General features: G+C 42.3%; 6 protein-coding genes across 9 annotated transcripts; 2 read left to right on the plus strand and 4 right to left on the minus strand.

The window, feature by feature from the left end:
- Positions 1-4,490: 4,490 nt before the first annotated feature.
- LOC138191810 (drebrin) lies at positions 4,491-35,725 on the minus strand. The gene is made up of 16 exons (XM_069138837.1): positions 35,446-35,725; positions 18,490-18,545; positions 18,133-18,245; positions 16,657-16,731; positions 11,416-11,559; positions 11,047-11,124; positions 10,750-10,901; positions 10,546-10,600; positions 9,427-9,501; positions 9,154-9,265; positions 8,474-9,004; positions 7,546-7,962; positions 7,297-7,395; positions 7,065-7,198; positions 6,222-6,273; positions 4,491-6,107 (listed from the first exon to the last, which is right to left on the minus strand). Exons 1-16 carry the CDS (start codon positions 35,535-35,537, stop codon positions 5,971-5,973), a joined length of 2,322 nt encoding a protein of 773 aa, XP_068994938.1. The 5' UTR covers positions 35,538-35,725; the 3' UTR covers positions 4,491-5,970.
- A 6,276-nt stretch (positions 35,726-42,001) lies between these two features.
- Positions 42,002-85,562, minus strand: rhobtb4 (Rho related BTB domain containing 4). 4 transcript variants are annotated; one of them, XM_069138639.1, is made up of 13 exons: positions 85,389-85,562; positions 84,697-84,991; positions 84,489-84,626; positions 60,763-60,964; positions 60,230-60,333; positions 55,704-55,889; positions 54,592-55,411; positions 54,243-54,462; positions 53,070-53,188; positions 48,843-48,993; positions 48,526-48,614; positions 48,211-48,316; positions 42,002-47,554 (listed from the first exon to the last, which is right to left on the minus strand). In XM_069138639.1, exons 4-13 carry the CDS (start codon positions 60,952-60,954, stop codon positions 47,376-47,378), a joined length of 2,166 nt encoding a protein of 721 aa, XP_068994740.1. In that variant the 5' UTR covers positions 60,955-60,964; positions 84,489-84,626; positions 84,697-84,991; positions 85,389-85,562; the 3' UTR covers positions 42,002-47,375. The 4 variants fall into 4 exon arrangements, with proteins under 4 accessions (XP_068994740.1, XP_068994739.1, XP_068994741.1 ...); XM_069138638.1 differs by lacking the exon at positions 84,697-84,991; XM_069138640.1 differs by lacking the exon at positions 84,697-84,991 and having other exon boundaries at positions 85,352-85,562.
- A 12,599-nt stretch (positions 85,563-98,161) lies between these two features.
- wdr54 (WD repeat domain 54) lies at positions 98,162-102,403 on the minus strand. The gene is made up of 10 exons (XM_069178468.1): positions 102,274-102,403; positions 101,793-102,075; positions 100,729-100,791; positions 100,459-100,525; positions 99,908-99,964; positions 99,701-99,828; positions 99,432-99,532; positions 99,036-99,198; positions 98,729-98,803; positions 98,162-98,582 (listed from the first exon to the last, which is right to left on the minus strand). Exons 2-10 carry the CDS (start codon positions 102,015-102,017, stop codon positions 98,451-98,453), a joined length of 1,011 nt encoding a protein of 336 aa, XP_069034569.1. The 5' UTR covers positions 102,018-102,075; positions 102,274-102,403; the 3' UTR covers positions 98,162-98,450.
- Positions 102,404-102,460: 57 nt separating this feature from the next.
- On the plus strand, positions 102,461-105,041 carry LOC138191581 (uncharacterized protein C2orf81 homolog). The gene is made up of 4 exons (XM_069138473.1): positions 102,461-102,512; positions 103,300-103,552; positions 103,664-103,870; positions 103,965-105,041. Exons 2-4 carry the CDS (start codon positions 103,313-103,315, stop codon positions 104,805-104,807), a joined length of 1,290 nt encoding a protein of 429 aa, XP_068994574.1. The 5' UTR covers positions 102,461-102,512; positions 103,300-103,312; the 3' UTR covers positions 104,808-105,041.
- A 670-nt stretch (positions 105,042-105,711) lies between these two features.
- Positions 105,712-120,877, plus strand: nol6 (nucleolar protein 6 (RNA-associated)). The gene is made up of 26 exons (XM_069138329.1): positions 105,712-105,852; positions 106,027-106,245; positions 106,369-106,485; positions 106,608-106,787; positions 106,896-107,064; positions 107,222-107,356; positions 107,515-107,678; positions 107,808-107,928; positions 108,048-108,106; positions 108,230-108,331; positions 108,433-108,548; positions 109,479-109,656; positions 109,921-110,043; positions 110,789-110,937; positions 113,886-113,961; positions 114,808-114,948; positions 115,085-115,202; positions 115,503-115,657; positions 116,042-116,205; positions 116,439-116,591; positions 116,711-116,808; positions 116,998-117,122; positions 119,365-119,454; positions 119,565-119,762; positions 120,266-120,367; positions 120,496-120,877. Exons 1-26 carry the CDS (start codon positions 105,814-105,816, stop codon positions 120,643-120,645), a joined length of 3,441 nt encoding a protein of 1,146 aa, XP_068994430.1. The 5' UTR covers positions 105,712-105,813; the 3' UTR covers positions 120,646-120,877.
- On the minus strand, positions 110,936-113,934 carry LOC138191483 (E3 SUMO-protein ligase ZBED1-like). Its single transcript, XM_069138330.1, has 2 exons — positions 112,101-113,934; positions 110,936-111,978 (listed from the first exon to the last, which is right to left on the minus strand). The coding sequence occupies exons 1-2, from the start codon at positions 113,598-113,600 to the stop codon at positions 111,430-111,432; spliced, it is 2,049 nt and encodes a 682-aa protein (XP_068994431.1). The 5' UTR covers positions 113,601-113,934; the 3' UTR covers positions 110,936-111,429.
- Positions 120,878-122,603: the final 1,726 nt, after the last annotated feature.

The raw sequence follows: 122,603 nt of genomic DNA on the forward strand, positions 1-122,603 counted from the left end.
CATGGAATAGAATAGAATAGAATAGAATAGAATAGAATAGAATAGAATAGAATAGAATAGAATAGAATAGGAGGTAGGCTTCCATTCCCATGTTGCAAAGTCCTTGTAAAATCAAAACAGCAGTATACAATTACTGTTTTTTATTCCTCCAATGCTCCAGTGTGGCTTTCACATTTTCTAATTGATCTCTGTGTGAACAAAAAGATGTTAGATGTTGTGGTAATAATTGTCTGAGTGCTGCCCCTGGATGTCATTAGTATGAGTGTGTGTGCGTGTGACAGATGCAGTGCGTGCCTGTATATTTGTGCATCTGTGTATGTGCTTGCATGCTCCGGTGCTATCAGTCTTGGTCAGGTCCCTGCCCGGGTGTGTGAAGGTTTGTCTCCCAGTGTTGTTGCAGCCTGTGTAATCATGGTATTAATTATTAGCTGTTTGCTCTCCATCATCTACCTCCCCTGGGGCGGGCACCGTGCCTGGGCTGCCAAGGGCTGGCACTGGGTGTCTCATCCACTATAAATCTGCATGGTTAACATCACAGCCACTGGAACAGCAGTGTTGAAGCACCAAGTCGTACGTTGTACATGTCTTATGCAGGGTGAAAAAAAAATGGAATTGGTTAGATTAATATACCTTTTAATATCAAATTAATCAAACATGATGTTTTCGCCTGCTTTTGTCATTGTTGTGATGCTTTTTTTTTTTTTTTTTTTCCCCAGCAACATAAAGTGAGCCTGGACCATGTAGTTCAGCCAAGAAATAAACACCGTCTCCCTATGGGCTTCGCCTAAATGGTGTGAGAAAAGATGTCTCACATTATCCTGCTCGGTGTCCTCAGGCCAGCCTGTGAATTAGTCTCAACTCTATCTGATCTCGTATGTGTCCTTTTCTCACACTGCCACCGGCATATCTCCATCACCCGCTAACACACGCGCGCTTATGTACATTTGTCTCCCTCAGATGCTACCATCGGCATCGCTCCTTCAGAGATACTTGTGAAATGAATTGTCTGAGAGAAAGTCACAGCATCTGGCAGTGATTGTGTTGCCACGGGCAGTGTGTCTGAAATCCAGAGCAGTTGTGTGTGTGTGTGTGTGTGTGTGTGTGTGTGTGTGTGTGTGTGTGTGTGTGTGTGTGTGTTAGCCACCGAGGTGCCAGGGGCTTTCACCACTGTCAGTCTTTAGGGTAAGACAGCTCACCCCATTATTGACCTCCAGGGCCTTCGCCACATTTACATGTCGACCGGTGACTTCTGAAAACAATTTAGTCTTCACTTTAAGGTCATGATTTTCCTCGACAATATTTCTCTATTCTCTATGCAATTTTTACTATTGCGGTGTATTTAAAAAATATGAAAATGTGTACAATCAAAAGCTTTCCAAAACACTTAAAGTCATTAACTGGATTGAGAGCAATTTAGAAAATCTTATGATCATTCCCTATTTTCCATCATTTATGTTGGCCAATTTTGCTTTAGTTGCCTTTCAGCTGTTACCACAGCCTTTGACATGTTTCCTATTTCTTTCAAATTCAATGATAGTCATAAAGACCAAAAAAGATCATTTTAGCCAGACACATTTTACGTCAGTTTACTGAACGGAAACATAAATGGTCAGTATGAACAAAAATCCAATAAACCTTAACCAGAGAGGGAGAGATTTCTTCTGGAACCACAGCAGAGTTAATAAAAAATGACTATGGTTTTCAGAGAAACAACCGATTTTCATTGTCCAGGGTAACGGCTTGAAGATGAGGTAAGAGAATTTAGATGTGCCTGTTGCTAGATTCAAAGCATGTTTTTTTTTTTCTCCTTTTTTTCATCTTTAGAATCAGGAAAATAAAACATTTGTAGATTCTCTTGCATTAATTAACAACTACCAATGTTCCCCTGTGGTTTCCAGCCACTTTGAAGATTCCTTCACAATAGACTGAGAGACTTAACCATTTACAAACTGAAGGGGGGAAAAAAATCTCTGTGATTGGATCACAATGCCACATGTTGGCTGATTGTAAGCACAGGAATTGTATCATAAAAGCGAAAACCGCCTCTTGGGAATCATGTCAGGAAAAATCCTGAGTTGGAAATGCTGCCAACTAATTTTCACCAATGACTGGTAAAAAGAGATTTTTTTTTTTTTTTTTTAAATCCATTTTTATAAATTTTTTTTTGCTTCAAGACAGAAAAATGTTCTAATCCTCGTTCATTGTTAGGGTTGTGTGGGACTGGCCGAGAAAAATAGCTTTTTGATGGCAATGGAGGGGATAGGGGGCTTTGCCAAAGAGGACTTCAGAAGTTAATGGGCCGGTTTCTATGCTGACAGTAAAATCTTGGCTCGAGCCATCATTAGCTTCCAAGGCGTTATCTACTTCAGCGGTTTTGAAGATTATCTTTAAAGGGAAAACAGAAAATGACAATGTCAAGAACAAGCGACATGTTTAAAAGCAAAGGTTTAATCGAGACTTACAGCAGATGGAATTATCACCAAGCTAAAGCTGATTATTGTCGGATAACAGTTTAGAGAAATTCTTTCTAGATAATTGTTGTAGCCTTAAAATTGTCTCAAAAGCAAACGGCATCGGTAGTGGATTCACTTTTTGATGCACCACCATGCTAGCAATGGAGTTTCTATTGCTGGTCATTTTTGATTCACTGGATGAAATTAGTGACTGTTTGCCCTACAGAACAAAACAAAATGAAACCCATTGTGTCAGTGAGGGTCCCTATGTACAAATACTGATCTTTATTTCAGCAGGGGAGAAGAAAACAGGAGCTCCTTATGTGTTTTAAGAATAACAGCTCCTGCCTGAGCTGTACTACACCTTTACTACAGCAAACACTACGGGCCTCACAGCACTTTACAGTGGGGTAGATCCAAACAGGCAGTTTTAGTGCGCAAAGATTGGTAACCTGGAGCCTTTTGAAAAGAGTCGCTGACCCCGTCCTTCATGTTTCCTTTTGCAGAACACTGAGCCAACAAAAAAAACAAAAAAAAAGTCCTATCTGGTCTCACTTGCACCGACAGTACAGTAAAGAAGAAGGTAGACTCAACTCAGAGTAATGAGACTGCTGCGGTAAGATTCTAGTCTCTTTTAAACTGACATCTTTCCCAAACATGTAATTAATCACCGAAAGTTGCAGTAAACTATTAGTTTGACTATGACAGGCAGGAGTCTCGGAGTTGCAAGGAGAAGAAGAGGTTGTTTCAGAAATGGGATGCTAAGAATGGTGGGCGTATGCGGTTGCGTGTACTTGTGTGTCTGTGTGCACACTTTCGTGCGCGTCTGTGCTTATCCTCCCCTCCAAGTATCTCGGGGGTTGCCAGAATCGGCTTCAGAGCAGAAACTCGGCCAATAAGCCACGAGCCATCAGCAGCCAGGTCCGATTAGGTTTGTGTCGTTGGCATTGTGCTGATAACACTACAGTGAGTGGCACTTCCCTACCGCCATTTCACCTCAGCCGTCCCACACTTGTCAGTCCTCCACCGGTCAGATAGGGTCTGTCAGTTAAATAAGAGATAAAGGGAAAGTCGGGGGGGGGGGGGGCGTAGTCCTCTCTGTTAGTTTAGCACCATAGTCGAAGGGTTTTTGTTACTGACGAGGGTCACAGAAGGAAGGAACAGCCTCAAGACAAAGAGGACGGCACATTAGCTGGTGTCTCCCCATCATTCTGTTTAATCCGAAGAGACAAGGGATCTCTTGAGTTGTGGGGATGACCATGGGAACGGGGAACTGGAAGAGCGAGAGAAAGGGGAACACAACTGTCGAGACTGATCTGCCTTCACGTTCTCTGTGCACAGATGTCCTCTCACTCTTACTTTATCTATTACTTCTTGGCTGTTTATCTTTCTCATGCCATTTTTTTTTCTACTTTTAAACTTTAAGTTTCTATTTTTTTTTTTTTTTCTATCTCTCAATCTTGCTCATTTGAGGCTTTTACGGTCTTCTTGCCAACCAATTAGTATTTCATAAGAGGCTCATCACCTTTTCACACATATCACTGATGATTAGCCTTCTGGGAGAACTTCGACAGAATAGTCTCCTGGATAGATTTAGTCGGTCTGTCAGCAGGCATCAGTTCAAGCAGGATGAGACCCATGTCAAACATTACCTCTCTATTTTGGAACAGAGGCTCAGCTGCCAAACACGGTTATTGAACTGGCACTACGAGCGTAACCCCCTCCCCCCCCAAAAAAAATATTAAAGGTGTATGGTTAAGAAATATTAATGTCATATTCAATCAATCATCATTACCCTAGGGGAAAATCCTGTTTAAGGTGTAGAGGCATTAGCAATTTTTAGCTTTGGAAATGTCAGGATATCCCACTTTTAAAACATGTGCAACAATGAGCCTCCTCTCTGCCTGTCAAAATATTTTGCCTTTTGTCCTGAGGAATCTGTTCAGTTCAGTCAGCCCGTGCTCAATAATGTTGTCAGTGACAAATTGGGAAAGGCAATGTCTCCACCTATAGGTGCAAATATAGCACTACTACAACTATGTTTTTTTTCTTTATTCAGAATTAATCCATGAGTTCAGTAAAAACAGTGTATTATTGAAATCAATGTTGAAAACATTAAAATATTTTTGAATTCAGCCAAATGCCTGAAGGGACATGTGTTGTTATTTACGAAAAAGAGAAAAAAAAACTATGCAAACCACTTTTTTCCTTAGTTTTAAAACAAGTTCAGGACTTGTACCATTAGCATGATGAAAGAGTGGCAATGCTATGAATTGATATCGAATGTGGACAGTTAACAGCTAACAATTATGATACTATCCATTACAGATTCTTTTTCGGAGGTTTCTTTACCATTATAACACTTAGACGCAGAACCCGGGTGTCAGTTTATTCCCGTTTTAAACTCAAATTGTGATGACAATAGTCTAAAATTACATGAAAATTCTTTGTTTTTAGACAAATAACTTCCCACTACCACAGCACCGAAGCCCTCCAGTAAAAAGGTTTGTTGAAAACTGTAAAAGTCCAAAATAAAGCAGGAGACAAACATTTTAAAGCAGTTTCAATTTTTAGGTGCTATATATTTGTAAGTCTGGAGTAAATACAAAAAAAACCAGATACCATGAAACAAGCATAGAACATACAAACAAACAAACAATAGAAAACAAGACGATCTTTGCTTTTTTTTTTTTTTTTTATACATTCTTATATACATTGTAGTGTATTATGATATTACAGAAGATTAAAATTGAAAGAATTTTTTCATGTCATCTGTGTGTCAACACAATTCATTATTTTGTTAAAAATCTAAGAGAAAATAAGATACAACATGGTCACAAAATGTATGGAAGGACATCACCAGATGAACAAAATACAGCCCATCCAAAATCCAGTCAAGCACACCTCTGCTTTTTCATCATTTGTTATGCTTCTGTTCTGGTTTGGGTAATTAATCTGCGCTGTAAGACTGTCAGTAACAAACACAGAAAATAAGTCAGGAAACACAGGAAGATGATTATAAGATGATGTCTGATACATGGATACAAATGGTGAGATGAGTGGAATGCTTGTTATATGTGTGGATCAAAAAGGAGACTATATACAAAAAAAAAAAATTCGGTGTGTTTCTTAGAAGAAAAGCAAGTTTGTGATCATTTGTCATTGTGATCTGATCTCTACCACCAACACTTCCACTGTATCTCAAAAGGAAATAAGTTATTTTGGTCCAGGAAAAGGTCTTTGCTATTTTATCCAAGAAAATGAGGCTGGGTAATCTCTACATACTTGAGAGTATTTTGTTTTTCTCAAAAACATCAAAATAGAAAGTCACACTTTTCTTTATGCTTTCTGCAAAACAGGCAGTCACATTTTTCTTTATTCTTCCCACATAATAGAGAGTACAGAGTTTCAGTGGGAGGATTAAGGTAAAAACATGCATAAACGTGAGGGAAATGGTGTCCCTGAGTGTGTGTGTGTGTGTGTGTGTGTGTGTGCGTGCGTGCATATGATGGTGTGTCTATATGGTCTCTACATAATTGGCAGGGAATAAACCTTGACGGCCATCTTTGCTCCACCCCCTCCACCAGGCTTTGTCCACCATTTCCACTTCCCTGATGATGTCACCCGGTTCAAAGGAGATCTCAGATTCGTCCTCTGTGGGAACCACAAGATAAGATGGTGGAGACCCGATAATCATGGTGTAATTATTGTAAATGGAGGCACTTTTTGCACACATGCGTGGCGATTATCCTCTAAACGGCAGCTTACCTGCTTGGTAGTCATACAGAGCTCGGACGCACATTTGACACTCGGCTAAAACCTGAAGTAGAGAGGAAGATGGAGTCAGAGAAAGGCTATAATCGAGAAATATATTTCTTTTTAAACTAAAATTCAAAAGAGTAAACCACTTTCATGAACAATTTCTGAAATTAACTTTAATTTGAAAAAAGTCAGGCTTGTGATATCCTGTTTTTCTTTTTACCAACAAACCCCATGAAAAGGTTGAAGCCATCAGTGAATTCAACTGTGCATTAAACTTCAATTGTTGTGCAAAACCAATTAAAATACACAACTGAGCGATAATTTTCCTCTTTCTGGTTTATTTTAAAGCCTACATGCCGTGTTCTGCTACTGTGAAGACTCAAACAGAGTGTGTATAAATCCACTGCGGTACCCAACAAGTGCTCTTTACTGTATTGGCCTGTTTGAGTCCTCAGTACCCAACTGATGTAGAATATTATCCAGCTTTTTTATGTAATTATCTTGGTGTTAAGGGGCCTAAAGTGAGGCAACGTCAGAGTACTGAGACACTCTAATGACCTGTTGGCTTCCATCTTGTTGTTGGATTTGTTGACAATAAGAAAAATGTTGAACTGCACTGACCCTTAAAAATATTCCTCACCAGTCATTGGAGATTAAATTATTTAACACAATAAGAACATTTTTGTTGCTTGATTATATTAATGGGAGCCATTTTGAGTTCATAGACCTGTGTAAGAAATGTTTTTTGACACAAACCAACCAAATATGTGATAATGTTTTGAATTAAGAAAGAATTTGAATCATGGACTAACACCCTGCGCGAGTAGTACGAGTGTTTCGATAAAGCACCTCTTGTCCATTTTCGGAGATCTCCTGTTTCTCTTCCCCGCTGATGTCATCCTCCTCTGCAGTGTCATGAAGCTCGTAGCACCCAGTCAGCTCTGATGTGCTGCGCTCTGTGTCAGATGGACTCACAGATCGCACTGAGGAAGACAAGTGTGAAAAGTGTTATCACAGTCCGAACAGCACTAATAACTTGATGTATTAAATACTAAAAACTGGAACTGAATTGTTGCCAAACCTATTCCATTCTGTTCTTCTGTGTCGTCCCCATTTGTGATCCCATTGGTTGACGGGATTACAGTCTCATGGCTGATTTCTTGACAGATTGGTTCAGCATCTGAAATAATCACTTGTTAGTGACGGATTATCAAATATCTTTCAGAAAGCTGCTGCACATGATTTAGAAATTGTTTATGACAGTGTACAGTAACAATAAACCTCATAAAATGTTGATCCGAATAACGGGACACAAGAAGACGAGGGCTACCTGTGACTGCTGTCTCTTCCTCTTCTTCTGAAAACTCGACAGGCTTAGCAGGAGGCTGACTGTCTTCTGGTTGGTTATCCTCCTCTTCATCTTTCTTTGCTTCCTCTTCATCCTGTGCCAACTCCACCGACTCCTCCAGAGATGGAGGCTCAATTTCTTGTTTTAATCCTTCCACTTCCTCCTCTTTGTCCTCCTCCTCACGCTCCTCCTTCACCTCCTCTTCTTCCTCTTCTTCCTCTTCTTCCTCAGTCTGTGCTGGCTCTGTGGTCACAGCCCAAGGCCCTGGTTGTGTTTCAGGCTTATTTTCCTCATGCTCCTTGACATCCTCTTCCTCATCCTCCTCCACCAGTACAGTCTGTACTTTGTCGCTAGTGTCTGAGACCAGCTCAGCGTGCACATGGTTGGCTGTGTTGAGGTCTGTGGATTGGAAAGATACAACACTCCTAAACATTTACAAAGACTTCTTCATGTCCCTGAAAGGTATCATTTTTATACACACCCCTGTAAATATAGTGTGACCCTTACATCTTATTAAAGCATCCATGGAGATTGTGTATGTCTTCGGCAGAAAAACTTAAGTTTGAAAGATTAAAATGCACAATTTGACATGACTAGGAATATGTCATTATTTAAGGAATATTCCATTTTGACTGTGACTGTCATTTCAGTATAACAAGTACCTGATTTATAGTCCCTTGTTCACATGTTTGGAGTATGTGGAGTCATTTTTGGCAAAAGTATAAACCGTAACACATTTCTTAACAACCTATATTTAATGTCCAGCGATTCATGACCTTAACAAACCAGTAATAAGCGCAATTATTTGCAGAGTGACATGCTCCTCTTGTTTCATCACTGTGAGTGTTGAACATCGTAATATTTTCTCATATCCGCCTTAATGTGAGTCTTTGTATCGTGTTTACGTTACCTGTGTTTGACCGTGGACTCTCAGGAAGAGGAGCTGTAGGAGCCTGTAGAGGTAGACCAGGCTCGAAGCACAAAGCTGAGTGCTCTGGCAGGGTTTGGTTATTTAGTGGTGAGGCAGGCAGGGCTTCTGTGTGGGATTCAGAGGGGTTGTTTTTTACTAAACTGGGGGGCAAAGAAGCCAAGAGAGTAGGGGAGGCTGGAGGTGCAGAAGGTTCTGTAGGTGACGTAGCTTCGGGCTCCTGAATGGAGACGTTAGTTTGCGGAATGCTGGGCAGGGCTGCAACTGGAGGGGCAGGGCGAAGAGGTGATGTGGGTGGTGACATGGGAGGTTTGGGCCTTTGTGGAGAAGTAACGGGGCGGAAATCGGGGCTCATGGGGGGAGACATGGTACGGTAAATGGGGGAGGGAGTAGCCCGGGAGAAGGGGGAGACCAGGGGAGAACTGCGAGGGGAGGATGCCGTGCTGTCTTCTGTTTTAGAGAAGATGAAGGCTGTGTCTGTCAGGCTGCGCTGGTATCGTCTGAATGTTTTGCCTGGAGAGAAAGAAAACCGTTTGTTAGCAGCTCAAAAAACGAATACACAATGCACATCCAAAACCTTGGAACCGCATGCTCTCCAGCTTCAATGAACCTGTCTGGATCTTCTTATCAAAACACGTAGCATCATCTGTTCAAACTCATACCGGTACGGGAGGATCCAGGGCTCGTGGGACTCTGTGATGATGATGATGATGACAGCTGCCTGAAGAACTCCCTGGGGTTCATGGAGCGTTGGGAAACTAAGACTGCTGCTTCCTACAGGTCAAGGAACGTACAACAAGCAAGAAATTGAAATGATGAAACGGTCTTACTTGAGTTTTTGGTGCAGATTTTACGAGTGACAAATTTGTGGCCCATTCAGGTCTTTGCCCGAGCAAAGTTATCCGCATCTTCATGCGAGTATAATAATTACTTACTGCTGCTTTCTCTATGGACTCACTCCTTCTTAGGCGAGCCCTCATGTGGTCTTCGTGTTCCCTCTGCTGCTTCTCCTGTGGGGCAGAAACACAGCACATTTTCTGTATCTACACACAGATGCTCCCTGAATGCACACTGCAGTGCACACAACTGGTGTGTGGCCAAACTGGTCTGGAGAGTGTCAAATACAGCAATATAAATTCAACTAGCAGAATTCCGTGTTTCTCCTTCGATCGGGACCCCCCCCCCTCCCTCCGGAAAGAAACGCGTTTAGGTCAAAAACCTAGTATATGGCTTGACCCTGTGTGACACTGGAGGGCTTTCATTTGAAAAGTGTAACTTTGATCTCTCAGTGACAGACGCTCTCTCTAGCTATAGCTCTGACCCCGCTGTTGCGGTCCAGTTGAAAATATTTTATACCTGTTTTTACCTCATTTATGAGCACCCACTTCTTACTAACTTAGTGTGAGAGTCTCTGCTGTGTTTTGCAGGTCGCGTTAGTTACTGTCTTGTGATGTCTGTGTGTTTGACAAATATACTTGGTCAGCTCTCAGGGAACCTGGGCGCACCCGCACACGTAAGTCTATGTTTGGGAGAAACTGCACATCGTTTGAACCTTCAGCGAGCTGCTCAGAAACGGGTAAAGAGCTACCGGTAGCTCACGAGTGACGGGTCGGAGACCCCCTGGTTATAATCCATCACTTGACTTCATCTTTTGCTCCCGTGATAATTACTCATTATTGCAACCTCTAGTAACTAGAGGTTGCAATCACTGTAACCTCCTGGTCTGCCAGTAGGTGCAGTTGGGCCTGCAGGTTTAGTTGGCCCCTACTAGCCCATATATTCGAGACACGTGATGACAAAACTGCTATTTAAATAGTCTTATTATAGTCAGATTGGGTGTCAAGTCATATACGCAACCCGCCACTGAAGCAGAAACTTTTCTCCTACTCTCATTTACTACATCTTGTATGTTAGGTAACATTTGAAAACACATTGTATTTAGACAAAGTGGGAGCAGAAATTTTTCATGTCAATTTATATGCATCCATTCAGAGCAAGTGAGGAGGATTCATTTCGATTCACCATTTTACATGCGAACAATGTGAAATTCGTACCCATATGGATTTCTCCTTTTTGCGCATCTCTTCTTCTTGCTCTGCCTGTTTTCTTCTGCAAGACAGAAAAATAAATGAGACGGCTCCATTTTATTATCATCCAAAAATCATTATCCAAAATACATTACATGTATGGTGTACTTGAAAGCGCTTTGGTCTTCCAATCTATTCAAAATATAAACGGGAAAAACCCGTTGTTCCAACCTCTGCTCCTCAATCATCTGCAGTTTCTCGTTCATTTTTCTGTCTCTCTCGTCCGCATCCCTTCGTTCCTTCAGAATTCGTTCTCTTTCAAGGCGCCGTCTCTCCTCTGCTGCTCTTCTCCTCTCTTCTTCTTTCCTCTCTTCTTCCTCACGCTGACACACACAAAGGGTCACAGCATGAGCCGACATGTTACTTTCAGTATTAAAACGGAAGCTCCCTTTTAATATAAATAGACGTAAAAATCCAGCTAAACTACATTTAGCCATTTGGAATAAAGTGAAGGATATTTGGTTATACCTCTGCACGTGCCCAGAAGGAGTCTCTGTTTATTAGTCTCATCTCCATTGCAGCATTAGTTTTTCTGTAGTTTGTGCCCTATAAATAAAAAAGGAAAAGGGAATAGTAAATATGCCAGAAATTCTTACATTTTATACAAAGAAAACCATTTTGTATTGTATTATATTGTACGTTTTATAGTAATTATGCTCAAAATCTAGGCAAAAACTATATTAATTTGAATAATTTTCATACGAATGACTTGAATTGATACATTTTCTGGAAGCAAAAGTTAAACTTCAGACACAGAAGCCACTAAAGAGACGCTATGTATATATGAAAGTCTCTGTCTCCATCTAATGGACAGATGAGGTATTGCAGGAGACTCACCACTATTTCCTCCTTGTCCGCAGACCGAGAGCTCTTTCTCACCCACTGTGTAGGAGTATGGGCTTGGGCCTTGCTGAGCTCAGCGCTTATCCTCTCCTCTGTCACATCCTCTACCTTCTCTGCACTAATGAAAGCATGTGCTTCCTAAAACACACAGGGCAGAGGAGTGAGAAAGAGATGGCAAGGAGAGTAAGACAGATGTGAATGTAATCCAGCCGGTCATGCTGTACTGTAGCCTCACTTTCTCACGCTCACGTACACACACACACACACACAAAGAAAACCATGCACAAGAACACACAGTCCCTCTGGTGGTTTTCTCTTGGTCTGACTTGAAGTTGCAAACATGGAGCCAAACAGTTGTGCAACTGCTTCAGTTGTAAGCCTTGTGGGAGAACAAAAACAGCAAGGGTTTTAGTGTGAGGACAAGTATGCATTGGTTTGGATGGTTATGAATAGGAGAAGGGGGAGAATGAGAAGTAGTGGCTAGAGAACACGTGAGAAGGGTGTGAAAGCATGTGTGTTTCCAAAAGACAGAAAATGATCAGAATTGGCAGTCAATACGTCATTTGAAAGCATGAAGCCTCAAAATTCAAAGTAAACCACTTTCAAATACAAAACAATAGTTATTTGCAAGAAAAGGGGATTTACCGGAAAACAGCCCACTGCTTGAATATATATATATATATGTGTGTGTGTGTGTGTGTGTGTGTGTGTGTGTGTGTGTGTGTGTGTGTGTTAAACATGGGCTGAACTCATGTTTGTGGATGCACACATCAGTATGTAACCAGAACCTCAGAATAATATCCATGGAGAGTTACTCCAGGTTTGTTGATGGAGGTCCAGGTCTGTCAGCCTCCAACAGGAAACCACAGCTTTATCTGAGTGACAATACTGACACTGAGTATTCACTGTGGCCTGTTATACATGTCAGTGTAGTGTATAATCCATATCACTCTGGCTGTCACTGCCAACTTGTCTGGGCTCAGAGTCCAGACAGCGACACTGGAGAAAGTCATGCAAACAAACTACGGTCTACAACAAAAGCTCCCGAGAAGATTGACAACCACTCATAAAACTGATAACAGGACAGTTTGCTCTCTTTATGTTAGTCACGGAAGATTTAATACAAATCACCTCTAATTCTTTTCCTAACTCTTGACATAACATGGCTTGGAGTCATTCTACAGCATTCAAAACCTTTTTTAATTTTTTTTTTTTTAATTTTTTTAGATGTAACTTGTGTGAGATTAAATGTATACCTCCTCTCACACTCTCATCCTCCCTGTACTCCCACCTTTCACCTTGTTTCAACCCCATGGAATTTCATGTCATTGGAATAACATTAAGTGACAAATCAGAAAGAAAAACATTCTTTAGCTCAAAGCGTTGTTTCAATAGTAAACTGCTCTGTTTAGAAGAATACATCATGCTCTCGATAATTTCATGGGTAAATCTCAGTACTGCATAGTGACTAGGTGGGATGTTTCATCTGTGTAGGATTTGTGGCACTGATGACCTTGGCAAAAGCTCACTGTGCGTACAAGAATATAACCTGTCTGGGAGGAAAAGGAGCTCAGGGGTGATGTGACAGGTTGAGAGATTTTCTAGCTGTAATTGGGCTCAACTCCACACAAACTGTCTCCCTGCTCTGGAACATAACTGCTTCCCAGTCTCCATATTCTACTCAGGAGTGGTTCAGACTCAGAGGCAGTAGATGGATGTGGGGATACTCAGGTTTCCCCAGTTGAAGTTTGTCCCAGTTGACGGATGGGTTACTTAAGATAAATGTCATAATTGGCATGTGAAATTCAGAATTTAGATTTTCTTGTCTAAATCTTTACTGCTTTGAAAGTGTTTACTTTTCTATAAAAAGGCAAATTGCTCATGCAGTGCAAGAATACTGATTTCATTTATAGTTCATTCTGATCCTTAAAACTTATATTTACAGATCAGTTTGCAATCAGATTTTTATAAGCTAACATAAGACAGGTGGAGTGATGTTCGTTGACATGAAACTAAAGCTTCTGTTCTCAAGTGTGTGTCAGAGCGAGATGACAGGTGAATGATCTAAAGTGCTTCAGGGTTTAGTGCCTTGACCCGAGCATGTTGCTTTAGTCCTTATTCACAATAGAATGACTGTTCTATTTCTTTCTTTTTTTTTGGAAATCCAAATCTCCTGCTCTGGCCTGGTGCCCGGCCATCTTGTGGCCAAATCAGGGTATGCTTGTTGTACGCTTGATGAATTAAAGGTGCATTTTATATCATTTAAAGTTAGAAAAGATTGAACATTCTTATTTCCAGTTTTACAGCCCTTTTGTTCACATATTGTCATCACTTCCAATATTCATATCTAGCACACTTAAACGCATACACATGTAGAACAATGCAAACTCCTGCATCTTATTCATATTTTGCTTTTCATAACTTAATGCCACACGAGAGCTCAGTTTGTAACACACCCAAATTGTCTGCTGCAGACTCGCCTTGACAAAACCCCCTCCCTGCCAGCTGGGACATGCAGCATAGCAAGCCAGAAAAACAGAAACAAGGTGAAAGAAAGATAGGAGATCTTTCTTTCACCTTGTTTCTGTTTTTCCTCTTGAAAGAGAAGGAAGAAAAGGAATAAATGACAACAAACAAAGTATGACAATATTCTAAGAAACAAGCATTTGACAGCCTAGATATTATCATAAGCCCGTGTATGCATGGACGTTATCCCCAAAGTGTTGTTTTCCATGTCATCGCAAGGTCAAGTAAAAAAATGTTCTAACAATCAGGTCTGTATAAAACTATAGCATCTGTTTATACTTTGCCAAATGTGGACATTTAGCAGACAAAGTTGTGGGTGACATAAGTAATATAGCTGTCTGTCTATCTGTATTCCAACAACTGAGACGGTGCCAAAACAGTCGCATATTCGTTTAGATTTAAAAAAGAATCAAGACGAGAGAATTGACCTTAAAACAGGTAGGCTGTGAGTGTCATAAGACTTCGACTTTGTTTGCAGTGTGCAGCACTGGTGGATAAAGTTTTTGCATCCTCTATCCGACGGAAAAATTCATGAAAAGCACGAGTCCTGCAATTTCAACTTTACCTCAGTAAAAACAAACTAACACTAAAGAAGCACTTTAAAAACTCTAAAAGCACTTGTTTTTTTAGAGGTGCTTCCTTCAGCATTACTGCAGCTCACATTAATGGTAGAACAATACACAGAAATAAGTCTGTTGCAAATGATTTTTATATTATCAGTTAACAGGTTGACATTGTTGTACTTAATTCACAAATCATTTAGTCAGTAGAATGACAGTGAAAAGTTCCCCATCCCAAATTCATACAGCCCAAGGAGACGTGACAAAATTGCTTTGTCCAACCAACAGCCCAAACCCTAATAATGCTATTAATTTTAAGGGCTAATTGATTGATTGACTATTAATCACTTAATCATAACTAAGTTTCAACTCAGTTTTACTAGACAAGGCACAGAATCAATTTATGGAGCCTGCAATAGATCCTGATTTAAAGATGGATAGTAATTTGGTGTTGGTTATCCTTCAAATATTTGGGTCCCAAACACTGATATCACTTGTTACTTATATTAAATTCTCCGTGGTGTGCAACAACTAATGGCAACTATAGGCCGATAGAAACCTAAAAAAACAAACTGTTTTTTATAAATATTTTTTCAAAAATTCATCACACACACCAACCCCAAATAATTACCCAAACAGAAGTCTGATGCAGTGTGTTGTGTTGTTGAACAAGCTTCTTTAGTGTTTTAGTTTTTCAGTGTTAGTATACTATGTTATCACGCAGCTCTTTTGTTAATGAGCAACATATTGGAGAAAAGCAGTAAAGGTGATTAAAGGTGATTACGTGGCTTTAACGGAGTGTGAAAACTGTCACGTCTGCTGGCAGCGTTAGAATGAATAAAAGATGAGATTCCACAGTTGCGTATCATCACCGCAGTCTTTAGGTCAGGATATTTCTGCAAATAGAAGCCATATGCAGGCCTGTGATGTCCATTGGACACAGTATGTTCTCTTTTAAGTCTGAATCAGCTTTAGGTAATAAATCGAAGTTTGAACCGCTGAGTAAAGAAAGATCAAACACTCTTTCACTGATTCCTGCAGCTTAAGATCAGATAATAACTGTGAGAACAGTTTGGTCTTCATTAAAAATAAATTGTTTCGGTTCCCTTTTCCCGTCTATTTACAGTACTGACCACAGGTTATTGGCTCTGTCTTGACACAGGACCAGCTGTTAATGCTTGTGTGTATGTGCTAAGGTTACAGGTCACATATCTCCCACAATTCACATAAGGCAAATTGATTTTCTTCATTGTCCTCCATGTTTGGCATGTAATCATTTCTCTACAATATTTTTTAATCCCACAGTAAAATGTACAAAGGCCCCAGAGTGCCTCAGAGAGCGTAGTGGGTTATTAGACGGTGGCTCACAAAATCCCAGACTTGACAACCGCTGCTTAAAAAACAAACAAACAAAAAAAGAGACAAAAAACAACAAACATTCCATAGATGCTTCTGCAGTTGATGGGGTGATGTCTTTATATGGAAACTAGTAAACTAAGGGGTCAGTTAAACTGCTCCTACTTAGACTAAAACACAAAATCAACAGAGTTTGAGGAGCCCAGATTGAGTGGAGAAGCTGCAGCTGGACAGAGTTTCTCAAATGCTGTAACCCCAAGGAACCTGAATCATAAAACTACACACATGCACCTGAATCTTACAAATATACAGATCTGTATTCTCTGTTCCATCTACCTGGTGTCGCTCCAATCAGCTCTTGAGTTTATGGGACTTTGGGTTGCTCCACAAAAAAATGGAGCTTTTAGCCCCAAACGTAGTAACCCCCCGCCCCCCTCCCCCCCAGGGTAGTGACACGGCAGATAGATGAAGCATTCAGAGGACCAACATAGCAATAGAACAGGAAGAGGACTGACAGGAAACTGAAAACAATGCTGCATAAACTACCTTGTATAAATATAGAGTTTGAGAGCACCAAGTCTCAGGTCCAAGGCTAAAGATAACAGAAAAGAATGTGACTTTTTTTTTTTTCCTAAAGCAGGAATTTGAAAAAGAAAGAGCAACAGACATCATGTTTACAAGGAACAGTTTAACAATGAAGCCAAACAGAGGGACAAATAGATGAAATGCAATTTCGTTTTCTCAAATCCAAAAGTCGGTGATAAGTTATTAATCACATGTTGATGTACTGCACCTTGAAGAAGTTTTTGATGGCTGGAATGTGGCTGGCACATTCTGTCCTCCGGTAGTCCTCCACATTTTGGCCAACCTGTGGACAAACACAGGATATAGACACTTACATTCATGTCATACCTCTCTCTGAGGAGACTAAAAAAAGGCATGGGAGAAACAGACTGAGGAACAATAGGATTCATAATGATGTCATCAGGGTGAACCTCTCTACTCTGGTGGTCTGTAGTGCCAATTCGTGGTGTCATTATGCCAAGATCTAATGGGCTCCATAAAGCCTTCAGGAAAGAAAGTTGTCGATGCCTATGAGTCTTGCTGGGGATTTCGGGCTTTTGGAAGAATGCGCTCCGGACTGAAGACTCTAAGATAGAGATGTTTTGCAACAGTTATAGGAGCCCAAAGGCAGCATTCAGGAAAAGAACATCACACCAACTGTGAAGCACGGTGGTGGAAGTGTTATGGTTTGGGTTTGCTTTGCTGTATTAGGAACTAGGAAACTTGCAGTCACTGATGTAGCTATTTTCACATTGTATCAAGGAGTGCTTATGTGAGATAACGTTAGGCCATCTGTCCAAAAAGGAAATTGAGCCAGAAGTAGACCTTTGAATAATGATTATCCTAAACACACCAGTAAATCAACTGAGGAATGGCTCAAAAAGAAAAATTGGAGAGTTATGGAAGGACCCAGTCAGGTTTCAATCCCATTGAAATGTTGTGGGTCATTCGAAATATGCAGTACATGCAAAAAAAAAAAAAGAAATCTTGCAAATGAAATAATTTTGCTGGGAAGGGTGGTAAGAAATATCAGCAAGCCGATGTCAGATTGGTGTTTGCTCAATACCTATAATGAGTTATTTCTGCTATAGGGGGGGATTCTAGCTTCTGAAGCCGAGGGTGTGCTGACTTTTTCTACAGAATAATAATATACAAGTTGATGATTTTGTTTTAGCAAAGGCTACTTTTCCTTGTGGTGTTGTTCCAGTATGCCACCTTTATCTGCAGGTACTGTTTCAAAGAAGATCAAATGTTTATTGTCAAAAAAGTCCAACAATTACCGAAGTTCCTTTTCACGTGATTGTAGCATGTGACATAAATGCACATGAGCTTTTCGATGCTCTGCTTGCCCTATGATTCATAAATGTTTGTGTAGCAGTGACACATTCTCATGGCAACTTGCCGCATGTCAAATGCCAAGTAAGCCTGCGTCAAAACAGGACCACAGAATGTGAATAAGCCAAGTAGTTTAGGATTTTCTCCAGAGCATTTTACAGGTTAATTAGTGCACAGATTTTTCTCTGTAACCACAAGATGTTGAACTCATTATCTAGGAACTTCCAAATGACACGTCTGTCGGCACTAGTGTGTTTCCACACCTTTTTCATAATGTATGTACAAAGCATACATGTATTTCTGTGATTTGCACCGGTATGTGTGTTATGCGGCTTATGAGTCAAGTTCCATGAGCCCGTCTGCCACTCACCCAGCTGATCATAGCAGTCCGGGGGGCTGCCGTCTCTATACTTTCCACTTTGCACAGTCCATATTGAGGCTTTGAGATGTGAAACTTCGCTGCCAGCTCTGCCACACCACCCGCTGTTAGAAAAGACACAGATATAGGGAGAAGTTGGAGGGAGCAAAGGAGCAAAAATATTGATGAGCATGAATGCTGTATTTTCTTTTTTATAGCAGACTGTTACGAGTATTGCAAAACGTCTATTCTCTAAAAACAGGAGGACATCAATTATTTTCAAGCCAAATCGAGATGCTGCCAAATTTAACTCTTTTGTGAGCTTAGGTATTAAAAGTTATATCTGACAAACATGACAGTCCACTTTACCTCCTGAGTCAGCCAGTTTGAGCTTGTTGGTGACGCCATCATATGTAAATAATGCCCTGTGAACATACAGACACACACAGGTCAGTCATAGAGCAATGCAGGACAAAGACACGGCAGACATATTTGTAATCCAGAGTGTTGATTTTTCTGGATTAAAAACAATTTATCTGATTTCTGTGTAACATCTAAAACTCTTATATTCAAGCTTGAGCATGCAGGCTGCTGCTTATTCCATGTGTTCAGCCTTTCATTGTGCACAAGGAGCACACAGAGATGCACACAAGCACAGCCAGATGTTTTACTGCACATACTAGTTCTCTGTATAAAACACAACCGACTTCCCTGCAGTGCCGAGCATCATTACAAAACACCAACAAAAATGTTCAACTGTGACACACGCAATTGGTCACTTTTTCCTGTCTACCTCGCTTCCTGTTTGCCGAAGGCTTTTACATTACACGTATAAAACAGGGAGACACACTGCAACACAATCGCCTGCATTGATAACGTTAAGCTCACAAATGGATGGATACTGACTGTTCAATAAATGCACCCAGTGCCGCTCACTGCTACGGCTTACGACATTTCTGCAGGTGCAAACCTGTCCCTGCCACACCTTCAGTCAGTCAACTGTCGCTGTGGCAACTCAACAACTCACGATGTGTTTTGATGAGACCGCTGAGATCCAACTCCACTGCTCAATTAAGAGCACAGTGATTGATTCAAGATGGATACATATCAGTATTTGTATTTTCTTTGTTGTAGAATCTCCAACATGGAAATGTGTGACTTCATATTCGACCAAAAATAAACAAACCAAAAGGCGAATAGGATTCTTAATTTTGTGCTCATTGTGCTACACATTTTCCTGGCTTTTATCTATACCACACGCTCAGAATCCAAAATGATACCCATATGCAGTTTGACAAGACATGCCTCTGACACAATCCTGATTCATGTGTATTTGAATTGTATAAATGTGCGTGTGAGGGTACGTGACTTTACGAGGCAGACTGCGGAGAGATGAATTGTAAAATCTTTTTAGGACTGTGTATGTGTCTGTATGTGTGTGCGTACAAGTATGTGCATGTGTCTGTGTCTGAGAGTGGGTGTGTGTGAATTTTTCTCTGCAGGACTCCTGGAGGTATGTCAATAACATCTGGAGCTGGGTAGCAAGAGGCCATGAACAGCTATTACAATGGGCCAAAGGTGACTCTGTGTGTGTGTGTGTGTGTGTGTGTGTGTGTGTGTGTGTGTGTGTGTGTGTGTGTGTGTGTGTGTGTGTGTGTGTGTGTGTGTGTGTGTGTACGCGCGTGTGTGCATCTGGATAAGAAAAGACAAAGCAGCAGTTTAAAAAGTTTTGGTTAGCTACACAAACTGTCCAAAAAACAACAATAGTTTGTCATGCTGTCTGGCTAACTCAGTTAGCATCTCTGAAACACTTGTTTTTTTTGTGATACAATAAGTCTGCTTTTCTCCCCAAAGACACCAAAAATCATTCAGTATGTGAGTGTGCTGAGGACACAATAACCACATTGTGCGCCCCATTGAGCAAGCAGTGCACGCTGGTCCAGTGTGTGAGTAGGCAGGCTGACACTGCTCTTTCTTTTTATATTTATATACTGCTGATAAGATCTCCAAAGCAAACCAAGTATTTTGAAATCGAATTTCATCCGAATGTAATGCAACTTGTGGAAACATCCTCCACAGCTCTCCAGTATTGTGTGAGTTTTGTGTCACAAATCTCTTCAGGGGTTAGTGTAGCCACAATAACTACACAAACAACACACTCTACTCCTTCATTAGTTTTAGCAGCATACAGAGTTTAGGCACCAAGCCACATTTACTGATCCTTGTTCCTCAAACATTCCGAAAGGTTACCACTGGCAAGCAGTCAAGGTCAAAGGTCACTGTGCCTCTGAAGGAGTCTTAATTGCATGTGCAAATTCTCCACCCACAGGGAACAGGCTTGCACATGAGGATACACTGCTGTGGGACACTCTTTGTTCCGCCACAGCTTTCACAAAGATGGACTTTGCAAAGATCCTATTTTCAGGCACTTTTTCTCCCCGAGACTTTGCTTAATCTCTGCGGCACTTTACAAATGTAATTTTACACAATCAACCACAATATGAAATTTCTATCTATGAATATTTACCTATCTTTTTAGAAAAAAAAAAAAACAATTGGGTCTGAAACTGATCCTGTACATAAACATAATCGCACTCCCTCATCTAGTCTTCCTTGAACCAGGACACACATCTCTGAAGTGCACTCGAACATTAACGTTTTTCAGTTTTAATAAAGTATTAGTAATTAATTAGTAGAATAATTGCCATCTTAAAGCTTTTTCATTCATCCAATGGTTTTATTTGAAGATTAGCGTGGTTGAAATTGAAAGTTAACTGCTTGGTTGAGTACACCAGAGGATGTAAAACCTCCCTGTTATTGACATGAAACCAACAGAGAAAGGTCTATAAAACAGATCCTACAAATCTTCACAGAAGCGTAATGCTCAATGACTGATTTATTATCTAGATATGCCACCACCACTGAGTGTAGTAAGTACAGCAATACAGTTCTCCAAACAGTAGGTGAAGGTTCAAGTGCACATTATAAGTGTTTATCTAGTAAAGTAAGTAAGGGTCTCCCTTCTTCAGCTGGCCGTTAGTGTGCACCAGTGCGATGGCACCACACATGCTCTTTGTCGTCTGCACCACTCGATTAGTTGATGTAAATCTGCAGTAGCGCAAGCAGTCGGAGAAGTAGTAAAGTGTTCCCTAACTAACCGAGCAGATAAAGCCCCACACACAGACACCGACTGATGAGAAAAACAGACTCTCTTGTGTCTGTACTCCAGCCTACCTCCAAACCTAGCCAGCTATGACCTCACAGGGAGGGACAAAGAGAAAGAGAAAAGAAAGTGTGGGGAAAGAGGCCTTCATTAAGGCCATGAAAAAGGGGAGTGGGTAAGACAGAATAAATGAAAAAACAATGACGTCATAATCCGCAACAACATTCACTTTTCAAACTAATTTATAGTGAGAAATGCATCTTCCCATCATTACCACAGCGCGGCCACTCAGTGCAGCTATTTAACAAATAAACAGACATTTTTCAAAGTATTCGGAGGGAAAGGCACCCATCCAATTTATAAACACACACAAAGGCACATGCACACACGATGTACTGTAAGCCGGAGCCAGTAACAATAGGCATGGTTTGTTTTGGACTACCGGAGCCCCTGTAATACCTCCAAACATGCTACGCTCTACCATTTCAAGATTAACATAACAGAAGCAGATGGTGAGCAGTGCGGGAGAAGGCCCTGTCGTCACTTATCCAGGCTAAACTCTGAGCCATTTCAGTGTGGTAACACGCAGGAAATACTTGGAACACAATGTACACACTTCTCTTGTTTTGTGATTTCTACAGAGACTTTGGAGGATTTTCTTTGCTTGTGCTCTCCAATTTTTGTTTTGATGGTTTCATGGAGTGTAGTTGGTTGTACTCGTGCTTTATTATACAATAAGACGGAGTAAAGTAAACGGATGAGACTCTATTTTGGACCCCGGCACCAATAACCATTTTTCATATCCATTGTTAACTTCACCACCCTGACTCCCTCCATATATTCTGTTAATATATTTTATTAACATTTCATATCCATTGTTAACGTCACCACCCTGACTCTCTCCATATATTCTGTTAATATGTTGCCATCATTACTACTCTAAATTCTTTATTCTGACCCCCACCTCCAACAACAGTATATTATTTCCCCCCCCCCCCCCCCCCCCCCCCCCCCCCCCCCCCCCCCCCCCCCCCGCTTTAAATCCTATAGAACAATGTAGCTCTTTCACAAACTGAAGCAATATCTCATCTTTTCTCCCCCGGCTCCCCACATCCTACCCTCTCTTGTCTCTCTGACAAGAAGTTCTTGTGAGCTCGTAGGTCATTTATTCATTCCATCCCTGCCAGCAGGGGAGATATGAGAGATTCTTGGTTAGGCACACTGCTGCCGTTTGATAAACTGTGTATGAAGAAAAAGATATGAGAAAATAGATGCAAGGTTGGGAGCTTTCACCGGGATTCACTGTCCAGATTAGGCTCTCTGTCGTTTCATTACTTTGCTCCCTTTTTTTCTTGCTCTTCTACATACTGATTCATTGATTCCCAGAAGCCCCACCAACTCTCACGGAGGGCATTTGTCAATTTGTCAAATTTGGGATTTTAATAGTGCAGCATTTTGAATGTTTAATTTGTGCTCTAACTTCTTTCAGATTTGGATTTTCATCAGCTTTCTGAATATACCCTACATATTATATACCTCTCCAAAAGATTCTTTCTCTTCACTTCATTTTACATCATACAATATGTTCTTTCTCCCCTTCCCCCGTCAGCTCCCCAATTCTTTACTCTTGGCTCAAAGCTGACCTGAGCTCCTAGTTCTATTTTTAGCCGCTCTCAGTCTACCTCTCGATCTGTGTTGGAGTGGGGAGCTCCGAGACGTCCCCACAGCTCACAGCGCTCATTTCCTCTCTCCAAACATGGGCAAAATAAGTCTAGCCAGACTTGACTGTCGAAAAAGCCGTTTTTTTTTCCCCCTCCCCTGTCCGGCATGTTACTCATATAGTGTCCATGCAGCGACCCCTGTGGTACAGGCATTCCTTCATCCGTCTGGACTGCAGAGGCACGTGGAGGTTTACGGCTAGGGGTTAAGAAATATGAGTAAGAGAGAGGAAGTGGAGGAATGAGACACTGAAAGAGGAGAATAAGGAAAAACGATTGGCTGGTAGAAGCCTACAGAGTGCAGTGAGGTGATGCATCACAGTAAACATCAGGACTGAAAAATGTGCCATGCTAGACCAAAAGCTCATTTGAATTGTAATAAGGTGAAACGATTTCCCTGTTAGAGAGCATGCACACTTTCAATATAGAAAAGGTTCATACGGTATTATAGTTTACAGAACCTACACAATTTGGCCATAAAACTGAGACTTGAAGACTGTCCCATATCATCCAAGATCTCCAGTCCTTAGAACCGCAGTGCACCAATCGGTGTTTTCTCTTTTCCCCTCATGAAGTGATGACATATGGATGTCAAAATGGTGTAGACTGCTGCTGAGGGATGGTGTTTATGTGAACACATTTCAGTGCTTGTTAGATATCCCAAAACAGACTTGACCCATTGTCATGACTGGCTGCAGAGGCTTCAGTCAGGTGCCGTGCAGAGAGTGTGCCGTATAATCAATGTAATCCTCACAATCCAAGCAGCAGCAGGGCGCTTTAATGCTGAGCAGTGAGGGATTGAAACATGGCGCCAAAGACTCTGAAAGGGCAACTTAGAATTACAACGTGTGTTAGTAAAGTTAGTATTAACAGTAATTGAATAAAGAAGGAGTTACATTTGTATGTAGTGTGCTGTGCTGAGTTACAAAGCCCAAACAAACACACACCAACCACAACAGCTGAGGAAATATTTGTAGATTCCTGCAACAATGTGGGGTCACACAAGCCAAATACCCTCTAGCAGTATTGTGCTTTATGAACTAAGGTGTAATATCCTGCTGCTGACATTTCTACTGAAGACAGTACTGAACAATACGTCTCCCACTGAGATCAGATTAAACAAATTCCAAATGAGAAGGGCAGTGTATGAATATTTGTACAAGAACAATAAGTAAAAGCATATTATGACTATAAAACATCTCCTGTCAAAACTCCTGTCCAGCTTGTGGTGTCTGGTCTATTGCACATGTATTACTGTGTCAGACAGAAAGTTGGCTCCAAATTTAGAGCCTCTGACAGAGGCTCTAAATTTGGGTTATGATATGATAATAGTGCCCAGAAACTTCGACCCAATAACCAGAGCATGTCCAAGTCCCTCACACTCACAAAAACTTTGATTACAGCATTGTTACTGTAGAAGAAAGGCTGATATCGCCTCAGTGTACACCCTACAGAAGTTCCATTTTATTAATGAGAACGAGATGCGCGTGTAGAACCCATCACGCATCAGTGGCATTCAATACAAAAAAAAAAAAAAAAAAACGGGATGTTCGGCCTGCAGTAAACTCACCGTGAAGACAACAAACAGATGGAAGCTTCACCTACAGTTTTCAGATCAACATTAACCTGTTGGATATATCATTAGTCCACATGAATACTGAATTAATAGAACTTGAATGAACCACTTGTCCCGTGTGAAGCTCTGCTACTGAAATGTTCTTGTTTTGTTGTAATTTTAGCTTTCTACAGCCTGAAGCTACACCAAGTACTCCAAGTATTTTGTATTGTTATTAACTGCTATTAACGGGGTTTTTTTTTGTACTTTTAAAAAAAATACTTCTTAAAAGTCTCACTAGAAAATTAACAAACGGGTAAACTTGCATGACTCCAGAACAAAGTAATGCAAAAAACACTGTTTTCTTTGCACGCTTCAAATACGTTTCCAAACATTGTCAGTCTGACTCGTGGCAACTGAGACATGCTGGAATGGAAATGTGACCTCATGTCACTTCAAAGTCACAACCATGTTTTGAAAATTATTTTCTAAAGTGTTGAATCTTTCAAATTGTGTTTCAGCTTTTGTTGAAGAAAGAATTTTGTATATGCATGTGTCATGGTGATAATATTTGTCATGCTCATACCCAACTGAAACATTTTTAATTTCCCTTTTGACAACAGCTGTGCAAATTTGAGGTACAAGTGGGTTGCCTGTTTGACCCATAAGAGTACTTGCTTGGCTCCACCCTGTGAGTAACTCTGACTGATTTATGTCATATTTGACTGGGGTGGAGGACAAATCCAACTCCCCAGGAGACTATTACAGACCACTGCAGCTATTTGGTCTGCAGGAGAACGGTAAATAGTGGGGGAAATGACAGAGGCAATTGAGTACAAAATTATAAGAAAGAACAGAAATTGTAGCTCAGTTAAATGTAGGAAAAGCTGTGTAAAAAGTTCAACAACCGTTTGCCACACAATATCAGGCCCGTGGGGGGTGAAGCAGTGAGGGGGCAGAGGGAGAGACTGAAATGGAATGCTGAAAGGAGGAGGGGAGGGAAGAAAATTTCTGTTCTCAGCAAAACAAGGAGCCAGAGAAGTTTAGAATATGACAAACTAAACAAATAAGTAATTAAATCACTGCCAAAGACCAGTGAGAGAAAACAGCCCTCCCTGTGCTGAGGCGGATGGAAAAGAGCAGGGGTACGAACAAAGACAGACAGAAAGTCGGCTGCTGTGTCAACGTTAATTTAAAAGGTCCTAAAACAACAAACTTGCAACAAGTAGAGACAAAACATGAACTCTAAGACTGGGGAATGAACAGATGAACACGTTATCAGGTGATGAATAATCAATAACCGTGTGTGTGTGTGTGTGTGTGTGTGTGTGTGTGTGTGTGTGTCTGTCTGTCTGTCTGTCTGTTTCAGGCACACAAGTATGAGATTATGAGAGCAATATTTATGACCATAACAACATTTTGCACTAAAAACTTGGAGCAGCTCAGTCCAACTGTTTTTTTTAAGAGATTCACAGATGCAGTATCTTTCTATCCAGGACCTAATAACATGTATTAATTCAGCAGGAGGACACAGTCTAGACACACCCCTCCCCCTCCCCCTCCCCCCCCCCCCCCCCCCCCCCCCCCCCCACCCCACACACACATACACACACACAACCACACAGTCCCCCTGTGGTGGTGTAACCTGTAGGAACTGATGACAGAGGAGATGCAGGCACGTTTACTCACAAATGTACAACTCAGCTTTAACTCGACTTAAATATGAATCCCAAATAATGTCGTGAAAAACCCGTTTTCATGCCAAAGTATGTAACACACCTGTCAGTCCATTAGAGAAGACCATATCAGTGTCGCATCTTGCCGGTGTAAAAAGTAAGGTACCTTTGGTTTAGGCACCAAAAACCGCATGGTTGGGTTGATAATAAGTGATTTCACGCAGGTAACGTTACATATACCATCCAACAAACTTAACGCACTTTATTTGTGCTACTTGTTGAATACGTTACGTGATGTGTTCTCATGGACTTGGTTTGTCTTGTTTGTTTTATCCACTCTCCTCTGACCACCCTCTCTATGCGAACTATATCGCTGATTGTACTTCGTCACGTGACCTTCGTCTTCGACCCCCGGTCGCACGCGCTTACTTTTCACGCTTAGCCAAGGCAAAACGTGACACTGACACGCTATCCGCTAGAGAACCTGGCAAGTGTATATCACACTGTGATGTGGAACCAGGCTGAATAATAGTAGATCAAACAACACTCATTTACAATTTAAAGTCTATATATTCTGATGCTACAGGTGTTACATTTGTGACATCATTTTCTTATTTTATATTAAACTGAGCATTGTAAATACCTTGCATTGTAAATGCAGCTTTTGGAGTTAAGTAAACCTAAAACTATTTTTTTTTCATACACAAAAGTTTTTTTTTTAATTAAATTAATAGCATGTAGAACTGATATTCTCTTCAGCATGATGATCTGAATATGCTTGAGTATTTTTTGCTGAAACCATTTCAGTCGTGCCCAATTTTTGTACATGTTACCAAACCGAGCTCAGACAGCTGCATTGTAGACTAAAACTGTGGTGAAATCAGTATTTAGGGTTTAATAGAAGATGAAGTTCAGTGTCCTGACGGTGTGAGTTTAAGGAGTGATGGAGGGATATATTCAGGTTGGAGAAAAGCCACTCAAAGATGGGGCTCACACTAGAGAAAATGATGAAAAGCACCAGGGGGTGTAGATGGGTATAAATGGGAAGGCTAAGAGGGGCACATTTAACAATGGTACACAATAGGAAAGAGCCAGAGTGTATTGGAGGTTTCCAAGGGGGGCAGTGGAGTATGTGGTTAATGGGGGCAGGTGATTTTATGAAAAGTAGTACACGGGAGTTCTCGTGGATCTCTAGGGGGTAAATTGTTCTGACTTGGGGAAGTATACAGTTTGTTAAGGGAGATATAGGGGGCACTGAGAGAGGAAGAGGGAGAGGAGAGGAGAGGAGAGGAGAGGAGAGGAGAGGAGAGGAGAGGAGAGGAGAGGAGAGGAGAGGAGAGGAGAGGAGAGGAGAGGAGAGGAGGTTAAATCCTCTAAAATCGTTGTCCACTGGGATCACTCTGGCATTTCCTGTGCATTCTGTCCCACACTGCCACACAAACGTACACACACACACACACACACACACACACACACACACACACACACACACACAGAGGATACGACTCTCTTCTCTATACCAAGGTTATTATGGAACCACTACAAACATGATGGCATCTTATCTTCAACCATTTCCTTGAGTTAAACAAAGCAAACTCTCAAGTATCGCATATCCACTTAGAACGTATTTGGTCGGTCTTCTCCACGGCCTCTCTTAAAGCTTTGATCTTTATCCCATTCCTCTTCCCCTTTACCTGTCCTCTCATCTTTCTCTTTTCTCCACTCTATCACTCCCCCAACTTCTATCAGTTGCTGACTCTGCTTTTACAAAAACAACCTCTTATCCAGACCACCCTGCTGAACTCTACTGCAAGTCTTTCTCTTCCCTCTCACTCGTTGTCCTTTCTCATCTCGTTATTCCTCCATATTTCTTACCGGGTATCCCTGCCCATTCATTTGCAGCCCCTCCCCAGCCCTCCTCAGTCCCTCTCCACTCATCTCGCTCAATTCATTCAGTCTCTCTTAGCAAACAACCTAGCTTTCCCACCAGAGTCGTCAGGACAACAGAGCCCACCCCCCACCCCCCCCACACCCGCTGCAGCCCTCCCAACTCTCGAGAAGGACCTACAACCCAATCCCACCACTGGCAAGTGAACAAACATGACAGGAGAAAGGCAAGTGGAGCTCCCAGTCGAGGCGCTGCACTCGGTGTTACTGCTGCTAGATCTACGAACAGAGCTTCTGATTACGTCACAGTGTCAGGACAGCTATGGGAATGAGAGAACGGTGCTTTCTTTATTGAACCAGCCCAGTGTCTGCGTGCATTTGCATATGTCAGTGCACTTAAATATTTGCGAAACGTGTCGGTGCGTGTGTCCGAAGATCTCATAATTATGTAATTAAGAGTGACATGACGATACGTACATTCTAGTATGTTGTGAGACACTGCTTGTGTCGGTGCTTGGCACACTCGCAAAGAAATGAGCTACAACAATACAGAAAATCTTTCAGCATGCACTTGGTTACTTTCGCAACATTCATGCTGGCTCTGGATGATCCAGTAACCTTGAAATAACGATGTTAGAAAAGAAACAAACTTTAAAACATGTCCTAAAGATGTAAAATCCTTTCGAGATCTTACATTTAAACAACATACAATACTTTTATCTCCCCATCAAACCATTTTCAAGAGAGAACCCTCATTTGGCTTCATGCCAGGACTGTTGTTTCATTAAGTTAACTCTCTAGCAATATGAGAGCTGTGTAGAGGCTAATCCAGAGGTTGTGGAAGCGGCACCAGACAAAACTGTGTCTCACACTATCCTGCTTCAACACCAATCAATCTAAGTATCACAACTTTGTTAGGTCAATCTCATATCCCTGTACTCTGCAGCTCAGGCATCTTCAGAATAATCTGTTTCTGTGATATAGTGTCACTCGGATATACCCTAAAAGTGCCTCCGCTGGGTTTATGATACACGTACACATTCACACACGCACCATGCACTATATTCTTCTTGCCAATATTTGAAGGAACACTAAAGTACAGATGTTTTTAGACAGCTATCTGACATCCTAGGAAATACCACTCTGTCTGCTACACTCAAGACCCATTAGTTAGACTAAACAAACAGGTCCCCTCAGTGTAGTTTCTATTTTTCACAGCATTTGCATGAAAAAGTCATCTCGGCCCACGAAGATACAACATTTTCCAGCAGTGTCTCGGCCTTTATCTTGAACTGCGAAGGGAAACAATAAAGTATTTGTTGTGTCCACTGCTGTAGGCACAAAAAGGACAGATTTCCAGTGGAAACAATGTGCAAAGGGCATCTGCACTCGGATCAACTGATCACCTGATCTGAGGCACTTGAACAAACAAAAGGATGGTTTGATCGAAAGGTCAGGTGCGAGAAGGACTGGCGAAATACTTAGTGGGTTATTGTTTGCAATGACCTTTACATAAAGTTTTTCCTACAACAAAAACAGGGATGGCCACAGCTGCTGGATACAATATCTTTTTTCTAAGGTGGCAGCTCTTTATTGTGTTCCCAACTGACAATATGCTCACCAATAACAGAACAGCAGTGCCACGAAGTCATGAAACATTAATTACCAAACTTTTGCATCTTTTATGGGATGCACATTTGGACCATTTACACACTAAGGAACCCAAACATACAAAGACAAACGCACACGATACACACATACAGTATAACCGTCTGCAGTCGTGTCTCATCATGTCTAAAACCTACCATTACCCTGCACCTTCATCTTGGACCCCAGATGAATCTAAGCAATATTTAAGGGAATAGTAAGCAGTTGTTTAGGGATAACTGCTCAAATCAATCTCTGAGTTCACCTAAACAGAGATACACACTGTATAACAGCCATTATAGCTATCATTGTTATCATCTTCCAACATGCCACCCACAGACTTGCTCACACAGGCAGAAAGGCGCAACCTTCACAGTACAGAGCAATTATTTGTATCTTTTAATTGGGAATTATTTGTTACAATAGCTTTTAAAAACCTTTACTTAACCTCGATACAAATGTGCCCTGATGGGACACTTGTGTGCTTAATCATTGTCCTAATATCCCACAGAAAGCACTTAAATGACCAAAGTACTGCTCTGATCAGCCCAAATTAGTGCTCAAATATCCGAGTGTCCAGCCAAGGAACCTCTCTAGTTGGTTCAAGTTCTAGTCTTACTAGACTGTCCTCCGAAAAAAAACCACTCAGGTCTTTGTTCAAGCAAATCATTACAACCCACTGCTCTGTTAAAGTTACCTCTTTAAGGCTCTTTGAGGTCAAAGAGGTAACGGTCCCTGAGAAGTGGCACACTTCAGATGACGTCTACATCCTTTTAATTTTGTTGCCCTCATGAGCAACTTGGAAGTGAGAAAGTTTTGACCTCCTGAGTGGGAAAATACAACTAGATGCCTGTTGAACAAGGAATGTACCATTAGGAAGGTGGAAGGTTTCTAGGAGCTCTGAGAAGTAGAGTTGATGTCACTTGACATGACAGCGTTTGTCGTAAAGGGAGGAAATGTGCTCGCCTCAAAATTAAGGTCAGATAGTCTCAGACTCGGTTAACCTAGTCTACCTAGTTTGCTAGCTGTGTTCAACGTCAGTACATCAGAATAGTGCAGAAATGTAGTGGACAAATAAAACTTCCCCCCCTAAGCTCCATTTCATCCCTGTGTTGGTTGGTTAAGTGATGAAGTTCTGTCACTTTTCTGTATTCTGACAGCAGAAATACAACACTGCTCCATTTGTCCTCGTTCATTATTAGCTTCACATTTCCAACCACCAGTCAGGAGTCTTTTAAAGCTGCGTTTCTTGTCGGCGTGACGGCAAAAGTTGCTTAGCGCTGGGTGTAGGAAGCTGCTGTTTGGTTCCCGTTTTGAGTCACAAGTATGGACCGTTTTTTAAAAGCATGTTTACTGTTGCCTTGACAACAAAGGTTGCATGACTTTAAGGAAGTAGTAGCTTTAACTTGATTACGATTGAAGTCATCATTTTAACCCAAAGCAGTGTCTTTCTCTAACCCTGACCAAGGGGTTTTATGGCTAAACCTAACAAGGGGGGCCAATTTAGGAAGCACTCCGGGTCGTATTTTAAGGTAGAAACAAACAATCTATATGGTCGTATGGGCTGGAGGACTTGTTGGGTCTTACAGTTAACAAATGAAATACACCAAAACTAGTGTTACAAGCATAAATATGTGATAGGATGCTTGTTTCTTTGGAAATCAGTGTCATATGTCACACAGCCATGTTACTGCAAGGTAATTTACAGAAGGCAGGGATAGAGAGAGTGGATTGGGCATTGGTCCAGCTTACCCACCCTTTGTCTTCACATTACTGCTATTTATATCAAGGATCAATCAAATGTGTCCTGTTATCATTGAGCCTGATAACAACACTTTGTGTAGCCTTTGAAGCCTCATCCTGAACAGCAAGAGGAAAGCGAGCCGTCAGCTGGGTTTCCTTCTGAGGGATTCCACAGTTGAAGATGATCAATAGGATTTGTTTCAACACAGAAAGCTACATGACAACCTTTACCAAGTTAGATGGGGATTACACAACAGCTTGTGTGCCAGAAGCTAGTATTATTATGCTTTTGGGTGGTTTTTTTTACAGGTGTGTCTGTGGATAATTAGGGAACTGAACAAAAAGCAGAACCCGAGCGAGGAAGTTCAGGCAGTAAGAAGTTTACAGTGTGACAATACAAAACAAACAGTTGTCTCTCGACAAACAAGATAACAGACTTGCTTCACTTACACATACAGTATAGTCTCTCATGGAGTCAGGAAATACTGTATACCTACAGTATACAAGAGCAAGCATGGGCACACACACACACACACAACCCTGCAGTATACCTTCCTCCCTTCCATCCTTTCTCCACACCCACAGGTGTATTCCATCTAGCACGTAACTTTAGACCCAGTGACTCTTTAGGTATCAGTTAATCATGCATGAGCCTGTGGAAATTCTGGCAAGTAGCAGCAACACAAACACCCCGGGCCTGTGCTGAAATAAATGCTCCTCCATGTATCATCAGCAGGAGAGTCCCTTCACAGGAGATCAGAGGAGAGGAGGGATAGTGTGTTGCTTCTTACATGAACATGGGTAAGATTGATCCCTTCAATTTCCCACAGACTGTCAAACCCTCAGAAAAATGTAATGAAGATCAAATTAAAAACAAATTATTTATGTCCAGATAATTCATGAATTCAGAAGGTTGAATGACATGTTGTATTACAATACTAGATGAATATTTGTTTAACAGTTAAGTCACAGAAACAACAAAAGAATGTGTACACCATTTATAAAGTGTTACTAGAACGAGTTGAAGACCTGAAAGAAATAAGTGTTGCTAGAGGTAAATTTCAATTTCAAAGCAATGCTAAAACTGAAACATAATATCTGTAATTATGTGACCATTACCATTTGATGACAGATCACTTGGCAGCTATACTTCTGCCAAAAAAAGATCAGAAGCAAAGTCTTTACATCACTCAACAGTAAGTCCTTCATATCAGTGAGGATCTATAGGAACTATATTAGTATACCAACTTAATAATGTATGCTTCTTTAAGCAATTCATGAACAATTAGTACATATAAACTTAATGAAATATGCCTCATTAATAAATGTAAATATCTAAACTTAGTCTCGGACCTGAAATTCAGTGAAGAGCGATTACTGTGTCCCAACTGAATCACTCTGTTACTACAAAGACATCAGATATTTGCTTCACATGTCACCGTCTAACTGCAGTAATCTCTACGCGAGAACACTTACCACAAGCATACCACACAGTATCAAAGTGCTCCTTGCAAGAAGGAGGTCTCTGAACAAGTTGTTTGCGACTTCACCAGAGCTTACAGATGTGCAGATATAGCCCACACCCATTCGAATGAATTGCTCCTCAGCTCAATAGGAATTTCTATTTTCCTGTAGGGTTTTCCTGTTCACAATGTAATTGGAAACATGCATTTTTACTGTTTATGTATCTGTCCGTCTCTTAAATAACACACACACACACACACACACACACACACACACACACACACACACACACGTGCACACCGTGCACGTCTCCAGCCCATGAGTAACACATTTTGTAGTCCCCTGTGGTCTGGGAGACTGAGCAGAGACCTCCAAGGCTGTATGTTGAGCAGAGAGGTCTGAATGAACGATGCATTGAAATTGCTCCTCTTTTCTTTCGAGTCTCACCCACAAAGGGTCTGTTTCCCATTCAGGACACAAGGTCATTAGATAATACACACAGGGACCTCAAGGCCGCACAGTGGGGGCGGGATCATTCAGCAAAACAAGCCTCCTACCCTGCTCCATGCAATCGTCTCAACGCCCTAAACTCACTACAACAGTCTCTGCAGGATGCAAATGCACATCCAGAAACACACACACACACACACACACACACACACACACACACACACACACTCCTGTCTCAGTACTTTGACAGTGGGAATCATGACATCATCGTGTCTCCCTCCCACCTCTTTATCCAGTCAGCAGACTTATTTAGCGTTTGAAAGTGCGCTCAATGTGAAGGCTGTGGGATCTCTCTCTCTCTCTTTCTCTTTTCCTCTTGTAAGCACGAGCAAACACGCCTGTTGTGGATGCATCTGTACATGTGCGTGATTGTTTGATATGCAGCTGGTTGGCAGAGGCACAATCCAGATTTGTTATTTGCTGAAACTTTAGGGAAATGCTCTCAAACGAGGACATTCTGGATCAGTGAGGTGTCAATGCTATGCTGAGCTGTTACCATTGGACAAAAAAAATCCATAGTGATCCTGAACATGGGAATTTTAAGAGATTTTCCAAATGCAAGAGAGGATGGAAACTGAGCAAGTTCTGCCTGGATGGGGAATGTCTTTCCACCCCATTCATGAAGATGTCAGATTTCAGCTCGTCAAGATTAAGTCAGCGCTCTGAATCTCATTTCCTGAATGGCGTTGTTAGTCCCAAATTGAAGCCAGGAAGGAGGTAGGAAGAGAGTGGGCAGGGGAACCTTGGTGAAGTGAGAGATGTGGGGCAGAGGAAGATGAAACGGTCAGACAGAATCAGTCCTCTTCTTCCACATGAGCACGTGTGTGAGCCTGGGTGGGCCTTTGTCTAATTTTTCACCTACAACAGCAAGTTGAGTGGATGTGTGGCAAGAGAAGGTCATCGTACATGATATTCTCCCTGTACTACCTGCATATAGCCAGTAAAAACAAGTTTGAAGCTTGAGATCACAATACCTCACAGGCGCACACACACAGTATCAGTGAAGATTACACAGGCAGACTAGTATTGTTTGGAAAAGATGGCTAGATCGCCATAGTGACAGCCCAGTCAAACCCTAAAGGACAGAGTGAGCCATGTGTCAGGTGATCAGGTTACAGCATAACAGGGTTTCAAAGCCAGTGCAGAATTCATGAAATTAATAATTTAAGTGTCCATGTGCTAAAGAATCATCTGGTGTATAAATTCAAGTCGAAATTTTAAAGTATCTCTTTGAAACATTCTTTACACTTGACTTTTAGTTTTAGATGCTGGTTCTGTATTTATGTTTCAGAACCACTCTACACAGCCCCTCCTTCACATTTTTCCCGAAACAACCTTAATTTGTTGCACACATTTACATTTTAAATAGTGTCATTTGTGGATGGGAGCCTACTCCTGCAGAGCCTCTCCCTGAAAGACAACCCCTGTCAGAGATCATGCACATCGGCAGAAACACGATCCGATGCAGCCTAACTACTCCTGAGGGAGACCAGCAGTGTCACGGAGCGCAAGGCCCGGGTGAGGGCAGCGAGCTGCCGGCCAGGTGCTGCGCTCTGAGCCGCACCAGCCGCCTGGCGTGCGTTATGGACGGCAATTAAAAGTCAGTGCATCCCTGTGTCACAAAACCAGGCTGCAAACATTTGTCATTGCCCAACTTTGAATTATAGTCCAGGTTGCGTGCTTCCCCTGTGCTGGCCACCTCCAGGCTCACTGGATTAATTGAAATCAAGCCTCCGCTTACGCAACCGCCAGTTAAGCGTAAACGGCTCGGACTCCTTCGGTGCAACAAGATGGAGAACTTGAAGTTACGCGAAAAGTTACTGATTGTACTTGCATTCGTAATAGTCCCAGTATAATGACGCAGCATTATAAAGTTGACATCTAATCTGTGTTATGATAAAGACAAATCACGTTCGACTATGACAGGTAGATGCAGTTTTGTTCAAGAGCACTATATGTTACCAGTTGGTGGAGGAACGGGGGTTGAGGATGTCCTCTTTGGCCGTGAGCAGCGACAGGCTGTAGGTATCAAGGTTGACCGTTCGCGTGCTCATGATGTCAAAAGTTTCCAGACCACTCCCGCAGCTTCTCTGTTCACAGGTCCCGATGGCTTTCGGGGTCGGAGTATCAGCTGGAGAACAGCCACAGCGCAATACCGATTGTCGGCCAAGAAAACTGCAGTAGAGGAATGCAGGTTCATGCAATGTGGGCTTTAGTTCCAAAGGGGAGCGATGTGTGCAGGCGCTGCGCACTCACAGCGTGGAGGAGACTGTGACTGCACTCTGGTCTTTGTGCAGCTGGGTAGAATAAGTTTTCGCTAAAAAGCCCCACCTCCCGTTGAGAGAGTGGAAAGCATAATGACTTCACTGGCTGGGTCGCTTGGAAGAATAGTGTTCAGAGTGCAACACGGCTTCACAGCAACACCACAGATCATACAAAACGTTGATTATATTGTTGATATAATCTTGATTTGACAATTTTTGTCTTCTTTTGCATCACACTTTGGGCAACAGACGAATTATTGCACCACATTAAGTTAGCAAATGAATGAGAGTCCACAGCATGGAACAATCTCATGAAATGAATTGCACTCTAAATCTGTTTTTTTTTGTTTTGTTTTGTTTTGTTTGGATAATTATGATGTTCAAAGCTTGGTTTGAACCAAAAAATAAATTGCTGATTTTGATTGGAGGGGCTACAAGGTGGCTTTTAATCTGCCGGTTTCTCTTTGTCTCTTTTTGTCTCTGAATCAGCCCCCACTGGCTCCCACTGGCCCTTGGCAGACTCCAGAGAAGCCATTTACAGGCAATTTCTCAACAAACCAAAGAAGGGCCAATTTCATGGGAACTGAGTCTGAAGCAGGCAGCGCATTAAAAAAAATAAATAAATAAAAGCGGGGGAGGCTGTTTCAGTGTTTGAGAACGGCTGGGGGTCCGTTCCATTGCCGCCCAACAGTGACACACTCATAAACTGACCACATGCAGACACGCATACACAAACACTGCCATGCAGTCATCCACATGGATCACACATACATGCTCACACAAGCTGTGAACAGACACTTCCTCCAGACCATACACGCACATTGTTGTGCACACACACTCATGCACTGGTATTTTCCTGTGGGTCAGTGGAACGGAGGTTTAACATCTTGGATTATAGGAACGTTCCTGAGCTCTTTAATTTACTTAGCAGCCATTCTTAGATAATCCAGGACAGATACAGAGGATAAAAGTCACAGGTTTTTATATTCTGATGTGTCGGGGGCTCAAGCCGGATTTGTCCACATGAAGTCTGACTTCAGATCACTTTTCCCTTACATGTAATACGCTATTCACCGGAAATGCTTCACAATGGCCGAGTAATCCTCTGGTGAATATTGGATTGACACAGCCAGCCGATGGAATCACTCATGAAAAAGAAACACTTCCTAATAAGGCATAGAGTTTCTGTTTTCATCTGTGTATTTCTCTTCTTTGGATACATATTTTACTGTCAGGGCTGCAACTGCTGTTTAATTGTAGAGTCAGAGAAATCATTTTAGTCAACACTGCATATGAAAATCAGTTTTTAAAAGAATTTTACACTTTTGGTATTTAGATAAGAGTGGAGTAAGCTGCTGTTAAATAAAGGGTGTTTATGGTGTATTGTCATAATTTAAATAACTAGAGAGATAGTGACACAAATCTGACATGATACTTTGCAACTGTGACGACTCACTGTGTCACCTTTCGCTTAGAAATGATATATTTCCCCCACATCCGGTCAACTCACCCTCTAAGTAATGTAAAACATGCGGTAAGAAAGCATGCAGTGTGCTCCAACTCTGCCGTTTAGGTCTGAAGCCTACATGCCACGGGGACAAGGAGCATGACATCCCCATGCCACTATTATTCTTACAACTTCCTGCTATTAGAGGCTGTGAAGCCCTCTTGCAGCCTTTCAGCCCTTCACTGTGGAAGTGAGCCGAAATGCTGTTGTGCTCCACTTCAGAGGACTTTGGCATTTCCTCCGTTGGGGTGCGGTGGCAGCTGTTGTCGGAGATGGGGTCTAAATGTGGGAGTGATTGTGTGTCCTGTGGGAATTTAGACATTTGTGTGTATGTATGTGGGAGCTGATGGGGATTTTCTCCTCATTTACTGAAATTTGTTCTCCAGTTGTGACAGGCTTTTTGTACAGTTTCCTGCCTTCCTGCCATCGCCGAAACTAATAGCTTGGGTGTGGCTGACGGAGTGCTTAGAGGCCCAGTCACACACAACGTCCTCTAAGAGTCTCCGAGATCACTCCTAAATTCACAATTTAGATATGTCTCTTTGCCGTGTGGCATTACATAACACGCAAAGCCTGAAATCCCTCTGAATTGACAAAATAAACTTCTGCCGCTGAGCAAACCCAATCTTTCCTGGGGGACATCAAGGCTTATTCAGATCTGATAGCTGGTGTTAAAAGGTCAGATATGCGTTTGGGGTTTATGGGGCCACAGCTTCAGCTTTGTCCTCATGTTTTCCTACATTTCACTAATAATATGTTTTCTATTTCTCCTCTCTGCACACTTTCACAGGCTCAGACCCACCTGTATATGCAAATTCAAACAAGAGAACCAAAAGAGAATCAAAAACATGAAATATAGCCTGTCTGGATGTAGATAGAAAGCATTCCTACGTGGTGAAAAGATGCAAAGCTACAGAATGAATGTTATATTTTACATGTGAGCTTTTTACTGACGAAAGAATATATTCAGATGTAACCCCTTTGTGATCACCAACAATTTGAATAATATACTGTACTTTTCTGAGTAAAGTTACATTTGGTTAGATTAAGTAACAAAACAGGCAGGTTCAGTGGTAGCTGTGGGATTTATGTGAGATTAAATATGAATAGATTTCCTTTTTATTGCTCATTATATGACGATTAAAAAGATCCACTTAAATGATCCTTTATTTCTGTTCTTCTGGGTGGATTCTTGTATAAACCCTAAGTTGTATTATTCACATTTTATTTCTGGAGCTCGGGACAGAAGGCAAAAATCCATTCATAATAAGGTGTTATATGTAAGAAGCTTGAGTTCTCGTGTGAAAAATAATGTTGTTAATTTACTGTTGCAAATGTTATGTCATCAATTTACTATAGTAATATGCTATTATAGCCACACAGCGGTTTTAATTTTTTATTCCAAGACACTGTGATGCCCCGCCGCCCCCGCCTCCTGTTCTGGTACTGCTCAGTTCGAAGTCATATTATTGCTTTCTTGGAGAAACACGTAGATAATGAGGTGGATGTGGGAGAGGCTCAATCAGTGGAACTAAGTCAGTCAATAGTGATACGCCTGTAATGTACACATTTTTATCTGACAGCTGAATTCAACAATTGTATCAGCAGCCGGAGGCTAATAACACCATGGCGTATCCGTTAGAGACAATTGGGGTCAATTGAGGTGCCAGACAGGCGTGATACAGGAAGGAAGCATCAGAGAAATGTAGCAAAGTTGGAAACAAGAGGCTCCTGTTGGAGAGAAGTAGAGACGGAAAAGATACAGTGCATACAGTACAGCTAAACATGCAGTTTGCCTTTGTGTGTGCGTGTGCGTGTGCGTGTGTGTGAGTGTGAGTGTGTGAGATCAACACATGCTCTGTGAATCTGTGTGTCTTCTCATCAGGCTTCCAGGTTAGGTCATTGCTCAGCTATGCGGCTTCACAACAACCTTGAGATATCTTTCCCTTGGGCCTCAGTGTGTCTACGAGCGTGCGCATGCTAGTCTCTAAATGCATTCATGTGTTATGTGTAAGTTTAAATTACACTCTCACCTCTGTAAACACACAAAAAACAAGCTTTATCAAATAAGTGCTCCCTTTTCTCCTCACTCTGTCATTCCCAGAATGATTAAACATAAGATTTTGATTTCCTCATTGTTTTGAGGTTGCCTTTCTGCAGAGAACTATGTAGAGCTTAAACAAGCCGCAGGATAAGGCAGAACATTTTTTTTAAATACACAAATTTCAGTTAACAAAAAAAAAAAAAAGGAGTGGATTGTCTGCTTTCCAATACCAAATAGCCCTTAAATTAGGCCGTGGTTACAGGATGATAAAGTACTCCTAAACTTTGCTTTGAGAAGCTCTGATTTAGAGATGTGGGGAGGCTTAGGGGGCAGTTTTGTTTATGGAGCAGACCTTGGGGAGGTCTAGACCAACATCATGTAAATGAAACACACTTTGAGGAGGGTGAAATACACAGAGGAATGTGCTGTCACTCAACAAATGGACCTCCTCTGTAGGTTTGCATTTCTAGTTTGTCTACCTTCTTATAAAATGTCAATGTCAGTGTCAGTGTGTGTCTGAGAGTGTGTGATAAAGCTTTGAAGCTCTCATAATACATCGGTGCCTTTGAAAAGCCACAGTAAGACTGTGAAGACTAAAAAGTTCTGTCCCAGGTATGATCAAATCATACATGACCCTTTTCTAATGTTTAAAACTTCCGCTGACTCATCATATTCCTCAGGGTCAGCCATAAACCAGATTCATCTTTGGGATTATTTGATGAGTTCAGCTTCCATTATACCTGTATCGTCCACAAAAGCCAGCCAACACAGTTAAATTGCGTTGTTCTCTGCGTCTTTTGCTCCCATTTCAACTCGTCTTACTTTTACCCAGGAGAACTCTGGGAAATGAGAGCCAGATGTGGTGATGTCAGCACGTGTCTGTGACTCGCGTTCTACGAGGCTGTGGTGCGGGAGCACGGGCAACGTTTGTGGGAAATTTGAACACAGCCAGCGGCTCAAACAGCTGATGCAGCATAAAGGTCTGTAATCAGTGTTCAAACTGATGCTCGTGACCGAGGAGGTTGAGGTTGCTGCGACAAAACGCTAGTAAATTCCTCCATTTACAAGAAAATGAACGGAAAACTGATGTACGTCATCAGCTGTTTATAGTTTGTTAGTAGGCAGCGTGACTGGTGTGTTTTCCTAGAAGAGTAAGAAATGTGTGATTGTAACTCGCACATACGTCAGGACGGCATATGGGTGCAAAACCTCTATTTCCCGCAGCCACCACCTTGCCTTGTCACTCCTCTGAAGTTATGCATCATCAGCCACATCAATAAACATCTCCATGACAACCTCTTCCCCCATGTTTCTGTGGGTTTCTGTGATCCCACACCAGACTTTATTAAAAGTCTCAGCTCACAGCATGTTGATCTTGATGATGCATGTGTTCAAGGAGCCACTTGCTGACTCAGTCTCTCATTCATCCAAAGTTTCGAGGAAACTTAAAAAGACATTCAAGAATACACTGTTTGCATGCCAGAAAGTTTAGGGCTTATTTTCTATTTGTGCGTACAGTGGCTAAAAAAAAAATGACACCAGCGCTAACACATCGAATCCATCCCAATACAGCAGCACTGCTATAAGTGATAGCTTATCATGTGTTACAGAGGCACTAACTCTACTAAATGGAACTATTTTAAGGAATATAGTGTGTGTTTGGGATGTGCTGGGGACATCCTGGTTGACTGCACCAACGCATGCTAATTTCAGTGTTCAACAGGAGATGGGTCAGGGACCTCCTGACAAGCTCCTCAGTCTTTTCCTTTCACTATCGCATGAACAAAACAAAGAGATTGTTAAGGTGCCACAAAAGCATGAATTCAAACTGAAAAACATGTCTGACATCCTGAGGCATAAAACTACTTTATAGTGTTTAAACTGATCATTTCAAAATGTAGAAAATAGGGTCTACAACCGTTTTATTCTACTTCTCTCATTATGGTTGCACAGTTGTTGTTTCTTCACTAGGTGGCAGAGCTGCTTCGACCTCTGTGTGCATTTGATGCTTGAAACAAATGGTTGATAAAGACAAAAGATAAAGACGGAGGGAATGAAAACACCTGCAATTATTTGAGTTCTATATATTGAGTTTTTCATGGCTACGTTTTCTTCGGTGTACTGTAGTGGTTATTAATGTATTCAGTATTTTCATGTTTTGATGTAAGAAAGTATATGAAACGTTTGGAATTATGATGTTTCAGCCCTCTTTTCTCAACATAGTGTGATTACTGTGTAAAGCGTCCACCATGAAAACATGTAAAAATAAGACAAACCATCTTCCTCTTGTCCTATACTAAAGGATTACTGTATTTAAAAATCAGATTACTTAATACTGCAGAGCTTTATGACATAATCCTCCTCCTGCCTGCCATATCATCATTCAATTTAGATAAATTCATTGTATTGTAGTGTGCATCTGGATGTTAGAGAGGTTTTTATAGGTGGTTGAAATCAACAAAATTGTCGATTTTTAAAAAAAAATGTCCTACCTTTAACCACCTGCCCTTCAATTTCTATTCCATTATTAATATGTATTCAGTTTATTGGTAATCAAAGGATCCATTTAAGTATATGCAAGTGTTACAACACGTTCGAAACATGTTCGAAACATGTTCGAAAACTAAAAGATGACAGCTGCAGCCTCCCTCTTTCTATTTTGTAAATTCACAAAACACACAATAACCAAACACATGACACAACTTCAAAAGATTAACAGTTTTAATAAAAGTCAAACATCAAAATACTGAAATGGCAAAAAAAAAAGGTTTTTTTTTTTTTTTTCTACAATTCTTTTTGAAATTTTGTACAAATCACAGTGGTTCAAAAATATTACAAAATTTTAGTTTCAAAACTTTTTTTTTTTTCTTTTTTTTTTGCAACAGCAGCAAAACATTCTGATTGTTGTGTATTTTTCTTGAAAGCCCTTAATAGTTTGTGAGTGTGGTGTGCTCTTTCGTTTGCTTTTTATTGTAATAAGCACAATAACATCAGCAGTAAATGTTAATAAAACTCATATGAGTCAATGAAAATAAAAGTGCATAACAATACTATACAGCTTATATGATACACTTAAAAATAACACTATAGACCAGGGGTTAATTACACCATGTCTGTCTATACAAACACCTCTCTGCTTACAATCCTATGTATACACCAACTTAGTAAATAGATAAAAGTGTGGCGAAGAAAGTGAGAGGTTACTTCCAGCTGGGACTTGTATAACATTTACAACACTGCACTGTACTTTGGATAAGAACTATCTTCATTAATGCATAACATATATATAGTTGTCGCAGCTAATATCTTCCTTTAATCCACCAGTAGTTCACAGATGCTGTTCCTCAACCAAATGGACACTGACTGTATGTATGACTGCAACAGTGCAGATAAATAATGGAAGCGATAGAGAACACTACTGACTTTTGCTTACAGAGAAAGACTAAGCAGAGGAAGTGGAAAAGAAAATTGATATTTTCAATTTTGATGAGGAAAACTTGTAAATATAAAGACAGCATACTTATCAAAAAAGTACTATTAGGCTACATATTAGAAAGTGCAGGCACCTGAAAGAGTGCGGAAACATTATTCTAAAATTGCTGGTTTGCTGGGTTTCTTGGTCATTTCATAATTTAAGTCATCAATTGTGTCGCTTTAGCAAAGATGATGTTACATACTGAACCTGTGAAGCCCAATATCTTATGTTACCACTGGAAGTTATCAATATGACCCCGTTGGCCAGAAAAGTGCTAAAAAAAAACCTATTCAACGAAAGCATAAGCAACTCCACATAAGCTCTAAAATACCGTATATTCATGAAAGCTACCTAATTATATTTCTGTGCTCACGTGTATATTTCTTGGCTTAACTGACTTTAATTTGAGCCCAGAAGGCTGCAGGTGCAATGCCGTCAGCCAAAAGAGCGAGATTTCACAGAAGGCACAGGAGCGGAGACACCAAACACTAAAAACAAGGTGTCTCAGTCACTAGGCCTCACAATATAACGGGGAGATCAGGCCCGTGAGGAAGGAAGAACTGCTCCATCTAAAGTAACGTGACAGTAAAAAGGCTGTGACGAGACAATCCAAATAAATTCCACAACCCTGTCCAACATCAGAGTGTAACAAGAGGTAACTTTGGCCGGGAGGGGTCAGTGTGGAGAATTATTGAGGCTTTAGTAAAATTAACAAGGCTTTTGAGGATCTGTCTCTCCCTCTCTGTGAATCAGGGTTCCTCAACCTTGTCTGGCCCGTATCTCCATTTCCTTTTCCCACAGTTTCACCCCAATAATGGTTTAATTAATTTTTTGTTATCATTTCCATTTTAGAAATTTCCCGCAACCCCATAGGCACGTCAAGTGACCCCAAATAGGTTCCCAACACCAAAGGTTAAGAAACTGCTGTATATACAGTAGCCAATGTCTAACCCCAGAAACATGCATCATGCTTTACGCAAATCCTCTTTCGTCACATGCAATATTAATCTGAACGTTGGCTATCAGCCATTTAGGACATTCCTAAAATGTGTATTACAATACTTGATTTTGACTGAAATTTTGATTTCTATGCTTTTCAGTTTTTCCCCCCCAGAACCCAGTATCTTAAAAAATCACAAGATTAAGCTTGATTGATTTTTTATTAACTCCAGTAAGAACAGAGAAGGGACGTCTGTTACACTGCGCAGCAGCAGCAGATCATCTGCATTCGTTTCCCAGGCAAAAGTCTGTAAATGTCCCAGCACATTATCTAAAGTTGTATATTTACTGATGCTACCTTAAGCTGTGCTGAGCTAATTAGCAAAAAAAAAAAAAAAAACAATTGTGCATAAAGCCACAGAGCGAGAAGAGCGCTACTGTGGAGTTCAGTGCCAACAAGACCTGCGAGAAGCTGGACGAGTCGCGTTGTTCAGCTCGGCACTGAGCAAGTTGTGGGGAAAATTTGAAAGACGTGAGTGTCGTGCTACAATCATCAGGTTTAGAAACAATCTTGCATGAGGATCAATTCACGCTAAATACAGAAAGGTATAGTCATAGACAAAAAGAAAAAAAGAACGTGCATTCCAACACAAGTGTCATTATAATGACAACGTTAGGCCACCATGCAAATTAACCACATGCCATAAGTGGTTGCACCCTCCCAGCACACAGGCCAGCCAGTGCTCAGTGAAAAGCTGTGCTTTCTCAAAGTCAGTGGTTTTAAAGTTAAACTGCAGGAATCAACCTGACGTTGTTGAATCGCTACCTCTCAATCACCTGGTCAGTGGAGAACCCCAACCAGTAAAGACAACATCCTAATATAAGGCCATTTGATTAGACCAACCTCTTTGTACTACACTCGGTAAAGACTTTCAAAGGCCATTTGTCTGCATAAAACAAGCAGTATGCCTAAAGATTCTGCACAGGCATGGCTCAAGTTGGCTTAAAAAATTCCCTCAAGAAGGATAATGGCTGAGAGTGCTTAAAGCAACACCGTGATCTATTATACACCTGGCCATTGTTGACTGTATCTATCACATCATTGACTGCAGAATCTGTCTGCAGGTTTGAACCAAGATGTTTGCTAAAATCCCCCATTAGTTTTTTGTTTTTTCCAACTATAAGGCACATGGACCAAGAGAAGAGGTTTAATGGGTCACGTTAACCATTAAGACAAATTGATTCGAGGGGGGGGGTAGGAGGCCATGGAAGTCCATCGAAAACTGTCCCCAACTTTTCTCCTCTTTAGGTCTCATTTCAAAGCATCACACTGGGATAGCTTTAAATATCTATGGAGTAATTCCAAAATATGTGGGGTGTATGTCATGCTGACTGAGACTCGTTCACTTTTACTCCACTTTCACTCTTCTTAGACACGAATCAGATCAATTCGCACTTGGTTCTCGTGGGATCCTTCTATTTCGGTAGCCGACAATGACTTTCCACGGCTCCTGTGGAGAACAGCAGAACACGCCACATGTTTCACACAATCTCTCTATCTCCTACAGTTGCCTGGGTAAAGCTGAGGGGCGCAAATCCACAAATAGAACAACTCGTCACCACAACGTCTTTTTCTTACACATTCAGTCCGAAAGCCCAAAGAAATTAGCACCCTTAACCCTTAAGAAAATCTGATTTGCCCTCATATGCAGTTGCGTGTTAATCTGCCTGTCGTTTGAAACAACACTCATGATTGCAAATTCAATCTAAAGTAATCACATTGGTTATGAATATAAAGGCAGAAAACAACATTACAGGGTTGTAACCACTGTATGTAAAATCAGAAATCTACACATTCTTAAAATCAGTGACCTATTATGACCTCTAACAGACTGTTAGTAAATGAAGAAAAATTAAGGTTTAAAAATGCTCACATTAAATTTGAATACCCTTGTTACATTTCTGCATGTTCTTTACAGGTAAACACTAAACAACTAGACAGATGCTTGAACTCGGAACATAAAATCACATGTGTTTGTGTGTTCATGTGGACACTGTCTTATTGTGTCTTGAGCACCATTTTCAATTCCAGCAACAGGAATGGAAGGCAATGTCCAGCAGTGACACTTTTCTTCTGACACCTTAGTGTGAAACTGTCACCCTGAAGAGGGGTCCAAACATTAATCTACACTGCCGCCTTCTCTAAAGTCACTTTTTCTTCTCTCATTTATCCCCTCTTGTTAATAAAAAAAAAAAAAAAAAAAAAACATGAAAGCAGGGAAGTAGAAATAAAGAAAGTGATGAAGAAGCATCAGAGCTTTGGTGTCCAGAATCAGGTCAAAATCAGTTGGTATAGTTTTTAAATTCATCAATAACAATGTGCATGTGCTTTAGGTTATTTTTAGTTGTTTTTTTTAACACTTTGGAAGTATTTAAGTTACACTGATGATCTAAAGAACTGCAACTAGAGTGAAGAAAACACAGGCATACAAACTGTTAGTGTGTTAGGTTCGTGCCAGGGTCCTGAGCAGTGCTGCCCCTGGTGGTGTAGGGGTGTAAAGGCAGGCTGGCCGAGGTGAATCAACGCAACCTAGTGGTCAACGACGTTACAAGCGCATTTGTTTAACACTGTATCCATCAATCCTCAATGGCAGAGGTATCAAGTAAGGCTTTACTCCCGTCATTTCTAAAGAGTGGTCATTTGAGGGCCCCTGAAATGCAGTTTGGTGAAATCAAGGGAGAGCTTGTGTTTTCCTTTTTTGCAAGTGTGGTGTTTAGAAGGAGAGGCTGGGAGGCGCAGGGGTGGATGATGGACATCGAGAGACCACATCAGGTCTATACTGAAAGCTGATAGCTACGATCAAACCTCCTGACGGGAGGATCTTAACTTGCAAATTTTTTTTCACCTAATTTTTGCACTTGCAATGGCAATTATCAGCTTCCTGGCAGCCATTTCCCCTGATGATAGTGTCCTTGAAGGCGTAAAAAAAAAATATATAAGGGCAAATAATATTAAAATAATATGAAGTATATTGTCAGTTCCTGGGAATCCAGTGCTGGTTTTAGAGAGGTGGATCATGGGCATGGGTCTGTGTGTGACAGCTAACAGTCTGTATAGAAGTGAAGGCAGAGGTAAGCTCCCTCAAGGGGGGCCGCAGTGGTCAACGTGTAATAGTCATTAAGGTCAATGTGAAGGATGGAGACTGAGAGATTGAGAGCCCTTGCTCCCAGTCCAATCACTCAAAGGCTGAGACACTGTGAGCGCTGGTGGAGGGACAGAGCTCTTGTGGAGGGGACAAGGGGCTGCACTGCAACGCCATAGGCCCTTATAGATCAGGGCATCAGGGAAGCACTCAACTTGGAAGCATCACTCAATTATAATACCGCACACATATATTCACACATCCATGCGCATACCCTTCAGTTGAGTCCACACTCGTCACACTGCATACCAAAATGCACTCATGTGGTCACCCACACTTATAAAGAGGCACGTACATTTCCCCAAACATGCTGACACTCAGGCATATTAGCGCTTAGGGACATTTCTCCACTGACAGAAGGTTCAGCGCCATCCTCCTTTAGATGCGTTAAGCTGGGGGCGTAGCTTTCTCGGGTGGGGATGACCCGGGTCAGGACAAGAATTCAGCGGAGTAAAACCCTTTAGGAGACGTGCGGGGAGGAGGACGGGTGCCTCCAGAAACACCAGCCCCGTTTGGTGTGTTGTTTGCGCAATATCTCCTCCTCGCGTTCCCGTTCCTTCTGAGAGCGCAGATAGCGGTCCTCCTCCTTCAGGAACCACACAGGAGGCCAGCGCTGCTTCTCAAAGTGCATCTGGTTTACTACAGAGAGGAGGGCAAACGTGCGAATTTGAAAAAGATGATGCATTGCGGTGCAAGACCTTTTTGTATCATTTCAGAGATGCACTAGTGAAATATAGAAAAAGACACACAAGTAAACAACCGAGTGAATAAGAAAATAAAGCAGAGGAGTTCATGAAAGATTCTTCTCTCTTAAAACTCGTGAAATCAAAATATGAAACTTTCGAGCAGAGGATTTGTTTCCCTGCGTTCATGTTAAATCTTACTATTTATAAAAAAAAAAAATGTCTCATCACACCTCAATGAAAGGTGAGGATAAGTGTTACTGTTAAAATACCTGATGCAAGACATCATTTGCTTCTAGCTTTTTCTTCTTTTACAAAAACAGCCCAAAAGGAACACATTTTTCTCCTACTTTTATATTTAGCTACTTTGCATCAGTGCATTTCCAGAAAAAAGATTCAGCCCTCCCACTCCAACCAAATGTTTGTTGTGAACAAATCACACTGTGCTGTAATTCCTTACTAGTTTGATAAACCAGAAAATGTAACATTATGTTCAAACTAGCACTGCAAAGCAAAAACTTGTCGGATATTTGCTGACAGAAAAGCTAAATGTTTCAAAGTGAGTTTGAGATAGAAAGATTATCAGGGTGAAGAGAGGCAAGGTTCCTGTACCTGGAGACATGGCCTTCATGTCTTTGGGAAACTTGCGGCAAATGCTGTTATAATTAGTGCAGATGTGATGGAGACACCAAACTGATAGCTGCTTGGCATTGTGGAACTGCAAAAAGAAAAACAAGAGGAGAAATGAGTAAATGAGTTATTACAGTTCAGAAAAAAAGAGGCGAGGTAAAGGTTAGTTGATTGAGTATGCATCACTATGAATCAACATCTGTCTATCTAACCTCTAATTTGCTTAACTGAAAAAACTAAACTTAAAGTTAATTATTAATAAATCATAAATGAATGGTTATTAAAATAAGGAAAGACCTGTGCAAGCTCAAGGTAAGGCAACACCTGTCCATCGACGTCGACTCCTTTCACTGCCAAATGGAGAAGCTCGTCCACAGCATGCTGTTCTGAAGATGCACAAAATGCACATAATCATGTCAGTATTTCCTGGAAGAATTTTCATCTCCCAGTCATAAATTCTTCATCTGCAAGTCTGCGATAAACACAACTAACTGCTCCTATAATCTTTCACTGAGTCATTGATAGAAAGTAGTTTGTGCAAAGCCATTTATTCAGTACAAGGGAGAAGCCATTTCTCTCTGCGACACGTCTACCACTGCAGAGAGCGTCTTTACCAGTGAGGGCGACGAGGCGCGGCAAACAGAGACGGTTGGCCAGGACAATTAGCTCCATGGGCTCCAAACCAGGACTGGGCGTCAGGAGGCCGCAGTACAGGAACTCCAGCACCCCACGCATACAGGCTGTGCTGGTGTTGGGAATGGATACCTGGAAAATGACCAGATCAGGAGGGAACAGGAAAAACAGGAGAAGCGAAGTCAGTGAAGAAAATGAATGGACTTGCGTATAGGCAATCATTTTCATTAAATACGTATTTTACGTGAGGCGATCTTCTGTCGATAAGCATTACTGTGTACACTGTATGTAGCAAATCCCATGAAGAGGGTAATGCCAATGAAAGCAGTGGGTATTTGGAGGTAAAGGGCAGAGGACACACTGCTTCTGTCACATTCCCTTTGATCTTGGCTCAGATGAGAGCGCTGGCCGGGTGGGGGGGAGGTGGGTGGGGGGCTGGCCAGTGATGTGAGCAATATGGCTAACGCAAACAACCCCACACTCGCACACACAGACAACCCCGCTACACTAGACAGAGCGAGACACAAGCTTAGCCTTAATGTGACTGAAAGCTACGAGCAGCTACGATCTTTTAGCAGAGAGACACCGATTCATCTGCAGGTAATTCAGTCAAAGCACCGGAAGAACCGAAGTAAGGTAAATGATTGTGGGAGTGATGACCTGACCCCTGCAGGAGCTCTCTGAGTCCACCCACTGAGGCCCTCTCCAACCTCCACTCCCATAACCAATTAGGAGAATGTCAGCTTGGCGCGACCTCTCGTTATAATGAAAAAGTCACAACACAGAGACAAGGGTGGTCTCTGGAGCTTAACGCCCCAGCTGGAGCCAGGAAGCATTAATGAGTGGACACATTCCTAGTGACAGGAAGTTTACAGATAAGATCCATTGACTGTACTGACAGGTGTTCTTTAGCAGTCATTCTGCCCTCCTATGTCAATTATGAGTTAAGTGCAAGTTTAGTTTATTTGAAAACCCACAAAGTTTAGCCTCAGTGTGAAAAACAATTAAACAATCTGTTTGTTTGTTGTTGTTTTTTTAAAAAGGGCTGTGGAAAAACAGCTGCACTGACTAAAAGGTGCAAATAAGATATCGGTCCCCAAAGGGCTTGAAAAACCTCCCCTTAAGGGAGCTGAAAATTTTTAATCAAACAAAGTAGGAGGAAAAAGAAGTGAGTCACAAAGCCATCACCACAGATGCTGTATAAAGTTTAAGAGAAACAGAGATCAATCTGTATCCACAGTAAATAAAAAAATAAATCTGGAGATAAGAATTCCAGTAACACTGGTGTCTACTCTTTTTTTTTGTGAGTAACACAGAACCTTTACATGCTCTGACATTTGATAAGTTTGACTTCTTAACATGTAATTCTCGACTAGGATGCACCCTCACGTGGTGAACAAAAAAACACAGACACACACATCGTAAGTAGTTCATGAGTGTAGCATGACACACTCAGCGGTCAGTTTGTATAACTGCCCACACAGACGACAAATCTCAGGAGGTGTCTTTTGACTCATGGTTTTTGATTACTACACAATAGACAAAACCTCTTTGACAGAGGCTGATGGTCCATGGAAAACAAAAAATATGCTTACTATTTTAAATCTTTGTACTGTAGATAATGATATAAAAAAAAAAAAAGTCTGTTTGAGAGACAAAACTTGATGCTGTTCTGCCCAGGATTAGAATAGCCCCGTTATCACACAACAGCATGAACATTGAAATGTGTGAGCATAAAAATACTGAGAGGGAAGTGTGGCATGAGGATGAAAATAGGACAGGCTGATCACATGCTCCTCTCACAGTTATAGAGCTACAGCTTTTTTAAATTTTCATATAATGGAAAATGTTCCTCTGAAACCTAAATGTTGAAAACTGAAACAGAAAATAGAACAGTTGTAATATGATATGATAACCATTTCTTTCCATGTTGTAGTGTCCTGTAAAGACCAAAACCACTTTGAAATGGTCTTCGAATATTTGCTTGTATAAAATGGGAGAGAAAAAACTAGGGAGAGGTGGATGGCTGATTTGTTAACATTCATAATGGCTTTGTGCTTGATTTAATTATTAAACTTGATTTTACAGTGTAGAGTCCACAAGGAAGTTGACTCACCCTGAATTTTCACCCTGATTTACCAGATTTCATCTAGTCATTGTTAAATTTGTACTTCTTTTTTGTAGATTCTAACATCATCTCTTCATACTTGTGTCTATTATTGATTCTCTTTGAGAGAAACTGAGCACAACGAGACCATCTGCTGTGTCAAGGTTGAGCAGTTGTGTTATTGTGTCATGCTCTATTGAACGACTGGTTTAGTGTTTTAGCGAGCTTTTTTGTTTCTGCTTCTCAAACTAGCATTTATCCATCAAGATGTGTACCTCACTGTAAATAAGATATATGGTCAGCCATTAACATGGCAACTCCGTACATTAGAAACACTTTGTGGGATGCTTCTCCGTCTGTCCAAAGAGGAAAGTAATCTCTAAAGCCAACAGACACTCTGCCACCTGCAGCTTACTGCTGACATGTACATATTTGATTTGCTAAATAGCAGCAAAACGCTTTTCTGCGACGTAAAAATGCAGATATCACCGGTGCTCAGAAACATAAATGCTGACAGCTTCATTGAGCAGTCAGTCTTTTGAGTCTTTGTCTCCAGTGCACCTGCCCCCTGTGCTCTGCCAGCTTCATGTCATAAACAATGCCACAATAGATCCTAACATGAACTGTTTAGGGTAACCGTAGACACTGGCAGCCCACCAGCAGTAAACACTGTGTCCTCTCAGTGATGCTAATGTCCTGTTTTCACCATCAGCCACAATAGCTGCCGTGGCTTTTTGCACACCCGCTCGTGTGGTGTGTTCTGGAATAAAATCCAGGCTATCCATGTGGTTTTCTTTACCAGTTGTACATTAGTTTTCTTCTAATGTTCCTTACATTTCCTTTGAGCTTTTTAACATAAACGGAATATACAACCTTTTAATTGCTTGTCTGTCTCTCGCTGTTTAATTTTTCAGGATTATTTCCAGTTCCTCTAAGTACCTGAATCGAGGTAACCTAAACCTGGTGACCTTGAACATAACCAGACCCTGTGGGATCTGGTTCTGCAACACCGTGTCAACTTAAAGGTCAACTGTAACTTTCTCTCCGACTGGTTCTGGCCAGAACACAAGTCCTGCAACCAGCAGAATACCGGGCCACCAGAAGCTGAGCCTTAGGTCAGTGCACACCTGATGTAACCAGATCTGCTACTTGGGAAACGCTTACCTCGAAAGAGGGACTCTTCTGGGCTTACTTTAAATATTGAGATGGGTCAGTGCAACATCCTCCTTTTACTATTACAGGCCTGAGCCCTCGCTCAAACATCGCAAGTTTTTTTTTACTAGCAGCTCTCTTTAATAAGCCAGATGTTTAATACTTTAATACAAGAAAGAGCTGCCTCAAAGGCTTATAGGATAGCAACCCACCAACTAGAAACAAGGCCCAGAGTCTCATCTGACACAAAAACAACACTGTGCAGTTTGCATCATGGCCCGTCCATCACAGCAAACCACACCAGACAACAGGAAGTCACAGTGTGTGACTACTTACTCGTATTAATCATTCTGGGAACATAAACATGCTTAAAACAGTCTACTCCATATTAGGTATAAAACAAAAACAAGATCCCTTAATATACATTATCAATTTTGAAGGTGAAGACTGACTTGATTTAAGGTTTGGGTAAGGGTTAGGATTAAGTGAGGAAATGAATGTGTGCAGGTGGGTTTGAATTTGAATTGCTATGTAGGTGCATGTACGTGTGAGTTCATGTTTTGGGTAAAGGATCCCACAGTCTGGTAAGTGCAGAGTTTCAACCACATCCGCAAGTGAAACAAAGGTTTGTAGGTAAATCTGACCACAGTGCTAACCCACACACACAAAAACATCGTGAGAACACAGTGCATATTTCTGCACTGTTATTAAAGTAACACATCTCCAAAGTAATAAACCGTATCCAGGTAACTTGCCTTATCCCCATTTTTCTTCTTTAATCAGGTGTTACTTCTATTGTTATATGAGGAATTCATGTGTGTGGTTACGTTGCCCCAAACAGGTGTCCTGAGTTTTCTCTCATGAATTTCCCAAGATTCAGGACACAGAAACTTCTCAAACCTTAATGGTAACTCCATCCTCAAGCTCTTTCCGGTGCATCTGAACTCACCTCCTCAATGTAACTTTCCATGAAAGAACCACGGAACATGGCCGCCATCCAGTCACAGCTGGAGATAAGCAGGGGCTTGTGGGCCGGGAGGCAGCCATCGTCCAGTCGAAACACGACATCTAAAACCGGGGTGGGAAAAGAGCGTTCATCTCGGGAATGCCACAGAAGCCCAAGCTACAGAGGGGGGAAAGACAAGACGAGGCAGACGTCCAGACACACCCACAGGCAGACAGACGCCAGACAAGACACACACAAAGACATAGACACAGGTAGATAGACAGAGAGATAAATTGACAGGAGGACAGAACAGCTTTTGACACAGAGTAAGGGAAGGAGAGCAGATGCGGGATAGTAGGTCATGAAGCAAATCCTGTGTGTGGTTAAGAAAGTGGTGCAGTGACAGGAAAACAGTAACTATGTTAGTGCAATGACCTTCGTATGGGCTACATGTGAAAGCAAAGGATTTCATCTGTCTAGAATTTGACTCTTGGGAATAAATGGGATAAAGCCTATAAGTTTGTGCATATTTTTAAATAGCTTCATTCATCAGCCAAAATTCTTAAGAGCATTAATATAAAGATTGCAGTCAATATAATCATTAAAAAAAAAAAAAAAAAAAAAAAAAACAGAGAAAGTGAAAAGAAGTGGACGTGAGACAGATTTTGTTGAGACAGCAGATGTCCGTCATTGGCTGCAAATGCTGTGACAACGTACACACACACACACAGCAGCTTCAGGGGACAGACAGCATCACACAAACACAAGACACAGTGGGCACATAGGGGGCAAACACAAAACAACCAAGCAGACTGAAACAACACAGGTCATCAAGCCAGTTGATGACTTTGAAAGGACTTCAGGAAACAGATATACAGCAACATACAAAATGTATGTAACATATTTTATAGGAGTTATTCAATGGCAAATATACGTTCAAATGTACACAGTGTGTACATTGACAGAGACTGAAAGAGAGTGCTGGAAATGAACTCTTTCCTGTCTTTGTCACACTTTCCCACCAACTTCTCATAATCCTCAGCTTCTCCCATTCTCATGTTTGCTCACACACATGCACACACTTGCAGAGAAACACCAACTGATGCATTCATGGAAAACATGATACCAATGTTATTGAAGGTATTGAGGCACTGAATGACTGGCACAGTGGTTTACCAGAAAATGTCCCTTTATTGAGACACTCCTTGATGCGGTTGGCTCTGCGAACGTGGAAGGCCTTGGTGATCTCCTGGTTCATGAAGCTTTCTCTGTTCAGAACGTTGGCCACCATCATCCGCAGGTCAAACACTTCAAGTAGCTCTGCGATGGTGGCCACCTGCATCAGATCGCCTCGGCCCTCGTCCAGGCTGCCTGTGTATAGGTACTGAAGCACTGCCTGCAACCGGAGCAAAATGACAGATCAGATATACAACTTTGGAGGCACACGAAAAAAAATGTGTTGGTTTTTGGGGCAGAGAATGTCAATATTTTTTGGGGGTAATTTCGTTGCTTTGAAGTCCATCACCTTAAACGGTTCCTCCTGTATAAGTGCATCCATGGCGACTACAGTCATGAGTCGGGGTCGTCCTGTCATGGGATCATCAACATGCTCCAGACACACACTCAGGAACCCCCTTCCCCATCCTGAAAGGGCTCGACCTGTCCCTTGCGCTCCCAGGGAGTACTGGGCCCGAGAGGGGAGTGCATTATCACTCTGGGAAGTCCTCAAAGAGCCCTGCTGGAGCAGCTGCGGGCGGTTCAGGCCCCGCACGCCTCCATCCACCCCGTCTTTATCAATGTCCAGGCTCTTGGTGCGTCCGGCTTGCTCCTTGGCTCCTCTCCTGCTTTGTTCATCTTCCTCCCCGCCCTCCAAGTTCTCCTTGCTCTCCTGTTCCTCCCCCCGCGGCCCCAAACATGATCCACCAAGATCAAGGGTGAAGAGGTCATAGAACTTGGAGCAGGATGTGGCCAGATAGACTTTGTGTGCAAAGACGCGTGTTGGGCCGCCCTGCAGAAGGAAAAGAACATCTGCACACAGAGGCTTGCAGAAAAGGGAGTCCGGGCCCTCGCCGTCTATTGGTGGGGGGTCCGGGATGCCCACTATGGGGCGTGGCGGGCGAGGGGGCAGGAAGGGCGCCTGAAGGAGGGGCCTCTGGACCTTTTTCAGGTGTGACTTCCAGAACTGCAGGTGTCGTCGGGATATCAGGGCAGCGCGGATGGCATTGTCAAAAACATCTTTGACTCCAAACTGGGCTACAATGCTGGTCTCATAGTAGGGAATACCAAGTTCTTTTGCCACCTCGTGGCCTCTCTCTGGAGGAAGGATATCTGTGGGTTTGATGGGTCTGTGAGTCAGAAAGAGATAAATATGTTAATGATGACAGTCCTTAGATAAAGAAGTACAAGCTAACAGGAAGGAGGAAGTGGAGCATTTAAACAACATTCATGCAAAGGAGGAGAAACTTAGCCTGCAAAACACCAAAAAAACAGGACTCAAAACACCTTCCTGGAAATCGTCAGTGTCTTTGGTGGTATCTGCAGTGACTGATATGCTCCTGTTATTCATTAACTGGACAAAAGCCACATTTGTGCAGGTTGTATCTAAAATGGTCTGGTAATGCCTGAGGAAAATCTCACTTGGCTAGCGGTCGACGCGCACGATTAACTGCATCCAGGTCCGCATAGCGCAGATCCAGCTGGCAGCCAACCAGGATGATGGGTGTTCGGGGACAGAAGTGCTTGATCTCCGGAAACCACATGGTGCGGACGTGGCGCAGGGAATTGGGATTAGCCAGAGAGAAGCAAAGCACCACCACGTCAGACCTAAAAAGGAAGGAGGGAGTGGGGGGGGGGGGGGAATCATCATTTCATGTGCTTAACAGAGTGACATAGATCACAGAAAAGATAAAGCGGCAGAGGAGAGCTGAGTTGTTGTGTCATGAGCAGGAGATGTCAGTCAGGAGAAGACGTGGCCTTTGATGGAGGGAAGGGGACAAAAACAAACAAAAAAAAGAAGTAGAAAAAGGGTCAGTGCTGACTCACTGAACAACTTGTCAGTTTATGTTAAAACGTGTGATGTGTGAATGGAAGAGGCTTGTTCTGCTGCTGCAAGGCATGAAGCTATGAGGTGGGGTCACAAGACGTGTGTGTGTGTGTGTGTGTGTGTGTGTGTGTGTGTGTGTGTGTGTGTGTGTGTGTGTGTGTGTGTGTGTGTGTGTGTGTGTGTGAGTGAGAGAGAGAGAGTCTGGGCCTCTGGGGTGGTGATTTGTGTGGCCTGTCTCTCTCGCTCTCTCTTACGTAAATCTCCCTAAGCCCTTTGAGGCTACATGGACCACAAAGAGAAGCCTAAGAATAGATTAGAATACACACACACACACACACACACACACACACACACACACACACACACACACACACACAGAAATACATTTCCTCATCTGATGTGTTTGAGCAAGCAGACAGTCGCACTTACAGCTGCTGTCTGGTGCTGATATGTCTGTGACATGTTGGTACATGTGCATCTGTGTCTCTGTAAATGTTTGATTGAGCTTTGTGTCTGGGATCATGGATCATTTAATAGCCGCACAATCATGCTGACGGGGCAAAACTGCACAATTCCTAAATGATCTACTTCTTACAACAATCCTAACACAGGGCTTTTGCCCCAGCAGCACCGGACTACTAAGATTTATGTAACTGGTGTGCGACATTAATTATCATTGGTAGCTGGAAAAATATGACATATGCTGTATATTCCAGCTCTTGGCGTTAGTCAGGCATGCAGTACTCATCACAAGGTGTGAGGTAAACCAATGCCTCAACTTGAGAGCAGCATTACACACCATTTAAACACGTCTCTGCCCCTTGGGCAAAATACCTGCACTACAGTGATCATTGCCTATTTAGTGAGCAGACAAAGGCAGTACACTAACAAATCTGAATTGACATTGTCCACTGGAATTTAATTAAATCTGAACCGTTTTTGACACTTTTATATTAGGGAGCATCCTTGAGATTATTCAAACATCCGAATTTGCATTAATACACAGACACGGCTAACCTGATGTCCTTTCTTCTTTGAAAGTGAGGAGTTGAATTACTCACGAATACACCCAGCACTAAATCAGAAGGCACATTCTTTGCAGAGTAAACATGGGTTCCATAGTCCTCTTTACTTTCACCAATGTAATCTCTGAAAAGCTCCTACTGCTAAAAACACAATATACAATACCAAACATTACATCACGACTCACGCACATAAACACACACACAGGAATTTCCATTAGCACTTTGTCAAAGGATCATTACCACAGCTTAGTCTGTTTGAGGTCATGTTATGTGCACATGCCTTTGTTGTTGTGGTTAAAGGAAAATACTTCTTTTTTTTCCAACCTGCGCCTCACTGCCATAGTTCTCTATAGGGGCTACAGTCCTCACTACAGTAATGTACAAGTGAATCCATAAAACAGTAATACTCATAATAGTCTCCTGTGGAGAACTTCCTACGCCGTCTTCTGTGCGAACAGCTTATTACGACCCACAATTACATTTTAGAGTGAAGCTACATCTAGTTGTTGTATAAATAACAAGCCGGTGCCTTGGGTGTGTTGTCATCAAGTGACCTCTGACCTTACGTGAAATGACTATAATCTTTTCAACACAGCATTACATAATGGTAATGTGATAACTTTACGTACCGGTACAACGAAAACGATGCCAGTGGGAAGCCCATTAGGATTCGTAGTTGTGTCAGCCACATGAATGTGAGCCGGACAAGTTCAGATGACGTCTATATAATGTGAATTTTTTTTCTGGTTGGGAGGAGGCGGGGTGGACGGATGGTTAGATACACTTAAGTGTAGGGGAGCGCTGTTCGCTTTCTGTTTTCCAACTTTGAATCGGGATGGTGTTTTTAAACCGTGTTCGCTGTTGCCACGGCGACGGACTTTAACACACAATATATTTCAATTGATCATTTTAAACAAAACCATTATCTTTCCCCCTCGAAAGACTCATGTATATTGAATTTGACCGACCCATCGGCTCATGTGTGTTCGAGAACTTGTTGCTAATCTGGCTTGTTTATCTGCATGAGCATACAAAGGGTGATGCCTTCTTTATTGCACTTTTGTGTAACGGGGTCAGCAGCACGTTTCTGGCATGGCACTGGATGTTTGTAGCACTGAAAATATAATGTGAATTGTTTACTAGATATACTGAATAAGGAGCTCTGCATTAGGTTTGACAGGTGAACGTATGTCAGCCTGTGTGTATATGTACATACAGGTCAGTGTTAATCTCTGTCTGATTGAAAAAGTGGTACAGTGGTCATCAGCAGCCATATAATGCTAGATAAATAAGAAGAGACACGCAATGCTTGCACACAGGCACTCGCACAACCACACACCAACACAACAGAGGGGTCCTGAATAATCAGATTTTTTTTGTTGCAGTGAAGAAATGAATGGGTGCCATGCAGGCCTGTGTTTCTCTCTACAATCACACAGTCTGGCACGACACCCCTCATCAGTCATGAAGTCTGTCACAGCAGCATTATGGGAGTTATACAAGAATTTTTTTTTTTTTTAAAGTGACTTTGTTTTGCTTTTTTATTCAAAAAGCAAAATAAGACTTTTTAAAGTGAATTTCTGCTGACTAACACGAGTAGAGGCTGGCTCAGGTTAAGTTTAGCTTAACCTATTTCGAGGCTGTGATTGTTCTCCCAACCAGAATGTTCCCGTCCTAACAAAGCATGTGACAGTCTGGGTATTGTCTGAGAATGTGATGTTTTGAGTTTTGATATCAACAAAAGGCTACAGGGGGGTGTGGAGGAGGTGAAAGAGCAGCAGAGTGTCAAGGGCATAGAGGAGACTAATCACGGAAGCTGAGTTAATGAGGGAGACTGGGAGAGGTGAGGTCTGAGGGCAGGTTGCAGGAGAAGGCACGGCCCAGATGGAGTGGATGAACAGAGCTGGAAGAGAAGGAGGACGAGTAGGAGGGAAGGTTGGTGACCCTGAGCTGGTGACGCCAAGGAGGCAGGCGGGGAGGCAGGCGGGGAGAAAACAGCTGAGCTGGCACTGTGTCTTTATCAGCTGACTGCAGGCCGACAAAGCATACAGGACATGCAGGATGGACACACACACACACACACACACACACACACACACACACACACACACACACACACAAACAGAAGCAGATCGCTGTGCAAACGTACAGACGCTGAGACCGTGGAAGACCACAACAGAGAGGAGGAAAAAATTGAGCCACGAAGAGAATTACATGCAACCTGCAAATACACAAATTCGTAGTCTGTCATGCTGATATGCACATAAACAGGAACAGGGTGACTTGTTACACAAAGTGCATCCACCCACCCTTGAGAGAACTCCTAGATGGGACAATATGATGAGCAAATGAATGTGCGTGTTGATGTTTGTGAAGTCATAGGGTTTATGACAATGTATGCGACATTAAATGATTACTGGTATGAGTAAAACGGATAAAATGGACAGATGGATGGAGAGAAAATTACAGTTAGTAAGTTTCAAAACTGGAGTGGTGATAAAACTCTCAGCAGTGTCACAAAAAAGAAAAAGAAAATGGACAAAAAATATGTGTACTTAGATAAATATGAATTGAAGTTGTACTTTCAGATTTTGCTCTGGCAATAAGTACTTTTGTATTTCATGCCAATGAAGCAGCTTTGATAGAGGGATGTGGAGTAAGAGGATAGAGTGATGATCCAATCATGTCTGGTGGAGGAAGGGTGTAACAGCTTGAGGGCAGAGTTCAGCGGAAGAGCAGGGCAGCTGGATTACACAAAAAACAACTTTTGGCTGAGTAAACATTGCGTGGGCGTGATCATGTCGGTGTGACAAATTAGTTACATTTTCACTGTAAATTGAATTCTCCTGAACCCACCAACAATGAACTTGGTGATATCTTAGCCCGCCGGAAAATTGTGTCAATGGCTTATAAATTATACAGCCAAGACAAAGCAATCTCTTGGCTGCACTAATTCTGGAAGTGGAACTTTGTAGCAAGGTAGTTAACCTCGTAGTCAGCCAGCAATTATGTTATTGGGTCAGTAACTAAGTTCTGGCTGCTCGACTGCTTGAAACTGTGTGCGGGTGCATGTGCGTGTGCGTGTGTCTGCTCACCTGCCATAGGCAAATCGTCTGTCTTTGTGATGATCCCCGAATGTGTCCCACAGCCTCAGGGACACACTGACCTCATCCACTACATCACGAGATCTCTCTAACACCTGCAACACACACACACACACACATACACATATCGCTGTTATCAGGTCAAAAGCTCTTAACTTCATTGTGAGGTTTGTGTTTTAGTGAAATTGAAGGATTATTAAATCACCGGGCTAAAAGGAAAAAAAGACCATTTTTAACATTAATACAACTTTAATTTTCTTTTTATAGTCCTGATATGAAATGTTGTTAGTGACGCTTCAATTCACAATAGACAGAATTAGGCTCGGTAGCATGTCCAGAAGAGTAACCGAGTTGATCTATCTATATGCGTCTCTTTCTACATTTTGTGTGTGTGTGTGTGTGTGTGTGTGTGTGTGTGTGTGTGTGTGTGTGTGTGTGTGTGTGTGTGTGTGTGTGTGTGTGTGTGTGTGTGTGTGAGAGGTATGTGTGAGAGGTGTGAGTGAGAGGTGTGTGTTCGTGCCCACCTCCTGGCATACACGGTACTGGTCGATGGCCCAGACTGTTGGCACGTGGGTGGCAAGCAGCTGATACTGTGTGAGGGTGGCGTTGCAGGCCCGGGCACAGATTAGCCTGGTCTTGCCTACTGCATTATCCCCGACCACCACACATTTAATGGTTTCCACATTGGGCCGCTCATAGTCTGTGTCTATATCCATGGAGAGGGCCCTGGAGAATACAGAGCGGAGAGAGAAAAGAAGGGAAAGAGGTTAATTCAACATTCATGGAAAATTAAAAATCACATTTGGTTAAGCATCCCAGAAGGAATGACACTGCATTTTGACAATGAAAGCACACTGGCATGAGGCACAGTAGCTTCTAACTCTCGCCTGGTCCAGCCAAGGGAAGCTTTGTTAAGGCTCTAAGCCCCCATAGCTGTGCTGCCCAGTGTACAGAGTCTTCTGCCAAACCCCTCAACTGAACACATGGTTCATGGGCTGAGGAATAGAGGGACTGCAGAGCTATTTCTGTAACAGCACAGACAGAGAGAGAGAGAGAGAGAGAGCGAGAGAGAGACAGACAGAGAGACAGAGAGACAGACAGAGAGACAGAGAGAGAGACCTCCCCTGAGTCCACTGTTCTTTATCCATTTGTCCATCTTACCTCCTATCTGCTCCCCTTTTTAAAATAACTTTGTGACAGAAAAACACAATACAGGATGATGAAAAATCCCAAACACCATTTGTAATTAACATAAAGGTCATTGAGGCATCTTTTTGGCATCAAATTTAATGAGGGGAGAAACAAAAGCATTCTGGTTGCATGTTTGACAACCTGTCAACTCCAGACAGACTTAACCTTTACACAAATTGGAGGTGGTTATGTACAGCTCAACTGACTTCCTCCTCTTTTAAAAGCAAGCATCACTGTGAAAAGTTTACTAAAATGCCCTGACCATGAACTGCTTGCAACCATTTCTGACACATCAAAACACATGTTAATACCCATCTTAAAACATCCCTGCACTCTTGCAAAACCACCACCACCCCACAGTTGGACCCATAGTCTGCTCTAATCAGTCCATCCGTCACTGAAAATTTTTCACACACACACACACACACACACACACACACATCCCAAAGCCTCATAAATAGAGCATCTGAAACATTCATAGAGGCCTTGGCTTGTTATTCCATTGACGTGGATGCCAGCGCAACACTTCAGTCCAGCAGTGATACTGCTAAAAATGGCATCTATTCATCAGACACATAAGCCATGTGTGTGCCCTGCTTTTCAGCCACGACCTCCTGTTGTTGACCTCCTGTTGTTGTCCTTGTATTCACATACCTCCACGTCCCTTCTGTATTATCCCTGCTGCTTTTTCCTTAGAGACCAAAGACATTGATTTCCCATGTCACCCACAACAAAAGCATCTCCAGCCCCAGTTATGTCAGCCAGGAAGTACAGCGCAGGGAGCCTACCTTTGTCTGTCTGAGCTGATGGAAAGTGTCTGTCAAAGAAGCTGCTTCCCGACTGGTCCATATGGAAAACACACAACTATGATTTTCAGAGTTATAAATACCCCTTTTCTCTGCCACCTGTCTGCCTGTGACACCTTTTGGAGACATGCACTACAGGTAGAGGAGAGAGTTAGGGGAAGTAATAAAAAGTCAGCACACCCTCGCAGTTGCCCAACGGCTCTTTGCACTATGGTTGTGGTCCTGCCAAAGCAGCAGTCATCTTAGTGCTGCATGAAGAAAGAAGCGTGAAACCTGACGCAGTGGTTCTGTAATGTCCACGTCATGTGCCACAGAAGGACAAAAATTACACCAGCATTGGCAGACAGAGGGAGCGGAAGCATTAACTCCCAGACTTTGCAATGCAACAGCAGATAAGCAAAAGGAATTGCAAGAGAGACCAGGTCAGGGAGGGGATTTTTAGTCTTAGAGAGAAAGAGAGGGACTGTCAGCCCTGCATTGGAATCAGTCAGTCCTGCCACGGGGATCAAAAGGGCAAGACCAGCAATAACCATGGTTGATCCGGGGAACAAATTGCAGCTTTTCCTGCTGATGCTTCTCTCGACTGTCTAATGTGTGATTCTATGAGAGAGAGAAAGACAGCATGGAGATAAAAAGACAAGGAAGAGACCAGAGGATGGTTTATAATCTGTTACCATTGACCTATGGGAGTCTGGAAGGCAGTATGTGTGTGTGTGTTTTTGGTAATGAGCTTAGGGCCGGTCTAAGAGGCACAGAACCATGCAAGCGGTGATGTAACCAGAAGGCGGCGTTGGTGGTGGTGTGGACAGTTTCTCAAGGGGATCAGGAGCCTCCATCTGAGGCTCTCCACCACATTCCGAGTGAGTCAAGTCATGCGTCCGTCGACACGCGTAACGAAATTGTCTACTCATGCACCGATGCACTATGCACTTGACAGATATGCACCTGCGCGCGGGCTTATATTTAAACTTCATGCACTTTTATAGACTCCAACAATTATTTTTAATTGCATGACGGAGGGATGAGCAGAAGCCGGGGACTGTGAGAGCAGGGCAGCGCTGCTCTGAGGAGCGCAAAGACAAGCCGCTGGGATCAGGTTTCATTTTCAGCCAACGACCTGACCTGCAGTAAACTGCACGTAGGCGTCTAGACTTCATCTGTTGGACAGTGTCCTCTTCCCAACTAGGCAGTAAAGCAATCTGCAAGGACAAAGAAGTGCTGGAATGTAGCATTACAATATGTGTGAAAGGGACGATGAGATTTAGCTGCATGTGTGCCTGTATTTTTGCCTCTTACTATGGCATATTGATCCGTGTAGGCATCACCACGGTGACAGGAACTCACTCAACACACAAACACAAGCTATCTGAGTCAGTCTGTAATGTCATGGATTTAGTCAGTCCGGGTGTGTGTATATGAGCGCTTGGTGCAGACGGGATAGACAGACAAAGAAACTCGTGCATTATGTGGACAGTGTGTCTCAGTGTGGCTTAGGGCCAGACAAACCTTCACCAGGAATTGCACAGTTCCTGTCATCTTAACCTCGAGTTTCTCCATACACTCAACCATGGCCTCTTTTCTAAATCCTTTCAAACACCCCTCTGACCTTCTGACAAACTGCCTCACTCCTGTTTCCCATTCTCTATTTTCATTCTGTAAATAAAATGCTCCAGCTGATGCTTTTTCCATCCTTCCCCTTAATTGTTGACCTTAAGTAACCTCTCCTATCCTCCTTTGCTCCTCCCAGTCTCTCTCTCACTCCCCTCCTCATCCATCTATCAATGACCTTACACTTTTCTGGACGGCAATCAGGGAAGCAGCAGCATTACGCAAACAGCCCACACGCACCCATTTTGCTCGCCCCCCCTCCTCTCGTCTCTTTCGCTCCGTTTTGTAATACTTTTAGCGATCCCCTGGCAGCAACCGCTCATCCCAAAACCCTCCACAGACCCCCATACGCCTCTTTCTTTTCCATATCCTTCGGGCTACAATTCACCCCCATGCCACAATGAAGCCGCTGCCTCTTCGCTCCCTTCGCCCAGCCATGCAAAAAAAAAAATGACCCCAATAACCACCCACTATATACATGGGCCACCACAGAGCTATGGGGTTTATGCTGTCAGGGACACAACTGGACAGTCAAAAGTGTCCGTGTGTAATTGTTGGAAGAAACGATGGGCAATCATGAATGCATCCTAATTTCACTTTAAACTTTATTGTCTATAGTTTGCTCTCAAAAAAAGAAAAAATGTCGTTCCTACTTGTGTACTTGTGTGCTTTTTAGGTATGTGTGTGTGTGTGTGTGTGTGTGTGTGTGTGTGTGTCTGTGTCTGTGTCTGTGTGTTATGTTTGAGAGACTGACTGCCACAGGCGCAGCTGGCACAGACTGGTTATATAACCTGGTCTGTAGCCTCTGCTTGGCTCCCTGGATGGCTGACAGTAGACCTCAGACTCTCACACACTGGCAGAGACATGCACACACACATGCGCGCCTGCACCCACTGCAGATGGCACGGGCATTAATGCACGGGCGTGGCAGACGATGTTATGTACATCTATCCTATCTGACTGAAAGGGTCTTTGGGAGCCGCATGTCAGTCTAGCAGAGAAAGCCTTCCTGCTCTCTCTCTCTGCTGCAGTAATGCTTTGTAAACACAGACAGGCCTCCTCTTAATGCCCTCATTTCCTTTATCCCTCCCCGTCTTCCTCCCCCTCCTCCCCGTCCATATTTTCCACCTTCTCTTTCCCTTCATCTCTCTTGCTGTCTTAACTTGTTTCTCTCTATCTCATTTCATTTCTATTTCACATCCTCACACTTTTCACTATCCACTCCAATACAGGTTATTTTTAAACACAGAATCTCCCAGTATATCTGTCATTCACTTTTCTTTCTTCTCTCCTGCAGTCTCACTTTTTTTCTTTTCAAGACTATTCAGATAAAACACAAAGATAAGCTGGAAATCCTTTTGCCATTTCCCATTGATCAAGTATTTTGTGGTCGCTTTTACGCTCCTCTGGGAGTACAGCTCATACTTCATTCATGCTAACTTGTTACCGTAGTATACAAAATTCTGTGTTTACACACAATGTGTATTCAGTCATTATTGCATCTAATCTGGGTTTATATTTCATGTTTGACGGCATCATTTAATACTAATATTTCATGAAAAACGTAAAGGATGACACATTACCTCATTTGATAGATGCTTTTATTATCTGAGAATAAAATGAGAATTTGGATAATTAGAATTGTTGCACTTTGAGTTTTGAGATTTCTTTTTGTTTCTCTCAAACTGAGTCAAAGCAATTACACTAAGACAAAGGACTGTCAGTGACCCAGATATTAGTGCAACTTTATTAACGAGGAGGTGGATTAAGTTTGTCTGGAAGAAGATACTCCAGGCCACATGTCTCCTTTGGGAATCTTAACAGGAGAAGAATATAAAAACCTTTAGTCTTACAACTCAAAAGTATAAACTAGACCCTAATTATTTAACGATTATAGTTTGCAAAGAAGCAGCAGCAGTGCTGAATGTATTTAAAAGTATGGCTAGGTAATATATCAATAGTATATTGATATTGTGATTTGACACCAGATAATATCTTTCGGATATCATAATATTGTGATATGACAAGTTGTATGTTTTCCTGTCTTTAAAAGATGAATTACAGTAAAGTGGTGTCATTGTCTGAATTTACCAAACTTTTAGCTGTTCTATTATTTGCCTTTATAGTCACATGACTGATGATTGTTTATCTCATTGTATAAATATTTTCTAAAAGTACTAACAATCATGATAGTATTGTAACAATATCTACATCTAGGTATTTGGTCAAAAATATTTTGATGATTGATTTTGTCCTTATCCCCCCCATTTAAAAGTGCTCAATATTTTTACTCACCAAAGCTCTACCTTCCATGTCATAACATTCAGACCAAATAGGACACACACATGAACCATAACACACATACACAATTGCAGGCTCTGTTACCGCTGAACATTTCAACCAGCCATATAATGCTGGCTCACTCTTCCATGTGGGTGTGTGTAAGTGCTGCACTATGTTATCTCAAAGCTGTTGACACAGTGAAAATTTTGGGCATGGTGCCTAATCAGGGCAACAAATAGCTCTGTTCCAAATCCATCTGATAGCATACGTAATGACAGCCCTGCTCTTTGAGTCAAGAACTGTAGTGGTGGTGCAAGATCTAAGACCAGGACACATCTCAACCTCAAATATATGCCGATCAACTTGTGTCAACACATTTGAAGTTATTTTGACCAGCATTTATAAAGAGAGTTGCGCAGAATAGAAAATGTAATGCAGTTTCCACAAAAGGATCAGCCTCAGTGGTGACCACTAATACACATGTTTTCAGGGGACGAATATATTGGCCAAAAGACAACGATTGCACAATATAGTGTGTGTGCCAAATTGTTTATGCAACTACATCCTGTAGATTTATTGCTGACGACTAGAAATTAAAATATGGTGAGATGAAAACTCCTCAGGTCGAACATTATTTATTTATTTCCAGGAAGAAGAGAGAGGCTTCTTCATCAGCCAAGCAGCTACCTGCGTAACACTATCCCTCTGATGACGTCATAGCCACAGGATCAGTATTACAGTGTGTGTGTGTGTGTGTGTGTGTGTGTGTGTGTGTGTGTGTGTGTGTGTGTGTGTGCGCGCGCGCGCGCGTTTATAAGTCCGTCTGTGTGTGTGCGCGCGCGTGCGCCCGCGGTTTTCCAAGATTTTGCAGATGCATCTTTGGTCACAGTTATGATCCGCACGCTGCTCCAGTAAATAATGCGGTGTAGGATCACTACACTCATCAATGAAGAGAGCCTCGCGTACTCCCTCTCCCCGCAGTCATTCATAACCACCTGGCTCATTCATATTTTTTTTATTATTTATTTATTTTTTTGGGGGGGTAGCGATTCAACAAACCGGGTAATCTATTGTTATGTCATCCATGTCTGAGAAGATAACAGGCGTGATATAGACTACACTCCGTTCAGCGCGGTGCTGTGATGTCTGACACGTATCGATGTTATAAAAGGCAGGTGCATACCAGCCTACATCCAAAACGATGCACTGATAAGTCTTGCGTAACGTGCCAAGCCCATCCGCTGCACTGCAACGTTGAATCAAAATGCTCTAGTAACAGCAGTCATTGCAGCACGTGTGAATTTTCAACAATAAGATTCATCTTCTGTTGCTAAAATAATCATTGGATGCGGTTGAAATATACCGATATTAGAGAGATATACGAGGAGATACAAAAACAAAACAAAACTTATGTATAATAAGGTCAGCGGATATAAACAGAATACAGCTGGTCATGAATTTAGCAAGAATAATACAACCGGTGTGTGGATTGCTTTGTGCACAAGAAGAATCGCAAGAGCATGTGACTCAGTATTGGTGCAGGAGGGGTCCCTACCTTCCGACGGTTCCGGAATTGACCCACATGCCACTCTGCTGCTAGTTCAGCCGGTCACTCAAACCGGACAAAGGCGCGCGGAGAAAGTAGATGTGATCGCGGTGGCCCTGTTGTTTGTCAAAAAACACATATAACTGCAGACAGGACCTCTGCCCTGTCACATCCTCCTCCTCTTACTTCCCCTCGTTGCTTCCTTAGTCCAGCGCCTCAGACAGCTCAACAAGTACCAGCTCGCTGCTGCAGGTCTGATGTGATCATGTTTTATTTTTATACGGACACTTTTTGGAATGAATTCTAAACATATCTGGACGAAAGATTGTTCTCGTCTGAGCCACCCCTCTTTCTGTTGTTGTTTCTCCCAGCTGATTTCACCAGAGTCACGCCTCTACGACTGCGCGTCACGACATAAGTCGTCCAACCCCTCTTGTGTTGCCTTCAGGTTTTGTAGGAAAAAGTGACACTTATAGTGGAGGAGCGCTCTTAAGACTGTATTCACTTTAATCAATGCACCAAAAACTTGTCAATGACATATTTCAGAGAAGACCTGAGAACATGGAAGAAAACAATTATAACTAAAAGTGATAAATAAACAGCATTGGGGTTGTGCATTGTAAAAAATATCAAATTCAAATGCTTTCATTTGCATTTTCTCTTCACTTCCTAGTTTCACTGTGCTGTGTGACTTTTATAAGAACCGTCCTGAAATACCTTTTGTTCACATAAGTTTCACGAAGTAAAAGCAAATAAAACGATCCAAATAAACTACATTTATAATTGTGGTGTCTGATGTTGAAGCTCAGGAGCAACACTTTAAGGTCTCGTCAGAGATAAGAACAAGAGACCCAATCATATCCTGCAAAACCATAGTATCCCCGCCCCCAGACTGCTCTTTCCATCCTGTTAACTAAAAACAGCCTGCAAAGCATGCTGCCTTTAATTGGTAGAGCACTAACATCCACCTTAATACTGTCTGTAGACTCTCACCGCCTTATTTATAATTCAGACACAAAGGATTGAGCTTGTTTTTTGGGGGGGAAAAAAATCTCCAAAACTAATCAATTATTAAATATGCAAACGTGAAATGTCTGTCTGATTCAGGCCAATTTCTCTTCCAATTTTTGATTATATAACTAAGTCATCCTCTATCAAAATTAAAATCCAGAGAAATTATGCAATCGTGTTGTTTTTACTCATAGGCAATGGAGAGGTTTTTTTCCGATGGTTATTCTGGGTGTTCAGGCATAGCAACTAGGTACCACATAGCAACTATCTTGTTTCTAAAGCCAATACCGGAGCACAGAAACAGATCATGAATGGATCATGGAAAATACCCAGCCTTTTGCCCTCATATTTTTCTAAGATCTCAATGTCTGGGAATTTATTTCTGGAATGTTAAGCTGTATCAGAAAAATGCTGCCATGTCGCCAAGAGGTAAAAATACCTCACTCTTTTGCCAGGAAAAGTTTAATTTCAAATTTAGCTTTACCCCATACATATTACTTGAAGACAGGGAATTTATCTTGAGTCAATCTGCCACTCATTACAGCCATACCAACAACCCCATATAAGAGTAAATGGGGATTTTCTACTAGTCTAAAAAAAAAAAAAATAACTGTTCATTTGAGACATTTGCACTGTTTAGCCATGTGGGGATCCTGAACAGTCTGTTAACTTTCTTTCACGACTGTGCAAGACTGAAGACAGACATCTACTGGTAGAATATGGTAATGATCTCTGAAACAAAGGGTTAGGCATCAACTCTCACTGCTCCATGAAGTCAGTGCTGTCACTCAAGGCCACCACAACAATAGCTTCCATCTTTGTGGCAGGTCCTGGTGCCAATCAGCTGTCGATGTCATCTTGTATGCCTTGATCTTGTTAATGAATCATTATTGTGCTGTGAAAAAACATAAATTCATTGCTTGTGCTTCTGTCACTGCAGACTCACAAAGATGTGTTTTCATGTTCGTACATGCACAACATGCAAACAGCACCAACACCGAAATTAACAAAACAGGAGTTCAATGCACAACTAGTGTGTGTGTGTGTGTGTGTGTGTGTGTGTGTGTGTGTGTGTGTGTGTGTGTGTGTGTGTGTTTTATTTCTACTTGTCCAGTGTTGTCTTGAAGCCCTGAGAAAATACTGCCCCCTGACCTGGCTGGCATGGCTGGAATGGAACAGCATGAAAGATGGGCTGGAATGCTGCTGGAGAAAAGCAGGGGTTCAACACCACTGGCACTGAGAGGCCTTAGAAATGTTGAGAGGTAGCCCCCCTTTGTTGGGAGAGGTGTACTTGTGAGAGAACTCTCAAGCAGCCCAGTCTGAGGTGATGTCTGGCCTTTTCAGCTACAGTAGTAAGAAGAGGGACTGTGCTTTGTTTTACGAGCTTTATCGCTCTTTTATTAACTGTGTGGGAAGTCTACTCCCATAGCTTTTACACTTTGGTAGGATTAAAGTTGGGAGAATGAGCTGAGATCATTCTTTGGCATTTAACAAGGAGTGTCTTGCTGCTTGGACAAATACTCTTGTTTTTGTCTGCAGTATATTCAGTGCCATCCAGTGTTTCTCAGGCTTTAATGAAGGGTTCACACATGACGCATTTAAAGTCATTTATTTAGATGAAATCATTTTGGTCAAGTTCACGAATGTTCAAGCGCAATGTTTCTTTTATTCAGCAGCAGATTAGACTATATTTGAAGGTTTATTTTCAAGTGTATGCTGAGTTATCACATTATAGGCTATTTTCTATTTCTTTCCTTGGTTTTAGCTTCTGCAGTACTTTCATCTTACATGTATTCACTTTTCAACACACATTCAGGAATGGCATCATTTTTCAATCAATCATACTCCATTTTTATTCGCTGGTGTCTCTGTAACATTCTTGTTTACATTGTGGTGCAAGGGAGTTTGTGCTCAGATGGATTCATTTCAGATGATGCCTTGAGGGTGTCATATATCGTTTTAATGGCCGTGGAAGGAAGGAGATTCTTGCGCTCATCTCTTCCCCTCCTGTCCATCCCATCGCTGACCCTATTCTCACCCCTCCAGCTCAACCTGAATATCCAACAGCCCCACTCACCCCCTGCCCCAACACTGTACTGGAACGGCTCTAAAGCTGTCAAAACACCCAGCTTCTCACACTCTCCGTGTCCACACAGAGTTCGCCTTAAACACACACCGTCCCGAGCTCCAACAAACACACACACATGCATCACACTCAACAAAAACAGCCTACATGCAGCCCATTCACTGACACAAGTAGGTCAGAGCTGCAGTGGGTCTTCCAAACAGTCCTCTATCACCATGGAACTGATAACAATATCAAATATTAAATTCTACCTTAAGCTCTGACACACACACACACAAGCCAACATTACACACCATACGTATGGTGATCTGCAGTGTGACATCACTGTCTTGTTTGTTTGGCAGGGTGATTTTGGCACACATTTTTGTTTTGGAGGATGCAAAAAAATGCAATACATTAATTCTAATTTTTTTTCCAGGGAAGAAAAATTCTGAGGTCAAAGACCAGAAAGACTGAGAGCTACAGTGAAATGAGCTTGTGGTAAACTGGCATTCCTAAATGATCAGTGAAAAACTGGCAGATGGACAGAAACTCATACATGTCAATCTCTTTTCCGTTCCCACTCTTAATCTCTCTCTCTCTCTCTCTCTCTCTCTCTCTCTCTCTCTCTCTCTCTCTCTCTCTCTCTCTCTCACGCACACACACACACACACTTTGATACGGAGCAGTGGCTGAGTGTTGCCAGAGCCGGCACCCTGGCATTAAATAGTGTGTTTTGTAACAGGTGGCCTATTTGGCGATGGGTGATGGGCATGTTAGCAGAGTGTGAATTTAAGTGAAAAACATTCAGTGGAAGATAAGACCTGAGAGAAAATACAGAAAGAGAAAGACAAGCGAGAGTGTGAGTGAGAGAGACCAAGGCTATTGTTTACTTGCTAAGTTATCAGTAGATTGTCTTATCAAGAGTCAGTTGGAAAACTCCAACTTGTTGCCTCATTACAGCCTGATGAAGACATGTTACGGTTCTCATGACAGAAAAGGAGAAACCCAACAATGAAGTAGAAGGCTACAGTGGATTAGTCAGACGCTAGTGACTGGGCTATTTATTGAATGTTATTGTATGCGAGGGAGGTACAAGGTATAAGCTGCTGTCATAAAATGAGACACGGATATGGAGGGTATGATGAAGATTCATGATCTATTAAACAAGTATGAAAGTTCTGCTGCATCCCAAACAGACGATAAAAGGTAAAACACTTCCGTTTGACATACTTGTCATTAGCTTTTATTTCCCAGATGCCACAAGCATTGTGGAATGACAGTCAGTTTGTGAGTCTGACTCCCTGGCTGCAGATAAGTGTCACTGACTGTATTACTGATAAATGACCGGTTCAAGTCTGCGCTGGTGATGATGGGCCATGATGGGGGAATATGTTGGGAATGTAAAGTGGCTTAAGGTCCGGGGGCAAAAGCCGGATAGAGGTGGGGAAAGCAGAGCAGAGGAAGGATGGAGGGTGGGTGGGATGAGTGAAGGAGGACGGTAGCACCGCTGAGGGTGTTGTTGTGGGGGAGATGGGAATTTCTCTGTTTAACTGCCTGCTGTCCGCCTGAGAATACACAGACCTCTGATTGTAATATTAATGCCAACTTAAATGTTTCACAGTGTGGTGCCTGGCTTTCACAACACAGTCCCTGGTGTGAACAAGAACACAGCGCTGCATATTCCTCACTGTCCTTAACGACAGTAGCTGCAATCACACCGCCAATACAACAAAATTTGAGTTATGTGGCATCAAGTACAACCACCCAAGACCACCATAAATGCAGCCTATCCCACCGAGCAGCGGCCTATACCAGCAACAAATTACCCAGGTTTCTCTGAGGGTATAGTGTCCTTGATGTGGCCTTAAGCAAGTTAAAACATCTCTGACATGCAAGTGGGAAACTCTTCCAGATAGCTTTATGTTTGTTGAATTGATTTCTTGTTGTTTTAAAGTCCTTGCGCGTAACGTAAAGCCACTTTTATCCAAAATCACAGCCCGAGACAGGAGAGGGGCCACAGATAGACCAGGTAGACATGTACTTTCGAGACGTTGAAGGATTGAGAGGGTGCTCTAAATTCTTGAGTGGCATAAATCTTGTGATAAAGACAAACCCATGTTATTTTCCATGCCCAGGAAGTAGTGATACGCTGCCTGCATTCTGACTTGAGGGGATTGAGGTTGCACAGGCATGTCTTGCTATGCTCAAGCCCCATGTATCGACAGACGAAGATATGCATACAAAATCTCATACAAATAAACACTCACCATGTCACATACACACACACACACAAACAAATACAGTATATAGACGGTGTGTGTCTTTCCAAATCATGTCCAATCAACTGAATTTACCACAGGTGGACTCCAATCAAGTTGTAGAAACATCTCAAGGATGAAAAAACGTTTTTAACATTATCATTATGGGGTATTGTGTGTAGAATTTTGATGGAAAAAATGCATTTAATCCATTTTGGAATGAGGCTGTAACATAACAAAATGTGGAAAAAGTTAAGTGCTGTGAATACTTTCCGGATGCACTGTACACATGCAGATACTCTGCTGGATAGAGACACACAGGTCTGTGGAGGTGCCTCTTAAGCCGTGGCTGTCAAGTGGCAGGGCTAATCTTATTAAGACTTTCTTCAACTGCTGGTCTAAACTCTTAAAGTGATAGTTCACTTTGGTGGAAAATTAGCCTGATTTGAACCTAAACATATCTTTATAAACTAAAGAGTTTCCCTTTTGTTAGTAGAGGCAGACTCCTGTTTGACACAGTTCATACTTACCTATATGCACTAAGCATAGAAGTGTCACACTATAGGTTCTCCAATATGATCAGTAAATGGAGAGATTCTGTATAGATCAGAGTGGTTGAGTGACTAAAAAAAGGACATTTGTACTAGATGGTGCAAATGATGCTCGAGCAAAATGAAAGCCCACTTTAATCATTTTGGGAAGTGAGTGCTGAGCCAGTTATGGCCCTAGTGGTTTCATTGGATTCATTGACTGTGCAGGTCTGAGGGCATTATGGAAATGAAGATTAGATTGGTGCTCATAGGTCAAGCGCCCCCTTAGAGTAATGCAGGTGGTCCAGTGTTGGCTATTATTAAATTCAATGCAAAAACTGTACAAATTAAATGGTAATAGTGACAAATGTAGTATATTCCCCTCATGGTGACTTTTGACACTGAGACCAAAGCTGTGCCTGAGCAATATATTTGAGAACAGAGACTAGATCCATCATTGGGACATGACGGAGAAACTCTGACTAACTAAGGTCTTGACAGTGTCGAACCTTTCTAATATAATATGCCTTGACTTAACATGTTCTCTATGCCAACTAGAATTATATTTGTATCACTTACTTCTCAGATAGACTGTGTCAGCTTCAAATCGGACTCATTTATCCCGTTAATATGTCTTTTAATAAGTCCATCAGAAGGGATCAGGCACGGGCTTATCATGCAAAGTGTCTTAAAGGATAGGATATTTAGTTCCTGGAGCCTATTAATATGGTGACAGCCAGGAAAGGGTAAATGGATGGGGCATTTTTTTTTTTTTTTTTTTTTTTTTATCCCACTGTATATAAAAGAGGAAATGTTACGTGTTAGTGTGGTGTGGTGTGGTGTGACATTGTGTGGTGTGGGCACCTCACTTAGTATCGATCTGCTTTGGCTTTGGCTTAAATAGATTCTTTCTCTACAACGCATTTTCTTTTTCAGAATAGCTGTGGAACCCAAGTGTAAAATTACACAGCATTTTTTTTTTTTTTCATTTCAATGGACTGAGAGTAAAGTCAGGTGTTAACTTAAGGCTGGTGTTTGCTGATGATTTGTTGGTAGTCACAACATCCTTATGATTATATATTTTTAGGAATATGCCACAGAATAACAGAAATGCAATATACATTGCAAACTGCTGTTTTTATTTAATACTCTGCAATAGTTTGATAGCAGAACCTCTTTGAACCTCACAGGTCTGCAACCACCATTACACTCTAGTGAGGATGTATGAGAGTAAACTTTGGACTGGAGCTCAGACAACAAACAGGAAAAGGAAAATGAGGACAAATCCCACTCCTCTCGGAACTCTATGACAAAAAGGAAGATGATGTTATGAACTTTTTTTCATGCATTGTCTCGTGTGAGCGGTGTTGCTAAGTTTAAGTTTAAAATAATGTACATTAAATGGAATAAAATGGTGCAAACGTCCGTGACAATTATTGCAAGGAGGGGCAGAGGGAAAAAGGAAATGCTAAAGTTGTGAGGAGAGAGATGTATTTGGCCTCAGCACAGGTCAGCCAGTATTCTCCAAACAGCCTGATCAAACAGAGAGCAAAGCCAAGACAAACACCTCTGGACTTCAGTCTGGCACAGAAAAGCAGCACTGCAGCCCCGCCGGGATCACACTGCACACAGTCAGTACATCAACCCAGCACACTCTGCAAAGTACTGTATGTCAGAGGTTACATGTCTATTTTGGCCTGCAATCACGTCAAATGAAGCAAATTCTACCCTCATATCATGGGATGCATCAGTTATACCGGACACATTAAACAAGAGAGTGATTCATTTTCAGTGTTTTCTTTGAATACATTTCAGAGTGGTTCAAAACGGATAAAGCGAAAATTGGAAGAAAGCCTTTGAAAAAGTAACAATTCAACATTGCAAATGTTTTTTTTGTTTTGTTTTGTTTTGTTTTTTTTGTCTAATCTTGTAAAGCATCTGCAGATTTATACTGTATTTTGGTGCTCAAAGGTTGAGAACCGCTGCTCTACAGGCATTGATAACTACAGCCCGAATGCTCCACCAGTGTGCTGCTTTAATCATCATTCAATCTATTATTATGTGTTGCTAGAAGCGGGAATGAAATTGCAATATATGTAATTGTAATATTTGATATTTTATTTATTTAACTGTAAAATATCTTCCCTTGATAGATGTTTTTATGCTGTCAAAAGTCTTCAAATCACATTTAACATATCATATATGTTGTGTATTAACAAAAGACCTGAATATTCAATATGTTCAGCTACATTTTTTTTAAATCTATAATGTCTATATTGCTATCAGACTAATCCATTATCATGACTCTATTTAAAACACACTGTAGCTCACAGATACAGATATAGTTAGGAGAAAGCGGAGGGGAAGGAAAGAACAGGAGTTTAAAAAGCAAAAATCACAGCGACTGGGACACAGACAGATAAATAAACCACAATACAGAGAGCCAAAGCATAACAGGAAGGCTCTTTGTTGTGTTTACTTCAAATAGCCTGCATGTTGTTTATCCATTTGTGCTGGTCTGTTGAGTTCCTCATATTGTATTGCAGTTGCACAAATAAAACACAAACCTGTTGTGAGGTGAAACCCTTGCATCTCACAGACAAAGCAAAGCATTTATCTCAACAGTAAAACAGTTGTAATTTTATTCGATAGGGCTTTGAGTGGGTTTTATAATCACCGACTGATCAAAGCATTTTCTCAGGCAGTGGAGGAGACATGTAATCCTTCAGCTGGCCTGTAATCACAAAAATCACCAAATATAGGGATATGATTTCCATCTAACAGCAATGAAATGCAATACTATTAGGATCTATAAACAAATTTTTTAAAAAAAGGTCAAACACAGAGGTCATCATGCATCTCCGATGGCGGGAATTACATTGAACAAGACGGTAAATGCACACACAAACACACAGCTGATACACTATGCACAGTAGGCATCCTAAAACAGTGTGATGGAAAAATCTATACGGGTGTTCAGTTATTTCCGCACTGATGTGCCGCGGCCTGCCGGTACAACCAGCATACAATCATCACCGCACACTGTGACCACATGTCATTCAACGAGCTGAAGCATGGCCACACGGGCTTTTATCATTTAAATATGGGCAAGGGGTACCGGGGGCTGGAAGCTCTTTTGGATGGTGCATCATTGTTGATTCCAGTTAATCCAAAGCACTTGTGAACGCAGGTCACTCAGACCAATAAATTTGAAAATATCCTGAACCGTTCTAAATGGCTTTTACCCATTTAAATAAACCTTACGTCCCACCGTCCAATTGATCATTGTGTCGAGTAAGTAAGGAATCAGCAATTTAACAGAAAACCATAATGGAACTTAACAGCACACCAGAAGTCAATATCTCTACATAACATGACCTCTGTTGATAAATGCAGTGGTATTAAGTGGCATATGATTTTAAGTAGTATTGGTAATGATGATATTGATTAAATATTTATGCTGAAGTGAGAGTAATGTATTCCAGTGGGAGACACAGAGAAAGAAACAAATCATTTCCAGACACTAAGACAAGTTCAAAAATGTCTGTCCTGAGATGATCACTGTTGATTTGGAAAGTGTTTCATGACCTACTCATTACTAATTCACAAATTTTCTTGAATTGAATTGATCTTTTCATTTACATACTTTATCATCTAGCATACTCTGAATTTTATTCCCATTGTACTGTTAAAGCACGCCAACACGACTTCTTTATCACATTCTCCTTTCAATTTGTTTAAACTAAGGCATAGATCCCTGAAGTATGCAATGACTAAAAATAGATCTGGGTTAAAATTGTCTAACCAAACCACAAAATATGTTGGCAAATCAATTTCAGATTTACATGTGGAACCAAACCACAGTGACTGGAGTCAGACAAACATTGACGGGGAAGATGACAGAGCTCTCCGGCAAACAATCAGTTATCATATTCTGATTCATCCATTCTGGTGTGTGTGTGTGTGTGTGTGTGTGTGTGTGTGTGTGTGTGTGTGTGTGTGTGTGTGTGTGTGTGGGAGAGAGAGAGAGAGAGAGAGAGAGAGAGAGAGCGAGAGAGCGAAAAAGAGAGACAGTGTCAGTCAGGTTGCATCAGCATCATGAGACTGTAAAACTTGGGCAGCCCTCGATTAAACAACACGTGGGCGACCGCAAAGACAACAATGCGTGTGTATTAAAATAGATGTGATGGGAAACGCCTTAACCTGTGGACATGTACAACCACATGAGCGCAAAAAACAATTGCAGATTAATATCCTGCGGTTTCATGAGTGGCTTGGGCCGAGACTGAAACTGGTCTTACCCTGATTAGCAGGCATGGCACCCTTGGGCGTTTCTCTCACTGAATATTAGTTGAAAGCCTTTGGCTCTAAGTAGAGAAGAGACAGAGACACATATGGAGGCAGAGAGTGTATGCATGTGTCAGTGTGTTTGTGTCTATGCAGTATAAAGAGCTTTCCAAATGTGGGTTTTGGAGATCAAGTGCTTCTCTGTGTGAGTCTGTGTGTGTGTGTGTGTGTGTGTGTGTGTGTGTGTGTGTGTGTGTGTGTGTGTGTGTGTGTGTGTGTGTGTGTGTGTGTGTGTGTGTGACTGCTAATGAGTTTGGGTGTGTTGGAAGATTTTTGAATGTGATGCTATTTGGGTGTGGAGAAGGCACAGTAGGGAATGCTGTAAGAGTAACTAATCATTGTTCCCCATCACATTTATAAGTGTCCCATCAGCACCAGCAATCAGTTGTAGACAGTACTTAAGATTTGTTTTTTTCAGCTCATCTTTCGTGGACAACCAAGAAAATTAAACTTTGAACAAACTCTCCACTTCTCTGCCTCACTTTCTGTCACCTAAACCCAGCAATTGGTGCCATTGTCGGTGTTAATGGGGATGTTTTACTTCTGTTAATGAAACCACATTGTGGTTATTAAAGGAAGGCAGGTGGACGGACATAAAGGCAAAATGTGAAAACAAACAGAAAGACAGACAGCCTATACTTGCGGGCATTAAAAACGAAAGATGAAAATGAAAGAGATTACCACTCTGTGAACAACACAGACACCAGACATATGGGCCCATACAGGGAGGTGGGTCAGCCTCCGATGTCCCGTAGGGGACACAGGGAGACAAACCACCATGCTCATACCACACAATACGCACATACAACTGCCCATATAAAGAATCTCAGACTACTTCCTGCGGGCTGAAACGCAATCTGTGATTGCAGAACACACACTTGAATACTTTGTTGGCATTTCCTCAATCATATGACTTTGGAGCCAATTCACTCAAGGGGATCGGCTTTCTGCCACAAACGCGAGGAGCAGATGCTAAAGAAAGAAACACCCAGGGATCAAATTGCACACAGAGAGTACAAAAATATGCATGCATAATCACACGCAGATGCACAGGAAGATATATTTGTTGCAGTGATACATCCGCACTACCACGATACGTGGACTCAACACAAACATGAACATAAATAGAGTGGAGCTGCAGCCAAGCAACCATGCAGTCCCACTTGGTGTCTGTGGCATAACATGCCACCCTCTCCTGGACGCACATTCAAGTTCCCACACAACAATAGACAGAGTATAACAAGTTATATAGAGTAACAGATTTGGTGAAAAAGAGAAACGAAGAGAGAAACATGAAGCTGTAAGCACTCACTGCACATTTCTTATATGTACATATGGAGTGAAAAAGCTGTAGCAATCTGTACCCGTTATTAAGATGTTTGAGAGTGTGTCTCTGCTTTAGAGCTGCTGTCAGTTTTAAGTCCACCAGCCCTTTTCTCAGAAAGTTCCTCTTCAGCTCTAAATCTAGCTGACCCTGACCTATTCCAGACCTACTCTGTAATTTTGAAGCCATGAAATGCAGAGCATGTGCGCAGGCACAGTTTCCCACAGGTGATGATGGGGCCCCTTAAAAGACACTGAATCTCAGGCCCATAAACCGACATCTGTACAAAGCAAGAAACAACACTGTAATTATCTTGATGAAAGGACTGATCTCACCGAAAATGAAATAATTCTTGCTGCGTAAAACCTTTGGCCCAGAACTCTTTCATCATATTCTGTCAACAGTGATGTTGTGTAATATGCCTCCCTATCAGTGCAGCCATCCTGGCTCTCGGGACACAACCCGCTGTCAGACCCTGGCCCCAGTCCAGCCCGGAGCTATCTGAGCGGCCACGACCGGACAAAGACACCTTCTCTGAAATGAACTGGCTCTCTTATCTCATCTGGCCAGCTTGGTCTGGCCCTGCCCTGCCCTGCCCTGCCCTGTCCTGTCCTTGCTGATGATACAACACCTTCTTATCCAAGTCTCTCACCACACAAGCAGCTCATTCCCTCACACATGGGATGTCTGGCCTTGTAAAGGTGTGTTTTACTTCCTACATGCATGGAATCATGTAGGTTGTATAAAAAACACTGTCACGGCATACAGTCTGTTTGATTTTATATTAATGTTGTTTGCATAGTTTAATGAACCATATTGATAGTGGCAGATTTGTTTGCTCTCTGTAATTTAGACGAATTGCAAAGGCCTGTAAAACTAATCACACTCACTCACAGTGGAAACTGGGAGTGCTAATGGCACAGGGCAGCGGATTACCACATTAGAGGAAGTTCAGACTGACGTTCAAAGGAGTTTTACATATGGAATCACTTCTGAAAGAGCTGACTTTTCGGAGAAGCATGCAAAGCTTTTCCTTCACCCCTGTGCAGATTGTCTGGAGGGGTAGAGGAGGATTGCAAATTCAGTTTCTCCACCATCTTTTCAATTCAAAACAAACAGAGGGAGTGGGAAAGGGTTGAGGTGAAAGAAAGATTCGAGCAACATGTTTTACCCTCTGATTTATCCTGTATACAGTCTGATGCAATCTAGCACTCTCTCTCTTCTGTATGCTTCTTTCTCATTCTCTCAGCCTGCTCTACTCTGATTTCCGCTCAGCCAAAACCCCTTCGAGTCCCTCTTCCTTAAAATGTGCACTCCTTTCACCTCCCGTCTTTCTCTTCTCCAACACTCAATACGCTCTTTTTTTTATTTTCAGAGAATCTTTCTCTTCTCTTCTCTTCTCTTCTCTTCTCTTCTCTTCTCTTCTCTTCTCTTCTCTTCTCTTCTCTTCTCTTCTCTTCTCTTCTCCCAGCACATAAGGCCTATACCCTTTCTTCAAGCTGTCTCACACTGCTTACTGCTCTTGCATACACATTCTTTGCTCACTGACACCCTGTTTTAAAAAACAACCGAAGCAGCCAATGAGAAACAAACTGTACAGTTGCCATCCGCCGCACAATCACTTCTTCTCACTCTTTCTCTCTTTTGCTCCCCCACCAAGTTCTTTCTCTCTAAAACTTACTCCTTCTAAAACGACAAACATCATGTGATGCTGGTAAGAGAAGAAAACACGATTGTATAGTGACTGAGTCTTTGTTGGATTTTTTTTTTTTTTTGCTGTGTGTGAATGCCGAAGTTGACGTCTAAAAATGTGTGTGTGTGCATGTGTTCATGCATCTCAGTGTCTCTTTTCGAGGATCACTTCAGTAATTACAACTCTCCATCTTTGCATACATACACGCAGACATAAATGCATGCCCGTACAAATATCACGCATCTCTCTGCCCCCATCATTCTGAACTCAGTTGAGGAGTGGGCGTGGGCCCAAAGTGTGTGTGTGTGTGTGTGTGTGTGTGTGTGTGTGTGTGTGTGTGTGTGTGTGTGTCTGTGTGTGTCTGTGCGTGCTTACGTGTTTGCGCGTGTGTGGGATATCGCTCAGCTCACACAAAGACGCTGCTTCTTATATGACTCCCAGCTGTGTGGACTTGGCCGGCTCTTCGGCCATCTAGCAGCCAGGAATGTTTGGTGTGTATAACCCTCCTGGAAAGCCCCAGTTACACACACACACACACACACACACACACACACACACACACACACACACACACACACACACACACACACTCTCTCTCTCTCTCACTCACTCACTCACTCACTCACTCCCTCCCAGCCTCCTTGGAGACAACCTACTCTTCTGAGCAGGGGCAGACAGAGGGACGGGCCTCACCCCAAAGGAAGAATGGTTCAAATTCCACAGTTGATAGAAAAACACAGAGAGCGGAGAAACTGATGTCAACTCTGTCAGACCATCTCCACACCCCACCATCTTTTTCATGCTCACAGAGAAGGAATGATAAAGAAAAGGGAACTAAATATTAGACTCTTGTGGGCATTGTTGGTTTGGTTGATGAACAGATTTGGGTTTTGGCTGTTGTCACAGATACCAAGTTGCCTTCTGCACTTTGGCCGGTAACTGCAGCAACCGCTGTTTGGCTCTGTAGACTCTGAGTGACTCCATTCCCCAGCTATGCATTCACACTGGAGTCACTCATTCAGGCTGCAGGTGCTAAAGATATATAATTCTGTATTTACCCAATCCAAGCAAACTGGATGTTTACAAAGTACCTTACTGTGTCACTAAAGAGATTCGAATTACAACTTTAAAAGTGTAAAGGGAAATTGGGTGCAGTCAAACAAAATTATCTCATGAAGCTCGTTGTAAAAATCCCACAGAGAAAGTGGAAAGCGTGTTAGATACTTATAGTGAGATTATATTAAAATTGTCCAAATTTGTCTGTACGGGCACCGAAAATAAATCTGGTGTTTGTACACGGCCAAGACACACAGCAGTATCCTAGCTGGTCAGCAACAGGGGGCGCTAGTGCTTCTGCAAAGGACAAGGAGAAGAAGTAAGAGAAAGAGGTGGGGGGGAGGGGGGGGGGAGGACAGTGGGAGGAAGAAGGACAGAAAATCTGGCACATGCTAATGTGTTGAACTGTGTAACATAATCACAGTCAAGAAGAAACGATAGCGGAGAAACAGCTAAAAAAAAAAAAAAAAAGGTGGTCAAAAAAACAAAAACTGAAAAAGAGGCGCTGCGTTGACATCAATTAGGCTTTCCAAAGGTGGCTTGCTCTATTTCAATTTGACAGGTGTTAGTTTCGCCAAGTGTCTCATAACCGTCTGTGTTGTTCTTTTTTTCAATTTGCGAACATTTGTGCTGACTAATCCCAAAGGGTTAGTAGCAAGCAAGTGCCCTTGTAACATGTGTGTGTTAGTTCAAATAAAATGACTCGCACGCTGGCATTCAGCGTACTCGCCAGTTTGCCCAGATCTGCTGTTGATGTGATGTCAGCTCGAGTAGCAGGAGAGTTGTAAGTGTCGTCGTCTGGAGCTGGCGCGACAAACGATCTCGTCCTCTCCGCATGTTAGCGTCACAGCGGCAACGGTAGAAAATGTTTACTAACTCTAAACCCAACTAACTTTAGTTAGAAGACTTGCTGCGTCTGTGTTCGCGCAATACAATAGTATTCGACTGTACAACGAAGGTTTTATGTACCATGAATACCTAAAAAGATGAGTTTGCGAGCACAGTGGGATTTTTTTTTTTGGGGGGGGGGATTAATGCAAAATTCAAAATGCTATTTGACGTAACCTTTGTTGTGATCTCAGCGACAAAATGGTCTTCTCTTAGGTCATTGTAGTTTTGTAAAAACAACCTATTCAACTAACTCAAACTGGTTTTTAACTCGTTTTGGATGACGTTTTATCAAGCGGCAACCAACAGTGATGTCACCCATTGGTTTGCGAACTGCTGTTATGACATCTCTAGCTTGACTTTGCAGCTGCCACCACTTTACTAGTTCAGAGCGGTTTGAAGCCGCAAGTGATCATTTTTAGATTTGGGGGAGCTGGGGAGGAGCGAGCGGTAAATATGACTCAATCGGGCTGGGAACCCGAGGACAATACGCCCCGCTCACCTATAGCAGAAACCTGATTGCACCACAGACCTGTCAATCAAACAGGCACGCCCACAAACGTACTGCTTTTTTAGGCCTGATATGTAATTAATGATGGGATTATTTTCAGATGGACTGCCGGACAACTAATAAGAAGGAGAAGCTTTAGCGAACGACACCAAATTGAATCTTGGAAAAAATATATGGTCTTTGTATTTCATGAGAAGTTGAATGGGAGTTTATGAAGCCAAAGGCATAAGGAGCACACCCCTAGCGGCCGTCAGTGGTATTGCACTTTATGGGACTTCCTTATTGCCCTCGTTTTTCAGACCCGGAAGCTACGCCCACTTTTATATACAGCCTATGCATTTTATACAGCTATTAGAAAGAGTCATCAGTTCCCACAGGTTAGGCTGAAACATCAAGCTCAGTTAGTGTTGTTGCCTTTCACGAAGTTGGGGGGGCAGAGCCTCTGAAGGGTTTGTTGTGTTCAAATATCAATAGTCTTTCTCCAGAACTGCACTTTTATATATGTTGGCATCATTGTTTTATAAGAACCATAATATTGACTGCATAATGTAGATTACAGTATACTGATACTTGGCATCATAATCATTATCATCCATTGTAATTTTGGGGGAAATCTCTTGGATATGAATCTTCCCTTTTAACTGAATACGTCTGGGGGCTACATTCAAAAGAAAAACGAAAGTGTAACACTGAAGAAGTTGACATACCAAGAAAAAAAAAATAAGATTGCTCCTTTAGATGACTATCAATGTTGTGCAGGTTTTGTCTTAGGCTGACTTATAGGGACCCACTGTTGTTTTAATAAACTTTGAATATTCCAAACTTCAATAAGTTTTGCGAATATTGCCGCCAGACAAAGTCCAATACATCGACTGTAAAATGCCTAATGAAGAAATCTTCCAAAAAGCGGATACATTTTGGAGCAGAAGTTTAAAAAGCAGCCTATTCACGAGCAGTCTGGGGTTTGTCGATAAGTCGACAGTAAACAACCCAAACAAGCTGAACCGTTATGCAACCGAGCAGTCTTGTCCACATGTGGTCCGCACTGTAGTCTGCTTTGCAGAGAGCATAAAGATTAAATTACAAGTTAATACTTATAGTAGGCTGTATGTCATAACCACGGCTCCTACCTTTGAAAGACCTGCACCTCTGTCGTCGGATTCTGGTCTCTTTCTCCGCGATGTCCACTTTCAGCTCACACCTCTCCACTGCTCTTTTCCATTCAGTTTATTCCGGGCAGCGCTCGTCTCTCGCTTCTCCCCATTGAACTGCAAGGCACAGACAAACGCGATCACTTCAGAGCATTCCCCTGGATGACAACATCTAATCACAACTCACATGTTTTAACACTTGCTCCGTTTCAGCCTGGACTTGAAAGTCCTCAAATTATCGGCTTCGTTTCGTGTTTGTTGAGGATCTGCCAGAGCTGACAGGAGAAAAATCCTCCCGACTGTTGCAGCCGAGAGACGCCAGGAGGAATGTAATTACACGAAGACTGCTGCATATTGCAAAACCTGCAGACGTGCTGTTGTTTGCAGACCCCTGCTATTGTGCTCTGGGATCTGTCTGGTTAGTTGTCCGCCTGTGGTCCTGATGCGAGTTTTTCCCCGTCCCTTTGTTGTTTCTGTCACACCTACAAGGAAGGAGCACATGGAGGAGGGGAACCTTGCCTCGACTTTCTTTTGTCTGTCTGTTTTTTTTTTTTTTTTTACACAGCAGTGCTGCTCATCGTGGCCGGATTCGTTGTTTTTTTTTCTCTCTCTCTTATAAATACCGATTTGATACAGACTTTACATCACAGATGCACGACGGGTTCTTCCATTAATTTCCATAAACTCTTAATGCATTTAATCCTCATCACATCTGTCCGATCTACTCTAATCTCATCCCAATGATAGTAGCCTATATATTTGTTCGATTTGCCTCTTTTCCTGTACAAAAAATAAATAAATAGCATATCCTAAAACAAAAGTCCGTTTGCCTTTTGTCCTACCGCGCCCTTGCTGTTATATCCAAGTCCCCCATCTCACCAGATTTCTCGCCAGAAGTTTGGTCCTCGCTGGGGAGTGGGCTGATGCCGCGGTCTCTGTCTCTGTCTGTCTGTCTGTCTCTCTCTCTCTCTCTCTCTCTCGCTCTCTCTCTCTCTCTCTCTCTCTCTCTCTCCTCTCCTCCCCTTTCCTTCTCTCGTTGTCTCTCCCAAGCGGTGGCAGAGCCCAGTTATGTTTCACTCCAGACCATCCTTCACGGTCAGCACGCCAGCGCCTATCAACGAGCACGGTGACGACACGGCTTGTCACTAGTGCCACACCCATCCATTCATAAAGCAGAGTGCCAGCCTCCTGGCCGACCAGTGCGCACGTTGAGGAGGTAGAAAAGCCTTCTCCCGGACTCATCAAATGACGATGATGTTCTTATAGGATCCCATGCCTCATATTTCTGTATCTCATATGCTGAAAAGGGAGTTTGTGGTAATGTTGGTGTCCTGATGTGTAGGAGTTGTCGTACCATCACACGAAATGCCGTAGTAAATTTGAACAAAGATGAAAACTTATTTGATTTTTTTTTTCCATATACTCGTGCAAACTTGTATTACCGGCCTACGAATTATCTGTAGATGTAAAGTCATCAATTTGCAACCTGTGTACATATCACGTGCACAAGAGATGCATTATTTGCCAAGCAAAAATGCCTACATTTATTTAGTGTTTATCAAATAGTATTATCTGCTTGGTTTCGTGTTGTTTGTGTAAATTTTGGACCATTGATCAAGCAAAACCCCCCCATCAGAAAACTGGTAGGCCTGATAACGTTTTTTTCAGCTCAGAAACGTCAGTTCCCCTGTTTCCTTAAAATATTTGAGGAACTAAACTTATTTTTGAGTGATATGTTCAGTCATCTGATAAGGTTTGAAAATGTCCAAAGTCCATAAACTTGAGTTAATTCAGCTGTTTAATAACACAATACAGATGTAGTTGCATTTCTTTGTGATTTCTTTTGTTTACCAAGTTACTTATTTATTCATCATGGACTGTTGTTAGTACTAACACCATTTGCAAAGTGGTTCTCATTTACTTATTTAAAAAAACAAAACTGCACAATTCAATTCACCTTATTCATGGTTGTCATTGTTTACAGGAAGATAAAAGAGAGAACAAATATTTATTTAATTTGTATTAAAGACTCACTGATGGTTTCCATCATGGGCTCTTTAACCCCCAAAAAAAGAACTTGTTTTAACTTTCAAATAATGCATGCTGGGAAGTCTGCTCGTATGCTAATTTTGTTTCTTTAAAATTAGTTGAGTGAATTCTCGACAGCACATTGATTCATCGCATCATTTCAAGTCTAAAAGCCTCAAGTCTAAGCTACACCTGTTTATAAATGGTCTGAAAATAATTTCAAAAAGACATTTGAACCAAACTAGACAATTCAATTTCAAATAACTAGAAATCAACAAACCCACCAGGCTAATATAACGTACATAATCACAGGGGGATTTTCAGTCTTGCTCAAAAGCACCTCAGCAGGCCTGGTGTTTACTACCTCTTATAGCTTAAATGACGACCTCATTTGATCACACTGCTGACGTCCACCTGAGCCAGTGTGTTTGTGCAAAGTTGCGTAACGTCACACAATTCGCAATGTGCATTTAGTTGAAAGCATGTTTACGCCTTTGTTTTTATCCTCACCACTACCCACCCAGTTCGTTTTGAAACTACTTGGGTGGATGTTCAAGTCTAGCAAAACATGGGAGGATGCTGGCCACAGCCTTTGTACATGGCAGACACCAGTGTGAAGTAGAAACTCTTAATCACCTATCAATCATATGTAGCCATATGTGTGCAATGTCTTTGCTGGGTCTTGTCAGTTTTAGTCAAAAGATTGATGGTTTTGAACAAATTATTGATATTGCGTCAACTCCTGTAACCACTCGGACAATCTCCTCTGGAACAAATTACTCTCTCATCATGACAACAGTTTCTGTATCACTTCTCTTCTCCATAATTTACCAGTCAGTCCATGTATCTGAACCAACTCCCTTGGTCCAGCTTCTCTTAACAACAATAAGGATACATTACAAATTAAGCAATGCATCCTTTGGGTCCCTTAGTGTGGAGAAACCTTTTCACTTGTTGCGTACTGACTACAGCTATTCAAGATTTTGCTGCTTATTTGCAAAGATCAAATAAAATAGAAAGGTCAGGTACAAAACAACACAAGGAAAACATTGCTTCAATTCGGTCTTCAGTGTCAACTTGTTTATCTGAACTAAATGCTGCTCTCTGTGTGGAGATCTTGAACTTGGCAAACGCATAAATGTCAGACAACTGAGGGGCTTTGAGGGGCCCCCTGTCTCTCACAGATTCCTTAAAACTCCTGCTCAGCCAGCCATCTGAAGCAGCCATTGTGCTGTGAAGGGAACGGAGTGACTTGCCCAGGCTTGCTCCTACCTCAGCATGCATGCAAGTCCTAGGCAACCTGCCTCAGGCTGTGGCCAGCGGCACGCAATAGGGCTCATTACACACACACACACACACACACACACACACACACACACACACACACACACACACACACACACACACACACACACACACCAGTGCGGACCAGTGCAGTGGTGGAACATCATGCTGTAACCATGACATGGATACCATTGGGATGATCCACATCTGTGAATTCTAAAAAGTATTTCTCATTCTACGTACAATGTTTCCTGCTGACATGATACACCGAAGGTCACATGACTGTGTGTGTTCAGTTTGGCCACTTTGTTAGGCCCATTTTCTCCTTTCTTCTTCATGCCATACAAAGGTGTACTAAACCTTTATCTCAAAGTGTCTTGTACAGCACTTTTCTATTGCCAGTGGCCTCTGCTGTAGCACTATTGATGCAGCCACATGGGCACAATAGGGGCATAATAGGGGATCCACATGGTTCACCCCTCACTCTGTCAGTCTCTCTCCTGAGGGGGCAAACTGCTGATCCCAGGGGTGTGAAAGGCCTGAGTCAGCTTCATTTCTACAAACAAACACAGTTGGCCAAAATGTGTTGCCCCCCCCCGCCCCCTCAACACGTATCAATACACATCCGTACGTCAACAAACAACACACAACTCCCGACACACACAAAGAAAAGGGGGATCTTTGTCCCGCTCAGATCAATTTCACTCAGCAACTCTGTTCCTCCACTGTAGCATGTCAGGAGCCATAATGGGCTTTGACACCAGCCGTCGAATGACCACAATGACATCTAACTTTAGGCGCTGACCGACCACAATGGGCCTCTCTTTGCCTCAGAGCCTCTGCTTTTCTTCTGCCTGATCTCTCAGACAAAGCAGTGTTACAGAAGTACCAATTGAGCTTGAACAATTGCTCACAAAAGAGGCACTGACTTGGTGTTTCCAGCCCTCTTGCCAATTGTACTACATTGTGGACTGTGTGTTGTGGCGGCAAATTGGCATCATATGCAGCCATGCACAGAAAGGTCACAACATATTACAAGTCGACTTTTTGCTACATTTATTGATTTATGTTCATGAAAAAAAAACATTTCAGGGGATTTCAGCAAAGATTTCATGTTCAATTTTAAAATATTACAGGATTTCTTTTTCATCTTTTCAATAGAACAGTTCTCAAAAGTTCTACTTCAATTTACAGTGATGTTCTGCTTTGATAGAAGGTGGAATAAAATGTATTTTTGAGTTGTGCTGCATATTTCAGATTTTTATACTTATCCAAAAAGTAATTTCATTTAAAAAAAAAATTTGGATTTTGTGGACAAAAGACAACAAAATGTGAAAGACAGACACTCTGTATGCTTCTCTGTCCCCAGGATTCTACAAGAAAGTGATGGGTCACTATTGTCCCACATAAACATCAAGTACAGGTCCCCAATCTGATCTTCCAGGAATTGGAATTGGAAATAAATGTCCCCCCCAAACTATTACTTCTTTTCCATACCTGCTGTAGTACCTCCTACACTTCTGCAATACATTTCCAGGGCTGAATATATGTCCCACTACATCTTATACCATATGTTTTCTGCACCATGCTCATGGATGGCAGATATTTGGAGTAAATTTTGCTTTTTATATGCTACTTTTTTTTTTTTTTTTTTATCTGATCAGGCTGTTGTAGCCAGATAAAGTTGAATTTGAACCAAAGTGGATCAAAGAAATACTTGACCCCTCGTGACCCCATCTGGTTTGGTAGATTACTTCTGTGTTATCCATGCACATGTACACCGTTTTTTTATGTGCATGAGTTCAGAGGCCTCAAAAAAGCAGGGATTTGTGTAATTCTTTATGATGACTGAGGAGCCAGGTGTCACTTTGTCGGTGTGGACAAAGATCAGAGAGACAGTGACATAACCCCTTCCCATGAGTTAATCCGTTCTCTCCCTCTGTATCCATCCACTTCCATCATGGTTGCCATCCAGTCCTAGGCCAGTTCTCATCCAGTTTTGGGCACCTGGTCTTCTTGGCCCATACTCTGTGTCCCTCCAGCACGTCACTTAGGTGCTATGAATAGGCACGGCGTATGCTCAGTGCTGTCAGCTGGGCATTGGCACGTGTAGCTCATGTCAGCACGGCTGCAGCGCAACGCTCCCGACTGGCGTCACTGTCGGGTCGCCATGGAAACAGGGACGAGCACGGCTACCTCTGCTCTGGCTCCGTTCTCCAGACAAACTTTGAACTCTTTCTCTCGATCTGTCTCTTCCTGTCATCTCCCCCCTCCCCCCTCCCTCCTCCCATCTCTCTCCTCATCCTTCTTTCCCTCAAGTGTGTCTCTTGTTTACTCAACTTATGACGCTCAACAGGGAACTGGAGGTTTGAGTTTCTATCCATGGGGCTTTGTATTCATGAGTTTTTAAAGTCTTTGTGGTTGTTATTCTCATCGCTCTAATTACAGGAATAAAACAATGAACTGATCATATATGTATTTATGCCAGGTCTGGGCCCTCAACTTCTCACTGGATATTGTGCGCGTCTGTTATGGTTTCCTCACCGGTGACTCAGTCACCAAAGCAAAAGCCTCTTAAGGTTTCCCATTTACATGGGAGCTGTGACGTCTCTTCTTCTCCGGCTTCCTCTCATAACCAAACTTCTGTCTCTTTGTTATGCTGTCGGTGCATCCACACAGGCATGCCGTGTGGGAGTGACTGGCCTTAATGGAGGGGTGTGTGGATCACTGCATTTTTCACTGAGGACCAACTGTTTTCTCAGGACAAATGACCAGATTGCAGTGTTTGTACTTTCGCTCCATTTACCGCTTTGTGTTTAATCACATATCATTTACTGCGTCCTGGCTGGGACGCAGTAGAGCGGATCGGTGACGGGGACAGGTACTGAGATAAGCAAGACGAAAGACAAGAGATGTTCAGCAGCTGAAGCCTCTGCACAAGTTTTAAAGTTTTAATCTCCTGAGAGTATGCATGCCATTGGTCCCTGCTTCCGGAGTTTGGTTGGTTTATAAGCTTATCTAAATAGTGTAATCGTCTTTATGTCCCTTCATGTTTCCTGTTCTCTCTAAACATTGCAACATAGTGTTGAAACTATAGGTTTGTATACTGTAAAGGTAAAGTTCAAAATGAACAGGAGTTAATCTCTTTCTCAGCCTTCTCTCTCAAACACAATGTGTGCCTACTGATACCTGATACTTACGTGGGGAGTCATTTATATCACTGTCATGTCAGACTTCTGTTCATGTCCTGTGAGTTCAGCAAGAAAAAAAGAACAGACACGAATGAAGTTAGTCAGCAAAAAACACATGACACTCCTTTCATGAGCCATCAAGTGATGATCATGTGGGTGGGTATATGTGGGCACCCATTTTATGTGTGTTTATTTGTGGTGCAGGCCCATTAATACTGAGTGACAGAACAGCTGGGGAATGTGTTGGGTGAAGGGGTCAGCAGGTGACCACTCCACGTTCCTGACCATGATAGAAAAGGATACACTGTTCCTAAAGAATAGATTTTACATTTCACGTAGAAACCTTGTTTCACACAAATTCTGTATCCTTGTACTGTATTTTGACAGACTGAGCTTTCCTTAACTTGTCCAGACATATGCTGCTTTGATTAATGTCCAACACACACTCACACACTCACACACACACACTGCAAATGCACACCAGAGCTTAACTGAAGACCCTTTGTTAACACATAGCAGATTCAGCTATGTGAAATAGCCTTCTGTGAGGTGGTACTGCTGGGTACCATTGAAAATCAACATTAAAAATAAAACTGTTAAAATGTCATGAACAACATCATGATTCATGATTCCCCCCCCTCCCCCCCCACATACACATTTGTGTTTCCATTACTCCAGAGGACATCACATTATCACATTGACTTACATTCATTTCCTGGAGACATGAACACTATTTGCCTAAACCTGCCCCAAACTTAACCTAGATCTAATATTTTCTCACCAGAAGATTATGCCAAGCTTTCAATGTAAAATTTGACAATTTGTTTTGTAAAAGATTTTTTTAATATTACCATCACACACCTATTTGTGCATGCAGAGAAACCGAGAACACACACAACCTGACGTTTGATGGTTTTGAATTCGGGTTGTGCCCTGAAGACAGCCATTCATCTCTTTCATATTAACCCTATTAGCAGTCTCACTGACAGAGCACAATGATAAGGGTTGCCAGGATATTGCTGTTATTATTGCTGTGACTCTATTTTGAGAGTCAATAACTCTCTCACCCACACGTAATGAGAGGGGTGTTTATTTGTGAGAAAAAGAGTGGTTGGGAATTACAAACAACTAAAATTTACCTGCTTTGAGAATGCAGAGTGTAGTGCAATGGCAGTTTAGCCAAATATATTATTTTTCCATTTAGAAAAATGTGTGCCTGATCCTTTTAATTATCGCTAATTATACTGGAACAAAAATAATTGCCAAAACTTAAACCTAGCAGCAGGACATAGACATAAAAAGTATGCACAAACACACATGCAGTCACACACTGATACACTAATTCAAATCTGAGACAAGACAGACTTTATTTGGAAGACTGTCTGGAAAAGGCATCCATCATCATCTGAATGGTGCCATCTCGTATGCACACATGCACATAAACACACAAATGAGCACACACGGCAGCATCAGCACATCAACGTCAGACCAGCCAAACAATGCCCAGTGCTAGGCAACCATGCCATCCCGGTGCAGATGGCAGGGTCTGATCATGTTTATTCTACTCTAATTTAATGCATTTAAGTCCCATTGCCTACCCATGCCGACCAAATGACGTTACTGGGGATATGCAAGTGTGTGTGTGTGTGTGTGTGTGTGTGTGTGTGTGTGTGTGTGTGTGTGTCTGTGAGAGGAAGCGAGAGAGAGAGAGAGAGAGAGAGTGCTTACCCATGTGTTCACTTCCCATTTTTCCATAACTTAAATGGTAAAATATCAGATAAAGCCATTAATGCCAAAGAAAGAATGATTCAAAGCTGTCCCACTTAAGCCTGCCTGACAACAGCAATGTATTTATCTGAAGCCCTAAATGGGAGCACAAATTCCACATCTGGTTCTGCTGGTTATTCTGCAGTTTGCAGATTTTTCCAGCTCTCGGTTGAGGACTTACAGTTTGGAAATAAAGCTCTCTCTCCTGGCTTTTTTCACCTTAGTATTTCACCCTTTCATGTATCGGGTACACGCCTCAAGTGGTTAAGAAATGATTCATCTGATTTATCAGCATCTACCTCTGCTGCGTGACTGATGGAGTCAATGGCTGGACAACCGTGGACCGTGTCTCTTGTCTGACCCTGATTTGGGTACTACGCAAGATCAATCAGGCACACTTATAAGTGGTGGTGTGACAGGGCCTCTACTGAGGACTGGCGTTATGCATTTCTGCGTAGCACTGCAATTAAGAGTCTATTAGGGAGCTCGGTGTGTAACACAACGTGTCTAATGGGCCACAGTTGCTGGGAATGTGCGTGAACAACAAAGTGCTTTACCACTTACACATAATTGAAAGAAGATGTTGAATGTATTTTCTTACAGAGCAAGACTTGTAGTAATAAATAGTTAATCTAATCAATTTTGAAAGTTCAAGACATCAGAAAATTGCAGGTCTTAAATTTGACCAGATAGTGTTTTGTACCAGAATTTGTTGGAAATTTAAAAAATGAATGAAATGACAAATATTTCATAAATCAACCCATATAGTAAATGTACCATTATATTTCTTTCATCCATGGAGCCTCGACTTGAGCCTCATGATTTCCATAGAACCTTTTGGGACACAGTGAGTCAGTAATTACTGTAAAACTTCCCCTCAAATCGGAGGCCCAGCCGAGGCTGTGGCTCTGAGGGTGTGTATCTTGGCTACAGCTTAGTTTGTAGATATTTTTGTGTTTGTGGCTCTACCCCACTGCACCTCTTTCCACCCATTTTTTTTTTTTGTCATTGGTAAATTTTTGTCATTGTTTGCTAACTGAGTGAATTACAGCATCCAAGTTGTCAGGTCGCTCCACATTCCAATTAGCATAATCACCAGGATAAACTCCAATTTACACTCCCTTCTACTTAACCTGTTCCACCCCTCGTTGTTCTCGGAGCGTTTCTGCGCGTGATGCTGCATACCATTTGATCATGTCACTCACCTCAGATATTAAAGTCTATTTGAGGGTTTAAATTTCCATTTGAAATCTAATGAATCCATACTTACTCCAGATATTACAAGGTGCTTGCAACAAATCTTATTTCGGCATCTGAAATCATATTTTTTCACAATTCTGAATATTTGATTAGTACTTTTCTATAGTAACTATTGGTTGATGAAGATTAACACATCAATAAGTAAACTTGGATATTGTTTTGAAATTCTTCAACTGCAGGATCAATACTTTCCTCCATACGTTATTTTTAAGGACATACAGAAAGTGTTTTTCAACACAGTTTTCATTTAACAAAAGCAATAAACCCATATTCTCAAGTATATGAGCATTTAATGATATCTTGACAAAAACACGGTCTTAACAGTGGTTTCATATTCCTTGAAAATATTCTAAGATTACCAATGCAATAGTTTAAAGTGGCTACAATCTGTATCTTGCAACACCAAATTAAAAGGGAAATGTGACAACAAATAATGTGGAAATGAATGGCTCATAGTGTCGAACCTACAGAGTTTTACCATCAGAACAGTTCCCCTTTTATGGTGAGTTTCAGCTCATTATTTATCTGTTCGGCCCTTCATTGTTATGCTTCACTTTCACCACTCTTGTGTTGTTTTTTTGGCCACAGCAGGCAGCTTGTTTCAGCCCCCCCCAAAAAAGCTGTCACAACTGTGCTGTTTCCTAAAAGAAGGTGAATACTGGATTTACTTTCAGCAGGTGGACAAAAACACAACTCTGAATAAATGCTAATGTTGCTCCATAACTGTTAAAGTTGTAATAAGCAACTGTTTGCTAACAAGCTTGCCATATCAGATATGTCAATGCTTTGTTTATCGCTTGTTTGGGCTGCTCCCAATAGGCTCCAGTCGGTTACTGGAGGAAATATCTTGTACAGAATGAGCAAACAAGACCAAGAATCTCACCAAGCATTTAGTGCCAGCTTTTTGTGCTTTTGCGATACAGCGCCAGCTTCTCAGTGCTACGGAGACATTTCAGTCAGTGCTAAAAAATATATTTAAACACAGTACCCCGCACTACATTAACAAGTAACCTAAATCGAGTAGTTTCAGGATCGCAGGTCTTATTAAAAATCGGGCTCATTAGCAAAAGCATTTTCAAGCAACATTTACTAAGCTGCAGTGATAGCATTTAGCAGGTACAGCACCATCACCATCCCAAACTAATACATACAGCACTGTGTAAAGATTTTTCGGCCATATTAATAAATGAATTGCATGCAAAGTGCAGAAAATGAAAAAATAAATAAATAAAATCACACTTTGCCTGACAAACAGCACCAGTTCTAGGAGGTACGGGTGCGCACAGATTTTCACAGTACTCAGCAGGTGGGTTGTTACAAGCATCGTGGAGAACTTGCCACACTTCTTCTGTGGATTTAAGATATCTCGGTTGCTTCTTTTCCCTCATGTAATCCCAGTCTGACTTGATGATGTTGAGAGCACGGCTCTGTGGGGGCCATACCATCTGCTGCATGACTCCTTATCCCTGCAGGTAGTTGTTTATGACTCTGGTTGATTATAAGGTTGTTGTCATGATGCAGGATGAATTTTGGACAGATCCGAAGCCCCCCCCTGATGGTTTTGTGTCATGGATCTGAAGTGGATAAAACTTTTGCACAAAACTATAGCTATAATATACAATACAATACAAAAACAAACTGACAAAATCAATTTGTTGAGCATTTGCAAATGTTATCCAACCTAGTTCTGGTCTGTCTGTGTTTGTCTTTTTTATTCCATACTGTCAGTCAGCAGTGGCAGTTTTTCAGGTCTGTCAGTTCGTAGTACCATCCTCCTTCCCGTCTCAGTGTGTTTAAAGTGCAAGATCTATTTATATAGCATTTCTGCAGGAACTGGTTTCCTGATTGCTTCGTCAGAGAGCTGGTCTGTCTGTGGCAGCAAGCTGGAGGGGCTTTAGACTCCTCATCCCCCCTGGTAAGGCTCTATCCCAGCAGGCTTAGCGACAGAGGCCAAGGCAGCTGCCACAAGGTTGGATCGGCAAGGAATAAATTGCTCTTTCTCCACCACAATAATTAAGAAACACACACTCAAACATATTCAAATATATTCTTGTTGTGGTACTTCCACAAAGACAGAGAGAGACAGATATTTACCACACCTGCTAACCCTTAAGGACGGAACAGGCCTCGATGGAGGAACTTGTATTTTGGTATCCAGGCTTGGTTGAAACCCATAGATAGTTTGGGCTGTGCACTGAACAAACTTGTTTTGTTGGTTGTTCATTTTTATTAATAAGAAAGTGAGACTCCAACACAAAGCTAAAGGATTGAACAGCCGAACAAAAGGCCGGTGCCGTAATCCTCCCATGATGACTTCTCTCACGGCATGAGTCTTTTTCATATCATGGTCAGTGTTTCTCTCTGTGATTTTATTAAAGTGACACATCGGGGCCTTTCACTGAAGGTCTTGCTGAATCTATTTTTGTCTTGTCACTCTCATTCATAAAAGATTACAAAGTGTCTACAGGGGAGTATGAGCAGGAGAATGCCGCCGTAATACCATTATGACTTGACACACATGCAGTCCACATAGGTTCACACCCACGCCTGAAATCAGTTCATGCTGAGGTCTGATCTCCCCAACACTGTGTGCTCAGCTGTGTCTAACACCTAAGAGCCAACTATTGACAAGTACTGTGGCAGTACACAGCATGAGTGGCCCCGGAGCTGTGTACAGGACTAGAGAGTCACAGCAGTATTGACTCGGTTAACAAGGACTAAATGACTGCTGTTGTTTGTCTCCGTGTAACAGAGAACAGTGACGTCATATTCTCATGTTCTACCTCCAACTCCTTCTCGAAACAGGCCGCTTTGCACAGTTCGGTACTTTCTCTGCTCTCAAAAGTCCTTTGCTTATTTCATCTATCACTTTTGACCAACCTTTCCTTCTCTCCGTCCTGCTCCACTTAGTTATGTAATCTCAGTGTCCATGTCACTTGTGACCTCATATTGACAGTTTAGTCCTTCACTGTCCCTCTACTGCCAGTGAAGTGATCCACCCGAGTCCCGGCAGCTGGGAATCACATCACGTTTCTTATTCTGTGTTCATGTCTCTGCGGTGCATGTTTGTGCTAGCGTTTGACCGGGCCAAATCGTTAGTGCGATTGTCAGTTGGTACCTTACGAATTTAAGTTACATAACTTGCCATGTGTGTGGGTTCAAAACAGTCCCGTCAGCTGATGTTATGTGACCAGTGTTGACTTCAAACCAGAAAAGACTAGAACTAAGGGATTTAATACACACTCAGCCCCAGACTGACAAACACCACACAATTCCTTGCTGACCTGATTCTTCTTACCTTGTCACGATAAAGTGGGATTATGATACCTGGTTGCTTGGCGTGACCTAAAAACCCTCAAGTGATCTGAAATATGCAAGACCAGTACAAAATAGCAATACACCTCCGCTGCCTAGATTTGTTCTCAATGAAGGCAACTTCATCTCAAGTCCTGGAAAATGTGTTATGTTTTGTCTTGCATTGGTTTGCACAGTAATTGTGAAACACTAGTTAAAGGTATTGGAGTAGTTTGAGTCAGTTTTCATGAAGGGCCTTTGTAGTTCTTCATGTCATCTTTTAGAAAGCGGTACAACCTTCTGTTTCTACTATTACTTCAAGGAACCCGTCTATTTAGCACATCTAAATGCCAAAAATATGACATCATGAGAAAGTCAAAGTAACAAATAAATCACAGACACAGTTGGCCAAAAATCAACTTGCATAACTACTTCTAAATGTAGATGTCTTGGACTGTAAAAAAAAAAAAAAGATGACAAAAATATACTCAAAAGTACACATTATACATTAAAAATCTGCCGCATTAGACTGTGGACATGGCAGGAAGAGAAGAAATTACCCAGTATAATGAAAAAAAAAAAAGAGTTTGACCTCCCTCTGTGATGTTCCCATGTTAACTGACATGAGTGGCCTGTGTCTTGTGGTCTGCACACAGTAAGCTGTCACAAAGTGGAATTTCTCAAATGGTCTGTCTGTGGCCTACTCCATTCTGCCCTCTAGTGAACTCTGTCTGCGTGACTCTGTCGCTGCCTTAATTTAACCCACAGCCCCACCTACTGTTAAATTTGTGAAGTGCAAAATTAAAGCCCAACCTAAACAGCTTTCTTTATCAAATGTTTACTGGTGCAGTTACAGTATTTGAAACAATAATTATGTCAGACAGAACTTCTTTGTAAAGCTACATCCACATAAATATGCACGTAATATATGTGCAGACACTTTAAACACTTTGCATTATTTTGTTATATGCTTTTGTCCTTCTAACTTTTGTAACTATAGAGACAAAAATAACATTAAATACTTTTCCCAAAATATATTGCATTCAATATACAAAATATACCAAACTCAATGTACCAAATTCACATTCTTACATTCAGCCTCCATGAAGGCAAAGTCCTACGACTGTACATAGCGGATAATCTCACTCAGGTCATAGCCTGTCACCGCAAAGGCATAACCATCGCCGTCACAGAACTTGGCTCCGCAGATTTGTGTGTCCGTCACACACTCATTGTGCAAATGGGAAACCTAAGAGGAAATGAGGAAAACACAAAGTCAGAGTCTGAAAGAGGAGGAGGAGAAAAATGATCTGATGTAAGTTAAACCACGTATGTGCCTTGATTATAAACAGAATTTAAGAAAAAATGTATGTATTCAGACTTAAGGCCAATTACCTCCACAGTGTTGGTTTCTGGGGTCATAGTCAGGTGCCACACCCTGACCAGAGAATCCTCAGCAGCAGACAGGAGCTAAAGCACACAGGGAGATGGACAATCATTAAGTGGTATGCGATATGCTGAAATTATTCCCAAACCTGAACCTGAACCATCTGAACATGCTTTAGTCCTAAATAATCTTTCTAAATTTGCTAATTATTGTCTTTCACAAAAAAAAACTATTATCAACTTTATTTGCATATTTGGAAAACTGTAACTGAACCAAAAACATGTCTGTCTTAGACATTTGGTTTCTGCGCCTCACCAGTCCAGAAAAAGGAGCGATGTCCAGTGAGTATATCCAGCGAGCGTGAGCGTTGATCTCGGCGTGCAGAATTCCCGTGACTGCCTCATAGAGACGGATCTGGCCTGTGCCGTAACCTGCCACCACTGTACCTTTCCACAACTTGACAGATGAGCAGCTCATGCTGAGAGCGATGAGGAACAAGGGACAGCGGAAAAGATTATAAATGTAAGTAGATGGGTACAACAGCATATGAAGAGAGACAGATAAAAAGGAAAGTAGGAGCAGAAGAGGAGTTAGTGATGATAAATCTTTACTGTCACTATTAGCTGCACCACTTCTTCTTCTTTTTTTTTTTTTAGCTCAGTTTTACATAATGCACAAATTAATGAAACTAAGATACAATCAACGTCATACTCCAAACCAGGGATCTTGTTGAGCAGCTGAAATTCCTCCCCAGACTTCCACACACACATGGTGCCCTCATCATCTGTAGTGACCAGATTAGCTATGCACTCCTGAAAAGACACACACAGCAACAGTGTGAATGGGATTACGTAATTCAAAGAAAGGTTGTAGTTCCTAGAAGTATTTTTTTTTTCATGTATTTAAATAGTTTGAACTTTATCAACAAAAGTTCAGATAGACAGACCACAGACAATGCACACCACTGAACAAACACACACCTGACTGCCAGAACACTCAGCGGCCATATCGGTGATGGACTCCTTGTGCTCCTCCAGGACCTCAGACAGAGTAATATTACTTCCTTTACTGGGAACATCAAATACGAGAATTGCTCCAGACGAAACGCCTGAAGAAAGAGACAAGCAGACTGTCGAGTTTTGCCCTTGTGAATGTATGTAAGGAAATATATTTTACTCAGCACTTACCCACACAGATATAATGCTCCCACACTGCTGATATCCCTCGAGCAAACACTGCCTGTGCTGGGACAGAAATTACGTTCCGTGAGATTCAATACAAAACTCTGGGTCAATTATTTTCCCTCACATACAATTGTGTTTGCACATACTTGCATTCATAAACTTTTGTATAAAACGTGCATGTAAACAGAGATAACAGTGTTTGTGAGTTAGCCTGACAAATCAGAAAAACATTGTGCATACAGTGTCTTCACTGGAATTGTAGTTGTGTAAATTTAATTAAGTCAAGGTATCCTGAAAATGTTTTATTTCATTATAATAATAAGGACCTCCCACTGATGTTTTTAATTATGTTTGTGTTATGAAGATAGATCGAATGTGCTGACAAGTTTCCAGGAAATACACAATATACTCGTCATATTCTATTAACATGGAGAAATCACACCACATCGTATCATAACTTATTATACTGCATCAAATAGTACATTTGATTATCTTCATCCTACTCGGTGAGACAGGACATCTACAGTACATCCACAGTTTCTATGTAAAATTACCTGTTGGTGTTTCTGGAGTATCCAGTGCATGCCAGTACACCATGATGGAGCCATCAGATTCATATATCTAAAAAACAAAATTAAAAAAAAAAAAAAAGGATTCATATAAAAGTTAAAAGCATTAAAAAAAAAACACATATTAATTTGTTACTCAATGACATAGAGGCAGTATGGACTCCTGTATCATCACGATATACAACCAACAGCCATGACAAGTAAACAAGGAGCAGATGGAGCAGATGTGGCGGAGAGGAGCAAACCAACGCTCACCTGGATCCCCTTCTGAGAGGTCACCACCAGCAGGTCACGAGAGGGCAGAGCACAAAATGCAGCCTGTTGCGAGACAATTTCAGTATTATGGTTATGATCCAGCCAAATTCAAATACAGAATTCAAGAGCAAAAGACAAAATAAAACGATGCTAAAAGTCACCGAGCAACTTGTCAAAGAATGTTGTTCATGATTTTTTTTTTGTAAACTTTCTCAGCGGTTTGTGCGGTGGTATCTTTTCTTGTTTCAACACTGCACTCCAGATCACTGCAGTTAAAATTCAACAATAACTATGACCAATTCAATTTTATTTACAGAGTGCCAAGGAACATGGCCGTGATACACTTTACAAATAGAAAAGAACAATCGCGTTACAATATGCATGTACAACAACATGCAACAAATTTTAAAAAAATTCCCCTCGGGGATTAATAAAGTAAATACCTACCTACCTAAAAACCTGTTAGAATTCAACATCAATACAATCATAATGTTAAAGGAAATGTTAAAACAACACGCTGTAATATGCAATTCATGGAGAGCAAGGAAAGCATAGAAAAGAGATGGTTCGGGGTCACTCTTTAGCTTTAACAAAAAGTCGGATTTTAAGATTATTCTGTAAAATACTTCAACTTAAACTGGATGCTGTTTCCACAGGAGAGGAGCCCGGTAACCAAAGGCCCTGCCTCCCGAATTATTCTACTTCTGGAAACTCTCACAGCCCCTAAGAGGGTACGAAGACATCTTTAATATAAGATGGCGAGTAATTGTTTAGGGATTTTTGTGTTGGGAGCAGAAATTTAATAGTGCTGACTTTCAAAATTAGACTTGTTTGAGGGTGTTTACATTGAGGCTGGAGAATACTGATCTACAGCCCCTTTTCGTGCAGAGCTCCCCCCCACCCCGATTTTAGTGATTTAAAATGAAATCGATTATTGATACTGTTATGATAAATTGATCTAAATGTATTTTGATTTGGCTACGATAACTGAGGCTACACTTCCAAGTGCTGTTCATCTCCATCGATCTATCTGATAGGTGTTTTCAGTGCCGCTGCGGTCTGACCTGCATGATGAGCGACGTACTGGTGGCCACGTTGGGCTCCTTGGACTGCAGCTGACGGTGGGAATAGTTGAGGCCGTCCCAGGACGCGCTGACCATGTTGACGACATTGGCGTGGACCACCGTGAAGTAGGTGAGGTGCCGCGGGGCGATGCGCAGCACGCTGAGGTTGTTGTAGAGCGCCGAGGCGCTGTTTTTTATCTGGATGCTTTTCTCCTTGTGATACATCGAGCTGCCTTCTTTAAGCGGCGCCAGGTTGCCGAGCGGCGTTTGATCTGGTGTCACTCTAAAAAAAAACAAAAGGGTCACGGCAATTCAATGACACGTTTCCTTAAAAGCGTGCGCCGCTGGTGAGCCTTCGCGGCCGACGGCAAAAGCTCAATACTTAGAATTAGCAGCAAGCTAGGTGTGTTAGCGAGAAGTTAAGCAGCGATAACTACAAGTAGAAGAGGACGCTTGCTTTTGGGTGATGTGTGGCACATACCCTTGTTTCGGATTACATCAAATGTGTCGCCGTCTCCATTGGCTCTGTCGTGCTTTGAGTATTACACAGGCTGTCAACGTGGACGAAGCACCTCTCGGGTTTGGTTAGCAAATCGGATTACCTTCCGCGTCCTCCGCAGCCATAGAGACGACGTACGCGTACGTCCTACGTCATCTTTGCGTACTCGGTTGTTCAGCAACCGCACACGACACGCAACGTAGAAGATAGAGAAGAGTAAGGTAAAGTTGTAAATAAAGAATAATTCACTGGAGCTCCTGACGGCATAAAACTGGTAATTCAAAAGTAGTCGACTGTGCTGCGGTCGGAGGGCGACTCGGTCAGCAGTTTTGACCGTGTTTTAGACGCTTAAAACGGACACGTTTAATATCGGCCTCCCCCCTCCCCTCCGCGCCAGCGTCATAGATTCGGCTCACGGAGCTGGGGCATGTTTTATTGTTTTAAACAAACAAATCAAAGGAGAGCAGCCCACCCGACTAACTTGTGAAGAAGGGAGCTTCACAAACTGAAAAACGGGTTTATTATTTGTCATATTGTTGAGAACTCTTCCTTTCCTGTCTGGATGATAAGGTCATAAGTGATGTGAGACTGTTGAGACCATTGGACTACATGTAGGAACCAACTTACACAAATATTGTTGGCTTTCTAATATAGAACTTGTTTAGATTGAAGAGGAAAATAAATAGTATGAAAAATGGTAGACATCTGATGTGACACTTGATAAAAAAAAAAAAAAAAGTTGCTGTTAATTTTACAATCATAAAAGTATATCTCAATTTACAAAACGTTCTGCTTTCTTTGGTGAGCATGACTGGATATTCCTCATGCATTAACTGCATGAAAACGTCTAACTCTGAAACATTAAAAGTTTAGATATATTACTATATATATATATACTATATTAGGGGGGGTTAACTCCTTTACCCAGTGAAAACATCAAGTTATTCATTGTCACAAACATCGTGGTTTTCTACCACTTGATAATTTGCGTTTCATATTTCACACCAGCCTCTGAGCCAAGATGCCCCGCTCTGCATCCAAGTCCCATGCTGACAAACGTAAACCAAAGTCTTCTGCCAAGAAGACCACACCTCCACCGCAGGACCTGGAAGAGGAAGACATTACCCCTGGTCACTTAACTCAGGCCCAGTGGACCGACATGTTGACCCAGGACGAAGCGGATGAGACAGTGGGGGAGATCAAGGATGAACTGTGCAGCGAGGTCATGAAAGGCTGTTTAAAGGTGGACATTGAAAGACAGGTCAAAACAAAAATACATTATGGATAAAAAAAATAATATATCTTGCTTTAATTGATTTCCAGCATACATGTACATATAAAATCTATAACGTTGTCTTTTGTTGCCATTCAGCTTGCACCTTTCTGTGTATCCTGGGCGAAGAGCTGCCTCATACAGACCGTAGAGCACCACTTCCTGTGCCTAGATGAAGGAGACGGACCAGAAGAATTATCTAGAACAGAAGACTCTGAACCTGTGCCAGTGATTCCAGATGCCTGGGCTCAAGGATGTGTGCCTGTTTTAAACACTACCCATCAACCTCTTAGTGCGTCACCAAAGGTATTGTTGCCTCTTCATGCAGGTTTTCTCTTCAAATTTTGAAGTTATCTGAAGTCATGTCCACAGTATATTTTTCTATATTCTTTTCTAACAGGAGGCTGACACTGGGCAGGTCCCAGCGCAAAGAGAGCCTAGATTCAACCAGGAATGTGAAGTTATAGCCCAAACAAACAGCTTTCCAAGGCAAGCTACAAAAGAAACAAATCCCAGGAGGCCCGTCAATGACAAGCACTGCAAAGCACTTAGTCCTCTGCCCCCACCAAAAACTAATAGAAAGAAAAAGCAACAGTTTAATTTACCTCCCAAGATTGTTCCATGCAAATTACTGCCGTCACTGTCCTGCTCAACAAAAAAGGATGTGGAGGTAGAAAGTAAAAGCATGGGACAATCTGTTTCTAACCGTATGACTGGTTCAATATCTCAGCATAAGAACTCCCAACCCATCCCAAGGCTGGATCCGTCCTGCTTGCCTCAACATTACATTACTCCTCAGTTTGAGATTGTGGATAACAACAACACAAAACCCGACACTAAGAAACCAAGTGGACTATCCAGACTGGAACTGAGAAAAAACAAGCAGCAAACTGAGCAGACAGTAAAATCTCTGCAACCACTAACCAGCTCCAAGGATCAACCAGAAAAGTTTAAGAAGAGGAACGAGGAAGATGTCTACCCGAGGAAATTGTCTCTCTACACACACAGAAAGGAACACATTGTGCCTGGGCCTCTACGGCTGGACACAACGGTCTTGGCCAAGGGTGTTTCTCTCTTGGATCCCCAGGCAGTTGAAATGAACCCTCTAAAATATAACCATCCTCCCCAGTCCACCAAGCTGAGGCCGATACGGAGTAATCCAGCTTTGCCACTGCTTTCAGTTGATGAGTTTACCTCAGGTCCACCACCACTGGTCACCCCATTGTTTCAGTCCAAGAGTTGATTACACGTAGAACATAATGCGCCACACATATTAATACGACAACACGTCAGTGTCTGATGCAGGTGAAGTTGTAAAAAAACAAAATAATTATATATGTTTCTAAATGATTCTGGCTCAATCCAAATTTTCCTCTGTGTATTTGTGAGCTACTCTGCATTTGCAACACAGTAATGTGATATGCTGCGTTTTATAGAAACAAAATGTCCAATAAATAATAGCACTTTATAGATTGTAAATCCAATATATGCGTTGTCATTTCTTTGATTTCAATTAGTTTGTTTTTATTCATCTTTTAGTCGTACTGACTGTTATTTTATGATATTATACAAATCAACACTAATCCTTTACATACACAGTTGCCAGTTTATTAAGTACACCCAGTAAGCAGTCTAGTGCAATCTCGTATGCTCGCATGAACATGACAATGTTTTTCCTGGTGGCAGTTTGTGACGGTAGTTTCTTTTATTTTGATCACCTTAATTATATGAATGAGAGAAGGCTCATAAACAGAAACACATCACTGCATAAACTGTTAACATGCACATAAATAGCTGCTGCAAACATCTGTGACACATGTATAGCAATAAAAAAAAAAATGGCAACACAAGTAGGTAAATGTGATCGTCTTGATTTAGTTTCGGAGATTTTTTTGTTTGTTTGTTTATTTGTTACTTGATTTGAACACAAATGTACTGACTGCATGACTCTTGTTTGTGTTTGCAGTGCTGTTTGTAATACTGTTCCTGACACAGGGGTGGCGCTCGAGCAACAATCGTTAGAGTGCTCGTGCAACCTACCTTGTTGAAGCCGGTCTACGAGCCGTGAGCCAATCATCATTCAGGGCCGCCGCTTCTCACCCAATCAGGGGAATATTTTGCTTGGTAGCATGTTTCACTAACCCTTCGGCACATGTGAGGAAGGAATGGAGCAAAAGTAGAGTTGATAAAAAAAAAAAAAAAAACTATCAAAGTACCGGAATTTACTTCACTTTGAAAATAGTTCCGACATGAAAAAGAAGCAGACAGTTGCAGAGAACCCAGCAAAGGTGAGACTGGCGATATTCAGCAGTATTTTTTAGCTGCTTGGTAGCTTGAAGACAGCGGTTTTTACTTTCTGGTACACGAGTGGCGCTTGCATGCTTTGCCTGAAATGTTGTATGAACGTTACTTTGGTAATACTTGATCAACCTGAGTCAAGCGGAGCTGCTGTTGTCTTACAGATGATCCCCTCAGTCTCCTCTAATGAGGAGGAGGAAAATCAGGCTCCCGTTAAAGCCAAAAGGAGCAAACCTGACGGCGCTGGAGAGCAGGAGGAGGTGGTGGTCTACCACCCGGTGAAGCTGTCCCGCAACGACCTGTACAGACCTCCTACAGCAGAGGAGCTGAACCAGCTGAAAGAGACCGAAAGCCTGTTTCACTGCAGCCTGCTAAAAATGCAGGTGAGATGATGTATATAAACCCGAGAGAAATAAAAATGGACAAGGCTGCCAGGCCTGTTCTCTTATCTAAACAACCATACACATGTTGACAGTAAATGCATACAACCTCTCTCCCGACAACAGATGGAGGAGCTGCTGAAGGAGGTCGCCCTGACTGAGCGCAGGAAACGGCAAATCGACTCCTTCATTCAGACTGTCACCACGTTGCTCCGGGCTGTGCCGGATTCACCAGAGGTCGAGGTATGTGGTAGAAAATCCTTATGATTGGCCATAGATGCTCAACTCCCATTAATTCAGCTCTCCAAAAATTCACACACAGACACCCATAAACACAGTTGTTAACACAATGTCTCTGTGTTCAGGTGAGTGACCTGTCGTGGCTGTTGGGTGCAGTTAAGGTCCCTTTTCTCCTGGTGCCCAAAACAACAAAAGGCAAGTTCCACATGGCACCTCCTGCTTCTGTTGATCTGATTGGCAGCTATCCACTGGGCACCTGCACCAAACCGCACATCATGGTGGACCTGGCTGTGACAATCCCAGCTGTAAGTCACCATTATATTTGAAAACTTCAGTATGCTACGTATGACAGGGTAGGCATGAGATTATAAGAGACACTGATGTCTTCTGTCTGCCCATCTTTTTGTCATCAGGATGTTCTCCACCCAAAAGATGTCGTGAACCAGAGGTATCCAAGGAAACGGGCTCTCTATCTGGCCGGCCTAGCCCAGTATCTCGCATCCTCCTCAGACATTGGGACCATGCGTTATTCCTGTCTCCATGGGAACCGACTCCGTCCCGTTCTGCTGCTGACTCCTCCGGGTATTTAGGTTTTCATTTTCAGCGCATTTTTTAAAATTCGTATAACCTTTACGAACAACGTTTGTAGTTTACATTGCATGTATTTGACCTGTAATCGTCGGGTATGTTTTGAGGGTTGATTGTGAGACGAGGTATGTTGTGGTGTCCTCTCCTTCAGACGCAAACTTCTCAAGCTTCACCGTCCGTGTTCATGCCTCTCCACCTCCTGGGTTCTTCAAACCCAGCCGTTTCCACCCTCAGAGGAATAACATCCGCACAGAGTGGTACACTGGACTGCAGACATCCCAACCTGGTAAGATCGTGAATTAATACACTCAGCTAGCAGCAAACAGATATTTTAATTAAAAAAGAAAAACGTAAAATACTTGTTCAGAACCACAAGGTTTATGAGCTCGAGTGAAACATTACTTTCACCGAGACAAATGTCTTTTTCTCTTTGTTTTGTTCCAGAGAACAGCGAACCTCCCACTCCACATTACAATAGCTCTGTTCTGGGGGATTTACTGCCCAGGGCTCACCTCCAGTTTCTTTCTGCTGTCAGCTCCCAATGCTCAGCGTTTACCGATGGGGTGGCTTTGCTCAAAGTCTGGCTTCGTCAGAGAGAGCTCGACCAGGTAGGAGGCTCCCAGTGGCACCCTGTCTTGTTGCAAAGAACTCACTTCCTTCTTTTTACGCGATCTGTGTTTTCCTCTGAGATCGTTTATTTCACCTCACATCTGTATTGTTCCCTCAATGTCTTATAGGGCACTGGTTGCTTCAACGGCTTTCTGGCTTCAATGCTGTTGGCCTATCTGCTGATGACTCACAGAATCAGTAACACCATGACAGCCTATCAGCTGCTTCGAAACAGCTTGAACTTCCTGGGTAAGATATTTTAAAGTCCACTAAACCATTATCTTTTCACATATTTAAAAATGGAATTGAGGGTAGTTGAACAGTAATTTGTGCATCAACAACTTACCCACCTCTCATTTAACCCTCAGTATCTACAGACCTGACAGTTAAGGGAATTACCCTGGCTAAAGATCCAGACTCTACAGCGGTGAGTGGTCAAACTCAAGTTTTAAAACTGTAAATGTATGCATGTATTTCCTTCAAGCCTTCAGTTACCTCATAAATTACTCTTCATTATCCACTCTTTCTTTTTTTTCCCTTTTCCCTGCAGCCATCTCTTGCAGAGTTCCACGATGCTTTCCAGGTTGTGTTTGTTGACCCTTCAGGACATCTTAACATGTGTGCCGACATGACCGCTTGTACCTATAAACAGGTAAATACTGTAGAATAACAGGTGTGTTGGAACACAATCTTTTTCCGTGGCGAAATTAAAGCAACTGGTTTTGACTGGTTTTTTTTAAATTTTGTTCTCAGCTGCAGCACGAGGCGTCTGTGTCAATGCAGTTCTGGGACAACCCCACAGTGGACGGGTTCCACAGCCTCCTCATGACCCCCAAACCCATGATAAGGACAAGTGACCATGTATTCCTGTATGTTCATCAGCTAATGCAACTAAAACAAGTACATCCAGTACATCTTGCGTACTACACCTCAACTTGTAACAATACAATTTATATTTGTATTTTCAAATTTCCAACGATCCTTAACTGATGTGTGTAAAAAAAAAAACGGGTCAGGCAAAACAAATGACCAAATTTAAGCTAAAGATATATTTCATTGAAAACATGTTTTTCTACTTATCTTATTTGCCAAATCTAAACAGTTTGCACAATCCAGATTCTGTTAAAAAAAAAAAAAGAGAGAGAAGCACATTTTGCACTCCTCACAACAACTGGGGAGTCTTGAATGACTTGACTGATCCTATCAGTCATGTGGCCGAAATTGAACCGCATGCTGGAGCACAGACAAGATTGGATGGATAGCACAAAGAGGGTTGTAAAAATTTAAATAGTTCAATATGTGGAGCACTCCTGCTTTTTTCCAAATATTGGTGACACATGTAGGCACTTGGAAACATGTTGAATACTGTACAGACACATCTTTTTTATATATATAATCAATTAAATTCAGTGTTATACAGAAAAAAAATAGATTCTTGAGTTCTCCCTACTTCTAGCTGTGATTGTGAAGTTTCCTTAGAGGTGCACGACTTGCTGGTGCAGTGAAAAATAAATGAGCCCACAGTGAGTAAAAATGTGATGGCAGCAAAACTGCCCAGGAACTGCTTGGGATTCAGAGAGTTAAAGACACCTTCTTCTCATACACACAATTACTGTCAGGGTCTGTAATGTCCAGGTAATATTGATGCCGCTTGAAAAAACACAACCACCTGAAATCACACGAGTCACTTTTCCTTCTAGCTCTTTTGTTTTGTGCTTTTAGGTTAGGTAGTTACTTTATTAATCCCCGAGGGGACATTTTTTTTTTTTTAAATCTCCCTCATCTCATCTCCCTCTCAGGTTGTGTGAGCTGGTGAAGCTTCAGTCCAGCTGTAAGAAACTGAATCTCCTCAGTGAGCTGATGGACCACAGTGGAGATTATGTACACACTGCACTCCCTTTTATTCTGTCTCTGCTCCAGCGAGGACTCGGCCAAAGGATTCACCTGCTCACCCACTCCCTCTCTCCTGACGCAGAGGTGAGAAAGATTTACATTTAACGGCTACAGCCATGAATGTCTGCCTTACTCAACTGGAAGAATTTGCATGTTTTTGGGGTTGTTTTTTTTTTACACGGATTACAAAGTTTGGATAGAATCGGCGCGACTGTAAAAGTACATGTTTTTAACTCGAAGCAATTTTCGTCCTCCTTTGTAAGTAAAAAAAAAAAATGTCCTTGTGTAATAATATTTTAGTCTTTAAATCACTTTCTCCTGAACTTCTTCATTTCTTTTTCATCCCAGTGGAGTGTGGAGAGTGAAGCGCCAAAGTTCAAAGCTCAGCCTCCCCTCTCCTTTGGTTTGCTCTTAACGCCAGAGCTGTCAGCGTCAGTCCTGGAAAGAGGCCCGCCAGCAGACAGCCCCAAGGTAACCTCACCTGCCTCTGTGCCCTACATGTTGTACTTTAGTTCTTGTTATACCTGTAGAAGTTAACGATTCAAGATCATTTTACATCGGCCAAATCGAAACTGCAACAAGGACAGAGGACATATATTTTAGTATTGCATTCCTACTCTATGCCATACATTTGTTATTAAGGATTATTAATTTTACACCTTGCGTGTGAACACATGCTAAATGTAATTCTTTTCTCATGCTGAGAAAGAACTGCTCAGTGTACTCCATATGTCTTTACTACAAGTAGGGTTGTAAACATTTTTATGAATAATGGGATCAGTTCAGATTAAAGATTTGAAACTTGCAACTACTTGCAATTTACCGGTCGGCAACATTCTGCCAGTTTACACCAAAGCAACTAGAAGAGACGGCGTAACATCTCCACAGCAATGACTCTCTGTGCTTCCGAGTCGAGCTGAAACGGGCAAGTTCGCACTGCTGCAACGTTAAAGAACAGTTTTGTCTCGTCTTGAATCTTTGGTCTTAATTTGGCTTCATCCTTCCTCAATAATCGTAACGAATGTGACATTTATGTGGCAGATTATTTGTGGTGTTGCTGGCTTTAAAGAAGCGTTTCTTGTAGCACACAAGAGGTGAACTTGTCGTATTATGGTGGAGAATATTTGTTATTTTGCAGACTTTTGTTTCTACCATTTTTGTATTGCCATGCTTGCACAATGATGTTTTATTAACTTCAGCGGTGTTGTTCTTCTAGGCGGCTGAATTTCGCCAGCTGTGGGGCCCTCGCTCCGAGCTGCGTCGCTTCCAGGACGGTGCCATCACTGAAGCTGTGCTGTGGGACGGAGAGAGCGTGTGCCAACAGAGGCTGGTCCCCAGACAGATCATCACACACTTGCTACAGCTGTATGTATATTATCTTGGCACAGCCGACTCCGAGATACAACAGAAGTGACATTAATACTGGCAGTAATACAGTCGTGATTGTGGCGAGTTACTCGCTGCAACAGGTAACATGGTAACGGGAACAAGCTGGGGATATTTCTTCTGATATTTTCTTTTTCCTCTCGGTTTTCATCTTATTTTGTCGACTTAAAAAGAAGTCCATTCCAAACGTACAATATGTGCTCATAACCACCATAAACACAATGTAATGCATGTCTTCAGGGAGTTGATATTTGGTATTGAATGCCAAAGATTTGTACTCACTACATATTTCCCCAAATACTGCTGACATAATTTCACAATTGACTCACTGCCCACAGTTTAAGGACGTCAAGTTAAGTGAGGTGACGAGACAAATCTCTGGGTTTTAATGTTTTTAGGTATGGTTCTGATGAATATTGACAGCAGCTCCCATCTCCCCAGCCTGTTATCAGCCTCTCTCGGTCGTGCGAGCTATGCATTTCTGTTCACAAAGATCATAACGTCAACATGCTCTGGGCTCAGTCTCGTGCGCATTGTTGCGAACGTCTGTCCAGTCTCCGACAATAACGACGGCAGTGATACCCCCGGGACACACAGGTAGTGTCTCGCCAGAGTCGCGAGTTTCGGAAATCTTGGTCCGTTTACCCTCCACCAGTCAAGAGGGTTTATGTCCAGTGAGGGAGCGATGTCTCTCAAGTAGTAATCTACCTGAGCCTCTGAGTCCGTGGCGTAGGAGGAGCTGTAGTTGTCTCCCAGGAGCAACACCATGGTGTTCTTGGTGTCACTTCTCATTTGCGAGGGCAGAGCCACCTGGCTGATGTCGGGTGTGATCGGGGTCTCGTGCTGTTCGTCCTTTGTGGCCACAGTAGCGGTTATCACATCGAGTTTTGAAACCAGTTCGTGCAGTTTAACCTTCGCAGCCAGCCTCCCCGTCGGCGTCAGGAAGCTCAGATGTTTGTGTCGAGGGTCCAGCATAGAGGCGATCAGAGCTGGTTTTGAAGCCAGGTTTTTAGAGTCAACCTGCGGACGGTTAAAGGAAATAACAGTGATGAAGAATAATGTAAAGATAGTGCAGATTGTTTATCTGCAGCAATATGTCACTCAAAGCACAAATTGAGATTCGGCATTCATTTCATGCATACCTCCATGTGATTTCTAAGTGACTTCTGAACTCTTAGCTTGAACTCTGAAACTTGTTCGACATCGTTCTCTTTCGGCACGAGGTGAGTCTGAACGAGGCTGAATGTAATTGGGTAGATGTTTGAAATGGACACCTCTGTCTCGGCAGATATGACCGTTGTTGCCCATTTCAGCGTTGCCAGCACGGGCGTGAAGTTCTCTATTATCTGCCAGCAGTCGTCTTCGATCTCAAGGGTCTGAGCTTCCTGTCTGTTGGTGATGGTGCGATCAGAGAGGACGGCTTTTATGGCCCACCGTTGCTCGAGCAGGTGTTGGAACATGTCACAGATAGTGTCCCATCTGGCTTTGCTCGACTGGACAAGCTTGTGCTGCGGCAGGCACATTTGCACCTGCTTCTGCTCCAGGGCCTCACTTGCCAGCAAGTTGTGATTGAAGTGCCAGACGAGCCTCCCCGCACCGACAATGATGCGGACAAGATCCTCGCTCAGCCCGTCGCTGACCGCCAGCTGCAGCGTCGTGGCAAAGCAAGTGGCGTAGTCCCAGGTGACACGGGCGCACGCTTGAGCGGACGGGGCGCCCCGCGGGCCGTTGTGAACGCACGCCGTCACTTTCCCGGCGACGCCCCACGTCCGCACGGTCCCGAGCAGCTTCTCCGTGACCACGTCCGGCGCGGCGCGGCCGTCCGACGGCAGCTTGTGCGTCTGCAGCACGGCGGACCTCCCCTGCCAGTCGTCCGTTATGAACGAACAGGACACGGTGACGTACCTCTGAAACGGGAGGGCGGTCCAGAAGTCGGCGGTGAGAGCCACCTTCTCCACCCTACCCAGCTGCACAACCAGCTCCTCCACCTTCTCGTGGAAATGGCCCTCGATGATGCGCGTGACGTCGGCGGGCGACGGCATCTTGTAGCTGTGCACGGTGTAGGCCAGCAGCTCCCGAAAGCCGTCCCCGCTCACCACGCTGACGGGAAGCATGTCCTTCTCAATCATCCTGGAGATCAGTTCGGTCACCTCGGCGTGCGTCGCCGGCGACACGCCGTCGTTGGGCACGGCGTCCGGGTGCTTGTTCTTGATGTGGTACATCATGCTGGTGGTGCTGCTCCTGTACTTCAGCTTCGTGTCGCACATGGTGCAGTGAACCTCGTCGTCCACTTTGACGAAAATGTCCCACACGGAGCTCCTCTTCAGACGTTTCCTCTCCCCGTAGTCGCGCTCCGGAGGCGCCGCGGTCATGTTGATGCTGGGCGACATGACGGCCACGTGCGCGACGTCCGCGTTGGACGTGCTCTCCTCCTCCTCCGTGCACCGGACGCTGCACATCACCGGCTTCTCGTCTTCGTCCGGCGCCGCGGACTGATGATGCCGACTCATGTGGTTCATCATGGAGCTGGTGGCTCCGCCGCAGTACTTCAGCGTGGCGTCACATTTCGTGCAGCGCACGAAGGTCCCTACTTGTTCGAAGCAGTCCCACACGGAGCTCCGTCTCCTCCCCGTGCGCTTCATGCTTTCTGCAGCCGGTCAACTGGCTCATCCGGATGGGGTTGTTGTTTTTTTGTTTTTTTTTTTGTTTGTTTTTTTGGCGTTAGCAAGCTAGCGAAATGTTAGCGCCGGCTGTTAACGGGGACATAACGGGGACCCGGAGGGGGGAAGGGAGAGGGGGGGAGGGAGGGGTAATGACCCCGTTTTCACTCCGTTACATGCACTAGCATCAAATTGTCTGCGAGGTGGCTGTCGCTACGGCTTAAGTCTCGTTTTGAAAAAGAGAATAATATATTTATTATCCACTAGGCATGCAGACATCCCTGAGTCCTGTGTGCGATACGTCGGGGCGATGGTGGATGACGTCATCGAAACGGGAAGTGAGGTAAACCGTTGCGATTAAATTTTGATACATTTTTTTTTTATTTTTTTTTTTTATTTTTTTTTGACATCATATTAAAATAATAGTTTTCAATTTGTATATGAATATGCTTGTTTTGAAATCTTGCGCTTTGTACAGTGTTTGTTTATTTTCGTGGGGTTTTGAAATCCTGTCACTGAAATGCGTTTCTTATGGCCTTCACTGTAATGTTTATATAATTACAAACAGTGGTGGAAGGAAACAAAGTATACATTTACTCAAGTACTCGTGTGCATTCTTGATTTAATTTAACTTTATTGGACTATTTAAATTTGATACGACTTCATACTTCCACTCCACCACATCTATTTGACAGATTTAGTTACTTTTAAGATGATGATTTGACATAGCAAGATTCTATAATACAACACATTGTTGAAGCCTAATAAACCAGTGGTTTCCAACCTTTTTGTCATCTGACATTTTACAAACAGCAGTCTGTAGTCAGGGTCATATTTCAATCATTTATGAGGTGTTAACAGCTCGACCAAGCAGCGATTTATTTAAAACTGTAAACAAGTTCAAACTATATGTGTATAAACCTGTACTTTAACTTTAATACTGTTGAGTAGATTTTTTTTATTTTTTTTTCCTGCAGGGCTTTTACTTCTAATGGAGTGTTTCTATATTCTCTGTATTGGTACTTTTATTTAAGTAAAGGATCTTAATACTTCCACTACTGATTGCTTGTTATTTAGAAAATGGCATAGACCACCACAAGAGGGAGTCAGAGTTGCTGTTTCATCACTAAATATGCTCCGTAATAATGTGCATGTACTGCATTCGTTCAAATTGTATTTTGATCTTTAGGTGCCAAGTACTGGAGAGGAAGAAAGTTTATTGGTGGTTCAGTCTTACGATGACCTCAGCAGAAAACTGTGGAGGCTGGAAGGTCTGCCTCTCTCCATCACGGCAGTGCAAGGAGCCCACCCAGCACTCCGATACACACAGGTAACGGCTCTCATTAATGCAGTACTAAGTAAGAGTAAAACTGAAGTCATTCTGCATCATTTTTAAAGCCTTTGTTAAGTTTAAATTGTGAATTTGGAACTTGTTGCGGTTCTAAAATGTCAGTCGTGCATTGCAGGTGTTTCCCCCTCGGCAGCTGAAGCTGGACTATTCCTTCTTTGACAGAGAAAAGATTTCCAGGGCATTGGTGCCAAAGGAAGGAAAGCCCTGTCCTGCTTATATCACCCCCATCACAGGTTTGTGCTTCATCCACCAGCAGCTATGTAAGATCTTGTTAACTCCTCTTTATTCTATTAAAAAATCTAGATGTGTAGTATTTTCTGTTATGGCTGCCATCAATGGATGGATTTTCACCGTCTCCTATGAAACATAACTTTACTTGAGTTTTCTTTCGCTCTCTGTCTTTTTTTTTTATTATCCGGGACAAGGAAAGGCAAAATTAAAGAACAACTGAGTTTACAAGTACAGCTACTCAACCACAGACATTCAGCTTTACAAACTCGTGTAACGATGTGTTGGTAACTCTGTTCCTGCAGTAATCTGTCACGTGGAGGGAAGTGGAAAGTGGCCTCACGACCGCCTCGCAATCCGACATATCCGAGCCGCATTTCACATCCAACTGGCAGAGTTACTCAAGAGGCACCACAAATATACCTGCTGGCCCTGTCCCACACACCTGGATGTCTGGAAGGTATGTTTTTGACTTTGTGCGTGTAGCACACTTGTCTGTGATCTGACTTAGAAAAAGGTGATTTTATAGGTGGAATCTAATTATAAGTTCGAGGGATGGCCAGGCCAAAAACGTTTGCAATGTTTCCCTTGCAGTTCACAGTATTCTATGTATTGATGTTGTCTTGCGATTTCACGCTTCATCAATAAAATTTACACTTTTACCTTTTAAGGTGAAGTCCTCATCGTAATACAGAGAGCAACCCAACAATTCCTCCCTAAGAGTGAGCCATTTGGCGACAGTGGGGAGAACAAAAACTAAATTTTACCAGGGAGAAACCACTGACACGACCAGACTTGGATACGGTCATTAAGGGCTTTGCACGCATCTCCCCTTTATTTCCAGGACGGCTTGGTGTTCCGAATCCAGGTGGCGTACCATCGTGAGCCTCAGGTGCTGAGGGAGAGTGTGAACGCAGAGGGGCTGCTGGTCGTGAGGGACAATGAGGAGGCTCAAGCTGTGGAGATGTCCACCGTTCACAAGCCGCTGCTCACTAGCACATTACATGGGTAAAATATAAACAATACCAGAGTGCTACGTGTGACGAAGCAGGGTTCCTACCAGCTTTTCAACCATTTAAGTACAGTTGCGGTTTGGTTATAAGGTTTTAATTTTCTTCAACTTCTGTCCAACTTGTCTTTTCTTTCTCTCTGTGTCGTCATGATTTTGCTTACCCTGCATGCGCCATTTAAAAACAAAAATGTTCTGCTCCATCTTATACATTTCGTCTTGTTGTTGGAAGGCTCCAGCAGCAGCACCCATGTTTCGGGGCCGTGTGTCGGCTGGCCAAACGCTGGCTGGGCGCTCAGCTCTTCAGTGACGACGTCACAGAGGACACAGCGGACCTGCTGGTGGCATCGCTTTTCCTGCAGCCCGCACCCTTCACTCCTCCGAGGTACCCGCCACTTGTGCTTTTCATCCTGTCCTTCTCCTTTCACTTGTGTGGGGCCGCATTTTCCCCAAACCTCCGTTTGTTCAGTAGGTCATGTGAGGGAATTCCTCTGTCTTCCTCAGTTCTCCTCAGGTGGGCTTCCTTCGGTTCCTTCATCTGCTCTCCTCCTTTGACTGGAGGAACAACCCGCTGGTAGTCGACTTCAACAACCAGCTCACAGGCAAGCACTCTCTCTTTCTCTCTCGCTCTCTCTCTCACACACACACACACACCTTTTACCTCTTTGAATTAAACAAATACCTCCTGACGTCTTTCTTTTCACACACCCGACATACTTTAACATCCTGCCCATAGGCGCTGCTGTTTTGACGCCAAGTTTAATTGTTGTTTGCCTTTCTGTCACATGCAGCTGCCGACTACACAGAGATCAAGAATGGCTTCATGGCCTCCAGGGACTCTCTGCCTGTCATGTTTATAGCTACGTCGAAAGACAAAAAACGATCTATGTGGACCAGGCGAGCACCCAGCGTACAGGTCAGTGGGCACCCAAAACACAAATACACCAACATGCACAACAACGCATTTAATTTACATTTTGGTCAGTAAATATTTTTTTAAAAAAGACAAAATTAAAAAAAAAAGATCAGAAGCTTATAAGTTATTTTGACAGTAATTCACATATTTTTACAATAGGTTTACATATAAACAGAAATGGGGACTCATAAACAGCGGTGGAGAAAGGAGTTGCACGTTCTCGGCAGAGAGCAGTCACATAATTTTCCAATCCTGGGGCCTTTTCTGAGGGCACATTGTTCTCCTGGGTCACACTGAAAACATACAAAATCCAAAGTAAGACATAGATTAATGATAATTTACTGCTCATAAATGAGCAGCGAATACCTCTGGAAAGATTGACCAGATCAATTTCAGAATTTGAGATAATTACAGATGGACTTAATTATACAATTACATACCACAGGCAGATATCCATGTTTTTTTCTTAGAGCTGGAAATTGATTGTTCTGAAGTCTTTCCAAAACCTCATGTAAATCATTGATCTGCAAAAGCAGAATGACTAGATTTGGTGAACATTAAAATACCAAATTGTCAAACAATAATCAATATTCTACTAAAGAAGAAGATTTCTGGGAAGAATCAACAATTATATCGACAGCATAAAAACCTTCTGGAAGCAATAATAATGAGAGACCGTCAGGTGTTGCTCACCAGTTGCTTTTCATTGCCGTCCTCTGTCGCGGTGAAATAAGTTGAATATTTTTGTTTGTGTTCCCCCGTTTGGATGTGAGCGTAGCTGTAAAATAGTCCAGTGGCACATAGAAGTGTACAGAGAAGATACACGCAGCAGCCCGCCATGTTGCGCAGCTGACCCAGATAAGTTTCCTGTGCTCTCCCGCCTCACCCCTCTTGCAAGCCCAACTCTTAACAGAGAGCCTCTCCCAGCATCCTCCTTTATAACCGTGGAGGAGAGCAGGAACTTTACGCTCTGCGACGTCACAGTGGCCTAATGCACTGCGCTGAATCACAATGCTCAGCTTCTGTAATCTTTTCTTGGTGAATTTGCATGCCACCATTCTGAGACTTGAAAATGAAAGTGATTCAAAACAAATGGGTGATTTGAGGGATCCTGTTGGCTGTTGTCTCATTTCCTCTGAAAGACCACTAGGGAGCAGATTGCGATGGAGTTCATTGCTTAACACAATGCATTTCGAAGTTCCTCTCTACATGTTCATATAATGTAAAGATGCTTTGCATTACTGGAATACCCACAAGACCGTGACCTCAGAAACGGTAATTGGTTTTCAACATAATTTTATCGCTTGAAAGGGAAAGTGATTTCAAGTTGGTTAACAGTCATTTTGGAAATTGTAATTTGTGGTGCTGATGAGATGTTCCTAATACTTAGTCAGTCCATGGTTGACAAAATAACCATGTGCAGTTCAACAGCACCACAAATTTCCATCTCCAAAGCGATCATTAAAATAAATCAACACTTCTCTCATTTAGACTGAATAACAACTGAACAAAACCCTCAGGGAGGGAGGTTAGTGTTTTTTTTCCTGGGCTTTTGTATTCCACTTAATGCTTCACCTGTTAATGGTTTTGATGCTTGTGCTGATTGGTGTATTTGCCTGAACGATAAACATGGGTTAGAATCTGTTTATTTGTCTTAATATTAGTCAATAAACAAAAACAACAAACTGTTGTACCTGAGGGAACGGTTTCGGTCAGGGAAAAACTTTCCGTTTGAATTGAGTCACTTGAATTACAAGTACTTTTTAACAACAGAAACGTAAACGGAACAAAAGACTGAAATTTGCACCAGTACATTTATGTTGCGTCTTCAAAGTGTGATTTTCTTCGAAAAGTGTTTCCAGTATTATGCTGTGAACACACTTTATTGGAGTACCATGGAAAATGAATCCTAAATAAGAAGTCATAATCAGCAACAATTTACTTCTTGTAAACACGGCTGTATAGCTGAGTGACATAAGCATTTTATCAGATGGGTTTAAGATGGCAGTTCCTTGCAAAGCTCTTTCAGCAATCCCTGAATATGTCATTGGACAGTGTAATTCTTGGTGCTGCCTTTTTCTGGCTGCAATTTATCAAATTGAATGTGTTTGGGGAAATTGGTGTCGTTCCAGTACTGATTGACAGGGTTACAACCACAACGGCGATTTATGTATCGCGTGACACGTCCAAATGTTTTCACTGGAAATGTCTGACCAGAGCCACTCTTGAAACGCGTGTTCAGATGCTGCAGCGCGCGATGACGGTGGCCGCAGAGAGCCTGAAGGTGCTGGAACGTCAGCTGATGGACGGCAGCCAGACGCAAGATGTCAGGGTCAGTAAAAAAAAAAAAAAGTGCACGACGCCTCTCGTTTTTCACCGCTAGATTTTTTAAAAAAAATGTCATTTTTAAGCACGCTCACACCGTCACCCGTGTTGGTGTAGGTGGCCATGCGTCCTCCTCTGGATGCCTACGACGTTCTGATTCACCTGAACCCAAAGCAGGTGCCCCTGCTCAACCAGGCGGTGGACCCTCCCACGGTCACCTTCAGCAGGGGGGTCATGTCTGGAGGGGCCCAGTCTGGAGGGGCTCTGCCTGTCGTCGACTACAACCCCGTGTCCCTCTACCTGGCGGAGCTGAGAGTGAGTCTTTTTTTGGTCTGTCCCAGTTACACCGCTCGTTAAAAGGAAGGTGCGATGTGATAATAACACCTCGATGACTCACGGTGGGAGGAAAGTTGCGTGGCAGGTTTTTGCACGAGCAAGTCGCAGCTGCGCTTCTTCGGGCCCGGACGGATATTCACCGTGACATCCAGCAGCCGCCTGACAATAAAACTGAATTACAGAGGAGATAAATACCCGGTAGAAAGTAGGCTGCGTATTAACATGGTTCACGAGGCAACGACACCCAAGCCTGTCTTTATTAATGCAGACTTTACATTGTCCTTGTTCTGCACCTTCTCCGCACACTCTTGTGCAAATGACTCGTATATTTAAGGATGTTTGTTCAGCCGGGGTGTTGACTTGTGAAACGATGTTGGTTAAAATATAGGACCTCTCTTTGTGTCCGTGTCTCCCCCTTTCTGTCTCGTTGTCTCCAGTGTTAATTTTCCTTTTGGTTTCACACCTAACCTCATTCATTACAGGAGGCTTTTGGAGACCTGGCTCTCTTCTTCTGCGATCCCTTCGGCGGAACGGTGGTCGCAGTTTTATGGAAACCAAAGGCCTTCGTCCCCGTGCCCTTTAAGGTGAGGGAGAAGTCGCTGGCATCCTCCGTTAAGAAGTATTATAGTGCTAATCACTTGCTTTGCGAAAAGCCTCGCATTGTATTTTCTCTTTCATTGCAGCCTGATGTTTTAATACTTCTTTTCATCAGACATCACAGGTGTCTGCTCGGAGCGTGGAGGTGACGGGAGATGAAGCAAAAACCATTCCCAATGTTGAAGCCATACTTCAGGATTTCAGGGTCATGGGGAAGGACTTGGTCAAATCAGTGGACGCCAAGACTGAAAAGTGGTCATTTTAGACACACACACACACACACACGCACACACACCACTTTCACAATATCCATTCATTTTAGAATTTAACAGAAAAAAGGTGTAATGATACCTCGGTTTTGAAAAAAAAAAAACAGAACAGTGGGAACATAAATGAATTTTGGGCATCTTGTTAAAGTTATTATGTTTTCATAATATTGCTGTTAAAAAAAAAACAGTCATTTGTTTTGCAGAAGTCTAATAAATCCATATCTGCTGTTTGGATCGTCATTTGATAACTATCATTGTATCTCTCCCTGGATGAAATTGTTGAAGGGAAATGATTTTTAGATTATTTTCTTGTTATCACTCATAACATTTAAGGTTGGGTAAAAATAATACTTGTTAATGTATATTTTCAAATCAGCTGAATTTGAAAAAAAAAAAAAAAAAATCTGTACAATAGAGCTGAAATGATTGGTTGAGTAATTGATTCTGGTCAAACAACAGTAAAATAATTTGGCTCAAGGTTCTAATGTGAGGATTTGATACCTTCATGTTTTCTATGGCAATAAATTTGATATCTTAAATTTGGTGGTGTTGGTTGCACAAAACAGTCTGAATGCATCGGCACAAGCTCGGGGACAATGTAATGGGCTGCTTTTCTCACCTGACCAGGTGAGTAATCAAAAAAAAAAAAAAGGTTTATTAATAATGAACTTCACACTTAGCTGTGCCCCTTTGTTCCTGTTTAGTGTAAACGCTGTTTGTACATCGGTTTATCTTGAAACTGGTGGTTGGACACTACAAGCTGCAACAAAGCAGGGCACCAGGGTGTGCAGCATGTGTTGCATTGTTACACAACACCTGTTTTAAAACAAACTGTAGGGAAGCGGTTATCAAACACAGACCTGCCAGTGGACGGGATGCGCTTTACACACTTGTTGACTCTTTGCTTCTTAAACATTCATGGGAAGATGTTCTACAGCTTTTTTTTTTTTATTTCTACAAAAATTGTGAAAGGGGCTCACGGCCACAACCTTGAATGTACACGTGTGATATAAGCTGGGGTTCAGATGCAGGCTGAACTCTCCGTGCGCATCGTGCTTGAGATTGCTCGTTGCGTGACAATCTCTCGTTTTCATCGTCGGTGAGATTCGTGTTGGATTTCAATTGAACAGCTTCTACAAGTTACTGGAACGGAAATAAAAAATCCGAGATGCAGCGCGCGGTTTGTTATTAGAGGAGGTGTAAAATGTAGCTGAAGAGTGATGGCTGGTGTCGGGTCCCCACTGTGAGGTGGTAGTAGAAAAATATAGGCAAAGGTATAAAGAAAAATGGTTCCACTATGACTTGGATGATCAGGGGTGGAGGGGGTTGGAGGTTCGATCCCTGCGTCCCTCTGTCCACATTCTGAAGTGTCCTTGGGCAAGACTCTGAGCCCCAAGTTGCCCTCGATGGCGGGCGAGCACCTCGCATGGCAGCTCCGTCACCCATTGGTGTGAAAATGTGTGCGTGAGTGGGAGACCAACTAAAGTGCTTGGAGGCGGCTAAGGTGATGAAACACTATATAAGCGCAGACTTTTTTTTCTTCTTTTTTTTTTTTTGACCATCCTTTTGTTGGTCTGCAGTATGTTTATTCCGTCTTCACTGCGGGACACATGCACAGTAAGTAGGTGTGCTGATCGATGACGAATTGCTTCCCCACCGTGATAAGAAAAAACAACAAATTCTTGCCACGCTGACACATTCACCCGTGTTGACAGAAATCATGTTCCTCCGATTACAGCGTTGCGTAATTATGGAGAAAGTGGACATGTGCCAGTGAAGGGGTTCGTACCCCTCACGCAGGACTCGTTGTAACACCCGGTGATGAATAATATCGTGCGGTTAAAACAAAGTGCACGACCAATAATATGCTGGTGACACATGTCTTGCAATCCTCGGTGACACACGTCTTGCGACAAATCACCGTAAAACATCTGCATGAGCGTCTATAAGCGCT

Source organism: Embiotoca jacksoni, unplaced genomic scaffold (genome assembly GCF_022577435.1).
Source record: "Embiotoca jacksoni isolate LCO1_2020_lvr unplaced genomic scaffold, fEmbJac1.0.p SCAF_8, whole genome shotgun sequence".
Taxonomy (NCBI): domain Eukaryota; kingdom Metazoa; phylum Chordata; class Actinopteri; family Embiotocidae; genus Embiotoca; species Embiotoca jacksoni.

What these genes read in the sequence shown, in the direction of transcription:
- LOC138191810 (XM_069138837.1), bottom strand. Translation starts at nt 35,537, where the DNA reads ATGAGCACGCGAACGGTCAACCTTGATACCTACAGCCTGTCGCTGCTC. An exon ending in CCCCGTTCCTCCACCAACTG is followed by an intron (nt 18,546 to 35,445) that starts GTAACATATAGT and finishes GTATGTTCACAG; the next exon opens with GGCATTATTTACATATGATG. An exon ending in CCCTGGATCCTCCCGTACCG is followed by an intron (nt 9,005 to 9,153) that starts GTATGAGTTTGA and finishes CTTTCTCTCCAG; the next exon opens with GCAAAACATTCAGACGATAC.
- rhobtb4 (XM_069138637.1), bottom strand. Translation starts at nt 67,710, where the DNA reads ATGTGGGTCAATTCCGGAACCGTCGGAAG. An exon ending in CAATAAAGGGACATTTTCTG is followed by an intron (nt 53,189 to 54,242) that starts GTAAACCACTGT and finishes CCCCGGTTTTAG; the next exon opens with ATGTCGTGTTTCGACTGGAC. An exon ending in GCGCCTCGTCGCCCTCACTG is followed by an intron (nt 48,615 to 48,842) that starts GTAAAGACGCTC and finishes GTGCATCTTCAG; the next exon opens with AACAGCATGCTGTGGACGAG.
- wdr54 (XM_069178468.1), bottom strand. Translation starts at nt 102,017, where the DNA reads ATGTATCACAAGGAGAAAAGCATCCAGATAAAAAACAGCGCCTCGGCG. An exon ending in TACTCCAGAAACACCAACAG is followed by an intron (nt 99,965 to 100,458) that starts GTAATTTTACAT and finishes TTTCTGTCCCAG; the next exon opens with CACAGGCAGTGTTTGCTCGA. An exon ending in CAGAAACCAACACTGTGGAG is followed by an intron (nt 98,583 to 98,728) that starts GTAATTGGCCTT and finishes ATTTCCTCTTAG; the next exon opens with GTTTCCCATTTGCACAATGA.
- LOC138191581 (XM_069138473.1), top strand. Translation starts at nt 103,313, where the DNA reads ATGCCCCGCTCTGCATCCAAGTCCCATGCTGACAAACGTAAACCAAAG. An exon ending in AGGTGGACATTGAAAGACAG is followed by an intron (nt 103,553 to 103,663) that starts GTCAAAACAAAA and finishes GTTGCCATTCAG; the next exon opens with CTTGCACCTTTCTGTGTATC. An exon ending in CTCTTAGTGCGTCACCAAAG is followed by an intron (nt 103,871 to 103,964) that starts GTATTGTTGCCT and finishes CTTTTCTAACAG; the next exon opens with GAGGCTGACACTGGGCAGGT.
- nol6 (XM_069138329.1), top strand. Translation starts at nt 105,814, where the DNA reads ATGAAAAAGAAGCAGACAGTTGCAGAGAACCCAGCAAAG. An exon ending in TTGCAGAGAACCCAGCAAAG is followed by an intron (nt 105,853 to 106,026) that starts GTGAGACTGGCG and finishes GTTGTCTTACAG; the next exon opens with ATGATCCCCTCAGTCTCCTC. An exon ending in CGGATTCACCAGAGGTCGAG is followed by an intron (nt 106,486 to 106,607) that starts GTATGTGGTAGA and finishes CTCTGTGTTCAG; the next exon opens with GTGAGTGACCTGTCGTGGCT.
- LOC138191483 (XM_069138330.1), bottom strand. Translation starts at nt 113,600, where the DNA reads ATGAAGCGCACGGGGAGGAGACGGAGCTCCGTGTGGGACTGCTTCGAA. An exon ending in CACTTAGAAATCACATGGAG is followed by an intron (nt 111,979 to 112,100) that starts GTATGCATGAAA and finishes AACCGTCCGCAG; the next exon opens with GTTGACTCTAAAAACCTGGC.